Raw genomic sequence first — 108,466 nt, 5'->3', positions numbered from 1 at the left:
AAGTACTGAAAACCACCTCTGGCTATTGAGCTCATTGGTCCACATACATCGGTATGTACAAGTCCCAACAAGTCACTCGCCCTCTCACTATGACCAGTGAAAGGCGCTTTGGTCATCTTTCCAAGCAAACAAGACTCACATGTGTCAAATGATTCAAAATCAAATGAGCTTAACAATCCATCCTTATGGAGTTGTTCAATGCGCTTCTCATTTATATGACCTAAACGACAATGCCAAATAAAAGTGGGATTCAAATTATTTGGTCTAAGCCTCTTAGTATTAATGTTACAGACAGATTTATCCTCAAGATCAAGAACATATAATCCATTCACCAATGGACAATGAGCATAAAAAATACCATTGCAAAAAATAGAACAACGTTTGTTCTCTATTACAATCTTAAAATCACCAACTTCTTCCAAACATGAAGAAGAAATAATGTTCTTACTTAAGGCAGGAATGCAATAACAATTATTTAATTCCAAAACTAATCCGGAGGGTGGAGACAAGTGGTAGGTGCCGACCGCCAACACCGCAACCTTTGCGCCATTGCCGACACGAACGTCCAACTCGCCTCTTGCAAATCTTCTAGTCTCACTTAGACCCTGCAACGATTTGCAAGTGTGAATCATCGATCCAGTATAAAATACCCATGATTCACTGGAAGATAATGCAATATTTATTTCTATAACATTTATACCTGAAGTGGAAGTCTTACTTCCCTTCTTCTTCTTCTTTTCTTCCAAGTACTTCTTGCAGTTCCTAGACCAATGTCCCTTTTCATGACAGTGGAAGCATTCATTCTCAGAAGTAGGGCCAGATTTGGCCTTAGGTGCTGGCTTTAGCTTAGAGCCCGAGGACTCACCACCGGAACTCTTTTCCTTGCCTTTACCTTTGGGATTAGGAGGCGTCCAACGCTTCCTCTTTTTGTTCCCCTTCTGAATCATCATCACATGATTGGGATTCTTCTTAATGCTCTCCTCTACTGTCTTTAGCATCCCATGCAACTCACTCAATGTTTTATCCAAGCCATTCATCTGAAAGTTCATGATAAAAGGCTCATAGCTCGCCGGGAGCGACTGGAGAATAACATCAGTAGCCAAGTCTTGGTGAAGTTCAGAACCAAGTCTGTCCAAAGTCTCAATGTAACCAATCATTTTGATCACATGAGGACTGACTGGGCTACCTTCTGACAGCTTGCACGCAAACAAGGACTTTGAGATATTGAACCTCTCAGTCCTGGCTTGGTTCTGAAACATCCCACGCAGCCCCTCGATCATAGTGTGAGCATCCGCATGCTCATACTGCTTCTGCAGATCAGGGGACATGGTGGCGAGCATTAGACAGCTGACATCAAGTGAGTCATTGCAGTGCTTCTCATAAGCTCTGCGATCAGCAGCAATTGCATTGTCAGGGAGATCATCAGGATATGGCTGCTCAAGAACATACTCCTTTTTCTCTTGTCTGAGAACAATTCTCAGGTTGTGGTACCAATCAATAAAGTTTGTTCCATTCAACTTTTCTTTCTCAAGAACAGAACGCAAATTGAAAGCGGAATTGTTACTGGCAGACATGATCTACAACATTAAAGTAAAGCAAGATTTCAGCACTAAGTTTATGTAAAGACTTTCATTAACTGATTTAACAAAAGACAACCTACTATATCAAAGTCATCTTCCCTCTAATGATATACAGTGGTTCAAGATCCATAATCACTAAAATTCTAGTAAGCTTTAGCATCACGGCTAGAAAAGTAGTGATACAGGTAAGTAACAAATTACTAATCACATCTCTATGCGACTCTTGTTTGTTGGGTGGCATCCAATGCCCGGGCCCCAACCCTATGCCTTAAAGCCCAAAACTGTTTTGTTAGCTTTGCTGAGTAAACCAATACTATACTTGTGAATGTCCGACATCCACCCTATACAAAAGTGATAGCTGAGGGTACTCTACTTTGGTAAACCTACCACACAACGATCAAAATTTATAGGTGCAGCTATTAGTAAAAGGCATCAAAAACTCAACCTTTTCTGAGGGAAGCTATTCTATCATGATTAAAGCATCCACCATATGTAAAAGCATGAAAGAATAGTATGACAGGAAAATAAACATCACAGGCATATAATCATATTATATTGTGAATAGTATGGCCTCTTGCATCACAATGGGCTCCATCGCCATGGCTCTAAGGTGACCTCCATTGCCATCCGTCCTGTCTTGTGGTGATCATCATCGCCATCATGATTGAAGCCTCCATGAAAAGATACTAAGCTACTACATCTAATAGCTAGTGAAATAATTACATGAGGATTCAAACATCACAAGTCGACACGCAGGTCGTTATACAATAATGGTGCAACCTCAACCCGGTTGTGTTAACTTGCGACACGCAGGCCGCATAAATCATCACATACATCATCACATGACATTGAGGCCATACCATTCACATCACACCCTGCAAAAACAAGTTAGGCGTACGACGTGTTCTACCAAAGTAGCGCTTAGGAAGTCGCTACAGCGAGAAAGCCATTACACAGATCGCATCTATGGAATCCCTATGAAAATCTCATCAGAGTGATCGCATCACCTCAAATCCGAGCCATTCATAATGCCTCAATTTTCACTAGGTCAATCACATTGACCGTGCAAACTTTGCACTCGAGAAGACTGCATCTACACATGACCTCGATCTGTTGGTCCAATCTGCTGACTTATGCACACAGTTAGTCCCGATGGTGATTCCAGCCGGTAGAGACATGTCGTATGCATAACAGAGAAAGAACACAAACTAATCTTTTGTCACATACCGCGCAATCAACTCGCTCCAGTTTTAACCCCTTATGACCAATTGATCTAATCAAACCGTGCAAAAGTAATAGATCCAATCTACTACAACAACATATCACCTATATGCAAATGATCCAGACCAAAAACTACGCAAGATGGCTCTGGTACCACTGTTGGGAATCGGGTAGGCTACGATAGCATCACTACCGCATATACCCAAGATACTTGCGAGTAGAAGATCATAGATTGTTACCACTAGACGCGCAGCGCAGCGGAAGAAGTCGCGCGTCGATGTAGAGGAAGTAGTCGATCACGTCCCACGAACCGAGCTCCTCGTACTTGATTCCGGCAGCCGATCAGCGCAGCAGTCGCAGCAGCGACTCCACGGAGTCCACACGTACGGGGATGAAACGCCGGGCGTCGGTGTGCTAGCACCGCACGCACGGCATGGGCGGCGGCCGAGAGAGAGAGGGAGGGGCGGCGGCTAGGAGGTGGCGCGGCTCACCGGGTTCTCGCCCCCCTAGCCCCTCCCTCGTATATATAGGGCGTACTAATGGGCTTCTATCTCATAAGCCCATTAGTAACCCTAATCCCTCTTGGATCAATATCCTCTTGGGCATTTAAACTGTATTGTGATGATGGGCTCTTGGGCATATCACCAACAGGCCTCACGACCCTTGCTGCGGCAGCCGCAAGCTAAGAGCGATCTCGGACTCGATTTCTTCTGTGTAGTGTTGCGTCCTCTCGATCAGTTCCTGCCTTAGCCAATAGTCGCACTTGATACCAACTACCTTAGCCACCGCTATAGCTTAGGAAAGGAGAAAACTAGGATATCTATCTCTTAGCTTTAAAAGTCTAAATCCGCTAGCAGACGGATATATGCCGCTATAGCCGTTAAATTAAAGATTATTTAGCCAGCTAAACTATATAATCAATATGTATTTATTGTTAGTTTAGTATTGAACTTCGTCATTTATAAAATTTAGTGTTTTTTCAATAATGTAACGAAGGAATGAAGCCCAATACGTATTTCAGTATATGAATTTTTTTTAATTTCATGTTTATATGCAAAATTGCTCATAAATTATGCATGATGTTGAATTGAAGTAGAAATACATAATTGTGAGAAACTTCTTGAAGATTAGAGAGTATGCATGAACCATAGTTACCATACTTCATGGTGAAATATGGATTACTTTAAAAATTAGATATTTATATGGTAAAATAAGTATGAGAAAAATTCTAGAGTTGGATATTTTGTAAAGAAGGGTGTAAAAGATGAACACATGGCATATGAGCCATGGAATTGTATAAGAGGTGCTCCCCTCCCCTCTTGCCATACCATGGCTTAAGAGGTCTCAAGTAGAAGTATATCATTTAGTGTAGTAGTGTCATGGTTCAGTAGCTACAAATGGAATGCAAAAGTCTTGTGTTGTACTAAGTTATGGTGAATAAAAGATTGAATTCCGGATCTTTTTGATGTAGTGTGTGTATAGTGTCCACAGAAGAAGTTTGTGTTAAGATTAGGGGGCCGATTTCTCAACACTTGGTATTTATAGAACCGCTAAATGGGTTAGCTAGGTTGTAGCCCGCTATAGTCTTTCTTAGCCTCTACAAACACCAAACGCTAAATGTCTTAGCCTGCTATTTTAAACACTGGTTGATTGTACTACCATGAGCTCGGGGAAGGGGCGAGTGATCTCTGGACCAACAATAGCGGTGTCGAGCTCAAGAGCTCCGGACACCTTATGCATGGTCATCAAGATGTTGTCCGCATCATGCGGTCTTCTGTTGTTGGGCTTGTTTTTTCATGCCTCGGACAATGTCCTCCCTCTCCCCACCTCGGCATACCTAGTCCACTTTTCATCAACCGAGTTTGATGCCGTCACTATCTGGATAAAAATTGGCCTGCTTATTATGAAGAAAAAGCAATCACGATATATGCGCTGGTCATCGATTTGACTAAAGGCCAAATGATGCCACATGAATCGGATTGGGTTCAGGATCATAGCAGATGATTCCTCCGCCAGCAGCCACCTCTTGCTCTCGTAGGCCTCCGTTAACACATCCACCAGCTGACCCATGGTGTGAAAACCATGGTGATAAGAGCCAATCAACTGCAATAGACGAAAAACTGTTTAAGCATACATAACCTACTAGATCTAGAAATTGACTATTGGTAGTTCTCCATTTTTAAGCAAGTAGAATGGGAAAGTATTGGGTGAACGCGGAGGCAAGTGCACACCAGTTCATAGTGTGACGTGCAACGGCGGAACCAGGGGGGCGAGCAGGGGCCACGGCCCCCCCTAAAATCAGTGAAAGTTTTTAACCCCCACCTATATTCTAAAGCCCAACACAAAGGTCAATCAATGCAACAATGCTTTGTACTTAAGTTCTTCGGCTATCGTCCTTAACATACCCAACAACACATATTGAACGGTGCACGTATACACATCTACCTAGGCAGCTAGCTAAATACTAGTCAAATCCAACCCGAAGACTCCAATATTACTCCCTCCGTCACCAAATATAAGGCATTCTGGAGTTTTTAGAATAAATTATGGCTATATAAAAGACTCTCCTACCCCTAATTACCCTAATTATTAAGTATTTGGACTCTATTTGGTTAACTAAATATGTGCTAATAATTAAAGTAGCATGACATTTCTCATGCACCTCCCCCACGTGCACCTCCCCTGCATGGCTGCATGCATGTCTTTTTATTAGAAAAGATCCGAAAATGATGCACAATTAAGATGGTTGGGTCCACTCTCAACTCATAATGCCTTACATTTGAGTAAAAATTTCAAACTCTAGAATGCCCTACAAATTTCAAACTCTAGAATACCCTACATTTCTAGAAAACCAAATAAATAATGCAGTTTTCAATCATAATTGGTAGAAATAATTAGGGGTAACAAAGTCATTTGTTTAGATAAGTAATGTGTCTGAAATTTCCTAAAACTACACTCTTTGTGGGACGGAGGGAATATGTTATAATTTTTTTTCAGAAAACATGGTCAAACTAAAAAAACGAAGACATTTGATATTATTTTATGAAAGAAAGAGAATACAAATTCGCAATACGTTTGCGAAGTTGTAAAGTGCAAACAGAACATATGTAAAGCATTTTCTCTATCTAAAATATTAGTAACACGTATATATATCTTGATATGTTTCTCACGTATAGTATAAAGTATCTGCTCGCCCCCCCCTTATTCAAAATTTCTGGTTCCGCCGCTGGTGACGTGTGTAAAGTAAGATTGTATGGCTCAATAGTAAACAAGCTATTAAGAGCGTGGTTACCATTACACGGTTGGTTTTGACTCTGACATGACCTACACGGTAGTGCGCTAGTAGAGAGGGTGCAATCAGGAACTTTATAGTTGTTGTATGCGTTACATTACTGTACCAGCACTCAACGCTGGAAGTGACCACTCGCATACTGTCCTCAGCTCCCATAACACCAGCAAGCACCCCGGCCTGCAACATCTTCTTCTACCCTGTTGCTCCATTTGCATCCAGGCACACCTATAGCTGCTAGCTATCAAGAGGAAGGACTTGTGATTGAGTTGGCATCTCCAATCAACCATGGCACGTCAATAATCATGTGCGTTTTGTTGCTGTGCTCGTCATCCCAGCAGCCGCCATGGCTACTGGGCTGGAGATGGATTTCTACAGCAGCACCTGCCAGCACGTGGAGGAGATGGTGGAGAGGCGGCATCAACGGTCGCTGGCCCGCTGCTCCGCCTCCACTTCCACAACTGCTTCGTTAGGGGCCGCGACGGCTTCGTGCTACTGGACTCGACGCACCAGCTGCACGGCGAAGGATGCCACGCCCAACCTCACCCTCCGCGGCTTCGGCTCCGTGCAGAGGATCAAGGACAAGCTCGAGAAGGCCTGCCTGGGCACCATCTCCTGCGCCGACATTCTGTGGCGTGCAACGCCGCCGTGGTGGGCAGGGGCCCCTCCTATCCTGTCGTGCTCGGCCGCCGATTTATGTTTTCATCGGTCTGGAATATGGTAAAAATAAGGAATAGAATGGTTGTAGCTTCCCAGGCCAGTCTTGCTCACCAGCCAAGTGAAGTCATTGTCACTCTCTGAGGTGCCTCAATGTCAGACTACACATGACACAAGCTATGGTCTCTACAAATGATTTATCCATATTTTATCTGCATTCTTACGCAAGTTCTGTAATCTATTACCACAAGAAGCTAATGTTGTTTTTTTATTGTTGTTGCTATTTTATTTGCATTCTCACGCAAGTTCTGCAATTGGGTGAACTTGTACTTGTTATGGGGACTTGGATCTTTTTGAATTCTAACATACCTTTTGCAAATCAGGACGAAATCATTTCTAATGGATGACCATACTACGAGTGATTTTGATCCAACAAGTTCAAGCTATGAAGGCAGCTGTCAATTGTCATATGCCTCGGTAGAAAGAACTTCAGGAATTATTTTTCTTCTGGTGGTAAGAAAAAAAACGGCCTAATGTGCATTTATTTGTACTTTACCGGATGCAAAGCATGTACAATTTCTTCACTCTTTTTCCTGTATTGTTAACACCAAAACGAATGAGCCTAGCACGGAAAAAAAATATACCTATAGCTACCTTCGAGCAACTTGTCTACGATATGGGAAACTCCAGGAAGATGCTCCACAGCAGCACTCCTCCACAGCAGCCTGCTCGTGGTCATCTTCTACCTTGGCTCGCTGCCAGCCCAAACAAACGGGGTCACCGGTGAGCAAGTTCGTTCTGCTGCCGTGGGTCTGTTCTAACGAGTCTAGACTCTAGAGGAATTTTAGGCGTGCGTGGGAGGTCTAGCTGCCGCTTGCCGGCCTGTTCCAGGCCCGAGGCGGCCAGAAAGCATGCGCCGCCGCGAGTCCAAGCCGCGGCCATGGGCGCCGCCGCGGAACTCCTTGTTGCTCTGGCCGCCTAGGAGCCTGGCTTGGAGGTGATGCGTGCTCAGGAGGGCATGGTGGTTCTGTAGACGTTGCAGATTGGCGTGAAGAGGGGCTAGCAAGGAGGGTCGCCATGTACAGAACTTCAGTTGGCCGCCGGTGATGGTGACATGGTGTGCACGGGGTTAGAAGGTCTTAGCGAGGGGAGGAGTTGCCTAGGAGATTCAGCGCAGCACGGTGAAGCTCCCTGGCATGCTTGTTGGGGTCGAGACGCCATGGCGGCATGGCCCCCGTGCCGTGTCGTGCCATCGGGCAGCGTGGAGGAGATCCGCGAGATCCTCGACTGCGGCGCCGACCCCAAATTCCGTGACTGGAGACTCTGATGGCCGCACGGCGGTGCACATCGCCGCGTGTGAGGGATACGTCAAGGTTGTCGAGCTCCTCAAGCGCGGCACGGAGGACGCCATCGGCACCTGCGACGGCGGCTGGGCAAGGTGGGCACGCACCTGGCGTTGGGGTCATGGACACTAAGCCAACAGGAAGGGAGAAGACAGAAGTAATTTAGTCACGAAATGTTTATAAACAAGTCGAAGGAGTACATAATGGTATATTTCGAACAAATATAAAATTGTAATGTCACACTACTTATATCGCGAATAGTAATGTTATATCTCACAAACGTGATAATTGTATTGGTATAGATGCAATTAATCTTTTTTGGAAATTTGAGATTTGGAGGTCCATCATGCACCCCCATGTCGGGCAGTAAAGAAAGTTCCGAGGTTGCTTAAAAAAAATCCGAGGTGAACTGTCGTCTGTCGAGGCGGAAGAGACGGTGGCTGGGGCATGGCTCGTAAGGCGTCTCATCACAACTACAGTACCACGACGGAGCCGGCGATATTGATCAATGATCGGAGCAAGGGAACAAGTAATCCCCATCCCCACCAGGACAGTCACGTGTCGCCACATGCATTAAGCCCGACCCGTAGTGCATACCGTATCAATCGTTGTAGACATACTGAAACTCATGCAGAGAGTGAACCAGAAGTGCCTCAACACAGCTTCCAATGTAACCCGTGGACATAAGCATGGCAACCAAACAGCGATGGCACTGTGCATAATAAGGCCGCGATGGACGCCTCTCAACTTTCTTGCAAGTATCCGGAGCAAAACCACGCACACGCTACTTGGTTCAAGAAAGAATTGTCTTTCCTTGAATAGTACTAGTACAGAAAACATCGTAGCACTGAACGAAAATGCAAGGATGCCGCTTCGTCTACTTTATTTGCGCATGCAGATCGAGGCCGGCTGGAAAATGCAAGGATGAGTAGTTTTACTTATCCCCCAACTCGACCAACCACGACCTTTCCTTTCGTTCGGCGTCAGCTCATCTGTCTCGCGATAACTTGCAGCCGCCAACTTGGGATTTTTCTCGGTTGTTCGCGTCCCCCGCCCCCGTATTCCGGGTACCCCGCGCGTTCCCCGCACGCCCTCGCGGCCGGTCATCCCACCGCGCGCGCGAACAGCGCCAACGAAGCGAGCGCGCTGGCGAGGGGGGAACGCGTGGCTGATGCCCGCTCACGCGGCACAGCGTTCCGGACCTCGTGCCAGCCGGCGATCGCGATCTACTACCCCCGTCGAGATCCTCGCCGGCCGCTGTCGGAACAGTCGCCGGATCCATCCGGTCATGCCCATGCATCTGCGATCCACGCACGGAACGCGGAACACGTACCTGCGCAAAGCGCACGTGGTGCTAGCTATCTGCTAGTTGCCGTGCCTTCCCTCCCGCGCGCCGGGGGCTAGGCTATTTGTACCCCGCTCCTCGCGCTACCCAAGACACAAACCACATCCTCTCCATTCTCCCTAGCTTCCTCCACCAAACCTTGCCAAGAGAGTACGTGACAAGCACCGATCTATATATCGATTAATTACAAGTGAGCATCCAAGCAGCCCCGGTCATGGCGAGCTCCGATCAGGGTTCGTCCGGCGCCCCGAAGCCCGTGCCGGGCAGCTACGGGCTGCCGGTGATCGGCGCCGTGCGGGACCGCCTGGACTTCTACTACTTCCAGGGCCAGGACAAGTACTTCGAGTCCCGCATCGAGCGCTACAGCTCCACCGTCGTTCGCTTGAACGTGCCGCCGGGCCCGTTCATGGCCAAGGACCCGCGCGTGGTCGCCGTCCTCGACGCCAAGAGCTTCCCCGTGCTCTTCGACATGGACAAGGTCGAGAAGAAGAACCTCTTCACGGGCACCTACATGCCCTCCACCGACCTCACCGGCGGCTACCGCGTGTGCTCGTACCTCGACCCGTCCGAGCCCACCCACACCAAGGTGAAGCAGATGCTCTTCAACCTCCTGCTCTCCCGCAAGGACGAGGTCATCCCGACCTTCCGCTCCAATTTCTCCTCGCTCCTCGCCACCGTCGAGTCGGAGCTCGCCAAGTCCGGCAAGGCCGAGTTTAACAAGCTCAACGACGTCACGTCCTTCGACTTCATCGGCGAGGCCTACTTCGGCGTGCGCCCCTCGTCCACCGACCTCGGCAGCGGCGGCCCGGCCAAGGCCGCCAAGTGGCTCATCTGGCAGCTCCACCCCCTCGTCACGCTCGGCCTCCCCATGATCCTCGAGGAGCCGCTCCTCCACACCTTCCACCTCCCGCCTTTCCTCGTCAAGGGCGACTACAAGGCGCTGTACAAGTACTACTCGGCCGCCGGGAAGCAGGTGCTCGACATGGCCGAGGGCCTGGGCCTGTCGCGGGAGGAGGCCTGCCACAACCTGCTCTTCGCCACGACGTTCAACAGCTACGGCGGCCTCAAGGTGCTCTTCCCGGGCCTCGTGGCGAACGTCGCCGGCGCCGGCGAGAAGCTCCACGAGCGGCTGGCGGCGGAGATCCGCGGCGCCGTGGCCGAGGCCGGCGGCAAGGTGACCCTGGCGGCGGTGGAGAGGATGGAGCTGACCAAGTCGGTGGTGTGGGAGTCGCTGCGCCTGGACCCGCCCGTCAAGTTCCAGTACGGGCACGCCAAGAAGGACCTGGAGGTCGCGAGCCACGACGGCGTGTTCCAGGTGAGGAAGGGCGAGATGCTGTTCGGGTACCAGCCGTGCGCCACCAGGGACGCCCGCGTGTTCGGCGCCACGGCGGGGCAGTTCGTGCCCGACCGGTTCGTCGGCGACGAGGGCCGCAAGCTGCTGCAGTACGTGTACTGGTCCAACGGCCGCGAGACCGAGAGCCCCAGCGTCGGCGACAAGCAGTGCCCCGGCAAGAACTTCGTGGTGCTCGTCGGCAGGCTCCTCGTCGTCGAGCTGTTCCTCCGCTACGACACCTTCACCGCCACCGTCAGCACGGAGCTGCTCGGCTCCAGCGTCGTCTTCACCGGCGTGACCAAGGCTACCTCCGGCCCTGGCAGCAGCGAGCAGTAGATCGACCTCTCGATCGGCCCGCGCGCGGGCGGTAAATGTAAATCAATCTTGCTTTGCTTGAACCCGCAGTACTTGCATTGATTGGCGTGGTTTGGAGGCGGCATGCAGGTCCCTTTCTTACCGTTCGTTTGCCTCCTTTGTATTTGTAATAATAAGATTATTATTATTTCTCCCTCTTCACGTGTGATTTGAGTATTTGACGCTTTGTTAATGCATGCAGCATGGCATGTTGCATGAATAATGATGCCTCGATGTTACCTTTTCACAGATCTACGCCACACGCAGGCGTGCATTCGCACGGTAGGAGATGTCACCACCATGTTAGCTGCCGTGCATACTATTCAAGCCCGTCGACGAGACCTTTAGCTTAAATCCGAGCTACGACTTCACGACGATCTAGAGAATAGAGGCCCTTTACAGTTTTGTGCATAAACAATGTTGAACTCGATCTGCCGCTACCGGCGGCTTTCCGTTCTGTCCAACCTGCGTGGGCTCCAGGGCAATGACCACGCTGTAGCAACCCTTACCAGCCGAGCCGTGCATGGGCGACTTTTTGTTTTTCGCGAGGAAATTGGATGCGCCCACACACTACAACACACATCGATCATATCACATGCACGTCGACCCATAACGTGTGGGTGCACTCTAGAGCAACTAGCTGTAAAATGAGACCAGAGAGGTCTGTCCTCGCTCATCCTTTATCATGTACGGGATATATCTCTAAGTGTAGTTTTTGAGCTTTTTTCCACTTGGGATTTAATTAGATCCCATTTGGTTTGGCGCTCTCTCTAGTTTCAAGTCCTCGTAATATATACAGCCCGGCAGTAGGTATACTATATGAGCCATTTCTAGCTCTTTCCTTCAAAATTTAACTAGGACTTAGCGAAGCCACTTTTTAGGCGATCAGCTCCACTAGCTCGTGATAGCCGTTAGTTGCCACAGGGCCCAAAAGGTGGAGAAGCCGGATCTAGTGGAAATATAATTGTGCCAGACGTGAATTAATTACCCGGCCGGGTGCACCTAATATTTGCGCCTTTTCATTTTCTATACTAAACACAAGCTAACCCACGTGCCTTTTTACCTTTTGAACGACCCAAAGCCTGCGGTGTCAAACTTTCGGATAGCGATTTGACGGCAATTGTCATGTCAGTAAGCAAATCTGACGTCTCAGTACAACGACTCATATTTCAAAGGTTACTGATATATAGTGCAGAAGCAGAAAGCTAAGGGTTCAGTTCACGCAAGAAGTAACATATATAGCAGAGCATCATCATCGTCATATATACCTAGACACCTAGTGTGCGCGCCCAACTTTTTTCCCCGGTTAACTTCAAGCGTGCACCACGCGAACAATCTTTTTTATTTCCCCGCACGTCACGTTCATCACCACCACAAAAGCCGGCCGATGGATTCTATCACGGTCGTCACGGCAGTACCATCTAGAGTATACAATAGTGTGGCGCCCTAGGCTGCCTAGAGCTCTAAAAAACCTGAAAATAATCGGAAATGGCTGCTGGCCTGCATGTCCACGACACAAGGTATATTACTTAATTTCCGGGCAAAGGATATATAGATTTTTTTCGAGTGTGGCAGATGGACGCATACATTGCATCACATGGATGCATGGGTGATGGTGTGGGTGTACGTGGTGGCTCCCCCGGGCTGGGCTGTGCGAGGGGCCCGGCAGGCAGCCTGCCGCAGGCTAGGCAGCCCATGCCCCGGCCGGGTGCCCGCCGCCGCTCGATCCCGCGCGGTGGCCGCTGACCCGTTGGTGTGGGGCGTGTGGCGAAGGGCGGCCGCGGATTGATCGATTGGTGCTGTGCTGTGGGCTAGAAGCCTGGAACGTGGAGCGGCTGCTCAGCGATTGCGTGTTGCGACGCGGCCACGAGACCCAGCCGGCGGCACGCGCCGCATCATTGTTAACCCCCCGAATAAGGCAAAATAAATGATGGGTTTCGCTTTCTCTAGCCTGCCGCGCGCCGACCCAAATCTTTCGCCGCCGCCGCCGAGCTACTCCTACCGAACAAATCTCGCCTGCAAATTTTGCTCCTTGACAGTACACACACGCTACACATGCAGCGCACACGGGCGGCTGCTCGGTCACGCTCACGCACATGCGCATAAGGACACGGACAAAAACAGGTCTAGCTTGATCGCTTTTTCAGTGTTGCATTGAGAGCATAGTTAATAATACAGCCAACTGCTGGCTATATAATTTTTTTAGTTTTCTCTCGGCCCATTCATATAGTGGTTGAGCCCTTAACCATTAATATATGGTCCACTTGTTTCTCTCATAATTTTTCTTGATTCTTATGCATAAGCGGGCTGTACGCTTATAGCCCACTTTTCTTCTTTTTCCTCTCCTCTCTCATCCATCTCAGTATTTAGCTAACTTACCGCCCACTACTGTTTGGAATCCAGACTGCAGACAGCGGTGCGTCACTGACTGACCCGCCCGGGTAGCAGCCCAGCCAAGATCTTCCCCATCGGACCCGTACCGCACTGATTGGGGTGGAGTTTTGGCCGGCTCGCCCGGAGTTTGATCCGCGGCTACACCACGTCACGTGCCGTTGGGATGCACAATTCGCCGTCACCGGCCGCTTATATCATCGTTTTTCTCTCTCTCGAATATATGCAACTTACGTATCTTTATATTACGTATATACATTAAGAACAAGAAGAAACGCAACATCAGTGCGTTACAGGCCATCACGGCAAGTGCCACACGCTGGAATTGAAGTTTTTTTTATTACACAGTACAACTTAGACACTCACAACGCACGTACAATAATACTCCTATGAACACACGTACGCAAATTCTACCTCTATAAGCATCTTTGAAGACTGAGCTGTCAAATTCTTAAAATTGATGAAGTCACCAAAGACTCCTCGTTGTGCCTATCACCGAATGCACAACGCCATTAATATAAATCCCAAAACTTTTGTTCCCATGAGAGTCAAATTCAGGACATCAGGTGCTATCGAGACTCTTGTAACCACTAGACTACATGTCTTTTCACTTGGAACCCAAGTTCGAAAAAAAAACAGACCTGACTACTCGCCATGTAAACAACTTAGTCTTACCACACCGGTCTAGATCCAAATGTGGATCTCCTGCATGATGAGCTCGAAAACCTCAAAAAGTGAGTGTGAGTTCTGGTCAAATAGCCTACCATTGCGCTGCTTTCAAATTAGCCAGGCGATCAGCAGAAAAAACGTATCAAAACCTCTTCTTATCTCCTTGTGCGGCAACTTCCTCGTCAGCTCCCACCAATCCTGCAGCGTTTGGTTAACCTGGCTGAAGGTGCAAGTGCAGCCCATCCAACTGAGAGCGTGCCACCAAACTTCCTTAGCGAAGATGCGCAGCTGATCAGAAAGGTGATCATCAGCCGTCTCAATTTCCTGGTCACAGAGCCAGCAAGTGTCTCTAGCATCCAGGCCATGCCTCCTTCGCCTATCAGCCATTGAGATTCCGCTTCAGCTCGCGAGCCACATGAAGAACCTGACTTTCGGTGGCGCCCAGTTCTTCCAAATTTGTTTCGCGCAGTTGAAGTAGACACAGCGCGCCTTGGTGGAACATTTTGTAAGCAGATTAATTTCACCGTGTACTGAGCATCGTCCAACGCCATTTGAAGGATTCCTGAACATCAACCCACAGCTGAAGCGTTCCAAGAGCTCCTAAAGTCTGTATACACTATACAGGCGTGGCAGCGCCAACGTGTTAGCGTGTCTCGGTACTAGCATTGCTATTTTTAAACTTTTTCTGGGGTGAGACTATGTATCCGAGTGATTTTTTATTTCAGTTTTAGTCTATTTTTTAAACCAACCCAATCATGCCACATTAGCCGTGTTGAGAGGGAAAATCGAGTGACCAGAAAAAAAAACAGTCGAGTAAAAACCCCAATCCATGTCCTCGCAAAAAAAAATCTAATCCATGATTAAACAAAAAGACCACGTTATCACGCGACTAATCGCGCACATGCAGAAGGCGCGACCCCTTTCTCCCAGCGCGACACGACCTGTAACCAAACTGTACGAGCAAAAAATACAGTGGTGTGCGGGTCGCTTTTCGAAGTCCGAACTGACATCATCGCTTACATGTACAGTGAAAATTAGTTGCATTTTTTCAGATAAACATTATTCTCTCATCGAGCATCCGTTTTTAAATCCGTTTTCACTGTTGTGTTCTTTGAAAAGAGATCTATAAAACAAGACCCATATTGACTATGTTTTGAAAATGTATTATACAACTGTCAACTTATATTAATGTATAGTAGTAACTTATGTTCAGACTGTGTTGCATATTACTTATATTTTTGAACTAGTAATTTACATGACGGCCTGCTATTTTCTGTAGCAACTTATGTGTATATCAATTTACTGAAATGACAACTTTTGTGTATAGCAACTTTATTTTGTGTCAATTTATGCGTATGAGTGTATGGTTGATTTTGTTTGTGATAACTTATATCTTATGTGTTAGGCAACTCATGTGTATAATAGATTATATTTTGTGGCAACTTTTATTTATGTGTGAAAACTTTTATTTTTATGATAATTTGTATATTAACTTATACACTAGTAGCAACTTATGTGTAAATTTAGATTTAACATTATTGAAGTAGTTGCTACAATATACACAAATAAATTGTCAGTACATAAGTATCAACTAACATGCATATCCTGTAAAACAAAAGTTGCCAAAAATATAATTTATTATATGAGTAGCAACTTATATATGTATATTGTAGCAACTTCTTCAATAATACCGAAGCTCAATTTACACATAAGTTGCTATCCGTGTAAAATATTTTCAAAATATATGCAAGTGAGATCTAATTTTGTTCGTCTCATCACGTAGAACACAACGGTGCAATCGGTATTCAAAACGGAGCTCGTATGAGAAAGATACAATATTTTTATGAAAAAGCTTGATTCAAAAAGAAAGCCATACAAAATTAGAGAGCGAGACACATGAGGGAGATAGAGGGCAAGGAGATATTAAACACATGTATAGCAGACCGGACAAGGAGATAATTAAGATGCGAACAAAAGAAAAAAATATGTAGGTCGCAGCGGCCCATCATCCCCTCGCTGCTGGCCGTAGCAGGCCACTGTGGTCGCGCAGTCGCACGCGGGCGCAACTGTTCGCGTCTTAGATTTTTCCTAAACAAAAAGTGGCAGGTACATCCTAGACAATACATGATGGGCTGATGGCCCGGTTGAAACCCGATTGTGTTCAGAGTCGACTGATGGGCCGATTTGTATGCAACAAGATAAGAAAGAAAAAGCAATTACAAATACATCCACAAATAAGATACGAGACAAACTCAACAATCACGAAACAATACGACGAGCCATCCGTTCAAACAATAGAGTGATTATAGAAAAAAAACAATCGAGTTCTGAACTTCTGATCCCTCTCGTCGTGCCCCTATTTTAGGATAGGCGGCCCGAACGCCTAGCCTACTTCCAGATGGCCGGCCCAAAAGCGCGCAAAGAGCCCATGCATGCATTTGTCGCTTTGCGTCGTCTCCCTCTCTCACTCAGCCCAACCGGAGGGAGCGCGGCCCATGAGCCCACGTGGCAGCATTCTTTCTCTTTTGCTCCTTCCCCCACGTCGTTGGTATCAATTGAATGATTTTTAGTTTCAAAAAAAAATAGTGATTTTTCTGAACAACTACCCGTGTTTTTTCCAAAGTAACTACTACCAGGGGCAGGGGCGAATCGAGCGTGGGGGCTGGGGGGCTCCAGCCCCCCCCCCCACTCCCACTCTCTGACCCCGCCCCCATGTTGTCCATTGCAGCCTCCACGAGTCTCCTAAGAAAGCATAGTGAGGAGGAGGAAGAAGAGGAGAGCAAGAAGGACAGAAGAAAAAAAGAAGAGAGAAGAAAAAAAGAAGAGAGAAGAAATAAGAAGAAAATGAGCAATATAAGAAGCTTTTTGTAATATATTTATGTATTTATTGTCTGCAAAACGTCCAATAGCTTTTTGTAATATAAGAAGCTGCAAACACACGTTGCACGCATAAGTGGCTACAAGCAAGTTACATCACATCTTTATTCAATGCTCATCACAACATATATACATGCTCTCAAAAATTAGTCATCACACTTGTCTCCATCGAGAGATTTGGAAAATGCACAATACAAGTCAAAACAGCAAAAAAAAAAAAACAGCGATGAAGAATTTGGAGATGGTGGTGCATCGTAGGGGGAACTCAGCGCGGAGGCCGAGTAGCAGCAGCAGCATCATGCGGGCAGGCTTCATCTCAGTAGCAGCAGCAGCATCATGCGGCAGGCTTCATCTCCTGCTTGATGGCCGCCACCAGCTGGTTGTAAGCCTCGCTCCAGGCGTTCTTCATCTCCAGGCTCCACATGTCGGCGGGAAGCGCCTCCTTTATCGTCTCCAGCAGCGCGAACCTCGTCACCTGTCAACACGCGCACGGTCAAGACAAGGCTGCTTGGTTGAATCCTATAACACCACAATCCAGAAGGTGGGTCTGGCAACTTGCCTCGAAGTGGCCGTCGGCGACGCCGTACTTGAAGTGCGTGGCGCCCAGCCGCTTGAGCGTCGTCTCCCTGACGGTGACCTTCCCGGCCTTCCGTAGCTGCGCCGCCGCCTCGCAGGTCTGCAGCATTGACAGCGACACGCGCACGCGTTCCTTATCGTCGGTCGTAGCTTTTTTTTTTTTAAAAAAAATTCTCTTTCCACAGCCACCCACACATCGATCGGGCTCGCTCATTACTAGAGCTCGAGAGAGAAGAACACGAACGCACCATGACGAAGACGGACATGGCGTGGTTCTTGAGCTTGGGGTTCTTCTCGAGCGGCACGTCGGAGTCGCGCAGGAACGAGAACATCTGCTTCGCCGACGGCGCGATCTCGAAGATCCTGCGCACGGGAGCAACGGGCGGTTCGGTGCCATATGGAATTATTATCAGGAAAATGCAATGCGGAATCATATCGCGGATGCGACGCGATGAGATATTGAGATGAGATGGCGTACTTGAGGAAGAAGCGGAGGCCGAGGTCGGCCGAGTCCTTCTTCATGAGGGCCCACGACTTGAGCACCAGCGCCTCCTGCTCCTCGCCGAAGATGACGTTCCCCTCCGCGAGCGCCATGCCTCCTCTTCCTGCTGCTTGTTTGTCGATTCGGCTTGCTAGTATCTTGGTGAGTTGGTGTAGTAAAAGATAATCCTATCTGTGTGCGTGCGTGCGTAACCGCCAAGCACTGGACAGTGGTGGATCGACGAATGTATCTGTGTGATTCGGGCCGAGCTGGGACGCATGTTTATATAGGTCGACCGGCCCAGGCCTGGGGCGGCCCTTGGGGCACCTGAGGAGCCAAGACGCGAGGGCAGGGCACCACCACGTCTCCTAATCTGGAAGTGGCACGCGATTACGCCTGCAGCCACGGCGGGGATGGGGTTGGGGTTCCAGTCCAAGCCCGAAAACCGTGTGCCGACAAAGGGAGGGCGGGTTGAGGGGTGCAAGCGCAGCGTCAAGCCAGCAGCAGCAGCTCGGGCGTCAATAACGTGGGCGGCTGGGCGCGACCAAAACAGCGGCGGGGTTTGGGAATCCAAGTCAAATCCCCGTTCCCTTCCTTCTTTCTTGCCCACCAAGAAGCGAGGGAGTTGCGTTCGTTTCGTGCTCGGCTCGCCAGAGGGGCGGCCGGCCAGGCCACTGACGGGACGCTCCACAGACACCGGGCGAACAATTTCTTGGGCCGCTTTCCGGTCGGTCAGGTCAGGGCGGGCCAACCTCTGCACTAGCTAGCGCACTGCCAACAGTTCCTGTTCCCAGTTTGGAAATGTTCACGGCTGCTACAGTGTAGAATCGATTTCTTTGAAACCTCTGTAAAAAAGGTTCCTCAGAAAATTTCTGCGCGAGGTGGGGAATTCAGGCGCCACTATTCACTATTGACAGCAGATCGAGCGCATACCCAATTCAGATGTGTTTTCTGTCTGTCCATCTCTCTCTGTACATCCATCCACACCCCGCGCCCCGGTCCCGCACGGATCTCACATCTCGTCACACGTTGGGCCCGCCTCGGCCGTCGGCGTGACGGCCCGGCCCGGCCCGGCCACGGGGCCCACGGTGACTGACGGGCCACGATCACGGATCCGCACGCAGCGCGCCTTTCTCGAGCTGCCGCCCGCACGCGGGGGACCCGCCGCCGCCGCCGACCAGCTCCTTGGCCAGCAGGTACCTGAACGCCAGGTTGTGGGGCTTCCACTCCACGCCGGGGAGGCCGCCTCCCCGGCCGCGCTGGCTCCGGCGCGCGGCGCCCCGGAGGCCCTCGGGCAGGTGGCGCTCGGCCGCGGCCACCACCTCCTGCGCGCCCAGCCCGGCGGCCCGCGCGTACAGCTCCAGGGCCTTGGGGAGGATGATCTTGTGCTGCCCGCGCCCGCGGACGCCCACGTTGGCGCGGATGTACTCCTCCTTCGCCGCCTCCAGCTGCTGGAGCAACCTCTTGGGGCTGTACAGCCGCACCTGGATCCATGGAAGGGGGCAGTAGTTGATTGGAAGGAGATGAATCAAATTCAATGCTCCGGAACGTAAATGTCCGTGCGCCGTTGGGAGTTGAGTGGTGTGTTTGATGCTGCAGTACGTACCACCGGGTCCGAGTAGCTGCCGGAGGACAGTGCGAAGTGCACCAGCGGCTCCGGCCGGTCCACGGCGAAGCCTTGCAGCTCCTCCTTGTCCCTGGACTTCCATTTCGGGTAGAGCAGCAGCCTAAGCCACTGCAGGAATCATTCAATCGAGCAATGTGAGGCTGAAAAGGCCTCTGCTGGGGAGATGAAATCAAAATCATGCAGGAGGCAGCAGAACAAACCTGACCAGAAGAGTGTGATCGGCAGCACAAGATCTGATACTCTATCAGCTCCGCGTTCACTCTTTGGCCACTAATGTTGTAGGATACCTGTGCCGCAAAACAGGGTCATCAGAATGAGATACAGGCATGCCATTGTATATCTGAATATGGCAATTTGAGGGCTCCCTTTCCACCTTGGTTAGCAGAATCCTCTTGCTGTTACTTTGTGGAATCCCGTATTCAATATGGGCCTGAAAGTAACAAATATTTAGATTGAACTCCATCTGTTGAAAAAGTAGAGTAAGATGTCGAGGTACTGGGCATGAAACTAGTTACATGTATCATCATAGCATTATGCACATTGATCCAGAAAGCAAGCTTCTCTTCATGTTTCATCCCACTGAGATCAGCAGTTTCTAGCAGCTGTACAAGTGACCTACAAAGTGGCATCATTGACTATTCAGCAAATAGTTGAATGGATCAATCTATTCACTATCAACTATAAAAGGTACTGGGAAAAAAAATCAATGGAAAGATACTTACATATATTTGCGTAGCATATCTTTAACATCAGCAGACCTCTGATCACCCTTGCAAAGAGCAGAAACCTCAACCACAGAATCATATTGTAGACCCAACTCCCTTGATTCACCGTTGCCTAATGCGTTCTCCTGCCATGCCTCAATGAAGCTCTCTTTTCTGCACCTGGGGCTCCATATATCTGCAGTATATTTCGAAGATAATCCACTGGCCGATGAAAAGGATGAGCACGGTGAGGGGAAGAAGGCATGTTGCACTGTGGGTACGTCTCTCAGCCGTATGTATATGGCAGCAATGCATTTAATCATATCCTCGGATATCTTGTTCGGTGTCTGAGGAACATGATCTGCAACTCTGGTCCCCAATATATCTGCCAAACTCACTATACCAGAATCCATGCACTTCCCTTCCTGATCATTGAAGATAATCATGTCAGAATTTCATAGATCAAAATTTCTACTATACAACATTTTCCAAGATAGATCCTGCATCAAACTAATTAAAATAATTTGAGCAAAACAGAGGTTTCAGACATCATTATGTACCTCAACAAAAGATAGAGGCGAGGTATGGCATGGTTTCAGAGCTCTAGCAAGATTGTTCGCTGAAGGAGATACCCTAACAGAACGGTGCAGAAGTGAGGAATGGCTTCGTCCAATATTGGTCTTTTCATGGCTAGTTTCACTTGTAGAAGTTGTAGGTGTCGACTTGCGTGCCAGGACCATTCGGCTTGACTGCACCAATTGGTGCTTCCTTGGGGTTGAGAAGTCAAACTCTGAAGCTTCTGATAGTATACCTGAAAAAGACCTTGCCGGTTGCCTGTCATTTTCCATGTCACAAGAAGAATTCACAGGGCAAAGTTGTTGTTCAAAGGCCTTTCGGTAGAGGGTCAGGAGATGTTGCTCCAAGCATATGACCTCTAGCTCTAGTACTGCTATCTCCTTTATTAGCTCCTCCGTAGGCTGTGATATCATGGAAGAAAGAAAATTTCTATGAGACTTACTGAAAACTCTATCTTCAGATAAACTTGCACAGTGCACCATTCAAAAATCAATCATTTCATGTGATGTAAATATTTTCTCTTATTTTCTTTTTCTCTCATTCCAGAATCACTACATTGGAAAAGGAGTTTCACCTTTGGAATGCAGCTCTCATTTGATGAAAGAATAGAACAAGGCTTGTAACCTAGTGCTTTCTCAAGAGCCCGGCGCATGACAAATTGATCATTTAGTCGCTTCTCAAGGACTTGAACCTGCGGAAGCCATATGTATCAAAACTGAAACGAAATATCATAATAAACATATTGCGAGAATAAATTTTGCTATCCAGGGAGTTCCGAAATATCTATAGCAATTTTAGTCTTGACATTCTTATCCTTACAACTTCAAACAGATAACGAGAAGCAACTCTGGAACTGGTTGAAAGAGATCTCAAATGAACAACAATCTATGGCTAAGATCCTAAGGAAGGAACATTTTAAGACAAACTGAAGGGGTGAAAGAGCAGATATCTGATTTTACCTCTCGTTTCAATGAGCATGGAAGCTCAGCAGGACAGGACGGCCTCTTACTGGTGCTGTTCTGATCCTTCAGTTCCCCGGCATCCTACAGCAGAAATGGTAAGGGAGGCAAACATACAAGGAATCGGATAATTTCTATCAGAACAGTTGCAATCCACGACACATAACACGAGAAAGTGAAGAACCAAGAGCTAATCTGACAACTTTTTTTTTCTCAACAACCGCAAGCTTACCTGCTGTTCCTGAGCAAGGCACCTCGGGGAAGAAGAACCCACACTATCCATTCTGATAGAATCACTGCCAATGCAAATTGCCCAAGAGCATTAGCCAGGAACCGCTTCTAAAAAAAAGAATATTTAGTATTTTTTCTTGGCCGGGACTAATTTCGGCACTTGATGACACCAACAACTGCTCCAAACAGGGTTTTGTGGGAGCAAAGCTTACGCAGTTCGTCAAACTGCATAATGCAAACAGGGTGCGCACCTCTTGGAGCGGCCGTGAGACATCGCTAGTCAGGAAGAAGGCTACGAGGCTACAGCTCCTCCGCCGGCCGCTGCCACAGAGCTCAAGGAAGCAGCCTCTCCCATTGTGACCTTGCTCGAGCAAGCCGCTGGAATCTGTCCCGGTTTTGCAGGTTAGTGAACCGAAAAGAGGAAGTGGTACTGGTAGAGACTATAAAGGGGAGACCCAGCATCTACCTGCCTCACAGGTGAATCGTTCACGGCAAGCGGAAGCTGGAGTTGTTGCCGAGGAGTTGATCACCTACTAAAGCCTTGACCTGCTGATGCTTTTGCCTTTTGTTTCTCCGCTGAAAGTTGCTTCTTCTTCTTCCCAGGCCCCCTCCCCCTGCTTCCTGTGAGGTGAGAGGACAGCTGAGGGGAGTGCGAGGACTGGAAGGTGATGAACCGGAGGCACTCCCCTCCCCTCCACCACGCCCCCACTGCGCTGCAGGTACAGTGGTGGTGGGACTGTTCCTGAGATTATATCAGAACAGCACTCCAGATCGGTCCTGTGTCCGGCTATTCCGATGCTTTTATTTATTGTTGCAAGTCCCTTGGATATGTTTATGTCTGTCTCATTTACTTACCAACTTCTTTTCTATTTTATGCTTAGGTAGAGAGGCCAGAGCTCGGAGAAGGGCCTCGCTCTATTCTATTCTATCCAGATCTGTCTCATTTACTTTTGTTTATGCATGCAGGGTAATTTTACTCCGTCCAAGGCTGCTGACCTTTTCACCTCTGTCACTTCATAATCGTCCCCATCAGAAAACCGATTAGTAAATAATAACAGAATCTTCTGTCACATTGAGCATCTGCTGTTTAGCGAGGAAGATTTCTTTCCTTCTTTTCATTGAAAGATGAGTTCCACCAAGAGGTTTAACATGAGGATTTTTTAAGCCATTTCCTGAATGAGATGCTCCTCTTTCTGACGGTAGAAAGGGTTATGTACGCGAGTTTTTGCTCGACAATGATGGGATGAGCAGGTCACATGCGGATAAAAAGGACTGCGAGCAACGGAGCAGGACAGTGGCATGCATGGCTTTTGTTTGACCTGTGACCGACCCTGCTCCGGTAATTGATGGAGCTCGTCCTATATGGCTAGCTAGGATGTCTTACACGACCACACGCCGCAGTGCCACAGGCGTGGCCGAGTTCGTGCCGGGGGGCACCTAGTGGCATGGAAAGCCAAGGATGCTGGACGCGGCCAAGAAAACGGGCAGGCCGCAGGCCACAGCCACTGCGGCGGCATGCGGGCGACGGGCGCCACTCCGGCCGGCCGGCCAGGGCCGAGGCGGCGAGCTTGTCATCTCGCCGCCTAGAAAGCGGCGCTCCTTTGCCTCGACGCACACTGCTCGACTGTGCTGACCCTGCGGCCCCTGCGCCTCCAAAAGAAATTTTTTGGCGGGTCACCGTGTACCAGTGCACACTGGTACTAGATCACAAGGTCGTCGTCACAGGCGCTGCCAGCCAGCAGATGATCCTCATGTCTGGAGTCTAGAGATCAGGACCAACCAACCCTAGCTAGCTTACATTTCCTGCTCCTCGCTCGCTCAAATGGCTCGACAAATCCTTGGCTGTCCAGTGAGCAGTTACTAGTAGTACAAGCAGCTGCAGGATCGATCTCCATCACCAGACGCCGCACAAAAGAAATCATTCCCGACGCGCGGCGACCGCACACATGGCTCGATCGCGTTGTTTTTGGGCAAGTAGTACGGTGAGGATACATGCCAAGCGCTACGCCGAAGGGTATAGCGGTCGGATTGGTAGGTGCTCAATGCCATCTGCAGTGTGTGTGCCCCCGGGCGTCACGTAGCCGCTTGTCACGGAATCTCGGGCTTTTGCTTTGGGGTGCCCTAAATCCCAGCACGGTTTAGCTGTTAGCTGTGGGCAATGGCGGAGCTTGATCGAAGAATGAGGGGGGCCACCCTTCTACTACAGTAATAAACAATGTCAAAATTATTATTTATCTAGTGTAAAAATTTGCAAATTTAGGGAGGCAATGGCCCCCTTTGGCCCTAATGAAGCTCCGTCTAAGCCTGTGGGGCTTGGCGCCAGGCACACAGGCACTAGCCAAGGCGAGCATGCGCCCCTCCAACTGTTGCAAGAGCAGGGAGCGAGGGGTGCAGGGGCACCCGGCAGCGTCCCGGTCTCACATGCGCGCTGCGGGTACAGCGCACGCGCAGTACAGCACCATCTGATCGGCCACTTTTGGTCTGCACAACCACCCATCACGCCTTCGCGATTATCAGAGCAAATAATTGCCCCCCAAAAGATAAAAATCTTTTTTCAAGAAACTAAGAGATAAATAATCTCGAACAAGTTTTGGGCCATGTTTCTTCGCCTGGACGTGTATTGTAACGTGGGTAGGGTAATCAAATGAGCTGGTTTCTGTAAACTACAGTAGCCACTTGCTGCTGCATCTCCGGCTGTCCGAGAGGAGAAGGCAGCCGACGGAAGGGCCTCCGCCTCACGAAGCACGCTGCCGCTTCGTGTGTTGGTCTCCCCGTCCCCGCCTGGGCTGTGGGCTGCAATGATTTTCGCCGCGACCGGAGGCAAGGCCTAGGCAAGGCAAACCACCAGCGCTAACGTCCAAATGATGCTGCCAATGACGGGCCAGGGAAGCCGTGCCAGCCGTGACGACAAGGGGAAGAGGAACCTTGGGGTAACCCTACTTATCCGCGTAATAAAATCTCAGTGGGGAGGGGATTAAAGAAACGCCCCCGGCGACAGACATGCTCGAGGTTTCATGTGCTCTTGGACCCCCTCCCCCTCCTCTACCGCTGACGCGTCCGGCCGGCTACTGGCTCTAAACAATCGCTGCATCTCTGGAAGGAGTAGGTGATCCAAGTGAGATACCAGCGGTAAGAAGCCACTAAAGCCAGAGGTGCGGTGGTGATGCGCTCATGACACATTGGAAACCGGCATCCCGGAGGCATTTGATTATGGAAGCCTCTCTGGCCGAGATCCAGAAAGATTCTTCTCATCGTTTCTCCAAGCTGTCGGAGGCTAAACAAAGCTTACCAGCAGCTGGAGTGAACACCCCGGCCGTGCCAAATTGGGGCGTCGTATTAGCGAGGTCAGAGGGCTGCAGAGCTCGAGCGAATTTCTCTTCTGCTAGTACAGTGGTACATGGCAAGCTTGTAGTAGCTAGGGACTCTACAAATTGAGGGACAAATGTTTTCCTGTGAAGAGGACAATATAGAGTGTTCTTCCATGCACTAGATTCTCAAGTGTGTGCATGGTACAGGAGGCCACCCGATTCAGATGAATACCCATATGCGTGTCTTTTGCATGGGTTTCTAGAAAGCTACCATGGCTATAGATGCTACGATTCAACGCACGGTCCAAGGTTTGACTTGACAGTATGTTAGATGTTACCTAGCCGTGCAACGACGACGGCCCTGGAGTGCATGAAGAAACAAAAGTCTCATCTTGCAGAGCCTCCCGTCGTCACAGTTCATTATACAAATCTGGCATGTGCAATCCCAGAAAACCGAGATTTTCGGAGTTAGAATTCAAAATTGCCCTAGAAACTAGCAGGTGTTGAACCAAGATGTTTGGCTACCGCCACAAAGAGGGCACATTTAATTTAACATGACGAATCTGTAGCAATTTTAAGACAGTCTGCATTTCCTCCATGTCCACCCATTAACAGGAAATAAGCACCACAGTCGGGTCAAAAACCACTTCATTCACCATGCCGCATACATTGTATTTGGAATTAGCAACACAAGCACGGTAAAGTTCTGTTCCAAATACCCTCATCTTGGCTGAGGGGAACTAGCTTTATCAGAACTATCAACATTGGCTTCAAATCCTGTCATGATATGCATTATATCATGTAAAAGCTACTCTATTTCTTGGGAACCTAGCACCGGCGTAAAATTTGAAATCAAGGTACCCTACGGTGGTAAGGCAGAAAAAAGCAGTATTTTTCCTTCATGTAGCTGAAGAAGCTCAGGTCAGCTGTACAGTTCCAAGGAATGTCCTTCATCCATCAGGTATTTTAGATTCAAATCTTGTCCGCCACTTCAGCTGGCACATTGAGATCAAAAAGTGTGCCACCACCATTAGCATCTGGCCTATCTCGCTTGTGAGGGCGCAACCTATTATCAGAACTCGAGCCATGCAACTCAGGACCCCGCTTTCCTAGGATAGTCGATGCTGCACAGCAAATTGAAATACACATCAGCAACTAAAAATAAATAAATGGGATAGCTCCATGCTCTAGTTACGGTGATACTTCTCATATGCTCGAGATAAGGAAATGCGATATGAAATACGATATTTGTTATTCTGCATACCATGTTGGCTCCTGTGTTCATCCTGACTACGTTTTGTTGATTGCGAACTTTGTTCAGTTGAATCCCAGCTAATGTCGAGCTCTGATGCCCTATCAAGACCCTTGGATTTGTATGGAGCAATGTTGTGAGGTGTGCGTAGAGGATACAACAAATCATTCTCAATGCACTGATACCTGCAAAAACAGTAAAATCAGTACAATAATAATTTATATATGGACTGCCAAAATTTTGGTGACAAGAGTTCTTACATTTGCTTGCAGAGCCTATCTACCACATTGGAGAGATTGATGACATGCTTCATTGTATCAATAACCTCATCATCAGTAAAATTTTGAAAATCCTTCTCAAGAAAACCAGACAGTCTTTCAACATTAAATTCTAGTTGCTGCTGCTGATCCTCGAATAAGTTTTGCTTCAGTTCTCTTTCCCCAGGAGTCATCTCATCCTTGAAAATCTCACCACCAAACATGTAGAATGCAAATGGATAAGAATACGAAAGAACACGCCTTGATCGGAATAGCCTATTTAACCCATTTATCACCCAGGAGTAATCTTTTATCTTGGACTCCTTATTTTCAGAAATGGATATCTTCCCCTGGATGTCATTCTTTAGCTTTGCTTCCTGCTTAAGAGAGTCGGTGTGAGCCTTGTATCTGTTGTGGTAGTGCATATATCTATAGAGGTCTCTCCTTGCTTGCTCTGTCTTCTTAGTCTGATCATCAGTGAACCGGCCACAACTATGGCCACTAATAGTTGACCATGTATGATCTCTACCAGTAGCACCACCACATAACCAACTACATTCAAAAGTAGTATCACATAAAAAAAATAAGTAGCACAACACCTAAAACCTTAATCAATAAAGGAGAAGCGAATAAGATCTCGAAAGAGAAACAAAAGCAGAAAGCAGCATCAATATGGGCATACAACTTTTAGGACAACATAAAGGGAAACCAAGATTAACAGTTAACATAACTTTTGTACCAATCTGCCACATGCTCATGAAGAGCCCATCTAGACTCTTGGCAAATGATTAAGTTTTAATGCTCCGTGCAAGCGTATGCCATATGATCTACTTCTTATAAGGGCAGTGCTTACTAGCCAAAAACTGAATCAAAGCCTCTAGTGGATCTGATTATATAGAAAACCTTATTGCATTCACTAAAGAATTTGCAACCACGTCATGTGCTCACATCCTATAGAGTATTTAGCATACACAGCTAAGAGCAGTAACATATATGCTTTTTCTCAAAGCTGTGGCATAACTACGGATCTTTCTTCTTACAGAAGAAAAAAAGCATGTAAAAGAGCAGTCAATGGTAAGGTACCACAATATTTATGTACCAACATTAAAACAGGAATCATCTCATAGGAATCTTCCAATCAGCCCTAATGAATCAGTAACTAACTAATCAAAGGACAAATGCTATCTGCCTTCTAAGCATTTAATTATATGTTTGTGGTTAAGATCTTGAGGCAAACACCATAGTATGTTCTCTTGGCAAAAGTTAAACTATGTAAATATTCCATAAATGGCAACCCAATATTTCGTGCATGATAACCTACAGGATTTTGATACAAGAAGGTAAATTCACCAGATTCTTTCACATAACAACTTGCAACTAGATGTGAAATGGACACTGACAGAAGTATAAATCAGTTGTACTAAATTATAATGAAACATAAAGACACCCAAATGGAGCTACTTACTCATTGATTGGAAATCAAAAAGAAAACGAAACAAAATGACAAAAATGCAGTTACAGTGTTATATTGCCAAAACAACGATCAAGTGGACGACTTCATTACAAAGAATGCTCTCATCCACTCGAACCAAGTCTAACAATTGGGAATTGGAAGATGCAATGCTGAAGAATAATAAGGAATCTCACCAGAATGCTTGTCCACAAATACATGCAACCAGGTTGCAGCCACCATTCTTTTCCACAGGTTTGTGACACTTGGGACAAGGTTTAGTATTTACTGTTATCCAATTCACTGATTCTGATTCATCACGGCATTTCTTGAGCCAGAGCTCCCACATCATGCAGGAACACGGTGAGTGCGCTTGTAAGGAACAATTAAAACAAAACTGGCAACCACATGTGCATTCCACCTCACAATAAATATCACCTTTGACACGTATAGCGTTACCACAATGTGGTATGCTTGGGCACCACTTTACTGTATCATTATCCTCAATATATGATTCCAGCAAAAATCTTTCAAAGCGTTCTGCAAGGTCTGGTCTCCTTGCAATGACTAGTTTCCGGATTACTGCCTCATCACAAATAGCATTGCACTTTGGAGCCATGCACCTGACACGCCGGCTCTGGCCCTCATTTATTTTCACAATGAAATATTCAGTCCAACCTAGGTGAAGGACACAAAATGTGTGTTGAATAGCTAAACAGGAAGAAACTATGTGCAGCAAAGCTAATTCATAGAATGTTATTCCCCTTTTGCTCCTTATGCATGTGGTGGTGGTCAGGGAGCGGTAGCACAAAAGAAATTTTCATTGATATAAAACTAAAACTGCTTTAATAGAATTCAAAGCCCACTCTAAATAGCGAATTCAGATAAAGTCCATGATGAGTTTAGTATGAATTGACACATCATTCTTGAAAAAGTGCACAAAAGTATGCAATGATTTTAAGGCAACAAAAACATGATGAAAATACATACAAATGAAAGTAATACCTCCTAGTCTCCTAGGTCAGTTTTGTGCATGATGTTCAAATACAGATGCCCCGAAATGATAGAAGTGAGCTAAAGGACGAAACAATGTTGAACCATTTTGTTGCTACTATGAGGCTCGAAAGCTGTTAGCAAACAAAGCAGCTTCTCATACCATGATACTATACATATCTTGCAACTCCTAACGGATGAGAACCAGACCTTTAATTAGCATAGTTAGCATGAACGAGGTGTCATTCGTCCAATTTCTATGCTCGAAAAATGCATTACACAATTTCTCTATCAGAATCTAATGTGGAACACGTGCAAAAGTTAAAAATGCTGGAATCATCTGGGTCACCCTAAACGGACATTACTCACAATCGTTGCAGTAGTTGTGGCCGCAGTCCATCTCGGAGGCAGCCGAGGGGGGCACATCCTCATAACAAACATCGCAGGTCACCTCCGTCGAGGAGGATGGGCCGGCATTATTGGTGTACTGGAGAGGAATACCAGCCGCTGAGAAGAGCCTGTCGCTGCCCTTTTGATCTAGAAGCTCGAAAATCCTCTCGACGTCCCACCGGTAGTGGATGAGGAGCGTCCGGGCGTGATGCTCCCTCAACCCTAGCAGCTCTATCACCTTCCTAAGATCCTCTCTCTAGAAACCCACAAACCACGAAACGAAATTGAAGGGAAAAAAGTCAGCACCGGAAATAGCTTATAGTGTGGAAACCGAACGGGGAGAGCTCCCGCAGTCACCTGTGCCAACAAGAGGGATTCCTTAGTGATCACCTGCAACGAGCATGAAGCGAGGAAGGAATCCGTAAGGAAAAGGAAGCACTCGGGGTAGTCCAGCCACGGAGAAAGACGGGAGGGCGAAATCAGAGCAGGAAGCTTACGGATGAGGAGGACCAATGGCAGTCCTCGAGGTGCTCGTCCTCTAGGACCTGGAGGACGGACTCTTCTAGGGCGTCGTCTTCCTGATCGCTGAGGTAGCAGTCGTCGTCGTCTTCCTCCTGCTCCAATTCAGAGGAGGACACCGGCGGCGAGGCCTCCTCGGCACCGCGACCCATCTGGCGACACCGATCGGATCAGCCCCCGAATCGAAACGGCCGGCGATAGGACCCCCTCGCGAGGAATAGCGGGGAGCGGATTGGCGGATAGGGTCGGGTGCGAGAGGCGGCGCGGGCGGGGGAGGCGGGGGGTGCGCGCATGGAGGGGAGAGAGATGGGGGCGGCGAAGCTTAGACAAGAAGCCAAGGGTGGGCTGCGTCCGCTGGTGTATTGCGGCGTGGTGGTACAAGTGAGGAAATGAAAGGGGGTAAATGTAAAAGTGGCTACACTGTGTTCGGCTGGTGCAAACCAGCGAGCTACAGTATTTCTCTTACACCACTCCAGCTCCAATCTGCCGAACGCAGTAGTCGATTGCATTTCTTATTCGAGTGGGTGAAGGTTTGGACTCTCTTATTTGTAAGCAATTGATAGGATTTCGATTTGAACTCACAAGCATCGATAAATTTTCTGTTTCAAATCAAAAGGCATGATGTTAATAGCTTTACATTCAATTTAGTAATCCATTAAAACGACCCAATAGTAACGTATGAGTCTTACATGCGCGTATTTAGCATCTTTTTATCATTCGATCAAACGTGGAACCAACTTTTATCCTTCAGCTATATCAATTTCTCGTTAAATTTTTCACTCGAAAACAAGAACAAAATGTTAACAATTTCATTCGAGCTCGCCACAAGAGGGATTACAAATTATAACCATCATATCTAGAGGGAAAGTACAGTGTTCGCTGATCCAACATGATGGTGTCGTTTGAAAATAACACTAGCGCCATGCAGTGAATTTGGATGAAAATAATGAAATTCTTCGTGCAAACTATTTTATTTGGTTGGATGAAGTCTAGTTTTTTTAAGGTAAGTCTTGGGAGGAAAAAAACTGACCCTCATGGGCTGCATATGCCCCCCTTTATTCGCTGGGCCTCCATTAGTTGCCCGTTTTGGGGAACACTCTATCCGCAACTGGCGCAAGCAGGAAAGATGTGGTGTCGTGGGCTGCATGCCCCTCGGCCCTTGCTTACTGGGGCTCCATGGGCTGTCCGTTTTGGGTTCACTGCGCAATTGGCAAATATAAAAGATGGGATTTGTCCATTAGTTTTTCCGGAATTGCCTAGCGGAGCTTGAATAAAAATTTAGATGGACACATCGGATTTGTTCAGTCACCTGTGTGACCCCCACAGACTTGTCACACTAAGCCCTCCCACTCCAAATTTTATATTTTAGATTTAAACTGGCCCAACAAGTCAGTCCATATGTGTAAATCCAATCAAATTTGTTCTAGACAAAAAAATTTGTTTTGAAACAATTTTTTAATTGTTCCAGCAATACAAAAAAATTGTTAAAAAATAAAAAATTGTTCCGGAACAAAAGATAGTTATTTGGACCTTATGTGATGGTTTGACTGTCAGTCACACGAGCGACTCTTAATATTTGCGTGTTTACCACCACGGGACCTAAATCTATCTATGTCAACGAAACTAGTACTGCATCACGTGGTTATTAGTCCCAGTAACTTGAATGTTGGTGGCAGCTTGCACAAGCCAGGAATACAGTGCAGATTTGCAGCACCAACTGCCCAATGTGCAGTTGCACCTAGCAGTTGGCTCAAGGCCAGATTTATCATGCAGCTTGTAGACTTCGTAGCACCAACCACCTGACGATACTACAGAGGCAGAGCGGTTGAATTATTGAACCCCTGAAACGGCAACCTGTGCACGAAATTCAACTACGTTCGCAGTGCTATTTGGAGCAGGCAGTTTCATTCTTTTGTTTGCTAGCACAGCTGGTTGCTCAGTGGCGCGCGTGGTAATTTGGCGAAGGAGATCCACGGGTGCTTACGCGAGACGACTAGTATATATAGAGCGCAACGAGTCGTGCAAGAACCTGCACCCTGAAACTGAAAGGAGAAGTGGCAAGCCAATCGATCGTCAGGTTAGCGTTGAGCTCTGGTCGAGAGAGATCGAGGGGAGACGGAGAGAGACCATGGGGCGCTTCCAGTTCCAGAGCGCTGCTGCAGTGGTGCTCTTCCGCCTGCTCCTCCTGTTCCTAGCCACTGATGGTATGTATACAGCAAGCCCTGCTCCATTTCATGCGTTCGTCGTCATGTCTCGGCCTCGCATGCCTCGACGATGGCTTTCCTTATTTGCGACTGAAACAATGCCTGCCTCCATGCCTCCCAGCTGCAGGTTTGGGCGCCCAGGCGAAGCAGCTGCAGCAGCGTCAGCCACAGGATCTGCCCCACTTCTGCGAAGGCGACGTGGAGTTTATTACGGACGATGAGGGTCCTGTGCCTGGAGATCAGTCCGGCCTCCGGACCTTCAGCGTGGAGATCGTCAACAAATCGGACCCCGCCCGCGTGCTGTCAAACGTCCACGTCTCCTGCGCCGGGTTCGAAGGCCTCGGCCTGGTCGTCTTCCCCCCCAGCAACTTCAAGCTCATCAGCGAGAGAGAATGCCTTGTGAACGACGGGGGGCAGCTGAACCCGGCCCAGTCCGTCGTGTTCCAGTACGAACGCCACTCCCGGTAGCCATTCGAGGTCACCTCGGCCGCCTGCTAAGCCCCCTCCGTCCCCATGAGCGTACTACTACGTGCGGTGCTGGGCTCTCTGATCGTCCACAGGATGTAGCATCGATCTCTCAGTGAGTGTTAAATAATGTTTCAGTGCTTGAATAAAAAAAAAGATGAATGGATGTGTGCTGTGCATGGATTATCAACAGCTACGAATTGAAGTGTTCTCTGCGCCCTACTCGAGTGCTGCAAATCTCTTTATTGCTAGTGCGTCCAACTAGCGGATGCATGTATCCATCTCAGATCACCTTTTTTTTGCATCAAAAAGTTATACTTCTGATTAACCTAAGCTGAAGACATGCTATTTGACGTTGCCTCTAGTACTATGAAAGACGTAACCCATTGAACTTGCTTTGGAATCTGAATCCAAAACTGTCTGAATCACATCCATTTGTTGCTTTTGCATTTTTCCTGCAAAACCAAACGCTTAACCTGCAAAAAGAAAGGAGTTGGCTTGCACAAAACGCAAGAGCATGATGCCTATATACCGAATTTGTTGCCTCAAATAAAATCATGGACGAAAACCGCAGTGAACTGTGCAGAGCCGCCCGCGCGCGCGCACACACACACAAAATATGACCTTATTCAAATATGTTATGCTGCGAATAAGACATTTATTCTTGCCATGGCGCGGCTACAAAATACATGATGGAATGACCCTTAAAAAAATGATGGAGGGGGCGGGGGGGGGGGGGGGGTGGGGGCGAGAGAGAAGGTTGAACAAAGAAGAGAAAACACGAGAGAATTGGATTAGAGTTGATGAAACGCTGTTGTGCGTAGACCCATAATGATGTGGAAGAAATGGGCTGGGATCACCGAATTGTATTCCCGGGCCTCAACTCGGCCAGGTGCGTAACGGCCCATGATAAGCGATTTCATCTCATACATGTGGCCCCTGACACTGCTGCTGCTAGTCGATCTTCAAGAAAGATTAACTGAATAAGCACCTTCTTATCGACCAGATGGAATATTAATTTCAGAATCACGTATCAAAATCAAGAGTGACTGGAATCACCAGATCCATCTGTGTTTTGTGCTTTGGAAAAGGGCCCATGTTATACCATGCATGTTTTATCAACTTGATTCGCCTGCGCGCCTGATATCAGCATGATGAATTATATCTGTTGGCTACGGACTTGTTTACCACCACACACGGCACCTAAATATATATCCCAAATCTATTATATTAATAAGGAAGTGTTATAAAAAGCTACCACGTTCGCCGTGATGGTTTACGAATTCTCACATTAATTTAAAAAAGAAAAGAAATTACACTGTTGGATTTTATAAAGATATAATAGTCCAAACTAACTCAAGAGTCCATATCAATACACAAACCTAAAGAGTCCCTTTCATATATGAGTAATAAATAAAAATAATTGAAATATCAAGATTTATGGAAATAGAATACAACTTTGATTATTTAAGAAAGTTTGCGTGCGTGCAAGTCCGATCACATTATTAAAAAAGAATTGGATGGTCAAGATTATGATTTAAGATAAAGAAAGTTTACATGTGTGTATATTGAGTAAAAAATAATAAATATATATAATAAAATAATTGAAATATCAAGATTACAGAAATAGAATACAACTTTGATTATTTAAGAAAGTTTGCGTGCATGCAAGTCCGATCACATTATTAAAAAAGACTTCGATGGTCAAGATTATGATTTAAGATAAAGAAAGTTTACATGTGTGTATATTTGAAACAAGTTCGCATTATCTAAAAAGAACAAAATCAAGTCCAACACTCACATGAGAGGACGTGAGAACGTGATAAAAGTCCGATCTGACAAGAAGCCACAATCGCTACTTTGATGAGTTCAAGTGTTCAACATCATCGTCTTGGGATCATCTCTTACCCGACTGTGGCTCTGTTAGGCCATGACGCCATGCTGACTGCTTGGACCATTAGTGTAGGTTAAAAGAAACCACCACGTTTGGCAAGAGAGTCTAGAAATTCTCATGTAAATCGAAAAAAGAGAAAGATTTACACCGTCGAATTTTATGAAAATCTAACTATCTAAACTAACTTAAGGGCCCATATCAAATATATAGGAATTAAAATATTTTAAAATTAGGACATGACCAAAGAGTCCATGCCAAATACAATTAGTAAATAGCTAAATTTGGAATTAGAAAAATAAGAAAATTAGTAGTTAACCAAAGAGTTCGGATAGAATACGATTACTAAATAGGTAAAATTTTATAATTTAAAATAGATATGGAAACCCACGAAGATACATATGCTATATATTCAACTCAAGACAGCTTGCGTTATATTTTCGGACAAAAGCTGAACAAGAAAAGGGAAAAATAAAGGTACCCTCCATGCAAACACTAACTTGATTCAATCATGTTCACTTCTCAAACAATGCATGCAGCACATGATCGTTCAGCTGATAATGTCAGCCTAATGATAGAAAAAGACAAATAATCAAATCGATATGAAATTTAACCAAACAGTAATATAATATCCTTTGTCCATTTGGAATTATAATGGGAGAAAGGAAAAACAATAACTCCACCAAAAACCAAAAGTGTGGTATATCATCTAGCTGCCATGCATCATCACATCTTATATGTTTGTTTCTATTCCATCTCTCACCTCACGAGCCACCTCAAACTGATACATCAATTTTTAGCAGCATTATTGTTGGCACCATCAATATGGATAAGAGCGCTTCTCTAACTGCCTACAAAGGAGAATGGCTTTGGAACAGGCTGCCCAAAAATAATAATTCTTGAGGTTTGAAAAGCCACCACATCATCTCCATATCGGGAGTTAGAAATTCGCGTAAGTATAAACAAAATTTAGATTAAAAGAAGTAAAGAAAACCAATCAATATTGTTATATTATATAGAGTTGTTAGTAGGTCTAATTTAAGCTATTCCAAAAGCAACATCTGGTGTAGCCTTGGAATGAAAAAAAATATAATTTAGGGGTGACTCAATTTTCTAAAATAGGAGCACTAAATTTTATCTCTAGGTGCCCTAATGGGCTAAATATGGAATGTAGCCCTAATCAGGACTAACGGGCTCTAACAACCAAGTATAAGCTGTGCAATTAGATTACCAATTAGCCCATATTTAGCCCTCTTATTTGGCATCCAAATAATAGAGCTAATGTTTAACTCTGAGATCCAAACACCCCCTTAATACTTAAGTCTTAAATGAATCCAATGGACTCACATAATGGTTTTATAAATTACCACAATAATAGGTCAAAAATCATAAATATCTCCACCATTGATCTTAGCGTGGATCCATGTCATAACTGATTGACTTTTTATGACACAAGAGTAAACTAAAAGCATCTCAGGATGACACACCTATAACAATTACCTTAAGTGCATAGTATATAAGTGCTAGAGTGAATTAGTGTTTGTAAAATCATTCAGGTGTAATGTGATCTTAGTGGATCCATGTCATAACAGATTGATTTTTTATGATACAAGAATAAACTAAAAACATCTCATGATGACACACCTATAATAATTACCTTAAGCGCATAGTATAAGTGCCAGAGTCAATTAGTGTTCATAAAATCATCAAAGTGCAATGTGGGGAGTCGAGGAGATCCGTTGTGTCCTAAATTTCTAGCACTGAGGAAAGATCAGTCGAACAAATGAGAGAAACAGAATAGAATAGGTGAATTAGCTATCATAAGGTAGTAAGGCTTCCTAGCTACGGGAGGATGCACGTGGCTTTGGTACATGTCAGTGAAATAGTTTTAGAAGTAAAGGCTAAACCATAGAAACAATAAATGAAATAAAAAAAGTATGAAACAACTAAAATTAAAGATCCATAGTGAGTCAAAGAAGACAATAGAATTAAGTGAAATTATTTCATACGAGTTTATAATTAAAATAATCAAATAAGACTATATTGCAAATACACAAAAATAACTCCCACAGTTTTTAAAAAAGTTGAGAAAATTGATATATTGATAGGTATCAGGAGGAAAAAGACATAAATAAATGACTCGTGTAAAATGAAATTCATATTTATAATAATTAAATGTTTAGAAAAAATAGAAAAATGATCAAATACAGTTTTAGAAGAAGGGACACTAATTATGACATATTCCCTAATTTCTATGTTTTGCTCTTGATTTAATAATTTGTCCAAATTGAGGTACACCAATAAAGGCTGATCAGCCAGGAGTATGAAGAAGCACCATCAAAATAAGGCATATGCAACTAAATTATGTTTATACATGATATTACCTATTATCATGTACATATTTTGTGCAATGAAACAACATGATTAAAAAGGTGATATGGGCTATTTTGACAAAACAATGACAATAAAATAATAAAACAAAATCATTTGAATATATTTAATTTTAAATAAATTAAAATTAAAATTAAAATGATCCTAATATTATCATGAAAAAGTTAGCTACCCGTGCTATTAGCGCGGGCCACCTTGCTAGTTCCCAATAACTTGAATGTTGGTGGCAGCTTGCACAAGCCAGGAATACAGTGCAGATTTGCAGCACCAACTGCCCAATGTGCAGCTGTACCTTGCAGTTGGCGCAAGGCCAGATTTATCATGCAGCTGGTAGCTAGACTTTGTAGCACAAACCACCTGACGATAGATACTACAGAGCAGTTGAATTGAACCCCCTGAAACGGCAACCTGGGCAGGAAATTCTACTACGTTGGCAGTGCTATTCGGAGGAGGCAGTTTCATTCTTTTGTTTGCTAGCACAGTTGGTTGCTCAGTGGCGCGCGTGGTAATTTGGCGAAGGAGATCCACGGGTGCTTACGCGAGACGACTAGTATATATAGAGCGCAACGAGTCGTGCAAGAACCTGCACCCTGAAACTGAAAGGAGAAGTGGCAAGCCAATCGATCGTCAGGTTAGCGTTGAGCTCTGGTCGAGAGAGATCGAGGGGAGACGGAGAGAGACCATGGGGCGCTTCCAGTTCCAGAGCGCTGCTGCAGTGGTGCTCTTCAGACTGCTCCTCCTGTTCCTAGCCACTGATGGTATGTATACAGCAAGCCCTGCTCCATTTCATGCGTTCGTCGTCATGTCTCGGCCTCGCATGCCTCGACGATGGCTTTCCTTATTTGCGACTGAAACAATGCCTGCCTCCATGCCTCCCAGCTGCAGGTTTGGGCGCCCAGGCGAAGCAGCTGCAGCAGCGTCAGCCACAGGATCTGCCCCACTTCAGCGAAGGCGACGTGGAGTTTATTCAGGACGACGAGGGTCCTGTGCCTGGAGATCAGTCCGGCCTCCGGACCTTCCGCGTGGAGATCGTCAACAAATCGTACCCCGCCCGCGTGCTGTCCAACGTCCACGTCTCCTGCGCCGGGTTCGACGGCGTCGGCCTGGTCGTCTTCCCCACCGGCGACTTCGGGCGCATCAGCGAGAGAGAATGCCTCGTGAACGACGGGGGCCAGCTGACCCCGGCCCAGTCCGTCGTGTTCCAGTACGAACGCGGCTCCGGGTTCTTCAGAAGCTGAAACTATTTTCCTCATAAATCTATATGCTTGAGGTTGAAGCCTTTTCATAGGAAGTAGTGAACACACATGTAGGTTTAATGGTTGACGCTGAAAACTGATCAAGGAACTCCTTGAACCTATTAAAAAGATGTCAATATCCTCGTCGGTCATGTTCCACCTCATGAGATCGCTCGGCTCAACCAGGCCCATCGGCCCCACCATTTGCCGGTTTGCTGCTGTCGGCGACGGTGGAGGCGGCTGCAGGGGCGGTGGCGGTGGCCCACGCCCAGCCGATCCCCTGGATGCGGCAGAACTCCCAGTCGGCGTGGACGGCGATGGAGGTGGCCACCAGCTGGGCGGCGAAGAAGGCGAAGAGCAGCAGGTAGCCCGGGCGCTCCAACCAGGTTCTATGCATGACACAAGCGTTCTGTACAATGCAATTAAAGTGGACGAAACATTCTTCCCACATCCTCCACAAGGTATCATGTGGTAATCATGATTATAGTTATATTTGTTTGGATCTGTCTATATCATGCTTGAGTGATTTGTGGACTTCCTACACTCGAGTGATTACGAGCAACAAATCACACGAATATGATAGAACTGGAAATTCGAGTGAAACATAGACAAGTCTCACTTGGATGATACTAGGCATCAAATCACACAAATAAACAAATCCAACACAACCCGAGTCATTCACACTACTAATCTCACACAAAATAGGCTTAAACAGACTTAAAAAAGAAAATTCAGATTTTCAAAAAGCATTCTATAGATTCAGAATTTTCAAAAAGCATTCTATCAGATTAGTAGGTGTAGATGACAACAAATAGAATTGTAATTAAGAAAATTGAACATGAGTGATTCAAATGCAGAAAAAAAAGTGAAAACACAAATTTTAATATAAACAAATGTTTTCAAAATATTTCTATGGAATACAGACAACAAAAGTTTGAGGGTGCCTTTAAACCCCACAAATGGCAAATGGCAAATACAAAAAAAAAAGCTAAAAAAAGAAAAAGAAATTACAACAAGAACTCAAATAAATGACAGTTCAAGTTACACTGGCGATTTAACATGTTTGAACTGTAACTCGAACTATTTGTTGACCTAAACCCTGCAGATGCAAATAGCAAATATTAGAAAATGTAAATATGAAAATATCTACTATATAGTATTTACACCTTGATTACACAAAAATGATAGTACAATTAGTACTAAAACTTTATAATGAACAGACTGTATTGTATATAGAATGCAACATAATTTTCAATCAGAAAACAAAGGCACCAATTCAATATGAAGCCATTGTAGAAAGGATACTCAATATGAAGCTGCATCTAGAATACAACCCTTCCTTAAAGTCAATATAAGAACTAGCACTGTTGCCCACAGGCACCAGTTCAATGCTCAGAACTGTGCCAGAGATGACACGGTCTTCTCCACCTACATGGACCTACAAAGCAATTTGGCCGGAAGCATAAGGGCATAGTACAAAGACACCACTTCTGCTATGATCAATAGCAATTCCGTAGAACTCCCAAAGTTCTAGTAAAATATAAATTAGTATAAATCACACGTACATATGAGAACTCATGATATTACATATGCATGATACATAATTTACAGTGACATTTCCACTGTAATTATGGTTATGCTACACTGTAAGTGTAGTAAACATATCATGTAAGTGTAGTAAATAACAGTGTTTTACAATAAAAAATGAGGCTAATCTAGTGATCTATCGTTAAAGTAAACTTAAAGCACGAGAAAGATGAAGAATTGAAAGGACTGTAAATAGTAAAAGGAAGAAAGACAAAAGGAGAGAACGCCCACCAGGACAAACCTCCTCTTCTCTACCACTTAGAAATGGCACAAATTACATATAGGATGCAAATTTCATAGGCAGTGGCAGTGGATAAAATAAAAGTGGAAGGTAGAAGGAGGACAAAGAATTGAAAAGTGTAATAAGCAAGTCATATTTCAAATTTATATAACACATTGCACATCACATTAGAGCTATTGATCCTATTAGAAGTAGTATAGGACCTTGTCACCTAACGTAGGCTGAATGTAACAAAGAGCAAAATAGCAACAAATTTACTACAATGTAACACTAAGCAACATGTAAATTGTATATATATTAATATTTCTAATGTATCCAACCGGGGGGAAATGGGGAAAACAGATCAAGGAAGCAACATTTTAAAAAGCTGACACTAGTAGAAGTATAGTAATCATAAAACCATATGCAGGAATAGTCTGTAGTACTACTACAACTAAAAAACAGAACTAAACAACCTCAATACCTTCATCTTATCTATTCTATTCTAGTTATAATATCCAATCAGTCAGAAATGTCTTCCAAGAAACAAAGTCTAAAATAAGCAGGAAACAATATAGAATAAGTTTATATGGACACAATTCATATGGTTCTGTTTTAGTCAATATTCACAACTGATTACTATCTCTGATGAACGGAGATTTTATCTTAGGGAGGGGTGGGTTCAATAAAAACTCTTGTGTCCATCTTTCAAAAAAGAAGATTAAACTCCAGCCGGCAACCACTAGCAAATGCATGTTAGGGGGACTGTTGTTCACTGATGAGGAGAACACAACTTATTAGCCAAAAAGAACAGACTTTGTTGTGAAACTAAAGAAAAATCGATCTTAACCAGACAGATCAAGCAGATCTATAATAAAAAAAATCAGTTAGCTAGCTACTCTTTCGAAAACCTGAGAACAACATTCCCAACAAACTCCCAGAATCCTCTAGCATAGAGTTTTACACCCTACTATGCAGATAGCCAGTTACAAATCCAGCCACCTATAAGTTAAAATGCTTCTGTTGAGATTATTGCTATCTAATTCACTACCTCTATTACAAATTATTTTTGGCATTAATTCGAGAGAAATCTAGACTACTAAACCCAATCGCAAAGCAGAGACACAAAAAATGAGCAGGTACAAGCTACAATACTGAATCCAACCAAACAACATATCAAACTAGACTAATCTCGTGAATTAATCGGTTAAAAGCTATGCAACCAAAGCGAATGCCACAACAGAGACAGCTAGACCAATCTAATCAACAAAAAGCCTAGGTTAATACCACAGGAATTGAATAAAATACAGAACAGATCACAAGGTAATCGATCGAAATCAACCAAACGGAAATGCAAAAACATGAAATCCACAGGGGAATAAGAACAACAACGGAGGAAATCTTCAAATCGCCATACCTGCGCTCCTGGCTGAGAGCCGCGATGCCCCTGGTGGAGAACGTCCTCCTGAGTCCTGACGGAGAACGAGAGAAGAGAAAAGGGAATGGTCAAAGGGTCAAAGCAACGGGACATTAAAAGGTTCGGCTCCCAAAATGAAACAGCAGACACAAATATGTGGGGCCCACCAAGTGCACAGCTCCAAACCAGACAAACCCACCGAACGGATCAAACGAACAAAAACAAGCCAACGCAAGTATCGGAGAAATCGAGTGCTGGACGCCGGAGAATCACTCAAGTTTAGCTTTCCCCTATTTGTTTTACAGTTTTTTTTATGACCGTGGTACGCCTGCAACCCGCCTTGCTGACATTAACATCTCGGTTCCAATAATTGAGCTTTATGTAATGTGATATTGATACACATTTCACATTTGTGCCTGATTTTTGCAGTCAGTGCAACTGCTTGGTGGCGGTGCAGATGGGAATGTGACGACGAGCCGGTTGCGTTATAGCCCGGCCCGGGGAGTATACTCGACCGTTAGATGCTGATCGGACGGATGGGAGGCTTCTGTTGTGGTGCGGCGGTGCCCAAAGTCGATGGGGGTGTTCGATTTCGACCAGAGGCCCGAGCGAGGCTTGGCTTGCCGCGACGCGACATCGCGGGCGTGTGCGCGCCCACCAGTCGCGCGGCGCGGCGGCGACGGCTGCGGCGCTAGGTGAGGCGAGGTGGCAAGGCCTCCGCCGTCGTCCAACTCCAGGGCGCCATCAAGTTCAACGGCGGCGGTGAGTGAACGAGGGCCCCCGCTGCTCTCCCCTCATCGACCCCCTGCTTCTCTTGTTCTCTATCTCTCTTAGGGTGCGGGGCTTGTTTTATTTTGTGCTCCATATTGAAGGAACAGCCCAATATGAAAATTAACTCAATTATTGAAATAACAGAGAAACTATTCCATTACAAGATAAAATATGGAAAAACCTGGCGGGCAAAGCAACGGGCCTAGAAGATAAATCAACCACAGTCACGTTGAATGGACGCTTCCCCTCGTTCCTGGCTAAAGTTAGCTTGACCGTTGGCATCATTTGCAGTGGCTCCGCCGCCGCCGTGGCGTTCGCTGCTCACCGGACGGCACGATGATCCGTAGATCTCGATGCCCTTGTCTCGGTTATTACTGTTGCTTTAGATATATCTAATGACATGTCCTCTTAACCCCAAGGTCCCTTAAAGCGTGTGTGCCCACCGCCACTTGCCTTTTTTACCCATTCGAGGTCACCTCGGCCGCCTGCTAATAAGCCCGGCCCTCCCCCATGAGCGTACTACTAGTGGGGTGCTGGGCTCTCTGATCGTCTCCAGGATGTAGAATCGATCTCTCAGTTGAGTGTTGAATAAGGTTCCAGTGCTTGAATAAAAAAAGATGAATAATGGATGTGTGCCGTGCATGGATTATCAACAGCTACGAATTGAAGTGTTCTAGCTCCGCGCCCTACTCGGGTGCTGCAAATCTCTTTACTGTTAGTGCGTCGAACTAGTGGATGCATACATCCATCTCAGATCCTCTTTTTTTTTTTGCATCAAGAAGAAGTTGTACTTCTTATATTATTCTAAGTTGAAGCTCTCCTTATCAATACAATAGGCAGCTCTCCTGCCGATTCCATTTCAAAAAGTTGAATAAATGCTACTTGACGTTGCCTCTAGTACTATGAAAGACGTAACCCATTAAACTTGCTTTGGAACCTGAATCCAAATCTCTGTCTGAATCACATTCATTTGTTGCTTTGCATTTTTCCTGCAAAACCAAACTTAATAACCTGCAAAAAGAATGGAGTTGGCTTGCACAAAACTCTAGAGCATGATGCATGTATGCCACATTTGTTGCCTCAAATAGAATCATGGATGAAAACCGCAGTGAACTGTGCAGAGCCACGCAAACACAAAAAAAAATGACCTGATTCAAATATCTTATGCTACGAAAAGACATTAATTATTGACATGGCAAACATGAGGGGGGGGGGGAGGCTGAAAAAGAAGAGAAAATACTAGAGATAGAATTGGAACCCTGTTGTTGCGTAGACCCATGATGATGTGGAGGAAATGGGCAACTGCGAGCTGGGAGCACCGAATTTGATCTCCGGGCCTCAAGCCCTCAACTCGGCATGTGCATAACGGCCCATGATGAGGTTTCATCTCATACATGTCACATGTGGCCCCTGACACTGCTGCTGTTAATCCATCTTCAAGAAGGAAATATCTATCAACTGAATAGGCACCGTACCTTCTTATCGACCAGATGGAATATTAATTTCAGAATCACGTAACAAAATCAAGAGTGATCGACTGGAATCACTAGATCCATCTGTGCTCTGTGCTTTGGAAAAGGGCCCATGCTATACCATGCATCTTTCCAAACTGATTTCGAACTTGTTTTTTTTTAATCAACTTTACACCTGATATGCAGACATCTCCATCTTGCATGGAGTTTAAGAATTAAAGATGTAGAAGAATAGAATAACTAGCTAGCCGGGCTATTTGCGCAGAACACTTTTCTAGTAGTACTACATTACGCGGTTTATTAGCTGCAGTAACTCCTGCACAAGCCAAGAATACAGGGGCAGATTTGCAGCACCAACTGCTTATACTGTGCAGCTGTACCTTGCAGTTGGCGCGACGCCAGAGTTATCATGCAACTGGTAGACTTTGTAGCACAAACCACCTGGTGATAGTACAGAGCAGTTGAACTGAACCCCTCCTCAAACGGCAACCTGTGCAGGAAATTCTACTACGTTCGCGGTGCTGCTTGGAGCAGGCAGTTTCATTCTTTTGTTTGCTAGCGCAGTTTGTTTGTTCAGTGGCGCACGTGGTAATTTGGCGAAGGATCCACGGGTGTTTCTCCGAGACGACGTACCAGTATATAGTAGAGTGCACCGAGTCACTTAGGAACCTGCACCCAAGCCATTCGATCGTCAGGTTAGCGTTGAGCTCTGGTCGAGAGAGATCGAGGGGGGAGAGAGGGAGACCATGGGGCGCTTCCAGAGCGCTGCTGCTGCGGTGGTCGTCAGCCTGCTTCTCCTGTTCCTAGCCACTGATGGTATGTATACAACAAGTCCCTGCTCCAGTTCATGCGTTCGTCGTCATGCCTCGTATGGCTTTCCTTATTCGCGACTGAAACAATGCCTGCCTGCCTGCCAGCTGCGCGTTTGGGCGCCCCGGCGAAGCAGCTGCAGTAGCGTCCGCCACCGGATCTGCCCTACAACTGCAAATACGACGTGGACATCTCACAGGAAGACGAGGGTCCTGTGCCTGATGATCCCTTCGGCCGCCGGACCTTCAGCGTGGAGATCATGAACACGTCGGTCTCCGGCAAAGTGCTGTCCAACGTCACCGTCTCCCGCGCCGTCGACCCACGCCCGAACGACTTCAGGCACATCAGCGAGAGCGAGTGCCTCGTCAACGACGGTGACCCAATGACCTCGGCCCAAACCATGGTCATGTTCAAGTACCAAAGCGAGGCCGGCCAGTACCCGCTCGCGGTCACCTCGGCCTCCTGCTAAGCTAGCCCTCTCCCTCATGAGCGTACTGCATGCCTCGTGGGCTGCGGTTCGCTGGGCTCTCTGATCCTCCAGTATGTAGTGATCATATCGTCGAAGAATAAAGTTAATGTGAACGCTCCCCCGGCGACTGCCCAGGGCTGGAATAAAAAGATAATGGTTAACATGGATTATGATCAGCTATGAGAAATTAAATTGCATGATCTCCCTACTTGAGTTTCCTATACATACATACATTGCTGAAAATATGTTTACTGTTAATTCGTCGAACGAGTGGCTGCCTATATCCATCTCAGATCTGTTTTTTTTTCATCGAGAAATTCTATTTCTTATAATCTATAAATGAAGTTGATGAAATGCTACTTGATGTTGCCTCTAGTACTCCGACAGGCGTAACGCATAGAACTTACTGGAATCTTCAATCCAAATCTCTGTTTGAAACACATTCATTTAATTTGTTGCTTTGCATTTTCCTGCAAAACCGGACTGAAACGTGCAAGAAAGGGAGCTGGCATGCACGAAACGCAAGAGCATGAATGCATCATGCATGATGCATATATGCCACATTTGTTGCCTCAAGTAAAACCGTCAAGGACGGACGAACACCGCCGTGAAATGTGCAGAGCCACCCACAAAAAAAGCCCTAATTCAAACATGTTACACTGCGAATAAGACATTTATTATTGACATGGCGCAGTTCCTGCTACAGAAAAAAAACAAGATGGAAAGGAGAAAAGAAAATTCTGGAAAAGAAGAGAAAAAAAAACGAGAGAGAATGGAAATGAAAAGGAAGTGTTAGAATGAAAGTAGAAAGAGAGAAAGAGATTGAGGGAATGATTGATTGTTGTCTTGATTGATAAAGATTACAGTTTATATACAAGACTTATAAACAAGACCAAGGGAGCCCGAAGGGACATGCCCCTTCGGTATGGCCCCTTGGGTGGTCCTTTCGGAGTGGCTCCTTCATGAATTACTAATTAACTAATTACAATAATTGATCACTAATCTAATTTTCTTCACAATACTCCCCCTTGATCAATTTGTTCTTCTTGTGGTCTTGTAATCAATTTGATCTTCTTGTGGTCTTGTAATCAATAGGAAAAGCTCTTTGAAAACCCTATGGAAAAAATCAGGAGATGTATGTATGTATATGTCATGGGAAAAACTCCTTAAACTCTTTTGAGAAAATAGGAGAAAATTTGATATGACATATATGTGTTGGTATTCCATTAAAAACTCCTTTAAAACCCAGTGGGAAAAATATAAGGAGAAAATAATATGGAATATCATTGATTGCAAACTTATATGAGAAAAACCTCGACAGGAAAACTCATAGTAAGTTTGAATGATTATGATCTGTTGATCATGTTTGAACTTATTCTCCCCCAAAACCTGATGGGAAAATATGAGGAGAAATTATATCCTAAATATCTTCTCAAAAACTCTAGTGATAAAACAGAAGATATGATATATGTAATATGTCTTGAATATCCCTTTAAAAACCCCAGTGGGAAAAATTAGAGATATGGCATAATATTGCCTCATTAAAAACCTATGTATGAGAAAAATCTTGATAGAAAAAATTCATTAGAAAAAGAGTACAATTATATAATTTGATGATTATGGTTGGTTGTATTAGTTACGATTTAGAGAGAGTCTCCCCCTGAGCCTTGCAAATCTCATAATTTGGTTTGCAAGGTTTCTATTTCCCCATAAAATAATTTATGAGCAATGTATTTAGTAAAATTGACCTTTATATAGCTTGCCTTCTATTACATAAATGCAAGCAAATTATCTTCATAGATAATTGTTGGTTTCAGTATTGAACCAATGCCACATGATAGTTGTATGTGGTTAATCATTCTGTGAAGCCATATGATTTCACGTGAAGCTTCATATAATATAATTATTTCAGAATGATTAGTGAATATTGCTACAAGAGTCAGCTTTGATGACTTCCAAGATGTAGTTGTTCCACCGTGTAAAATTACAAACCTGTTTAAAGTCTGGTATTGTGGGGATCAGACCTCTGGTCAGTGTCTGTGTAACCAACAATTGTTTTGTCTTGTCTAGGGCCAAGATAAATTATGCCTTGCAAATATCTAAAGATATTCTTAATTTACGTCCAATGGCATTTTGTTGGATCTGTGCTATGTCTTAGCAAGTGTTTAATGATTCGATGGAACCATAATTTAATTATTCAGAGAAGCCATATATTGATGTGATGCTTCAGAATGATAGACTAAATGTTTCATTAGAATCTATTTTGATGATTCATATATATGAAACTTTAGTACTTTGATATCAATTTATAATCTGGCAAAATAGGAATTAGTTAGCCAGTATTGATATCCCACTTTTGTCGTGTTCTGATTTGATAGTAACAAATCAAGATCTGTTGTGCCTTCTACATATATGTGGATATCTGATTGTACTCCTACCTGTATGGCATTGTTGGAGTTGCGCAAATTTGAGCTAGCAAGGTATCTACAAAAAGTAATATCAGGCCTGTTGCAATTTGTATGATACAAAAGCACTTTGGCACTCAGTTTCTATCCCAGGGTCGAAATGGGTATTGATCCATTTTTAGGGATTGTATGAACACAAGTGTTTGATGGATACGTTTGTCCAATATTAATTGAATATTGACAAACTGATATATGTGTTTAAGTTGAAAACTTAAACATATGTTGGTCTTGCCAACTTTCATCTCAAATTCTATCAATAAATGTGTGTTGTTTGTGTGTTGAGATGATGCAAATTTCATTTGGAATTTATTTATGAACACACATATGTATTCATAGTGATTAGAGCAATCCTTTTATAGGAGATACTCATGTAGTCAGTTGTACCACAATCAACATGACTATCTCAAGTCATAGAGTGACATGTATGTAATTATATGTTGTGATTTTTCTTTTTGGATTAGAATGCAAAATACTCTAGGGATATATAAATCCAAATGTATCAAATTCAATTGATCTGCCAATAATTGAATATGGGAATATAATTCTCACGTATACCATGATGGTATGTTTCTCGGTCTCTGCGTGAAACCATGTGCTACAAGCTCTCGTTGTCACACCACCTTGCTTTCTTGAAGAAAAGCATTATGAGAAGTAAATAATACTTTCTTATGTGAAAATGAGAGCACTTCTCCTTAATTGCCACCTTTTGATTTGACACAATTTGAGTGTTTGTTAACACTCTGCCTAGGACTTTTTGGTCTGGATCCAGTCAAAGGTGTATAACAATTTTTAATAGGAGTATATGTCGACAAATTTGTAGTCTTAATATGATTGATTGATCATAATCAAAATATATGTTGTGAGAAATTAACCCTTTTAAATTCTATGTCATTTTCCACGACCATAAAATTAGGGCGTTCCACGAGCCAGTGCCTAAATTACGTGCACATATACTGGGCTTTTGAATGCAAAACATTCATAGGCTTTGGATTCAAATAAATCCATAAATAAAGTGTCTAACAACATTCATAATGTTGATTTGCATTTACTATCTTGGAGGATATCTCCCCCTATTTCCGCGGATGCTTGTAATAAGCTATATTCCTAGCTTATGACCATACTTCTCCCCCTCTTATGGGAGTTGAGTGACATTTCACTCTTTCTGGCACAATACTTGTAGGAATATTATTTGATGACACTTTTGATGAGTAAATGCATTTGGCAGGCTATTTGCAATGTTTTGCAAATATAATATATTCTGAACTATTGGTTCGGATATTCTTTGTGAATACGTGGTTTGAGGATCGAATGTGATAACACTCTTTTATAATTTATAATTCTGGGCATTTTCAATGTGTGGTATTAATCTCCCGCTAATGTCTAGAATTTTCTTCAAAATATAGTCAGCATACGGGCTTGTAAATGAATTAATCCCTTAGAGTCATCCCAAATATTTTATGAATGACGGATAAATATCTTGTACGGATCCTCAATGCCCACAGATATATGCTTTGGTGGTGATATCGTTATGTATGAAAACATAACCGACACGCAGATGGGAAATATTTGGCGGAGGCCAGATTCCACGTAATTACTGCATCGGGGGTGCCGTTATGATTGCAGTTAAGATGAATTTGAATTAAATTTATGGTTTGTAAGACCGCATGATGCCAACATGATGTTGGTAATTTGCAATTCTTTGATAATGGTTTGTCAATTAATCTCTTGATAAGAGATTTGGCTAATCCATTTTGTGTATGTATATATGATATAAAAATATTAAGCATTAATGCCTAGAGCCATACAATAATAATTGAAGGCTTTTGAGGAGAATTTAGCGGCATTATCAATCCTGATGGAATTTATTAGGTGTTCCGAATAATGTGCTCTTATTTTGATAATTTGAGCAATGAATCATGCAGATGCATAATTTTATGTGGATAGCAAACACATATAGGACCGTCTAGTTGATGCATCAATAAGTACCATGAAGTACCAATGTGGTCCGACGAATGGATGAATTGACCACAAATTTCTCCTTGAATGCGTTCAAGAAATTATAGTGCTTCAGCTTTGATCTTAAGATAAGAGGTTCTTAAGATTAATTTTCTCGTAGCACATGCGGTGCACATAAAATCTGAAAATTTGGGAAATTTTGAATTATTTATGTGGTGACCAGTTGAATTGCTTGATAATTTTGATGTCATCCAAATTTTAGAATGACTAAGGTGATGATGCCTTATCTTGATGATATCAAGATTCTGAAAATTATCTTGTACGCAACATTTTTATGAGTTTGATGTACTGAAGGAATTCTTTCAAACATTTGCTTGATATATCTGTCAATTTTATGATGAATTTATATTCGTCATTGTTGTCATTATGAGTTTCCACATGGAAAGCATTGTGACAGATATTTTATAACTCAATAAAGTATGAGTCGAATCTGGATACAAGAATGCATCCTCGATCAGTAGTTGAATAACTATCGGGAGAATTAATATGGCTCGACCAAAACCAATGATCACAATATCGATTCATGCGATTTGTGTGAAATTTTCTATACTCTTTATGAGAGTTTGGAAGTATTTAATTTCCCTAAGCATAGTATTAGTAGGACCATGTCCACTAAATAAATTCCTTCTTCATTTGGATTGTTCCTGTGGGATAATCCTTGATAACAAATATTTACGACACAATAAAATATGGCTACGTATCAAGTTGCTGGGAATTATTAAGTTTTCTCCAAATATGTCGTTGAATTGAACTTCCACGACCATATTGTCAGTGCTTAATAGGTTGTTCCACGTAGTGGTGTCTCCTCGTTATTTTGTTCTGTAGAACATCTTCATTGTGTTCCATAGGAACATCTCGGAGCAACTAATTTTAGTAGGTCGAGTGTTGAAGTGTGCTTCAAATTTGTTCCCTTGAACTTATTTACCAATAGATTTCAAGTATAAATCAATCAAATATTTGGCAATGTTGCACTTTTAGTTATGTGATTGTGATAATCACACTTTTGACAAACTTGAAAGTTGTCATGTTTCAATATTGTTTTTCTAAAAAAAATGGTTTTGCCTTCGTTAGGACCCTTATATTTGTGATATTTCTTGGTGTTTCCTTGAAATTCATTTTGAATTTCATGCCACCAAATTTCATTTTGATATTCTGATCATTGTATTTATTTTCTGATAGTAGTGTTGAGCCCTGCGGGCGTAGTTGATGGTTCTTTGTTAAGAGCGCATCATATCTTTCTACCTATAGTAGGTCATGTATGATATCAGAATATTTGTGCTGATGTAACCTATTCGAAAGGGAAAATATGGATAATATCTTTTTGATTATTTCTGCATTATCTATAATTTGATCACAAAACTGAAGCTTGCAACAATTTTGGCCACTGCAGAATTCTATTTTGCGATAGATTTGAAATTCATGAGGCGAAGTAGTGACTACTCACGCCATGCTTCTGGCAAAATGATTGCCCTATGTTAATCATAATATTCTTTGAGTGCAACCCAAAGTTTGAATGGATCATTTTCCAATATCTTGAGATCTAGGTGAAAAATGGTGTCTCAAGAATTGTGATGTTGGTTGTGTCTGAAACATGGGTTGGTGTATGGGTTTATTGATGCCGTCAATAAAACCTTTGCTGTTAGCAATATTTTGACAAGTGTAGCCCAGGACAGATATTTATGACTATCTGTTGTAGTTTTAGTGAAATCCATATTAACTAGACGAGCCATTTTTCTACATGAAAGATCATGTATATGATTAATCTACTGAGGTAAACTAAAATTTATGTGTGTAAATTTATGCAAAATAATGAAATCAAGTTGATTTATGAATCATATTTTAAGGTATAGTGATTTAAATAGTGTAATTATTTTTATAATATTCGTGCGGGAATAAATGACTTGATAGTTTTAATATATACAAATTTAATTGTATAGAATATTTTGGATATACACATTATAGGTAATCATCATAAAATATAGACGTTTAGTAAAGGGCAAGTAACTTGCTGCCTAAAAGCATGGTCTCAGGGCAAATAAATTCTTAAAGAACTTATTGCAGCCGATGCCTAGGTCTCCATTACCTTGTGTTTTTCCAAAAAATCATATTTATATACCTTAATTTGAATTTGGCATATTGCTACTTAATGTAGAATGTAAATCAAGTGCCATATTTGCAATGATACAAATATAATAAACAGCACATGAAAAATTGTTCGAAAATAATATTTGCATAACTAATGTGAGATCTGCGGATCACATATATACAACTACTGTGATAATTATATAATATTCATATTATTTTGATGCTAATTTCTAAACTTGATAGTCTAGATAACTAGTGACAACAATTATGCAAATTTAGAATAATCTGAAGACTAAAATAGAATAATTTAGAGCCTTAATTATATACATACAGAATTGAATATACTTAAATATGTAAATAGATCGAGATTTGAGGCCTAAATGCAAGATTGCACGGAAGATAGGGGGCTTTCATTTGCAGGTGGCTCGATTGGGCTGGCTGGCCTGTTGGCCTGCTCCTGCCTGTGGGTCGTGGCCGCCACCGCCTCGTGCCGAGCTCGCCGGAGAAGAAGCCTGCTCGCCAGAGAAGAAGCGCCTTCAACATTTCAATTTATTACTTTTAACATTTTGTACTTCCAATTTTAACATTCGTCTGTACAGTTTTCAACATTTTGATCGTAAAATGTTGAATCTATTTAAAAAAATATTGAGTTAACACTATCAAAATGTTGAACATATTTACAGTGGATAATTAGGTCAAATGGACTTTAAAGATGAATAACTTATCTATCTTTCACAAGAGAGCCCCCGCCTGCCTGTGCCGCGCCTCCTCCTTGCCTTTGCGCGGCCGTTCGCGATGCACCGCCGCTCCCCGACACCATGGGCGCCCCCCCGTCTGCGCCTTCCCCTTCTCTTCTTGCCTCGATCCGGCCCCCCATGCGCTGGTTGTGGACCGGCCGCCGGCCATTGTCCGCGATGCAGGCTGCCGGCGAGGAAGGATTGGCTGCCGTGGGTGGAGAAACTGGCGTCGTGGGCGCCGTCCTTGGTGGAGGAGAAGCGACCGCCGCCGATGGCGGAGATGCGGGTGCCGCCGAGGCCGCTGCTGCGGTGTTGACGGCCATGAAGGAGATGAAGTAAGGGCCGCCGACGTTCGGGCCCAGACCGATGGCCTGTGGCCAGGAATGGGGAGGCGTCCCCTCGTCGAAGGTGAGGGCTCTGATTGCGAGGATGCGGGTGCCTGCGAGGCCGGCGCAGGGTGCACGCTGCCGAGGGCAGCGTCACCGCTGGCGATGGAGTTGTGGGTGCCGCCGTCGATGGCGGCCATGTAGAGGCCGTTCGTGTGTGCTGCGCTGCCGATGACGGCCTAGCGAACTTCGGCGAGGATTCGTCGTCGTTGAAGAACGGTGGTGCGTTCTTCTTTTGTGATTCTAAGAAATATAAATGAAAGGAGTCTAGTCTTACTCGTTGAAATTCATGGCCTAATTCCTGTTTGCTTTTGCTGTGGTTGTTTAGAGGATGGACTCTACATCTTCTCTGCCAGATTCTTGTCGAGTTTCCTGGAGGCCAAAGACCGAGAGTTCTTCCCGGCGAGTTTGCCTGGGGAAGGGGTGGAACTCGGCGAGTTGTGTGTTTCTCTGGTGAGTGTGGTCTTCTCGTCGAGTTCGACAGGCCTCCGGCATGTTCTCTTGCGCTCAGTAGTAGAACTAATGTGTCTGATAACGTGTTAGAATGAAAGTAGAAAGAGAGAAAGAGATTGAGGGAATGATTGATAGAGATTACAATTTATATACAAGACCAAGGGAATCCGAAGGGACATGCCCCTTCGGTATGGCTCCTTCGGGGTGGCCCTTTTAAGATGGCCCTTTCATGAATTACTAATTAACTAATTACAATAATTGATCACTAATCTAATTTTTTTGACAACAGGAAGGAGGATGGGTGGAGACTGCACGGGATGAGTGTGGTCCACGGATGCTGTTGTTGGTAGGCCCATGTGGGAGCACCGAATTGGGATTTCCGGGCCTCAACTCGGCAGGTGCATAACGGCCCATGATGAGATTTCATCTCATACATGTGGGCATGTGGCCCGAGGCCCTGACACTGCTGCTGTTAATCGATCTTCGAGAAAGTTACCGACCAGATGGAATGTTAATTTCAGAATCACGCATCAAAATCAAGAGTGACTGGAATCACTAGATCCATCTGTGTTGTGTGCTTTGGAAAACGGCCCATGCTACACCATGCATCTTTCCAAACTGATTTCAAACTTGTTTTTTTTATCAACTCTACACCTGATATGCAGACATCTCCATCTGCCAGTGACCGGTATTTCCTGCAGTTAGAAACCTTCCACAGCCATTGGGCGCATCGACACCTCGTTTCTTAGCAGTATCTTATGATGTTGGTAATGGCGCCATTCTAGTATAATCCCTTCATCTTTCTCTTGACAACGATGCCGTAGCATCATCTGACGGCAACCTCTGCTGCAATCAGACAGCGGCCGACCCGTTCCGTTGTCCCGGCCACAAAGCAATCGCCACGAAAGCGACCTTCAACCGATGGTCTGTCCCATTCTTCATCCCGGCTCTACAAATTGAACAGGCGGCCACACCTGCACCAGTTCCGATCAAATCATGCGTGCTATTGACTTCAAGAACCGAATCAAAGCGCCAGAGCCGCGACAAAACACCACTGATATTGACTTGAACTGCAATCGCCTCACTGCTTCGCAATCGCATCTGCATTTAGCAGCCGAGCTCACACAGACGCGCGCACCCGTGAGGCCGTGACACCGAAAGCCAAATGGAGACCCGCCATTTCCGCCGCCCCTCGCTGCCTCTCCTCCTCGCCGTCCTCCTCGGCCTCCGGCGCGCCGGCGCACTGGACGACGACGGCAACTACACCGTCCCCGAGCGCTTCGCCTGCAGAGTCCCGGCGCCGTGCGACACCTACGTCGTGTACCGGACGCAGGCCCCGGGCTACCTGGACCTCGGCAGCATCTCGGACCTCTTCGACACGAGCCGGGCGCGGATCGCCAGCACCAACAACCTGACATCCGAGGACGCCGTGCTCCTGCCGGGCCAGCCTCTGCTCGTGCCCGTCCGCTGCGGCTGCACGGGCGCCTGGTCCATCGCCAACGTCACGTACCCCATCCGTCTCGGCGACATCTTCTACAACCTCGCCGGCTTCTCCTACGCGAACCTCACCGAGTACCACCTCATCCAGCAGCTGAACCCCGAGCTGGAGCCCACCAAACTGCAGGTCGGGCAGGAGATCACGGTGCCGCTCTTGTGCCGGTGCCCGACTCGGGATGAGCGCAGCCGTGGGGTGCAGAGCCTCATCACCTACGTGTGGCAACAATTGGACAGCATGTCCCAGGTGAGCAAGCTGATGAACGCCGCCGCGGACGACATCGCCGAGGCGAACAACGTCACCAGCAGCTTCGCCTCCGTCATGGGCCCGCCGATGCTGATCCCAGTTCGGCAGCCACCGCAGCTTCCGCCGCTACGCTACGCTGCTGGCGGAGGCGATGACAAGTCCAGGTCGCGCCGTCGGGGTATCATCATAGGCCTCGGCATCTCAGGGTCTCTCGTGGCGCTCGCCGCCGTGTGCGTGGCGACCCTGGCGCACCGGAGGTACGGCAAGAAGGCGTCGGTGCGCCTGGGCTCACGGTTCGTGAGCCCCAAGCTTTCGTGGGACAAGAACCAGTACGGTCTCGAGAGCGGCAATTCATTCGCCCACATGATCGGAGGAGGGGACAACAAGCTGATCAACGGCGTGTCGCAGTTCATCGACAAGCCGATCATCTTCGTGGAGGAGGAGATCATGGAGGCGACGACCAACTTGGACGAGCGTTGCAGGATCGGGAGCTCGTACTACCGGGCGAAGCTCGACGGGGAGGTGTTCGCGGTGAAGCCGGCGAAAGGCGACGTGTCGGCGGAGCTGCGGATGATGCAGATGGTCAACCACGCCAACCTGATCAAGCTGGCCGGCGTGTCCATCGGCGCCGACGGGGACTACGCCTTCCTGGTGTACGAGTTCGCCGAGAAGGGCTCGCTCGACAAGTGGCTGTACCAGAAGCCGCCGTCCGCGGTGCCGTCGTCGTCGTGCGTCGTGGCCGCGGCGACTCTGTCTTGGGTTCAGAGGCTGGGCATTGCGCTGGACGTCGCCAACGGCCTGCTCTACATGCACGAGCACACGCAGCCGAGCATGGTGCACGGCGACATCCGGGCGCGGAACATCCTCCTGACGGCGGATCTCAGGGCTAAGATATCGGGCTTCTCCCTGGCCAAGCCAGCCACGGTCGACGCCGCCGCGACGAGCTCCGACGTGTTCGCCTTCGGGCTTCTGCTCCTGGAGCTCCTCTCCGGGCGGAGGGCGATGGAGGCGCGCATCGGCTCGGAGATCGGCATGCTGTCGCGGGAGATCCGCGCCGTGCTGGAGGCCGGCGACAAGCGGGAGGCGAAGCTGATCAAGTGGATGGACCCCGCCCTGGGAAGCGAGTACCAGGTCGACGCGGCTCTCAGCGTGGCCGGCATGGCGAGGGCCTGCACCGAGGAGGACGCGGCGCGGCGGCCCAAGATGGCCGAGGTCGTGTTCAGCCTCTCCGTTCTGGTGCAGCCGTTGTCGGTGGGCGACGCGTTCGAGAAGCTGTGGCAGCCCAGCTCGGAGGACAACATCCGGATCGCCGGCTCGGTGGCAGCCCGATAGGATCAATTGAAAGCAGAGCTTCGTTTAACAGAATAGTTTTTTTTTTTAGTTTCCTCGACTTCAACCTCCACTGTAACTAGTTTACTGCTACTTCTCCTTTTAAAATGTGTATCAATTGTACGATAGTTTACTTCAGTTGTACACTTGTACTGTACACTAGTAATGTTTTGCATCGCACACTAGTTCAGCCACCTGTGTTCAAACTCTCTGTTCTTGGAGCACAATTTTGTTCAGGATCCCGGGTGTTACAGTTCTCAGGTATACTGTACTTGCAAATTGCAATTTTGAATGTAGGTGTGAACTACCTTTTTGTCATCTTCAGTTTGGATAGTTCATAAAGAACAACGGAAGCAACTACCATTTGTCCAGATTCTTCAGAGAACTAACAACGCATTAGCACCGAAGGATTTAAGAGGATTGCAGGCCGAGAGAGAAGCCACATAACATAACATGAAGATACGGCAGGAGTCTGGGAATCAGGGCATACCTTAGAACCAGATTTTGACGGTAATCTATGGCGGTCGACTCCGTCCGCCAGCCAAACCCCCCGACGACTTGGTCGGAGCGGAGGGGCCTGAATGTGCGCCAGCCAAACCCCCGACGACTTGGTCGGAGCGGGGAACGAGATCCTCTGCAGTCGGGTAAAGTGATTGCTCCTGGCAGTCACCCCATCGACACCGTTGGTGGGGATCCGACGATGGCAAACTCCCACGCACTTGACCTCCGCACGCTGGGCCGTGGCCCAACAAGAGCACAGACAGCTGCTCGCATCAGCCTTCCTTCCCCTGGCGAGCATCTCGCCATCGCCGTCTCGTCTTGGGCGGCGGCATCCTGGACAGCAGCTCTCTTCCCCTTGGTTGCAGATCGACACATCTCCGAGGAGCAACACGCGTCGGGGCGAGCTCGAGCGGAGGAGCGGCCCGCGGCCGGTGGCCTGCGGCCAGCTCGAGCGGAGGAGCGGCTCGTGGTCGGTGGCCTGCGGCCAGCTCGAGCGGAGGAGCGGCCCGCGGCACGTCCGGCTCAGGGCGGCGAGGCGAACTCCGGCAGAGGAGCGAAGGTCGCGGTGGGGAGCAAGGCACGGCCAGCTCCGGCTGAGTTGCGGCGCGGCGAGTGGAGCTCAGCCCGCGGCGGCCGGCTCGGGGAGAGGAGCTGAGGAGGGATGAGCGGCGGAGGTAGCTAGGCCCGCGGCGAACGGCAAGCGTGGAGGAGCGGATGAGCGGCGCGGAGGGGCTACCTCGGCCCGCGGCGGCTGGTTCGGTCAAATCAGCAGCTCGGCGATGGAGGAGCGGAGCGCACGGCAGTGTTGCTTGACGTGAGCCGTCAGCCGTGAGGAAGAAGACGAGGTGTACAAGAAAAAAAAGAGGATGAAGTGTTCCTGGTCTTGTTGGGCCACGGCCCACGGCCCAGCGTGAGGAGAGTACGTGGGAGTTTGCTGCCATCGTTCGATCCTCACCAACGGTGTCGATTGGATGATTGCCGGGAGCAGTCAGTTTGCCCGACTGCAGAGGATCTTGTTCCCGGAGCGGAGGGTCCTGAATGTCGCCGTCGCCTCGCCGTCGCGTGCGGGAAACGCCGCGTGTTGTGGGCCTTCCTATCGGGGGGCTCCTATACATCTGGTGGAAGGTAGATAAATCTTTCATTTTTAAAGTCTATTTGGCCCAATTAGTTGATACAAACAAGTTCAACATTTCAACAGAACGACCTCAACATTTTTCACCGCGTGTTGTGGGCCTTCCTATCGGGGGCTCCTATACATCCGGTGGAAGGTAGATAAGTCTTTCATCTTTAAAGTATATTTGGCCCAATTAGTTGATACAAACAAGTTCAACATTTCAACATAATGACCTCAACATTTTTCATAAACATATTCAACATTAAACTTCGAATTGTTAAAATTATAGATACGGAATGTTGAAATTGGAGTAATGAAATGTTGAAAATACTAAAATTGAAAGTTGAACAGGCGCCTCTTCTAAGACGACTTGGGCGCCTTCTTCTCCGGCGCCGGCGCGCGGCACCGTGCGGCAGCGGCGCAGCCCGCAAGCAACAACGCGCGCCAGCAGCGCAGCACGCAAGCAGCAGCGCGCGGCAGGGCGGTGTGCGACAGCTGCGCAGCAGCGCGCGGCAGCGGCGCACGGCAGCAAGGCAGCGCAGAGTAGGGCGGCGCACGGCAGCAAGGCAGCGCGGCAGCGCACGGCAACGAGGCACCGCGTGGGGGCGCGTGAGGGCACAGGGCGCGGGCGGCGGCGGCAGCGCACGTGAGTAGATGGCGGCAGGGTGGGAGAGAGAAGGTTAGGAGAGAGGAAGCTAGGGTTTAAGATTGATCTAAGGACTGTGGTTGTTTGCACGAATCTTAAACAGTAGGAAGTGAGGAAAAAAAATCTTCCGGAAGGATCCACACTTCCTATCTATCTTCTACTAGATAGTTAACTCCTTCATCTATAATCCAATAGTAGCCCATCTACTAAGTCCACGGCCCACGATTCCTTCCACGCTCAGCCCATCTCAGCTCAATAAAGAAGAGGCAGCATCGCACGGCTGCTAGGCCCACCCACTGCCCGCACGGTCCTGCTACCTTCTTGTGTGCGGAAACCAGCAGCTTCATCTTTCTTTGGTATTTATTGTTTTGCTAAATAGTTTTTTACTTTAGGATATTATGGTCAACATTTTAAGATACTATATTTAACATTTATTCAAATCCAGTCCACCAATTACAGTAAACTGGTTCAACATTTCATGTGAAAATGTTGAAGCACTACATCAATGATGTTGAGACATGTATTTTAAGATGTTGAATTAGTACATACAAAATGTTGTCTTTTGAGAAAGAATAAAATATATTCATATTTGATCTTGTTTTGTTGTATAAATTGTAAGTAATATCATGGTTCAAACGGAATACAAAATATATTTATAGTTTGAGAGAAAAATGAAATCAAAGTATTAGATCCAAAAGAGATCCATCCCGTCACTCCTCCATAGCAGCCAACTGGATGCTGGCATGTGTCCTGCTACACCAATCTATAAGACAGCCGCATGCTCACTATGGTTTGATCTATTCCATTTATTATATTTGCACGGATCTCAAATATTAAAAGATTAATAATAAATTTTTTCCGAAAGATGTATATGTTTTTTTCTGAGAAACACAATATAAATGTAGGCGTTTCCAAACACGCGTGCACACTCATCCCTATAAATACACGCACGCAACCCTATCCCTATGAGCACCTCCGAGAGACTGAGCCGGCAAATTCTCGAGATTAACGAAGTCACCACATGCGCTCCGCTGTCGACGGGAACGTCGTCTACCACTGAAAGCACAAACGCCGTTAAATTCTAAAAATTTCGCTTCCAATGGGAGTCAAATTCAGTACCGGTGCTACTGAGACTCTTATAACCACTAGGCTACGGCCCTTTCGCAAATGTACAGTTCCTGACGTGTTGTGCCGTGGCGAGTTTCTGTTGGGCCGACTTTCTTCCGTAACTGATTTGTTGAGCCCGGTAGGAAGCCCACGGGCCGTTTGGGCTTCTCTTTCCTGGGCTTTTCTTGAACGAGATTTTTCTCCGGCAAAGGCTGCTTCCACTCTGTGCTGCGGATACTTGTGCTGAACAAAAGCGCCACGACCCAGACACAGCTGAAACTGCGCACCGATCTTATCTCCGCCACTGCCTCCTACATTTACGCGTACATGAGGTGCCCACGACCACGGCGCTTGCGCGCTGGCCGTGCCTTCCCCCCGATTCCCAACGAACTCCGATGTTTCGTCCGGGGTTCCCACCTAATCGCCATCCATCTCCCCCCCCCCCCCTGCGTCGCCTCGCGTTACCCAGATCAAACACAACAAATATAAATCAGACACGCGCAGTACCTGCAGATTTGCTGCCTGCACTGCACATCCCTCTTCCAGCTCCAGCATCCAGCTAGTTACCACAGGCATTGGAATTGCTGGTTCTTCTCCTCAACTCCTATTAACTCTCCGATCAAATCGTCTCCATGGGAGCCATCCGAATCGCAAACCTTCTCCTCCTTGCTGGTACCTCATGTCTGCTGTGTGCCTGTATTCACATTGCAGAAATGCTGTATCATTCAACATTCATTTACATCTTATTACAGGGGTCATCTGGTCACACGCGGCGCGCGGCGCCGAGGCCGCCGGCACGACGGTGTTCACGCTGCGCAACAACTGCTCCCACACGATCTGGCCGGCCACGCTGTCCGGGAACGGCGCGGCGGCCGTCGGGGGCGGGGGCTTCGAGCTCGCGCCCAACGCCAGCGCCTCGTTCCCGGCCCCCGCGGGCTGGTCGGGCCGCCTCTGGGCGCGCACGGGCTGCGTCGCGGCGGCGGCGCCGTCCTCGGGGCTCTCGTGCGCCACGGGCGACTGCAGCGGCGCCGCGAGCTGCGCCCTGGGCGGGTCGCCGCTATAGCTGGCCAACTGGGCCGAGCCCGTTGGGCCGGCACGGGCCCGGCCCAAGAAAGCACGGCACTGTCCCGGTCCGGCCCGGGAGCAGGCGGGCTAGTGCCGGGCCCGTGCCAGGCGCCGGGCCGTGCCTGGGCCGCGATCAAGGCCCACGGCACTAGCACGGGCCCGGCCCGACAGAAGCGGCGGCACGGGGAGGCACGGCCTCGGCCCGTGAGGCACGGAGGCGGCCCGATGGGCACGCCGCAGCCTCCCCCCCGCGCCTCCGGTGACCGTTGGATCGTCCCGTTGGGGAGTCGATCCGCCCGTTGGTGGCTGGGCTATATAAGCCCCGGCGCCGGCCGCCCTCCCTCCCAACCCTAACCCTGATTCATTTCCTCCCCCCGGCAGCCGGCCAGCCGCTCGCCTCGCCCCTCTTCTCGTCTCTGATCTCTCACCCTCTCGCCTCTCGGCCTCTCCCCTCGTCTTCCTGAACTCCGGTGAGAGGCCGGGGCCTGGTGCCGGCACTAGCAGACGGCACGGCCTTGGAGACCCATCATCTCGATCTCGCACAGACCATGTAGCGTCCTCATCTCCTTGTCGTCCTCCTCGTCATCTCCGTCGCCATCGCCGCCGCCGGACTCTGGTGCTCCGGATCCGGATCTAGCGTAAGTGAAACGAATCCTCTCCCTTTCGTACCTATTCTCTCAGTCTCAGACTCTCACTCACTTCTTCAGTTCTTCTGTAGATGTAGAAGGGATCCGTTGAGGAACCAGGGCCGGAAGCGGAGGGCTGGATCCGTGCTTCATCCACGTCGCCGGTGCACCTGGTGCTCCAGCTACAAAGGTAAGTCCCAAACCCTAACCCTAATCCTAGATCCAGTCATCCAGTACCGTTTCTTCTCCAAGATTTAACCCTAACCCCTGTTCTTTTCTGTGTTGCATTGTAGCTGTTGAGGAACCAGGTCACTGGCGCTTGAGCATGGCCGGATCTGACGAAGAGACGGTGGAGGTGGGCATGAACGAGGAGCGGCGGTTGTGCGGCTTGGCCGGAGATGACGACGAGGACAACATGGACGAGGACCGCGCTGCCCTATTCGGCGCAACCGCTGATGATGCTATTCCCGTCGACGGCGACGGCGAACACGTTGAGGAACCACCTGCACCTGACGGTAACACCGCCAAGCGCCCACGCCCCTCTACCTCTCCTGTCTGGGCTGACTATGAGAAACTATTCAAGGAAATCAATGGTAAGACGGTCAGGTATGGAGCTCGATGCCTTCACTGCTCTAAGGTCTACTCTGGTTTCTCTAGTGGTGGCACTGGTCACTTATCCCGGCACATTTTAGTTTGCGTTAAGAAGCGTGAAAAGGATCGCATGTCTCAGTCTCAAATCTCTTTTACTTCTGATGGTAGTATGCGTACTTGGGACTACTGTCCTATGCGCGCTCGTACTGAACTTGTTCGATTGATTGCTAGACTAGATGTTCCTATCTCTCTTGGTGAATCTGAGGCTTTTGTCGAGTACATTAAAAATGCTCACAATCCTAAATATACTAAAGTGTCTAGGCAAACCACCTCTAGAGACATACTAAAGTACTTCACTGATTGCAAGGCTAAACTTGTTGAGACTTTTACTACTTCTATTAACTGTGTGTGTCTAACCTCCGACATTTGGTCTGGTAATGCCAAAGAGGATTACATTAGTGTTGTTGCTCACTACATAAACTCTGACTGGCAACTAGAGAAGAGGGTGCTTGGTCTGGTTCTTATTGATGTGTCCCACAATGGACAAAATATTGCTGACCGTGTAGCATCTGTTCTTGCTGATTATGGTTTGTCTGAAAAGGTGTTTGCTGTTACTTTGGACAATGCATCGTCTAATGCATCAGCCATGCATAAACTGAAACCTATTCTGTCTAAATACCTTGGTCTTGAAGTAATTGATGAATCAGAGTATGCATCATCTAGTTTAAACAATGCAGTCAATTCTATATTCTTGCATCAGCGTTGTGCATGTCATATTCTGAATCTGATTGTCAAGGAGGCACTAACTACTCTTAAGCCTTTGATAGAAACATTTAGAACTGCAATATCATTTTTAAATTCATCTAATCAGAGGATTGCTGCATATAAAAGCTACTGCATTGCAACTGGTGTTAGGCCTAGAAAGTTTCAACTGGACATGGAGGTTAGGTGGAATTCTACCTACCTAATGCTTAAACATCTGTTTCCTCATAAGTCCCCTTTCACTACTTTCATCCAAGCTCAGTATCCTAGGGATAAAGGTGAGCCTTTGCTGTTAACTGAGGATCATTGGATGATGGCACAAAAAGTGCTATCCTTTCTTGAGTTGTTTTATGATGCTACTGTCACATTGTCTGGTGTGTACTATCCTACATCTCCACTTATGATTCATTATCTTGTTAAGATTTCTCTGCACCTAAAAAACTATGCTAATGATGTGCACATCAGATCTGTGGTGCAACCTATGATAGACAAATATAATAAGTATTGGAGGGACATACCTTTGCTTTACTCTTTTGCATTCATCTTGGACCCCAGAGCTAAAATGAAAGGTTTTACTAGGGTGCTAAGAAGGCTAGGTAATCTCACCAGTACTGATTATTCTGCTTATTTGGTTGGCACTAGAGCTAGACTTGCTGATGTTTACAATAAATATGATGAGAAATATGGTGCTGTTAGGTTGAGGAGGACTGACCCTCCTGTCCTGTCTGGTAAGTCAAGATCTGCTTGGGATGAAATATATGATGATGATGGTCCTGTTTTGGGTGGTGTTATCTTGCCTGGTAATCCTAACATGTCTAGAGATACATCTGCAACTTCTCTACTGAATGCAGTAAGGTCATCAGCTTCTAATGCTTCTGAACTTGTGTCCTACTTGGACTGTGACACTGTAAACCACCTAACTGATGACTTTAACATCTTGGACTGGTGGCATCAACACAAACTTACATATCCAGTATTGTCAATCATGGCTAAAGATATCTTAACTGTTCCTGTGTCTACCATATCTTCAGAATCCACTTTTAGTATGACAGGCAGGATTATCGAGGAGCGGCGAAGGAGTTTGAAGCCTGAAATGGTGGAGATGCTGACCTGCATCAAAGACTGGGAGGCTGCAGAAGCAAGACTGCAACAGAATGTGGAGGACAAGGAGCTTGAGGAAGCTTTTGAAGAACTTTATCTTGATTCATGATCATTTATGTAATGGCCTGTAATATTTAGGACTTGGACTATAGAACTTTAAGTTTGAACTGTGATGTAATGAACTACTTAATTGGAGCTTGGCTGTACTCTTTTTCCCTCTCTAGGGTTTCTCACAAGGGTGAGTTTTACCTAGAGAGGTTTTTAATGAGGCAGCCATTGCACAAGCTCCTAATAAAATTGATTTTTTGTTAACTATTTGAGTTTGGTTTGTGTCTGAGTTTGATTCAGTTCAATTTCTTATCTGTTATTTGCTTCTATATGTTTGAGACTTGAAAGTGCTTGAAATTTAGAGTTGAATGATGTGTTTTGGCTATAGTGCTAGTGCCGGCACTGGCACTACTGTGCCCCTTGGCACGGCACGGCACGGCAAAGTGTTAGCCGTGTCGTGCTAGTGCCTTGACACCGGCACGGTGGCACTACTGGGCACGGCACGGCTAGTTTGCCGTGCCACTTAGTGCCGTGCCAGGTCGTGCCGTGCCTGGCACGGGCCGTGCCGTGTAGTGCCGTGCCGGCACGTTTGGACAGCTATAGTCGCCGCCCGTCACGCTGGCCGAGTTCACCCTGGGCGGCGCCGACGGCAAGGACTTCTACGACGTGAGCCTGGTGGACGGGTACAACGTGGGCATCGGCGTCGCCGCCGCGGGCGCGAGGGTCAACTACGCGACCTGCGGGTACGCCGGGTGCGTCGGGGACGTGAACGCGCTGTGCCCGCCCGAGCTGCAGGTGGCGTCCGGGGCGGCGGCGGCGGAGGCCGCGGGAGGGGACGGCGCGGCGCCGACGGTGGCGTGCCGGAGCGCGTGCGAGGCGTTCGGGACGGCCGAGTACTGCTGCACGGGCGCGCACGGGGGGCCCAGCACCTGCGGGCCCACCAAGTACTCGAGGCTCTTCAAGGCGGCGTGCCCCGCGGCCTACAGCTACGCGTACGACGACCCCACCAGCACCTTCACCTGCGGCACCGGCGCGCAGTACCTCGTCACCTTCTGCCCGGGCGGCCACCAGTAGTGCTGTAGTGGTTGTGGCCGTGCATCAGTGTATGCGCGACGGTATACTAGTACACTGCTGTTGCAGCAAAATGCCCGTAGATCATTTTGTTTGTTTATGCTAAAAACTGTGCTTTAGTTTGTTAGCACTTTGTTGCACATCATAGATCGAAATTAGAAAGTGGGGTTTTGACGAACTGCACTCCTCGATTTTTCTTATCTTCAAAACAGCGCAAACACTCGCTCACTCCTATAAAATACAAATACATATACGCACTCGTATCTCTATAAATATCTTCTATATATAGATTCTCGAGATTAACGAAGTGTTCATGGTGTCAACACGTTTCACACCTTCCATTGCGCGTGCGCGAGAGATTTTCGGCGGACCTTTGTTGAGACGAAAGGGAAAGGCAGAACTGGCGTGCCGTGCGTTCTGACTCGTGACAACCCATCACGGATTGGATTGGCCGATTAGGAGTACCCACTTTCCCAAATAAGTAAACCTGAGTTGTCTCACGTTAGTTACGAGTGTTCTTTATGAGTTTTCCGTTCCTCTCCGCGCGTCGGAGATTGTCAGACAATAAACGTTTCAATGGGTGTAGGTACAGGGGGAGGGGGAACAACAAGATCAAATCAGCGAGATCGCCGGAAAGGGAAAACAGATGCTCAATCCATGTCTCAACTGACGATGGATATTATCTCCTACCAAAACAACCCACCCTACAAACACCTTTTTCCCATCCTGAATCGATACAGAAATTTTGATTCACGATCAGAGACGGTGACCCGACCATGGCGCGCACACACACGTACCGTGTGCGTGGCAGACCGGCACGAACGACCAAGCGAACCCGTCCGGGGCAGCCAGGGCAGACGTGCTATTGCACGTGGCTGAGCGCGTCGCGGGGGGCGAGGCCGAGCTCCTGCCTGAGCGCGTTGTAGCGGGCGACGTCGAAGCCCCGCGCCCGCATGAGGCGGCGCTGCCTGGACGCGAGGCGGCACCGGAAGAAGCCCTCGAAGGAGGGCTCCGTGGCCGTGCGCATGAAGAAGGCGTAGCCGGACATGAAGTAGAGCGAGGTGACGTAGAAGCACACCGGCTCCATCACGTCCCACGACAGCTCCCAGAAGGTGAGCCGCATGAACCCCAGCGTCTGCGCCGCCACCAGGCCCAGCCCGCACCACAGCTCGCGGCGGACCTGCGCCGCCGCCGCCGCGTCGATCGCCGCCTTCTCGGACTCCATCGCGTCCAGCTCCTCCCGCCGCCGGCGCGCCTCGCTCCGCGCGGCGCTGGCGCGCGGCGCCAGCTGCTGCTGCTGCTGCTGCTGCTTCGCCGCAGGGAGGATGACGCTCCCGATCGCCTTCGCCACCTGAAGAACAACGACACGAGCAGAGAGATGCGTTAGCGTCTAATCGTAAAGGCGAGCGCTCTGCTCTGTGCTCTCTGACTCTGCCTCCAAGTGTTACGTTTGATCTCCATGGCGCGCTAGGACTTACCATGTCGGGGCGGAGGAAGACGGCGTCGCCGAGGACGATGACGACGCCGGAGTCGTCGAGCGCGCGGGCGAGCCTGCGGCCGCCCTCGACGCCGCCGGCAATGTCGACGCAGAGCGCGGCGAATTCCGACCCGGACACCACGCTCTGGGCGTGGGACCTCAGCCTCGCCCTCGCCGCCTCCATCTCCGCCGCCCTCGCCACCTTCCTCGCCTGCTCCACCGTCACGCCCGCCTCCTCAGGCGCCCGCATCACCGGGCTCGCGACAGGCGGCGCAAGCCCGTCGAGCCGGAGCCGGCGGAAGAGCTCGTCGCCGACGGGGAGGGCGGGGAAGCAGTGCGCCGGGAGCGGTACGGTCGCGGCGGAGGAGTAACCGACCTTCGTCGGCCTGGGCCGCAGGAATGCGAGCGTCGGGCAGTCGTCCACGGCCGGCAGCGGCCGCCGCGCAGGGGGCGCGGGGCCGGCCGCCGGAGGCTTGGGAATGGCTGCGCCGGTGGCGGCCGCGTTCTTGCCGGCCCAGAGGCGCCGTGCCATAGTTCTGTGGAACGCCATCTGTGTGTTGGCTTTCTGACACGACACGAGCGCTAATGCTAGCTCTATCGAGTTCTGAATGGTCTCGCTGTTACGTGACAGGACGTGTCTGGTCGATGGAGCGAGGTGGGATGAGAGCGGGGTGGTGGTATTTATACTGGGGAATGATTAGCTGCGAAGCACGAACGCCGGCAAAAAAAAAAGGTTGGGTGAACATTGGCCACAAGTCTCGTGCAGCTAATTAAACTAAGGTAGAACAGTTTCACAAAAAGAGAGATGATTAAACGTGGCTAGTACAAATACTCCTGTAGACCTGTACTGGAGGGGACATACCGCATTTAAATAGTATATACTCTATTTAATGCTAGTGCTTTTGCACTTCTGCTCCTACTTTGATCTCTAATTGCATGTTTGCCCTCCTTTTTTTTTCCAACTTTACGCCATTGCCCCTGCTTTTCCCAAGCCAACACATAGTTGTTTCTAGTTTCATCACCTTTTGCCATCGAACTAGGCAAAATCACGAGCTTGGATTCGTAGAAGCATAGGCAAGCACACAAGGTCGAAAATAGAGGACAACTGTAGAATTGAAGATCAAAGCGAGGGTGTGTGCACAATTATCCCTAAAAAAATAGTATGCTGGTCACACTGCAAAAACAGAGGGCATGAATAGATATAGAGGATAAGAAAAAAAATATAATTGACTAAAACTAAGACAGTGAGACCATCCAACCTAACTATAAAACTACAAGTGCTCGTGTTTTTCTTTGTCAAACCGATCCTAAAGTTGTAGTTTTAAGCAGGAAATAGTTATAGTTTTATAAATTTAAGAAAAAAATATAATAGATTAATAATTAGATTTAATAGATTCGTCTCGCGAATTATATTCATAACCGTCTAACGGTTATACAATTAGTTTGTTATTAGACTATGTTTAATATTCATAATTAGCATAAAACATTCGATGTGACAGACTAAACTTTAGTTTTAGATAATCCAAACGGATTCAAGTTTTTTTTACCGACCGGTCGGGTGAAACCGCCGCCGTCCGGTTCCGGTAAACCGAACCGGTTTGACCGGCTACCGGAAAAAACCGGTCCAATTCAAATTTCAAACAAAAAATGACAGTTCAACCGGTTTCCACCGGTTAGCCGCTCAGTTAGCTCATTGAGCCGCTCCGGTTTGAGTGGTAACCGAGGCGTTGAACAAAAAAAACTGACGGTTTTAAAGTGCACTACCACAAAACTAGTCATAGCAAACGGACTATCACCGCCAGTTCGTTTCGAACCGTTGGTGATGCCTCATCACCGCCGGGTTCAAAGTTGGTGGCCGTAGTGGCCGTTGGGACCGGCGGTGATGTCCATCATCACCGCCGGTTGGTAACACGAACCGGCGGTGATGAGGTCGCCGACCATCACTGCCGGTTGGTAACACGAGCTGGCGGTGTAGAGGCCCATCACCGCCGGCTGAGGGCTGGGACCGACGGTGTAGCTCTGTTTTCCTTTTATTTTCCCCAGCCCGCGCCCCAAATCTCGTCGGTCCTGTCCAGCTCGTCCAGTCCAAACGCGGCGCCCCAATCCCCGCCGCCGTCGCCGAGGCCCGGCCGCCGCCCCTGCGCCGTCCCCCGCCCCGGGATCCAGACGTGGCGCCGTCCCCGAACCCCGGCGCCACCGTCCCCGACCCCCGGCGCCGCCTCCCCCGACTCCTGTCGCCGCCGCGTCCCCGAGCCCCGGCGCCGCCTCCCCCGACTCCCGTTGCCACCGTCCCCGAGTCCCGGCGCCGCACCTGCGAGGAGCCGCCGGGCCGCCGTCACGTTCTGCCTCTACGAGCAGAAGGTAGTTAACTATAGCTTAGATGTATGGATTTACACTGCCAGTTCGGTTCCTCATCCTTGACGCAAGCTTATCAGCCATCTCTTCAATATGAAACTTTAGAGCATGGTAGTTGACTCTGCATCTTAGCCAGTTAATCTCCATTGGAACATTATCATACCTGAAATTGAAGCTTTACATTAGGTTCGGGTTCTTCCAATATAAGTATCTTTTTTTTGGCTAGGAAGCTTTACATTAGGTTCGGGTTCTTCCAATATAAGCTTTACCTGAAATTGAAGCTTTACAAATCTTTTTTGGCCGGTTAATATTCTACCTCCGATTCACAATAATTTCCTGCATGCCTAGGAAGCTCAAAGGCTAAATATACTAGTATCTTTGTTTTTGGCGAAATTGGAACACTCTTGGTCTATTGATCGCTAGATGAACTATTGATCTATCCAATGAGAATAGATTTGACATGGTTCTGATAACAAATATTATGCCGCCTAGCTGCTAAAAATATTAGACCACACTTTGACAAATATTGTGAAATGGAGGGAGTATAATGGTTCAGTCGTTCAGATCAAAAGAAGATGCAGATTTGTAAATTTTGGTTGCTTTACATCTTGTGACCACGCCAAGGTGAGCTGGCAGCAGAAATCATCAAGCGCTAGCAGATCACCTGAGCCTCTCAACATGCTGGCTGGATGCATGCATATGTTTGTACCTAAACAAAATGCTATCACACACCGGACACCGTGTGTACCTAAACAAAATGCTATCACATTGTCATCATGCCTGCCTGTGTCAGCAATGACCATGAGGGCTCCATTTTTGTGAAAGTAATGAAAAACACCCCTGAAATTTTTTATTTTCATGAAGGTTTTTTATTTTCATGAAGGTGATCCCAAAACGCAGTGCTTCCACAGGCAACTCGGTCGTCGCCACATCGAGGGCCACGTGCTGACGAAGAGAGGTATTATTTTTGCTGATCACCTTCTATTTCGCTAGCAATTAATAGTCCGAGTACTTGAATACTATTTCTTATTGTGTACTAGAGGCCGAACAGTGAGTAACGAGTATTAGTAGTACTTGCCTGTTATTTATTTTACCAATGCATCTCAGATCTAGTATAAGTAGCACTTGTTCTTTTATGACTGCATCTCGGATCTCGAATGGTGCTTCTGTCAACATCTAGTTACTTATATCAAATAATAAGTTTTCTAGACTGAATCCAAAGGCACACTGTGTCATGCTGGTTTTCAGTTCACACTGCATAATGTAACTCTTATAAGCTGCATTTAGTAACTATGATGATTTATGTCAATTTGTTACTATTTCCTAGCAGAAAAAGTGGTTACTATTTCGTACCTGGGAGTTTATGGGACATTTTCTTCTCCTTAAGAAGCAGATAAGGTAAATTTGCACTTAGCAACATTTGAGACTCTATCGATTAAGAGTTTGTTTCACAGCAATAGTTAGTTTTGTCATAGTTACTTTTGTCTAACTTTTGTTGATTTGTGCAATGCAGGTGATTGTTGAGAAGGCTGAGAGAAGTGATATTCCTAACATCGACAAGAAAAAGTCACTTCTCAACTTCTCTACTAGATATCTGAAAATTATTTCTACTTAGGCTGAGAGAAGGCTGAGAGGTGATTGTATGGACTCTTTTGTTTAATCTCGATGTATGAGCTCATATGGTTGAATTCTGCTGCTATAATTATATATTATATATATTGTACAAATGATGCAATATTATTATATGAAAATATTTTTTATGGGAAAAAGGTCTTCACCGCCGGTTCCAGATACGAACCGGCGGTGATGGGTGCACATCACCAACGGTTGGCGCACGCGTGATGAACCCCCTCCATCACCGCCGGTTCTGGAACCGGCGGTGATGGCCCCGCTATCACCATCGACTTAAATCCAACAGTACCCAAAACCGTTGGTGATGCACTTTTAGAACCGGCGGTGATAGGGGTGGCTGGAGTAGTGTGGTTCCCCGTTGTGAAATAAATAAAATTTTTGGCATGAGCTATGCACATATTAATGTAAAAGACTACACCCAAGCAATAATTTATAATCATGCATACAAATACAATAGTAATAAGCGTGCATACAAATACCATAGTCATAATCGTGCATACAAATACAATAGTCACTAAATGCCCGCAAAATATACTAAATGAACGAATATTTGAAAAAATTTAACACCATTAGATTCGTCGCAACTTGAAGTATTTTTAGAATTTTTTTGGGAATTTTTTATTTTTTAATTCAAATTTGAAGTTTTGAATTTGAGCAGTTTGAAACCGGCCGGTACCGGAACTGGTCACACCAGTTACCGCGGTTTCCGGACCGGTCGGGAAAAAAAAACTGAACGGATTAGGTAATAATCCCATAATGCCGCGAAGTCAGAACTGCTGGGAAACAGCTCAAGTCAGAGCCTCCTGCAGGAATTTGGCCGTTGGCTGAGGACGAGTACTCGTGCGACGTGCAGAGGTCAGAGGCGTATGTGTGTGCCGAAGACCAGGCCCCTCGCTCGCTCACCTACCGGGGATAAGCACGGACGGCGCGTCGCCGTGTCGCATGGTTATCCTCCTGATTTTGAATCACGCGCGCGTCCAGGGGGCCACGTACGGCGCTCGGGATCGATCGCCTCGTCCAGTCATCGCACAGCAAGAAAAACTTCATCATCGCTCGCAAGTCAAACGAGCCATTTCGTCCGATTGAAACGGGAGTAGTGGGCGCAGGAACGGGCCGGGACAGGTCACAGGCGTGCCGATATGCTTTAATTAATTAATTACGCCCGAGATTTTTCTAAATGATCCTCCCCATCTTATCATTGCAGCGAGTACGTAAGCGAATGAGCAAAAAGAAATTGCCCAACCAGCCCGGGCGAAACGTTGCGGACCAGATGGAGGCGAGCACGTGTCGGGATGGCCGGAGGAGCAAGAGCAACCCGTGCCGAGACGATGACGACGAGCCGCCTCTCGGCGGCAAATTTGGCAAGCGCGACTGGTTTCTGGTCGCGCCTGGTGCTTGATTTGGATGAGGAGCAGGCAGTAGTAGTATCTTCCCAGCACGCTTCAGCAAAGTTCAATCGATTAGAGTTTTGTGTATGCAGGCACCTGAATTGGAACTGAAAAGGTCTCATGATCGACAACGGATGACGCGCGTGCGAGCATCACTGACTGAGCAAGAATCCACTCTGAACAAGCCAGCCCAACGCGAGTAACTAACAATGATGAACTCAGCTCATGCTAAAAACATGCTTAGCTAACTTATTTGCTACGTTATCTAATGTTATTTTTTTAAGAATTCGAATAAAATTACCAGGCCACGATGATCCTTGTTCCTTTTATTTTTTTGCGAACTCATGATCCTTGTTGCCTGACATTAGATGCTAAATAAACCACAGCAAGAGCATCACAAAACGTGGAAACCGGGTATGTATAGGAAATTGTGGCCGTTAGCAAGGCAGCACGAGTGTCACATGGGCGCCCCAATGGGCGGCGACAATTTTTCGGAGCCGGACAGTTTTTGTCGCAAAACGAAACAGTTCATGCTAAAAACATGCTTATTAGCAAACTTAGGAGAATTTGCTACAGTATGTTCTGTTATTCTGTTATTTTTTCCCCAAGAATTCGAATAAAATTATCGAGCCATGAATCATGATCCTTGTTCCTTTTATTTTCTGCGAAATAGCTCGTGATTCTTGTTCCTTGACACTAGATGCTAAATAAACCACAGCAAGAGCATAACAGAACGTGGAATCCGGGTCTAGGAAATCGTGGCCGCTGGCAAGGCAACACGACTGTCACATGGTCACATGGACGCCCGGGCTCGGCGACATTTTCTCAAGGGTCCCGGAAGGGCGGAAGGGTTTGCGTCCGCATTTATAATGATTCCGTGAATGCGAACCATAAGCAAAATTGAGAAGTGCAGCACCTGCAGGGTCATTCACCAGCTTTACGAGCTACTCAAACATGAAGTTTCAGCTGTTACGCTACGCCGTTCGCGACCTCCTTTGCACTCAGATCGTACAGTTTGGTCAGAAGTCTCACGCATTTGCTGTATCATCTCCAGGATTGAAAAAACCGACCAGAACCGGTCCGGAAACCGCGGTTACCGGTCAAACCGGTCCGGACCGGTTCCAGTTTGCCAAATTTAAAATTCAAATTTAAATTCAAAAAAATGAAAAATTTCCAAAAAAATTGCTAAAAATACTTCAAGTTGCGACGAATCTAATGATGTCAATTTTTTCAAATATTCGTTCATTTAGTATACTTTGCAAGCATTTGAAGTTAAACAAAAAAAGCGTGAATACAAAAGTATATAAATACAATGTAAAACATATTATACATTGTATTAATGTAAAAGTAGTATAAAAGAGGGTTGGAGGGTTTATTTAGGCTAAAACATGTTATACAAATATTCATTTAGTATACTTTGCGGGCATTTGAATTTAAACAAAAAAAATTGAATTTGGCCGGTTACCACTCAAACCGACTGGTAACCGGTTAAACCGGACCGGTAAACCGGTCTAACCGGTCGGCTAACCGGTGGAAACCGGTTGAACTGCCGTTTTTTGTTTGAAATTTGAATTTGATCGGTTTTTTGGTAACCGATCAAACGGTCCGGTTTACCGGAACCGGAGGGCGGCGGTTTCATCGGACCGGTCGGTAAAAAAAACAATGATCATCTCTCCATCAAGCAGAAACTTGACAAATGTAAAGCTGAGAAAACTGTGGTGGTAAGCGTCAGAGAATGCAGCTTGCAGTACTAGGAAACCATTTCTTCCGGTGGAAGCATTGGCAGCCTGCACTAGCAAAGTTCGGCAGCCCAATGAAGTTGTGCAATGCTGATGATGATGATCTACGGGATTCTTTCTCTATACGGAGGTGGATTCGCTTCCACAGCCCTTGGAAGTTGGAACATGTCCCCCACCTCTGACGATACATACTGATCTCATCCCACTCAGTACCGACAGCCTTGATTATTCCGGCGGCGACATCATTAATCGTTTGTTCCGCCGTCACAACTTGTGCGAGTTGGCAGTAGATTACAGCTCCGGTGATGCGTGCATATCCTCGCAAAGCAGCCTCTCACTGTCCTCAAGATTAGCATTCGGATCGTCGCCGGCACAGGCAAGGGAAGCAGAGCTCGACGATCCCTGAATCCATATCCACCGTCCCCCAACTTCCCGGCGATCTCGCCGGCAAAAGCACCGAAAATTCCCGGGGAATGGCTCGCCGGGGACAGCCGTGGTCACGCCGCAACTCCGCCGGGAGATTCTTCCAGCGGCATTTCCTAGGAAATGGTGGACGCCACGAAGAAAAGAAGCATGAAGGGGGCCCAGGGCGGGGACGGCTACCTGGCTAGTGGCTAGTGGGATCTCCGATTCCGGGCACTGGGGCACGGCGATGCTGCGGACATATGCGACGGGGCACTTGCTCCCGTGCTAGCTTTTGGATCCCTTTTCCTCTACCGGCGCGGCCCTTGAGGATCGACGAGGACGCCACCACCGCGGATACGGTGCTGATGCGGGTTCTGACAGTTGAAGTCACACCGGGGCGCGTCTTGCTTTCGGATCTAGTCGAGTCACCATGTGGAACCTTAATCTCAGCCAAGTTCGGACCTGGCAACGTGGAGGGAAATCGTCCCTGTTTTCATCTACCCTGAACGTGGATGAAAATGGCACATTGATAGTTCCATAACTTGACATGAAAAGAGGGGGTCAGCTTTGTGTTATAGTATACACTACTTATGTTTGCTATCTGAGATAGTGAGCTATTAATTTGGTTGCTGGAAAGTAATAAAACCAGGGCAAACCAGCGTACTTAAAAATAGGGGGGAAAATTCTGGTTTACACTCTCGAAATATCGCAAAAAATTGATTTTTAACTTTCAACTACAAAACCGGATAACATAGTCTATTGAATCGTCAAAACCGGGCAAATTGACCCTTGAGGTGATTTTCAAAGTGGTTATATATATTAAAAAGAATTAAAAATCCAATTAGACCTAAAAAAATCAAAACTAATTCATTTTAAATAAAAAATTGAAATTAATACCAAATTTTTTTTCTAAAAATGTAACCTATCTATTATTGCTCTATTTAATCTTGGTTATTCAGAAATAATAGATATAACTACAAACAATCAAATATTATGAAAATAAAAAATTAGATCCGAATAACTAAAGAAATATGATGCCAATAGATAGGTTACATTTCTAGAAACCTTTTGATACCTATTTCATTTTTTTAATTTAAAATGAATTAATTTTGATTTTTTTAGTTTAAATTGAATAATTTTAATACTCACAAAATAGAAAATCACCTTCAAAACCACATAAGGGGCTAAATTTGCTCAGTTTGAACAGTTGGCGGTTTTATAGTTGAATGTTGAAAATCGGACTTTTGTGATAGTTCAAGAGTGTAAACTAGATTTTTCCCTACTTTTAATGTCACGCGTCTCTATTTCATCGTTGTAAGGTCGCACTCATTTTTCTCACCATGATACACGTGCCCTGACTGTTCTTGCAGAAAATGTTGTGCGGCTCATTGGAAGTCGTTAAGCCAAGCTAAGCTAGGATCTCAAAAAAAAAAGCCAAGCTAAGCTAGCAGATCATACTGATGAGTTGAACATAGGACAACCATGGCATCATGCTGCGTAGGCAAGCTGAATCAATAACCCATAACTCGTCCAACTCTTTCAGAGAGTCAAGCCGTTTGCTTTGCCACTTTTCTGGAATGCTTGGACAGATTTAGTCGGTTGGTTAGTGACAAGCTGACTGAAAGAATTGAAGCTTAGTTTACTGTGATAATGGAATTATGCCTTTTCGTCCCGTGATTCCTTTCCATTATATTGTGCTAGATCAGTCAGACTGAAAGATACATGACTCTCCAATATAAGTTTTTTTTTTGTAAGCATTATGGCGGTTTGTCAACTTAAAACGACTCTTCATTGGTTCTAGGGCTAAGTAATCTTACATTACGACGAGGGTCAGATAAAACGGAGTATCGATGCGAGTAAACAACACGACAGGAGTTAACTAGCCCAGCTCTATGCAGAAACCATGATTACGCAGAAAGCCTACCCGGTAATGAAATGGATTTCAACTAGGATAATGAATGCACGCATCTTCAAAAGAGAACAATTAGTTTATTTCGTAAAGTAATTGTTTGTTGTAAGGCTACTAGACTTGCACATAGGTCACAATTCTACAAGCATTGTTGTCCCATCGTCGCACACTACTCTGCGTGGATAATCACCGAAGAAAGCTCAATGAATCCAAGATGAGACATGTTCTTGTTCTTGGGAGAATGGGAATCTCAAGTGAATGCGTGATGCATCAACAGCAACTTGAATTCATCAGATACCGCTTGTCAAGAGACTTGGATAATTGGCTTCATAGAGTCTCAAGGCATCATCGCATATGCCGGATACGTATCACCGATATGTCCGAGCAGTATGGAAATAGAACATAGGTGACAGACACACCACCGTATCTGAATTTTCAGAGTTTGTGGATCTGGAGATCTGCAACTTGCAGTATTGTGTGGATAATCACAGAAGAAAGCTGAATGAACCCAAGAGGAGCGATGTTCTTGGGAGAATTGGGAACCTCCAGCGATGTCACCGGAATCGGAATCCACTAGATTCCACCTCCCGAGAAGACTTGTAGCAGCTTCTCCGAGGATTCATCGCCTGTAGCAAGCAGCCGGCTGCGGCGAATATGTCAGATACGTAGCACTGATCTGATTTATCCTAACAGTATGGAAATGGAACGTAGAGATGGGCACACCATATCTTGAATTCTCAGAGTATGTGGATTTGGAGGAATACAAGTGTGGCATGCACGGCATCCAGTTCGTTCTGGAATCTGGATGCTTCATTCGCCCGCCTGAATCCGGATACTTGTGGGAAAGAAGGGCACCAACATGCAGAGCAAGCCGAAAGCAGGGGCAAACACTGGTCGTGGCTACTCTACATCCACATCCACATGAACAATGCTAGTATTTGTTATTGTTCGTGCTCCTTCCCTGTCAAGCAGCACTTGAAGGAGATGCTTTCGCTCGCCAGATTCTGGACCTGCTGATGTCAATCTTTTGTGCTCACAGCTCATGGTCCTGCAACTGGCTGCCGAACATCCTTTTGCCGAACATCCAGACATAGACAGGATATGGAGAATTCGAGCCGGACACTGTTGAGTGTTCAAACTGGGAGTTGGGCCGGGCTTATAGATGGGCGACAAAAATCCATCAAGACGTCATTTGTCCCTCAAGCCAGCCCATTTTCAGCTTTTGCTTGGGCCAAGAGACTTTTAGCACGACAATGGCCCAGATCTACTTCTGGCTGCATCGTCCTCGTCTCCTACGCTCCTCCTCGCCTTGTACCCTCGGCGAAGTCAAGTCGCGACACGACACCAACGTCTTTTGCGGTGCGGCCACTTGGGGATTCCCGCACGCTTCCGTCGTTGTTGAGGTTTTTTTTACGATGCACAATATTACCAATTGTGTAGATGCATAATATTACCACTTGGTAGTATGTAGTATAGGGATGATCCCACCGTCCATTAGTAGAGGTATGATAGTAATTATGATCTCGCTATTAATTAAGAGTTGTATTTCGGCTGTGTTTAGTTCCCCAAAATTCCTAAAAAATTTTGCATTGAAGATCGTGCCCTCTTTTCACGAAACACGCTTCCCAATACAAAAATTTACACCCTTTTTCTCCAACTAAACACACCCTGATCTCTTTCTAGTTTTCAGCCCTATCCGCCGTCGACGACTGCCTCCTCCCCCATGCGCCGTGCACCAGAACTCCAGCCAACTCCCAAGGCCGTCGTCGGTTCCATCAGCGTCACGTGATGTGCTCCCCGTGGTCCCCGCGCCGGCTGCTGCGATGTGCTCCCTGTGTTCGTGCCGGCGGCCGCCGCCGCGTGATGCATCTCGTCCCTGTGCAGGGAGCCCTCCGCCGCGTGCTCCCGGTTCTGGCTGCCGCGACCTGCACCCGGCCGTGCCCGTGCCGGCCGCCGCCGCGTGATGTCGAGCAGATCGACATTCCATTGCTAATAATTATTTTCCCTATATTATTCTTATATTATTTATACTATTTAGAATACTATCCCATACTACTAATTAATATTTCAGTGGTATAGATAGATCTTAACTGTCCGATATTTACATACAAATCCTTCTCAGATAGTAGTATATGGTAGTATTGTGTACTATAAAACACTTTTCTCCGAACAAGCGGCACGCCAGATCCGTCAGGCGTGCCAGCTCTGCCCACCCGCCATTCGTCTCATCTCGGATTAGCAGCAGGCGAGGCGAGCACGCGCGTGGGACCACACGCCGACGGGCGGAGACACCGAGCCGAACCAGACGAAGAGACGGCAGGTCAGGGCACGAGAGCCACCACCACCGGTCGCGCGGCCACCGCACCCAGCCACCCACCGACCGCCCCGAAATCGCCCAGGCCCGCCCCGCACGCCCGCCGCGCCGCCAAAAGCGATCCCTCCCCGCCCCCGCGAAGGCCTATCTCCTAAATCCGGCCGGGGCGGGAACGAGTCGTGAACCCCCCGACTCGAGGCGCGGCCCCCTCGCCGAGACCCGCGGGCCGGCGCAGCCCAAGGAAGAAAGGAACCAAGCGAAGCGAGCACCATCGGCCACCCCACCCGCGGCGAATATTCGGACGAGGAAGCCGCGTGACCCGTTCCGGCTTCCCGTGGTCTCCCTTTACCCCCCGGCGATCGATCGATGGCGGGGGAGGAGGCGGAGAGGTTAGCGGCGTCGGCGGCGGCGGCGTGGGGGGAGGCGGAGGAGGGGGAGGGGAAGCCGGGCGCGGGGGCCAAGAAGAGGAAGCGATACGGGCTCGTCGAGTACCGGGCGCTGCCGGGCTACCTGCGGGACAACGAGTACATCCACCGGCACTACCGCTGCGAGTGGCCGCTCCCGCAGGTGCTGCTCTCCGCCTTCTCCATCCACAACGAGACCCTCAACGTCTGGACGTACGTGACCCCTCCCTCCCTCATTCTCTGCCCTCCCCACCTTCTCGGTTCTCTTGTTGTCTGCTCCAATACTCCAATTGATGTTAATAGCAGCCTAGGGAGGGGATGAACGGGGCTCGATTTTGGCCGTGACTCTTGTTACGGATGGCAATGCGTGGAATCGCTCGGTAGATTCGATCTCTGGGCGGTTCTTGTCTGCTTGTGATTAATGCTTGCTTATGTTCCTGATCATTCAATATGGATTGGCGAAATACCTCGCCGTGTTTCGTATTCCTAGTTTTGATTATCTGTTTCTAGATTCATATTTAGCAATTTTGATGATGGCTCGTATAAGGGCGTAGAATTCGTCGAGCTCTGCCAGTATGGAAAGTATGGGTGGCGTCCTTGCCCTCTTCATCTCCAGGAAAAGGACATTTTCTTAAAACAAATCGCATGGAGAAGGACTGGACCGCCAACTAATTAAAGAAGCCATCTTTCGTTGGGGCATGCCTTATTTGAAACTAGTAGTTGGTGCCTTGCTGGTCGCCCCTTTTATTGATAGTGTTCCTAAAAGGAGCTAGGAAGTAGGAATTTGGATGGAAATTGACCAAATTTATCGCTGCACTGCACTAGCAGTATCTATTTGACTTTGATGGGAAAGTGCGGCACTGAGTTGGAGTTGTATGTTTCTGAAAACTATGAATGACAACTAAGATGAGATGTTATTTTGTGTAAATACATGGTGTACTGAGTTTTTCCCCTATGCTTTTGCCTCTTTTTGCACAAATCCTGTGGGACTTGCGTATTCATAATCTGCTACTCCTATGTGTCTTTTACTTACTAAATGCTCCAATTGAATATGTACATTTCAGGCATTTGATTGGATTTTTCATCTTCCTAGCTCTGACCATATACACGGCAACTCAAGTTCCAAATGTAGTAGACATCCAGAGCCTACAGCATTTGCCAGATGTGCTGAGAAATGCTGATATTCATAAGATTCAGGCAGAGCTTCTGTCATGCCTTCCATCATTACCTCACCTTCCTGATTTACAAAATCTGAAGGATGAGCTGAAGAGCTCGTGGAATTCAATGGAGGTTCTTCCATCTCTGTCTCGTTGGCATCTGTTGGAGTTACTCTCAAATTGCCTGCCCCAAAGATTTAGCCATACCAATGAAACAAGTTTGTCTGTTCTTGTAAGTAATCTTTTAATTTTGTTTCCTTTTTCACTTTGCTACTAGAGTACTACTTGTACTTTACTGCATGATTTAGCGTAGTTAATCTAAATTGGGGCTGACCAACATTTCAATTATAGACAATTATCATCAGTGAAAAAATAGGCAAATTAGTTATTATTAGCAGGTAACAGGAAAATAAGTATCATCCAGGAAATTGCCTATCTTACCTGTTGCTTTTCAAAAAAAAAGGAAGGAAGTTGTCTATCTATGAGATTTGAGAACATTAATTAGTCCAGTCACTACTTACCCCCAAATTTACTGAAGTTTATGTACTAGTGTTGCATGTTCATATTAAGGAAACAAATTATGATTTGATTCTAACCAAGTTGGTGTTATTTTTTTCAATTTGATTGGAATCCTCTAGCAATGGATATTAACTCAATTCAGTTCCCTCATCTGACCTGTGGGTTGAGAACTTGAAACATAACAAACGTTCTTGTTTTCCTTTTGTGCAGCAAAGCATGAAGGAGGAAATAGCAAACATGATTGCACCACAGCTGATTAGACCAATTGCACGATGGCCATTCTACGCCTTCTTGGGAGGAGCCATGTTTTGCCTTTTTGCCAGCAGCACTTGCCACCTTCTCTCCTGCCACTCTCGCCGCCTCGCATACATCATGCTTCGACTTGATTATGCAGGCATTGCTGCTCTTATTGCAACATCCTTCTACCCTCCAGTATACTATTCATTCATGTGTTACCCCTTCTTTTGCAACCTGTACCTGAGCTTCATAACCATCCTAGGGGTGGCAACTATTGCGTTCTCTCTACTCCCAGTCTTCCAGAACCCAGAGTTCAGAACCATCAGAGCGTGGCTCTTTTTCGGCATGGGAGCATCAGGTGTGATCCCTGTTCTTCACAAGCTGGTCCTTTTCTGGCATCAACCAGAGGCATTGCACACGACCGGATATGAAGTTCTGATGGGGCTCTTCTATGGGCTGGGAGCACTGGTGTACGCAACCCGGGTCCCTGAGCGATGGATGCCTGGGAAGTTTGACATTGCTGGGCACAGCCACCAGCTATTCCACGTCTTGGTTGTCGCTGGAGCATATACACACTACCACGCAGGGCTCTTGTATCTCAAGTGGAGAGACCTGCAAGGCTGCTGAAAGTTGGTGCGGCGTCAAGGCTGTGGATAGATAGTAGGTACTGAAGATCGTGGTACATTGTAAATTGTAACAGTAAACATGAATAAGTGCTGCAATGTATCGGATCGCAGTCAGTAATCCATATTTATGCTACTACCTAGCTGTTCCTGGTCGCGTGACCAATGTGACATCACTCCTTGTCATTCTGGGAAGATCACTCCTTGTGTCTGTAATTCATCTTTACATCGGTGCTGTTGGTCGCCTGTTAGGCAGGTTCTGGCAAAATTACATAGTAGTATATACAGTTGCAAATCTCCTCAAACTATTTGATCTGGTTAAACAAAATTTTGATAGAGGAGAGAGATTAGGTACCCCTAGCCTTCCAGAAATGGAGGTTAAGGAACGAGAAGGCTTCCGCAGGCGGACGCCGCCGCCGCCTCAGCACTGCCGCCGGAGGTGAATTGCAAAATAATCGGATTGCGGTTATCCAAACTGGAGGCCAAGTGAAAAAGGATGAATGGCGGCAGCGGAGCTCCGGCGATCCCTCGGCCGCGGCGGACGCGGGGCTGGAGATGCTACAGAAATTGAGAGCGGCGAAGATGAGCTCCACTACCTCAGGTTTGAAGCCTGGATGAGAGAGCCAGGCGCGGGCGAAGCAGCGGCACGTGGTTCGGTCTCCGGCGACGGCGAGCGATGGATTGGGCCATGGTTTTGCTCTCACGGTCGACACCAATTTGCGCATGGTGACGGATTCCTAACTGAGACACCAATTTGCGCGCAGGTTCTGTTTCAGTTTTGGGCGTGTATTCAAGCTCATCAGATCCGATCCGAGCAAATTGGAAATTGGCAGCTTTAGCTTGACACCGGCTTCCACCTGATCCGAGCACCGGAGGTAGGAGCTTAAGAAGTTGAGTTTCAGGAATTGCTGCTTGAAGGTGGACGGACCAGATGGAGGCAGTGCCAATGTCAGCCAAGCCATTTTTAAAAGGCAGCAACCAGCCCCATCGTTCCCCTCCTTGCTCGAAAGATTAGGTGTGCCGCTGCGTCAGCGCGCACATATAGAAACGCCCATCGCCGCGAATCATTCCAAATATCGCAGACGCGACATCCCAAATTCCAACCATTCTCGGGTGCCGTCGCGCGTGTGATCTGCGAACACAGCAACTACAAATAGCGAGTGATTACTTCATCCAGCACAGAGACACCAGAGGACGCCAGCGTCCGAGGGTGTACACTCCCACTGACGTCCTCGCTGCTGTCACCGTGCTGGAGAGCAGACAAGATCTCGATCGGGGGCAGACCGGCAGATGCCGCATTTGCCATCATGATCTGGAACACGCGACGCGCATTTGTACCACTACCACCACGTATGAACTGCGCCAGGACACGGTTGTTGTTCGACGCCGATCCCACGGTGGAAACAGCGCAAGCCACTACAACTGTCGCCGGCGGCCCAGCCCAGCCGTAGAAATACAGCACGCTCCCGTCGGAGGGTTTCAGCATCGGACCCATGGCTCTCGTTCCTCCGCTCCTCGTCGTGGCGGCGCTGCTGCCGCTGGCTCTGCCGCTCGGGGGCGCCGCCGGGGACCTGCACCCGGTCGTGCTCGTGCCGGGCTACGCCTCCAACCGGCTCGAGGCGACGCTGACGGCGGCGTACGAGCCCCCGGCGCCCGCGTGCGCGGGCCGGCAGGGGTTGTGGTTCCCGCTGTGGCCCAACCACACGGCGACGCGCGACGCCAGCCAGGTCCCCTGCTTCGCGGACCAGATGAGCCTCGTCTACGACGCCGGCGCCGACGACTACCGCAACGCCGACGGCGTGGTCACCCGCGTCCCGTCCTTCGGCTCCGCGCGCGCCCTCATCGGGTGAGCCCCTACCCTACCCTCCAACTCTCCAGTCTCCAGTCTCCACCCACCGCACGCACACTTGTTTTTTTTTTTTGAGACAACCGCACGCACACTTGTCTCGCCGTCACTTCCAGCCGTGCTCGTCATCGTTACCTCGGATTTCTACTGTTCCACTTGAATGCTTGATGCGCATAGACAAATGATTGACCTGGACTGACAGTCTGGCACACATGCGCGGTCGGCTGGCAGGTGGGACCAGCTGGTGCGGCAGCTGGAGGGCATGGGCTACCGCGACGGCGAGACCCTCCTCGCCGCGCCCTACGACTTCCGCTACGCCGTCGCGCCGCGGGGCCACCCGTCGGCGGTGGGCGGCCGCTACTTCCGCGACCTCGGGCGCCTCATCCGGGCGAGCGGCCTCCGCCGGGGCCGCCCGGCCGTCCTCGTCGCGCACAGCTTCGGCTGCGCGCTCACGTACCAGTTCCTCCTCTCCCGCCCGCTCCCCTGGCGCCGCCGCCACGTCAAGCACGTCGTCTTCCTGGGCTCCGCGCTCGGCGGGTTCGCGCCGGGGATGTACGTGCTCGCCGCCGGCACCGACTACGGCCTGCCGGGCGTCACGCGGCCGTCGATGCTCCGGCTGGCGCGGAGCCAGCAGAGCGCCCTGTGGCGCCTGCCCACGCCGCTGGTGTTCGGGGACCGCCCGCTGGCGGTCACCAGGAGCGGCACCTACACGGCGCGCAACATGTCGGCGTTCCTCGACGCGATCGGCTTCCCCGACGGGGTGCGGCAGTACCAGACCCGGGTGCTGCCGATGTGGGAGGCGCTGCCGCCGCCGATGGTGCCGGTGACCAGCGTCATCGGGGTCGGGATCAGGACACCGGAGACGTACGTGTTCGGGGCGGACGGTTTCGAGGGGGAACCCGAGGTGGTGTACGGCGACGGGGACGGGGACATCAACCTGGTGAGCCTCGCGGCCGTCGAGGACTGGGCCGGGGTAGAGGGGCAGGCCATGGAGGTCGTCAGGCTCCCGGGCGTGCACCACGGTGGCTTCTTCAGCGTCGATGCCGCTGTCGAGAGGGTAGTCGATGAGATACGCAGGGCAGCAGGAGGAAGCATAGAGCTCGATCGGAAATTCAGTATCTGAGCGACTATACTAGCATACTGCAATCCAACTTGTGGCAGCTGAACAGTGGTGTCGGTGGTGAGATCATCGTCGGGGTTTTTTTTCTTCTTTTCGAACAGACTATTCATTGCAACTTGTAAGTCCGGTTACCAGCAGAACCCTCGGCATACCTCGGTTACAAGCAGAACCCTCCATTTCAATTCATGCCCGCGACGATGCCTGCAGCTCTGCAGACGTACAGGTTCTTGTACCGAGCTCCAAGCGTCGATGTCGTTGATGACACGGCGCAGAACGTCTGATGGTGAGGAGTTTTGTTGCTCAATAATCACGGTATTGCGCGCTTTCCAGATATGCCAAAGGACGAGGAGCATCACATCCACGCTGAGTCGTTTCAGGGAGTGAAAATTGCTAGCCCAGGGCGCCATTGTAAACTCTACCATGGTGTAAGAGCCAGGCATAGAACTTGACTTTGGACGGTAGCCGGACCTCCCAAATCCTAGCAACGTGACAACGTCCGAGATCACGGCCGGAGCATGGAGCGTGAGGTAGGCGCCGCGCGCGCTGAACGGCTCCGGCTTGGTCGTTGCCAGCGTGCGAGCGGCCGGTTCGTCGTGGAGGGGGTGATACGGGAGAGGCAGTCTGAACTAGAGGATCATCCATCGTGATCGGCACTGCAGTGGCTCGTGTTTGTCACGTGCTGATCTACTAGTTTGGCTTAGGACCTTTCGAAAAAAAAAACTAGTTTGGTTTACTACTCACCTAGTCATGTGCGTTTATTTTCAACACGGGACCCAATGGAAAAGATTAGTTTTATTTTCAACACCAGACTGCAAATTGCGATTTTTGCTCCAAAAGAAAATAAAAAAAACCTGCAAGTTGCGCAACGTTTCGACCATTCAGAGCATTTCAGCGTGGGCCTGGTACAAGTGGCCCAGGGCCCCCTACCTTTTTTTTTTGGTACCTGGGCCCCGACCTAGAAGTGGAGTAGTTAGCAGGGGCCGACCGGGGCGCTTTTTTCTTTTTTATATTTAAGAAAATAAAAATTTAAAAATATATGTCTGTTTTGAATTATTTCAAAAATACCCCCGGTCGCCCTCCCATAGGGCGACAGGTCCTTAGTGTATTTTTTTCTTTAAATTTGCAACGAGGTCTCTGAAAAAAAAGGCCTGTCGTCCCTGCAACGGGCGACAGGGTGCTGTCGCTCCCCCCTCGGGCGACCAGTGGGCGGGCCCGCCCACGGGCGCGGCAGGGGCCTGTCGCCCCCTCCGCGGGCGACAGGGGGGCCTGTCACCCCCCCCCTCGGGCGACCGGGGTATCCCCCCTTATATAAGGTCCAACCCCCCTTCCCTCCTCATTTCAGCCCGAAAATTCCAGCAAAAATCTAGGAAAAAAGAGAGAGGTGAGAAAAAGGGAAGCGGCGAAGCCCTGTCGGATTCAACACTTGTGATCTGCAGGTTAGTACATTTAGTTTATATATTTTTCTATTTAAGTACTACACATTTAAGTAGGAGTAATTTAAGTACGGGTGAGTAATTTAATTTAATTAGTGCTATAGTAGAACCATTTAAGTAGGAGTTTAATGATACTTTAGTTTGTAGTTACGTAGTAGTAAATTAGTTTAGAAAATTAATACTACGCATTTATTATTATAATTGCAGTACTATTAGAGACGCGTTTATAAATTAATTATGATTTAGAATAGAATTTGGCATATGCAGTATATAATTTGAGTGTCATCACGTAGTTATGAATACTTATACGTTGTAGTTGAATTTCATACTTAGTTTTTACGGATTATTGAATAAGGTAGTGAAGTAAAGAGTATAACTCGATAAGTATTATGTGATATACAGATGTCGAGCAAGATGCAGTTTAAAGTATTTTATGGTGAATACAATGTTATGTATGGGCCAAATAGAGTAGATCTTTCTGCCTTTAAGTGCACATCTAGCGCCATAGATAAACCTCTGGAAAGGAGTTTTGGTTCCATATGTAAGTGGCTGCAGCGTGGGTTCCGTGTTGATCCGTTGACACATGTGATCACTGTCCAGTCTCTTGTTAATTGGGAGTTAGAAAGTGAATTATGGGAATTAATGATGATACACAGCACTGATGACTGGCAGAACTACATGCAAGCAGCTCTAGAGCGTGGGTGGCCTCTGGCCATTCTTGTTCAAATCCGGGAGAAGACACAAAATGAAATCCAACATTGTGCAAATCAAAGAACTCCAAGTATTCGAAGAGAGACCAATTATGTTGCGCAAAATGAGTCAGAAGAGACAAAGAACCAAAACATGGGACCACAGGGCCTTGCTGATGAGGGAGAGATGATACATAGTATTGTGGACGAGATGGAGGCAGAAGACCAAACCACAATAGAGATGGAAGAATATGAGGGCTCATCTGATGACGAGCAGTACTCATTACCAAAAGAGTGGAAAGAGCATGGTTTTGGCAGTCATGTCGCAGAAGAGGTACGAAATCAGGAGTGGGAGTACAGACGGAATGAGGTAGTGCAAGGTGCAACATATCCAAACATTGAAGCCGTAAAAGATGCTGTGAGACTATGAGAAATATCATTGAAACGAGAATTCAGAGTCGTAAAGTCTGGCAGTAAAGAATATGAGGTGAAGTGTGTGAATGCTGGATGTCCATGGCGAGTACATGCATTCAAGGGAAAATGGAAGCCAAACTGGAAATGTTCCATTGTGACAGAACACACTTGTTTGCTGTCAGAAGTTCTTCCCTCGCATCGCAATATATCATGCGACTTTATTGCAAAGCAAATGTATGAGTTTATTATGGACAATCTAAATTATGAGCCAAAAATGATTGTTCGACACATTGAGCAGACTTACCAGTACACCATCAGTTATTTGAAGGCATGGCGGGCTAAACAAAGGGTGTTCGAGATGCGGTTCGGCACATACAAGGCATCATATAATAACCTACCTCGTATGTTATCCCAGGTTATTGCTAGAAATCCTGGAAGCTTTTATGACACATACCTCGTACCAGCCGTGACATGGGGACAAAGAATTATGCAACGAGCCTTCTTTTGCATTGGTGCTTGTGTTAGAGCATTTCAGTTTTGTCTTCCGGTGATCTGCATTGATGGCACATTTCTTACTAGAAGGTATAAAGGTCAGATACTCACCGCAATCGGTGTAGATTGCAACAACCAAATAGTTCCGCTCGCATTTGCATTTGTTGAGAATGAGAACATAGACATTTGGTATTGGTTCTTTGAACGAGTGAAGGTTCATGTTGTTGCTGCACGTCCAGATGTGTGCCTTATTAGTGATTGGCATGCAGGTCTGCTACAATCAATACTGAAATTGCAACGTGGAACTGCGACAACGCCTCCATTGTGGCCCGATGTCCAAATCAGGTGGTGCATTAGGCATATGGGTGCAAACTTCTATGACCACTTGGGGACATGAGGTATACGGAATTGGAATTGTGGGGCCTTTCACTCAGGATAATGAGAATAAGATGTTTATTCCTGATCCAGCCACTAAGAAAGGCAAAGGCCGCCGTCAGACACGTCGTATTCGGACTGGTATGGACGAGTCGGAAGCAAGTAAGGCACAAAAGCGTTGCAGCCAATGTGGAACATTGGGTCACAACTACAAGAAGTGTCCTCAGAATGCACTTCACGATGCTGCTGACGTCGGTCCTTCCGGAAATCCCAGAGATGGAGCACCTCCTACGTTCAGACGAGCATCGGCGAGAATTGCTCGTGGAAGACATTCGGTGTCATGATCCACAATTGTATTCCATTATTTGTAATATGTAGTAATGAAATATTACAGGTATGTAATGAACTATTATTGTACATATGTGTCCAGTTTGTATGAAATATATATTTACCTATGTGTTCTCATATATTTTTAAATGCAGGTTTGGAGATGGACTCCTTGCTAGACACAGTTATCGACTCGAGCCACAAGTCTTACTTTGCAGCTGTTGAGCACCGAGCCCTAGAGGTGCTACGTCCTCGTCCACCCGGGGAGGCGATCTCTATACACCACGATTGGTGTGACCGGTATGTAATGAAATATTATTGTTTATCAATTATGTATTCGTCGGTATTCCTTTGTTTCGACAATTTTGTTTTTTTTTTGCAGGTTACGAGAGGCCGGTCTACTGACTCTGAGCCGTCTTGTCGAGGTTGGGCCTATTCAGCTCGACTGATCTCTCCTGACGGCGCTCGTTGACAGATGGAGGCCGGAAACACACACGTTCCACCTCCCGTGCGGGGAGATGACTCCTACGCTGCAGGACGTGGCCTACCTCCTCGGCCTCCCTATCGACGGGGAGGCTGTAGGTCCGCGTGTGGTGGCGGCCTCGTGGAAGGATGAGCTGGAGGCCCGTTTTGCCCTGGTTGACCGCGTGGAAGAAGCAGGTCCGATCAACCCGCACCCGCGAGCAGCAGGTCCTTCGAAGACCTGGTTCCTACAGTTTATAGTATGTATTCATCCCATATTTAAATTTAATTATTACAATTCACATGTTTCATTGTCAGTTGAAACCATTAATCTTAATTGTTTATGCAGCATGCCCTGTTGGCTGCGGATGCCGACGAGTACAGTGTGACCAGATCGCTGGAGTCATACCTACTTTGGTTGTTTGGTTACATCATGTTCAACAACACTCATGGCAACTCGGTCGATAGGATTCTCCTTCCGTATGCACGGGAGATTGCGGATGGGGACGAGGACGTACCACCCTACAGCTGGGGTGAGGCGGTACTTGCAGCAACTTACCGTGGACTCTGCGACGGCTGCATGAAGACACATGGGAACGCTATCCTGGCAGGGTGCCCACTACTGCTACAGCTTTGGTCGTACGAGAGGCTAGCCGTTGGTCGGCCCATGGTCAGCCACGAGCCTTACCACAGGGGCATGTACGGCGACGAGGAGGACGAGAGGCCCACTATGGGAACTATCTGGATCTGGCGTCAGGTACGTTCGCAATAAATCTAATTTTGTTATTCATTGTTACATGATGCATTAGCGCACTTTTAATTTTACTTATTCGGAATGCAGAGGTCCTGGGCGCATGCGCAGGATAGACGTGCATATCCTGAGTTTGTTTCGGAGCTCGACATGCTGACGCCCGATGACGTTGTCTGGGAGCCTTACAGCCCAGAGGCTGTGGCTACCCGTGCACCAGCAGGCCTATCTTCGCACTGCTCCGCGAATGCGAGCCTGTGGCTTACTACCGCCGTCCTGATTTATGACATCGCGGTTGAGGCATATTGCCCCTGGAGAGTCAGGAGACAGTTTGGGCAGCGCCAGGAGTTTCCGGTGCCCACCGCGTTGGAGCTTGTCAGTCGCCAGGACCACAGGTAATTATGAATGAACTTGACTCATACATTCGTGTCGAATCTAACGATTCTTCATGGTCCACTTTTGAAGCGTCCCCTCATAAGAGAAGACTTAAATGTGATACAAAACACAAGTCCCTGGAGGCTGATGCCACATTTATTACATCAGATAGTTCAAAACCGTACAAACCTTGGAGGACACTCGATACAGATAATGATGATAAGTAACCAGGCTACAACATAACACCAGACCGCAAACCACATGGGGTCTAGCACGGGCTCAGAGTATTGCGACAGCGAAGGCATCTCGACAGGGCCGGTTCCACAGGCAAGGTTGGGTGTAGAACGATAACCCTACTCAGCGTCGTCAGGTATGAAGTCTGGGTCTTCTTCCGTAAAAAGTAAGAATGGGGTGAGTACAAACGTACTCAGCAAGTCCAACCACACCCACGGAGGAGGTTATATCAGAATAATATGCATAGGTAAATCAAGGATAAGGTTACAGTTTAGTTCGCAGAAAAATGATATTTTATGCAGGGGTTTATTTAACAGAAAACCTTTTAGAAATCAGTTTTTGTAGTAACACGGAGTTCAAGTTTTAAAACTGCTACCGGACTCCCCGTCCGTCGTAGCACACGGCACCACTGCCGGACACAATTCCAAAACAACTCACGCTAGCCCATCCCAAAGAAACACTAGTTATGTGACCACACCGTAACTTGCCCAAAACTGTGGGCACGGCTATTCGAATAGTTTTTAACTCTGCAGAGGTGTGCAACTTTACCCACAAGTAGGATACCACAACTCGAACACCGTCATGTCGGTGTAGATCCCAACATAGCCATTACCCACCTTAGCTAAGCCTGACTAGCCATCACGGGATTCACCAAGGGGTCATCGACCTAACTCTGAGGTATAACCGGGGTATAAGTCACACTGAGCATATCCCTTCTCCTTGGTCGCCCGTTGCTCTCAGCCCTCCTGATGGCTATCACACCAACTAGTGGGATTTATGCTACGTCGTTGCCCATTCAACGGTCGAGTGGTTTGCACGATAGTGGAGTTAGGTGAGATGACACATCAACTCGGTCCTTAGACACGACAAGATGGATATCTCCCTTCTTCACCCTGCCATATTGGCACGAGCACACCAAATGGCAAATCCGTAGAAATGCCATCCATCCTGTCTACACTTTCTTTTCAAAAACACCACATTTATCCCATCCCACATGCACACATTTTCTTTATAAAATGAATTGTATTATGAGTAAAGTTCTAAGCATTCTAAAATCGATTAACGTCCAAGCAAAATCAGACATTAATCTAGGTGGTCAAGGAATGGTCATCACAAATCAAGGGGTGGCTATCCAACCGTGTTTTCATGCAAGCAAAACATATGTAATTTTATAAAACAGGCCATTGGGTAGTGTTTATAAAAACTGGGATAGAGACATGCATCAAAGGATGGGATTGAACTTGCCGTCTTCAAAGCCTTCTGGGATGTCCTGTCCTTCGGGCTCGGGGTCGCGGAACGGGTCCTCGTTCTCCTGCTCACGGTACTGCTCGCTGACGGGCTCTCCTTCGTTCACTCCGTGGTCTACAGCACACACAAACAAGCATCCAATCAATACAAAGATCTATCATTGAGCTCGAATCGGAATCACATAAAATATAGAGATAGAAGTGGCATTTTTGAGTGGTTTCTTAATGGTAAGGCCAAAACTAGGTTAAGTGAGGTGTGGTAAAGTTCCGGGTTGTTTCGGGGTCGTTTCGTACATGAAATGATAGGTTTAGTAAAGGTTCGGGGGTCGGATAAGGGGTCAGGGGCCCAGTTGTAACTATTCCTCGAGAAGGCAGGGGCCTAAATGTAATTTCTAGAAATATTTGGACTAAACTGGAAGGGTCAAGTGTATACTTAGAATTATGTTTTTATGTGGAAGGGTTTACTTGAAATTAGAACAAAAGGCAGGGTTCTTTTTGGATAATAGCCATAAGTGGAGGGGGTTCTTTAAGAAATAAAGGAAGGGGAGGGGCTTTTGGGCTAAATGCCCTTTCCTTCCCCTTCCCCTTCCTCCATCCCGCAGAACAGGGGAGGCGGCCTAGGGCGCCAGCGGCGCCGATTCCGGCGGCCCTGGGCCTCGGGGAGGGGCGGAGAGGAGGGGAAAAGGGGCTCGGGTGTGCGGGAGATTGATTCCCCAGCTCCCCTCGGCTCGGGGCGCGGGGAGGGAGCGGGGCGACGTGAGCCGGCGGCAGCGGGCAGGAATGGCTGCGGCGGCGGCGCTGCAGGTCAAGAGGGGACGCTAGGGTCGGCGGTGAGGTTGTGTGGATGGCCGTGGAGCTCGGGGGCCCTTTTATAGCCGAGCTAAGGGGGTCCGGGAGGTCGAGCGCGGTAATGGTGGGTAGGTGCGGCCAGGGGGGCATCCGGCGAGCGGTGCGGGGCGAAATTATGGCGCTCCGGCCGCTTGCTGGCGTCGGGACACGGCGGCGCGGCCGGCGAGGTGGCACAGCGGCGATGTGGCCGCTCGGGGAGGCGGCGAGCGGGGCCGGTGGCGCTGTGCGGCACAGGTAGGCGGCAGCAATGGTGGCGGGGCGGCGCACGAGGCTCGGCGGAGCTCGCGTCGCTGCGGCTCGGCGCGCAGCGTGGCCACGCGGGGTTGGCAGCGGCGGGGGTGCGGGCACACGGGCGCAGGCGAGCGGGACCGGGGCAAGGCGCTAGCGGCGGGCATCGCGGTGTGGAGCGGGCGGCGCAGCGACGGGCGGCGCGCGGCGTGGCCAGGCACGCCCGCGAGCACGGCGAGCGGCGCGGGTACGGACCGGCGCGCGGTGCGGGCACGCGGTGCGCGGGCGCACGGTTGGCCGAGGCGGGGCGCTGCGGTGCGCGCGAACGTGGCCGGTGGGAGCAGGCCGAGGCGGGCCGGCGTGGCTCGCGCGCGGGGCCGGCGAGGTGGTCAGGCCGCTCGGCTCGGGGAGAAGGGAAGGCGTGCGCACCGGGAGGAGGAGCCGGGCACGGCAGCGCTCGGGGCGTGCGGGAGCGAGGGAGAGGAGGGAGAGGGAGAAAGGAAGGAGAGAGGGAGAGAAAAGAAAAAGGAAAAAGAGAAAAAGAGGAAAAAAAGAAATGGAAAAAGGGAAAAAGAAATAGAGGGAAAGAGAAAAAAAATGGGAGGGAGGGAAAAAGGAAGGAGGGGAAAGAACGAGCACGCGCCGGTGTCGATTGCGGGATGCGCGGCCCAGCGGGCGGCGTGCGCGGTCGGGAGCACGCCAGGGTGTAAGGATCGATGGACCAAGAGGGGGGGTGAATTTTGCCTTTTTCAATTTCTAAAGCAAAGTAAAGCAACCTTAACCTATGCAAAGCTAGTAGGGCACCAATTCACCAACCGGATAACTAAGCTACCTACACAAGCTAAGAGAGATAAAAGCAAAGTAAAGCCTAGCAAGGTAGAGCTAAGTTATGATCTCTAAGTCAAGCACATGAGTAAATTGCAAGAAGGAAAATGCTTGAATAAAGAGAGTGAACAAGAGACGACCGGATTTTTTCCCGTGGTATCGATGTGTTGGCACACACCCCTAATCCACGTTGTGACACTCTCAAAGAGTCTTGTCACCTCCCAAGTCACCGAGACGAGGGCGCTCACTAAGAGTCTCCGTTCACCATCCCGGCGTGGTGGAGATCAAGCCACGTACAATCTTCTTCTCCGGGCTCCCACAATCCTTGGCAAGCTCCGCGAGAAAACACCTCGATCACCAAGATCGCCTAGGTGATGCCAATCACCAAGAGTAACAAGCTAAGGCCTTCACTTGAGTAAGAACCGATCACCAAGAACGGATGCACACTAGCTTCTCTCTACTCAAGTCCTTAATCTTGCTTCTTGATTGATTGAATGCACAAGTATGTGAATGATGAAGCTCAAGGTGGCTCTTGACTATAGTATGAGTGTATGGATGTTGCCTGGTGTCAAGAGTGGGCGAAATGACCCATTGGAGGGGTATATATAGGCAGCTCACACAAATAGAACCGTTGGAGAAAAGCTGCCAGAAAACTGCGTAGCGCCGGTTAATCCGACGTCCCTCCAATAGCCAGCATCGGTTTAACCGGTGAATGTAAACTGCCACTTCTGAAAACTAGCCGTTACCACTTGGGCAGATTAACCGACGTATCATCGGTTTAACCGGTGAGTGTAGTTGTCCACTGATCAACTGAAAAACCAAGTCTCTGGACAACTGCACCGACGTTAACTCAAACCTATCGTCGGTTTAACCGGTGAGTACAACTTTTGAATTCCTCTGAAAAACCATCTCACTGGTCAATTGCACCGACGTCTTGATTTAAACAGCGTCGGTTTAACCGGTGTATAGAACTTGAAATACCCTAGAAAAAACCAACTCTGGACTAATGCACCGACGTTAATTTCAAACACGTCGGTTTAACCGGTGTATTGAATTTGTCCAGACTCTGCTGACTTCGTTTAACCGACGTATAGAAAATTGAGAGCGTCGGTTAAACTGGTGTATAGACTTTTTCTGATTTTGTCTTTTCTGATTTGAGTCTTGAATGAAATCCAAATATTCTTGAGATATAGTTTGAGAACCACTTATTTGAACTTCTAGAAACCTGAGTGACCATAGTGTGCATCCATTTTCAAATGATCATGTCCATGCTCAAGTTACTTAGCCTTAACCCCTCTTAATAGTGCGATCACTACAAAACTATAAAACCTATACTAACCTAAGTGTCCTTCTCAACCTTATGACACTTAGGACTAGAAAGATCCTTAGTCTTGATATAAAATTGAGTTGAATACCGAGATCGCCTTTTTGAATAATGAAATTGAGGGGCCTCTTTTGACATATGGCCAAATGAGCGATAATGATCTATTAAGCTGCACAAACTCATTAGTCACAATAATGGTTGTCATTAATCACCGAAACATACCTTGAGGGCCTAGATGCTTACACAGGGAGGAGAGGGAGGAAAAAGGAGAGAGAGAGAGAGAGAGAGAGAGAGAGAGAGAGAAAGAGAGGGAGAGATTCGCGGTGGTCGGACTTGACGCGTCGCTCTGGGTGGGAAATGGATGGGACGTGCATTGAAAACAAGTGTCGGGTTGCTCAGGAGAAATTCTGGGACTAGTGATCAGGGTTTGAGTCGAGCTCAACGACGAAAAACAATTTTAGCGCATGATTTATTTTAGTGAATTTTCGGGAGGTTACAACTTTGTAGGTTGTCAAGGAGTGGCTTGCCGTGCTCTGATGATTGGCTCACCAAGGTGCAGCCGTGGGTGGACCAATGGGAACAGGCAGACGAGCACTTGGTCCATCCAACAGGACCACACACAGACAGCTCCTTTAGGGCTTACCTCACCTGGTACTTACCCCGGACTCGGGCTCGTCTGGTTTTTGTTGACACTCACCCGCAGCCACACCAGGTGAGGCCTCAGGATGGCTATGCCCGGCACCACGTGGAGGCACTAGCTAGCGCGTTGAGTCTCTTGATCATATTTGCATATATATATATTCATATTCATAAGATAATTTATGTGTTTGTAACTGTACCTTTACTGAATGGATGCAGTTTCGCCTTTGCAACATGATGGAGACGGACTGCTCGACTTACCTGACGAGGGTACGTGCCGTATCCCCAATGACCCAGTTTGAGCAGACAGAGGCATGGTCGAGGTAGCGTGATCAGTTGCGTCAGGTAGTGCACAACTTGGGAAGCCGTGTGCAGTACGATGACAGCCACGGGTCGTCCCAGGCCTCGTCGTCGTTCCCGTGTCCGTCGACCGTGCACGGGCCGACATCTCAGTTCTTCCCAAGTGCAGGTAACGTACATATCTTTTTAAAATTAGGTCAAGTGTTCCTACATATTTACTAATATCACATACAGGATACGATCCAGCTACTGCGTTCGGCCATACTGGAATGTTTAGAGGGACATCACCAGCTGGCGGACCGTATCCAGGGATGGTACCGGGGCCACAGATACCGGTCTACACAGGTTAGTTTATGTTTCGTATTTCGGTTTCTATATGTCATGACGACATATACGAGCGTACGCTAACATCCACATTTTTTGCGTAGGATTCTACCCCGATGCGGGCGCCGGACCTTCTTCTTCCTCCTTTCGACCAGATAACAAGACCTTCACCTTAGACGACTTCGACCGCTTGACTCCAGAAGAGCCTGCCGCGCAAGGTGACCCCGATGTCTTGGGGTATTCACAGCTAGGAGGAGCACCACTTGGGATCTCTCAGCAGCAGACACCGCAGCCCCTTGCGTGTCCTGAGCGACAGGTGAGGTCTCTGGATGTTCTCACCTACTCCGAGGGCCATGTCCGTGCCCAGCAGAGGGCCAAGAGGGTTCGACGCCCTAGGGGTGGTTAGATATATCTGATGTTTGTATCTCTGATGTTTATTTGTAATGAGATAGTTGTGGACCGCTTATTTGTATCCGTTGTTTATGATTTTGCTAGTTTACTTGTCATTTGTTTCTATAGATACTATTGATGTGAACTTATTATGTTTGTGGGTTCCATAATGCTCGTGAAATAAGGGAAGTTTTTGCAATTTTTTTCTGTGATTTAATGAAGGACAAGTTAGGTGCGGTAGGAGTTAGCGGCCGAGATCCTGCCGACGATGATGATGACTACACGCTCGAATAGCTCAAAATAGGAACCATAGTGTATCTAGCTGCGAGTACGAGATCACAGGTTGCCACTGCTCAGCACGACGATCACGGGTTTCCCAAATATCGCATTCTTTGCCCAGACATACGTGACCCAATAGCAGTGCCCTTCCACCATTTCAAAAAGATGTGACAACACGGCAACCACTACAGTTTTTTCATGAATTTTTAGGCTCAAATGACAAAGAGAATGGCGGCAAGGGCTGGCTTTTTTCCTGAATTTTTAGGCTCAAATGACAAAGGGTATGACGGCATGGCGACTTAGGGGGAGGGGACCCTGTCGCCCCCCCCCCCCCCAACGGGCGACAGGCCCCTGTCGCCTGTGGGGGGGCGACAGGCCCCCCTTTTTTTCCAGAGATCTCGTTGCAAATTTGAAGAAAAAAATTCCATTAAGAGCCTGTCGCCTTATGGGAGGGCGACCGGGGGATATTTTTGAAATAATTCAAAACGGATATATATTTTTGAAATTTTTATTTTTTTTAAATATAAAAAGAAAAAAGCGCCCGACCGGCGGTATAAGCTCATAAGCACTAACTGCGACATGGCCCCATGAACGTGCTACGCACCGGCCCAACTGGTTCCACCACCTACCCGGCCTCCTCACATGGTACACGTGTTGTGATGAACGTATATATACACACACGCATACAGGGTTGAAGGGGCATCATCAAATTAAATCTGCGGGGGCGCACAACCTACCTACGACCATGGGCGCCACGCTACCCGGCTTGCTCTCTGCGCTTCTGCTGCTGCTCCTCCCGGCTTCCCTCCGAGTCCGAGACCACCTCCCCGCGTCCAACCGGCGAGAGGCGGAGGACGGCGTCGTCGGCCGCGGCCTGCACCCGATCGTGCTGATCCCCGGCTTGTCCTGCCCCGACCTGGAAGCGCGGCTCGCCGACGCCTACCGGCCCTCGACGCCGCGGTGCAGCCGGGTGCAAGGGGAGGAGGGGTGGTTCGGGCTGTGGACGAACCGCACCTGGGAGCTGGACGCCGAGCGCGCCGAGTGCTTCGTCGACCAGATGCGCCTCGTCTACGACGCCGTCCTCGGGGACTTCCGGAACCTGCCCGGCGTCGAGTCGCGCGTCCCCGGCTTCGGATCCGCCCGCGGCTCCGGCTCCAAGGTTCCAACACACCCGTAAGCCCAACCATACTTCTTCTACTCCAGGAGGGTGTAACTCGCCGAGCATGCATGGATCAACAAGTCAGCTTCATTCCACGAGTGCATGCTGCTTACATGATTTGGCCTACTCCGATCCATATTCCACGCAGGGAGTTTTGTTTGGGAACACTGAGGGCTACACTGGAAAGGCTAGGCTACCGTGAGGGAGAAACCCTCTTCGGAGCTCCCTACGACCCGCGGTACGCTCCCCCGATGCCCGGCCAGGCGTCCCGATTCTACTCCCGCTACTTCCGCCGGCTGGCGAGGCTCATCGAGGACGCGAGCGAGAGGAACAGCGGCAGGCCTGCCATCGTCCTGGGCCACAGCTTCGGCGGCGTGGTGGCGCTCGAGTTCGTCAGGAACGCCCCGCTCCCGTGGCGGGACAGCTTCGTCAAGCACCTCATCACGGTGGCGCCGACGTGGTCCGGCGGGGGCTACGTCCGCGCCCTGACGGCCTTCGCCACGGGCCCGGTAGGGTTGCTCTTCGTCCCGGCGGCTCCGCAGCTGGCCATGCGATCGATGTGGAGGACCTTCGAGACGGCCGTGGCGACCCTACCGTCCCCGGCGGTGTTTGGGCGCCGGCCGCTGGTGGTAACCAGGAACCGGAGTTACTCGGCCTACGACATGGCCGACCTGCTCGTTGCCGTCGGTTCCGCCGACGCCGTCCGGCCGTTCAGAGAGCGCGAGCTCCCGAAGATGGACTGCTTCGAGGCGCCCATGGTACCGTGGACCTATATGATTGGGACGGGTGTCCCGACGGCGGAGCAGCTGATTTACTGGGACGGCGACTTCGGTAGGCTGCCTGAGGTGGTGTACGGAGACGGCGACGACACGATCAATCTCGCTAGCATGCTGGCGTTGGAGGAGAAGGTGGGTAAGCAGCCGGGACAGAAGGAGCGCTTCAAATCCATCAAGCTTGCTGGCGTTCGACACTCTGCACTAGCCACGGATGAACGGGCGCTCAGCATACTCATGGATGAAATTCTAGAGGCAAATCGCTAGCTAGTCTCAAAAGGATTATTAATTATCTCGTATTTTTTTGTGAAATTATTATCTCGTATTAAGATTGTTACGGTACTATAGTACGCGTGCAACCTTTGTACGGAACGATGCATCTGTTCAATAAAGAAGCTAGTATATAAAAAATATTTAGCAAGCACCACCAACTACAACGATCTGCAGGACTTGAACCTAGGCCTTGTTATCTCACGTGTAGTTTTCTTACTATCTCACCTACACAACAAACAATGACTTTGGTCGAAAAATATTCCGGATCCTCTCGACGCTGATGGTTACGACTCACGAGATGGTGAGTCGTGAGTGATCTTTGCATCCATAATAATTAGAGGACATGGTTGCCTCGAGTAGCCATGTGGACGAGATCGATCACAATTCACAAGTACCCCCTCTGTCCCGATTTAACTGTCGCTCAGGAACAGCGATTCCCCTCACAGGCGCGCTCTCCTAGGGACAGTTAAAAGGGGACGGAGGGAGCAGACCGCGCCCGTACGAACCCACCAGAGACACTGATGAGACACCGCACCTCACGAGAGATGTTTATTTGAATTGTCTCTCACCCGGTTAAGTAGCGGACCATCCATTTGATTCTCTTGATAAGCACGCCAGGACAACCTGCGCGGCTAGATTTCTTGCAAGCATTCTCTTGAATCGCGTGTTGGAATTATCCACGATTCCACGTGCTCTGTGTTAGATAAGCATAGTTAGAATATGTTTGTGTTACGTCTTTGATATCCTATGAGAAATGGTCCAACCAGCTAGTTGTTTGTAGAGGAAACGGACTATCCTGTGTTGTGACCGACTCATACGTACATGTAATATCTAGATCCATATCGCTGAATCAAAAGGAGGTATATGGGAGCCTCTGTTGTTCACGAACAAATGAATGACATCTGCCAGTTTCGTGCTGATTTTGCATGTGAGGAAGAAAGGAGGTGCTGATTCGTGCTGAGTATATGGGAGCCTCCGTTACTGTTCACGAGCCGATGGCTGATATCTGCCAGTTTCGTGCTGATTTTGTGTTTGTTTGACACCATGTGATGAAGACCACCGAGTTACATTAAAAAATAAAGACCGCTGACGTGGGTAGCGATCTGCATATGCTTCACACGGTGGAAAACAGACTCCAGCTAGGGTGTCATCATTCACTCCTGCTGCTGCAAAATTCGGGGCGATAACTGACATCTATCGGTTTCGTGCTGATTTTGCATACGCGGTGTGAGGAAGAAGATCCATATCGCTGAACCAAAAGGAGGTATATGGGAGCCTCTGTTTACTGTTCACGAACCGATGGCTAACACCTGTCAGTTTTGTGCTGATTTTGTGTTTGTTTGACGTCATGTGAGGAAGATCGTCGAGTTACGTTAAAAATAAAGACCGCCGACGTGGGTAGAGATCTGCATATGCTTCATACGCTAGTGCTGCAAAATTCGGTGCGATGAATCTTGCGGATCAAGACACGCTAAGGCCTGGGAGCTCTACTTATCTCCAGTGCAGATCCTGCTCTTTATAGGTTGGGGCATGCTAGTCAATTTAAGCTACAATGGACAAGAAAAAAATGATCAATAATTAATAGAGAATCTATCGGCCGGTGTTCCGAATAGTTTCATAAAAACGATATTGACCACGTAGTCCAATATACCCGCAAGATCATCGGCTCTAGAGCCGATTCCCATGTAGTAGCTAGAATTGAATATAAGTGCAATTATGATTTTCAGCAACGCTCCAATTTTTTATCAGAGGCCGGTTAAAATATAACCCGTTGCTACAAAGTTGGTGATAATTGAAAAAACCTAAAGTTGATCAAGTTACGGGGTCGAGTACAACTTGATACGGATCTAGAACTGCATGCCCGCAGCCACTGCATTAACAAAAAAAAAAGGTCATAAGGCCATTGATCTTCAGTGGTATATTATATATCTTAGATGTTATTTATTTATTTATTGAAGATAAACTAGTTTTGCATGTAACACTGAGGGATAAAATAATGTTATCCCTCAAGTAGTTGCGACGGCCAAAATGGCGTGCAACGCTGAGGAGCAATTCTTAGTTTTTTTTTAGATAGAGCAATTCTTAGATGGGCTGCTTTGTTTAGAGTTGTTGGGCTAGTATTTACCTCGGGCTATTATCCTTTGGATGGGCTTAATACCTCTATCCATATGGCCCACCTCTATTTTTTTGTCTCTTTTCTTCTTACCGTAATTGTTCGGAACACGTCAGGATCACTTTGTGAAAGAAAAAAAAAACATGCCACTGGGTTCAGTAAGCCGTGTGCAAAAAGATTGAGTTCGTGGATGCTCGGATGATATTGGGCGTTGCTTGTTTGAACGAAACATTCGGATCAAACCTGCACTTCTTCTATCTAGACCTATTTTTACCTCTTTGTAAAACGTGATTTTTGCATAGATTTGCAGGAGTAAAGTCTACGTGCCTCTCAAAGGCACCGCCGTGGAGTGCTTGCTTTTCTCAAGTCTTTAGGAGGACTCGGCTGCGTTTTCATCCCTGGAGGATTCGAAGATGGCGTAGGAGCTACTCCTGGGATTGGATTTTTTTAGAATAAGTCCATTTTACCCCCTGAATTTGTCAAAGAATCCGGATTACCTCCCTCAACTACAAAACCAGACATCTAGCCTCCCTAAACTCATAAAACCGGGCAAATCACCCCCTGACTGATTTTCACGGTGGTTTTGCTGACGTGGCACTGACGTGACGGTGGGACCCACATGTCAGTCCTCCCTCCCTCCTCTCCCCTCCTCTGTTTAGCCGCCCCCAAGCACCCCGCTCGCTGCACAGCGCCCCCGCGCCCCGCCTGCGCCACCGGCCCGCTACCGCGCCGACCGCCGTTGCTGCCTGCTCGGGCCATCGTCGCGCCGGGGCCGGCCTTGCCCAGCTGCCCCACGCCCGCGGTGGGAGAGGGAGGCTCCACTGCCGCCTCCACGAGCCAGCCCGCCCGCCCGCCCGCCAGCCCGCTCCTCCCCCGCCGGCGACGGGATCCGGCCGCCGCGAGCAGGGGATGGGGCGGAGGGAGCAGGGGAATCGGCGGAGGAGGAACGAGAGGGAGGGAGGGAGGGAGGCAGGGGATCCACTGCCGAGTCGGGTCGGGGGGAGGGGGCTGCGGCGTCGGGTCGGACGCGGCGGGGGAGTCGTCGGAGAGCGAGGGGAATTCGATGTCGGAGAAGCCGAAGTCGGCGTCCGGGTCCAGCAGGAGGTCCGCGTCGGGGAGGCGGATGAAGGTCTCGAAGTGGGCGCGCCGGTGGTGCCTGCGCGCGGGCCCCCTGCCCCCGAACGCGGAGGCCGGAGGAGGACGGCGCCGGAGGGGGGGGGGAAACGCGTCCAAGGCCGGTCGGTCAGCGCTGCCCGGGTCAGGCGTCGGCGGCGGCTGGGGGCGGGGAGGGATGCCTGCCGGGATGGGTAGGTCAGGCGGCTAAACAGAGGAGAAGAGAGGAGAGGGGGATGACTGACATGTGAGGCCCACCGCCACGTCAGTGCCACATCAGCAAAACCACCATGAAAACCAGCCAGGGGGTAATTTGTCCGGTTTTAGGAGTTGAGGGAGGCTAGATGTCTGGTTTTGTAGTTGAGGGGTAATCCGGATTCCTTGACAAGTTCAGGGGGGTAAAATGGACTTATTCCTTTTTTTTTTAATATCCAACATTCGATTGGACTTTGGCATTGAATCTCGTTGGATTTGAATCTAGTCGGACATAGATAATCCATTTGCTTTAGATCCAAATATATTGGATCTCCTTGGATAGAAAAATAGGATAATCCAATTCATGTTGGATTTCTCTCCTCCCGCACGCATGGTGCGGAGTTGCGCGCGGTGGCTGTGTCGGCGGCAGATGCGGCGTCTTGACGGTGCACGGTGGCGCTGGACGCGCTGCCCGTAGAGACCATTGGTGACAGCGCCGGCGGTGTGGACCATCAGTTCAGGGAGTCTCGGCTGCATGCCCTCGCGGCACGGTCGGGCGAGTAGTCTACGTGGTTGGAGATGGCGAGATGCTTCACATCATCAGCTCCTTGCCGGCGAGCTTGCCGTGGTTGCGGAAGACGTTCAGATGATGTGTTCTGTTTGTTTGTGGCTCCCGCTTCATGCTTGGATTTTGGATTGTATTGGATGGATTTGGATTAAATTGAATATGATTGGACTGGATTGGATTTCAGAGATTAAATGCTAGGATTGGACTGGATGGATGCTGATTTTAGATGGATTTCAATTGGATTCACACGATTGGACTTTGGATGTCAATCCAATCCCAGGTATAGTAGGAGCCGTGGAGGCTGGAGCCGGGGAGCAAAGCAAATCCTGTTCTATAGTCGTCCGGTCATCGTTTGGTGGCCCCTTGTCCCGGTCGTGAGTGAGGTTTGAAGGTGATGGGCGTGGCACTGCACCCGATTGTCCAAAGTCCAACCGATCGAGCCACGGAATGGGCCCTGCTACATGTGTGTGGTTCCAAGTCGTGTTAGTTTGGTTTGCCTCCACGTCCAAAACTCGCAGTCAACTGGATCCTTCCGCAGCTCCGCTATATCTGGAGCGCAACGTCCTAGAGCATTCTCAAATTCAGCCAGTTTTCAATATAACATCATGTTTTGTCCCGAATTGTTTCCAGGTTTCAGATCACGACCCAAATAGTTTTTCCAATTTTTCAAACTAGTCTATCAACTCGTGCTCTCGCACGAGATAGTTAGAGATATCTAATAATGATCTATCTTACGCTTTCTTTAACTAATTAAATATTTTAATCCAGTAGTATAAAGATACATATTTATAATTATATAATTGTAAAAAAATATGATAGGCTTAGTTACTAATTTTCTCTCTCACTTTGCATCACACATCCATATATGTTTGATATGTATTTAATTCAACATATTGTTTGAGTTACGTGAACAACATGAAAATTTGTATTCTTATCTCTTGTCTTATACATAAACATATGATGACACACACATTACGGTTAGTATTTTATATAAATAATAATACAAATAATATATTAATAATGATAGAAGTTAGAATTTTATATTGATGTGCTTTAAAATTTTATCATAATCATATAATTTTGATTCAAGTTTCGGATTGATTTTAATTTTTATTGTGTTAGCATTGGATTATATATATATATGTGTGTGTGTGTTTATGTTTAGGGGGTTACTTTAGTCTATTTTCATAAAGGCAAAGGTGGGTAATTTATAAGAAAAATATAACAGATCCAATGGCTATTTTGATTAGAGTTGCCAAATTAATGGCCGGATATTTCTGATTTTTGTGAGAATTTATTAAATTTTTCTATTTTTTTTAGACTGTCCACCTAGGATTCTAGGTGGCTTCATCTGGAGGCTTCAAAAGGAACTTCCAATTAGTAATACTAAAATTATACGTATGCCTCTCAGTAGATAAATGCTCATTATAGACTTTCTAATTCGAAACCATGATCACGCCGCCGACTCGTAACCATGCCGGCTAAGAGCAAGGCAAATAATATAGCCGGTTTGCTGGCTGCGAGGTTCTTTGCAGTCTTTTATTAGCCAACTCATATAGTAGTTAGCCTTTCTGGCCCACTTGTCTCTCTTGTAGAACTTCTTGGTTTTTGTGCCCGAGCCGGCTGTAAGTTTACAGCCTGCTTCTCTTTTCTCTCCTCTTCTCTCTTCCACCTCAACATTTAGTTACAACTTTTCTATTATGATCCTGTTTATTTTCGCTTAGCTTATAATCTAAGTGTGGCTGAGAGAAGCAAAAAATTTCTCGCTTCTTGCTTCTTGCTTCTTGTGGTTCAAATATTTAAAGTGAATTACCACCGAAGCGAAAATAAACGAGGTGTTTGATGGAATTATCACCTATTCCCACCAATAAATCAATTATAATCGGAAATAAATAGAGCCTATACTCGCTCTAAATACGTCAATCAGGTTTGAGACTTTGAGTACGCTGGTGCTCTTTTTTTTTTTTTTTTTGAGGGGGGAGTCGCTGCTTGGTGCTGATGCGCCAATGCGCGCGATCGTGTGGTATACGTAGACGTCTTGGTGTCTGTCCGTGGACCACCGCCCACACGCTGGGCCGGTGGGATCCATCCCTCCCAGCCCAGCGAGTCTCCTACCGGCACGGCAAGGGAACCAATCAGGGCGCCGGCCCCCTTCACCCACGTCTCTCTCTCTCGTGGCGTCACTGTTCGTCTATCTCGCTTGGCGCCTCCCTCCCATCTCATGATTCACCTCGCGCCATTGAAGGAAAAGGAAAAGAGAAGAGAAGGAGGGAGCAGAGATGGGCCGTGGGCGCGCGGCAGATACAGTTGCAGCAGCGGCGCAGACAGGCAGAAACGAGAACCGGACAGGGCGTCCCGGAAAGCGAAGCGAGCGGGGGGCGTGAGGTCACGGTCAAAGCGAGAGCGCCGGGCGGCGGGCAGCTGCAAAGTTGGTTGGCAGCATCAAGAAATGCCCCCCTCCCCTCCTCGGCGATGGGGACGGGCTTTGCATCGGCACGACGGCACATTGGCATGGCGCTGGCGCCGGGGACGCCCCCCAACCTGGACCACATTGACCGGTCAGACCCCGGGCCTCGCGGGCAGGCACGCTGCCCCCCGTGCATGCGGTGCGGTGCGGCGCGCGCTCCCCGTCCCGCGCGCCCCCACCGGCGCCGCTCCTGCCGCCGATCCGGATTAGGACGCTTTCTTTAATCACGCCACCCCGCCAGCTGACTGACCACTAATTAATCAAATACTACTAGTAGTACTACTCCTAGGCCCTGTTTGGTTTGTAGTAGTATTACACAAAAATTTTGACTAATAATTAGAGATACTAAATAAAGACAATTTATAAAACTAACTCCACAGCCCTGTTCTACTTCGCGAGACGAACCTAATGAGACCTTTGACCGCACGGTTAGAGGATGGTACTGTAGTATTACTGTAGCCAATCATCGATTAATTACTATCATTAGATTCGTCGTGAAAAGTTACACCCATCCGTGAAAAAATTTTACAAATAAACTTTGTTTAGTACTCCATGCATTGAAGATTTTTTTTTCGGGAATCGTGTGCTAAGTAGTACTACACCGAAACAAACGGGGCCTAGTAAGCTGCTGGCTGACTGATCAATAAAGCGCCGCCTGGAGCCGGGGCATCGTGATGATCATTCGTGCGGCTAACTTATTGCTGTTTCGCGCGGGCGCCGGTGCGGGGTTGTGTGTGTCCTTGAGGTCGGGGGAGAGTCTGGGAGAGCGACCGCGACCCTGGCTGCCTGCCTGCCACCGGCTTTGTTTATGCCTGATGCTCCCTGTCATTTGAGCCCTAGTTTTTGCGGAGGGGCTTGCTTTCTGCCTCTGGGGACCAGACCGGCTTAGCAGCGCGGTCGCAGGCTTTGGCGTGTTTTTTTTTAATAATCGCGGCAGGCGCCTCAAGGACCGTGTAGCTCCGGCCGCAGACACATGCGGATTAGGGATGGCGGGTACCCGATCCGACGGTTGAGTATGAGTATGAAATTTTACCCGCGGGTATGAATATGAGTATAAAATTTTACTTGCGGGTAGAACGTGGGTAAAATTTTTTACCCGTGAGTATCCAACGGGTACCCGAAATAAAAAAATAATCTAGTGAACTCATATCATTCACAAATTTTATGTCTCATTTTCTTATGATTGTATGAACTAAATAGATGGATAGTGAGATTGTGTGAACTAATAGATGTGAAAATGACATATACATTTTGCTTATTATTTGTAGTGAATCGTATAATCATTGTTACATTTTTTTAGATGAAATATATAACTAGAATTGAATGCATATACTTACATACAACTACAAAATAGATGTTAAAAATAAGAAAAAAGGTGCAAGATGATCCGTTTAATTCTACTAATGCTTTGCGTTCGTCTATATGGATGATAAATTTAAAATATGCTAGTCAATTCGACCAAATGATAGGTTATTTATGCTATTATTAAAATACCCGATGGGTACCCGAAACCCGACCCGTACCCGGTGTGTATGGATATGGGTATAAAATTTTACCCGCTAGACTTCGCGGGTACGGATATGCTTTAGAGTTTCGGGTATTGTCGCGGGCGGGTATTTGCTCTACTCGCAACATACACGACTCGTTGCCATCCCTAATGCGGATGCGGGGTTACCTGAAAAGAATCTCCAAACAAATGCAGGTTGGACAGCCGGCTTTCCCCGCCCCAGTTCAAAATTGCCCACCAACATCGTTGGCTTCGGTTGGGGTCATGGTCATGTGCGGGCCGCGTGCGTGCCTCCGCGAACAGGAGTGGCCGGCAGCCAGCGAACCAGACGGCGGGTGCCGCCAGGCGCGATGCACCGCAACAGTCTCCAGTTCCCAGCAAGCGTCCATCCCGCCTCACCTGAAACGCTCGGGCTGCTGCGCCGGCAGCGGTTGCCACTCCCGGTCCCGGCTGCCCCACGGCGGCACCGAGCAGGGGCCTTTCTGCTGCCCCCGCACTGAATGCCTGACCCTGACCCGTGTTCTCGGCCGGCACGGGCGTGACGCATGGCGACCAGCCGGAGCGAGAGCCCCGCCGCGCGACGGCGCGATGCGCCCGTTTTTGCTCGCGCCCGGGACCGGGAGGCACGAACCCACGGCGCGCTCCTGTGCTCGCACGTTCAGTGGCGAATCTATGTTGAACAAGTAGAGGTAGAGGGGGCTCATATTAACTCTCTTCTTCCTCCCCTTCTCTTCCTCTTCCTCTTCCTCCTCTCTTTTTCTTTTTGTTTCATCCCAAAAATAGTGGGGGGCTTAGGGGGGTATGCATGTATCTTGGGGAGGTAGGAGGGCTTGATCCCCCTTACCCCCCTTTAGATCCGCCCCTGCGCACGTTGCCGGGGCCAGAGTTTACAAAACCGGTGGGAACCGGTTACCGGTCAAACCGGTCCGGCCCGGTTTCGGTTTGAGCCGGTAGGAAACCGACCCAAATTCAAAAATGAAAAATTCCTAAAAATATTTAAAGGTGCGACGAATCTAATGGTGTCAAATTTTCTCAAAAATTTGTTCATTTAATATAGTTTGCGGAATTTTGAAGTTAAATCAAAAAAAAAAAAAAACCGACGGCCCAATAAGGCCCAAGGCACTCTGGCAAGCTAGATAGGGTTCTGGACAGAGGTGGGAGGGGTCGCGCAACCCCCAGAACCCTTCCGCCCCCCACCCGCTCCCTGTCCGCCGCTCGCAGGAGGCGACCGGCGCCCGCAGTCGGGAAGCCGCCCGCCGAGCCCGGCTAGCCGGCCGGTTAGTCCGGTAAGCCGGCCCGGCCTCGGATCTGCTCTCCGACCGCCGCGCAGGGGCGGTTAGCCGGCCGGTATCGCCGGAAAGCCGGTGCAACCGGGAGACAAGGTAAGAAGTGAAATTTTTTTAATAGAATGATTGGTTAGGTGTATGATTTAGAATATTAGATAGTCGCAAAAAAAAGATTTAGAATATTAGATGATTTGTTTTAAGATTTAGGTTAGAGTTAGGTGTATGGCAGATATGTTTTAAGTTTTAGGTAAGATTTAGGTGTAGTAATTAGAATTTAGGTAAGATTTAGGTGTAGGGTTTATGATTTTATTTATGTGATTGATATGTTTTTGGTGTTCATGTATGCAGATAGACAATGCCAGGCAGAGATGTTGTATGGGAACACGATGAAAATCTTTATCCCGGATGGCGATGCAACTATTGTCGTACGCAGAAAGGAGGAGGTGGTGCGACTAGATTGAAACAACATTTGACTGGGTGCGGGGCAGAGGTGGTCCATTGCAGAAATGTGCCACCTGATGTGCGGGACTTCTTTCAGCGTGAGATTGATAGGGCAAAGAAGGCAACTGCTGGCCAGACCCGAGAGAGATTGAGATGTGAGAAGTTTGCAGCGGAGGGAAACTATCCCGGTGATGAAGAAGATGAGGAGGCTCAGGTGCAGCGTGCCATGGATCTATCGAGAGCGGAAGCAGAGTTCTGACGGAAGGTGGAACGGAGAGGAGGTGCATATGAGCGTGGAGGGGTAGTGGTTCAACGAGGGGGATTGTTATGCAGA

At 47.8% G+C, this 108,466-nt stretch overlaps 13 protein-coding genes and 1 long non-coding RNA gene across 19 annotated transcripts; 10 read left to right on the top strand and 4 right to left on the bottom strand.

Moving 5' to 3' along the window:
* Positions 1-6,436: 6,436 nt before the first annotated feature.
* On the top strand, positions 6,437-6,814 carry LOC120648210 (peroxidase 1-like). The gene has a single exon (XM_039924947.1). It carries the CDS (start codon positions 6,437-6,439, stop codon positions 6,812-6,814), a length of 378 nt encoding a protein of 125 aa, XP_039780881.1.
* A 2,709-nt stretch (positions 6,815-9,523) lies between these two features.
* LOC120646795 (allene oxide synthase 2-like) lies at positions 9,524-11,294 on the top strand. The gene has a single exon (XM_039923263.1). The coding sequence runs from the start codon at positions 9,650-9,652 to the stop codon at positions 11,102-11,104; it is 1,455 nt and encodes a 484-aa protein (XP_039779197.1). The 5' UTR covers positions 9,524-9,649; the 3' UTR covers positions 11,105-11,294.
* A 5,842-nt stretch (positions 11,295-17,136) lies between these two features.
* LOC120646794 (non-symbiotic hemoglobin) lies at positions 17,137-18,391 on the bottom strand. Of its 3 annotated transcripts, none has more exons than XM_039923261.1 (5): positions 18,114-18,391; positions 17,884-17,998; positions 17,619-17,735; positions 17,378-17,534; positions 17,137-17,339 (listed from the first exon to the last, which is right to left on the bottom strand). In XM_039923261.1, exons 1-4 carry the CDS (start codon positions 18,227-18,229, stop codon positions 17,394-17,396), a joined length of 489 nt encoding a protein of 162 aa, XP_039779195.1. In that variant the 5' UTR covers positions 18,230-18,391; the 3' UTR covers positions 17,137-17,339; positions 17,378-17,393. The 3 variants fall into 3 exon arrangements, with proteins under 3 accessions (XP_039779195.1, XP_039779196.1, XP_039779193.1); XM_039923262.1 differs by having other exon boundaries at positions 17,137-17,363; positions 17,402-17,534; XM_039923259.1 differs by having other exon boundaries at positions 17,137-17,534.
* Positions 18,392-18,928: 537 nt separating this feature from the next.
* Positions 18,929-22,976, bottom strand: LOC120646792. 3 transcript variants are annotated; one of them, XM_039923255.1, is made up of 12 exons: positions 22,680-22,976; positions 22,465-22,598; positions 22,215-22,278; positions 21,983-22,066; positions 21,598-21,714; positions 21,008-21,424; positions 20,466-20,872; positions 20,259-20,358; positions 20,117-20,173; positions 19,944-20,030; positions 19,723-19,851; positions 18,929-19,600 (listed from the first exon to the last, which is right to left on the bottom strand). In XM_039923255.1, the coding sequence occupies exons 2-12, from the start codon at positions 22,485-22,487 to the stop codon at positions 19,223-19,225; spliced, it is 1,863 nt and encodes a 620-aa protein (XP_039779189.1). In that variant the 5' UTR covers positions 22,488-22,598; positions 22,680-22,976; the 3' UTR covers positions 18,929-19,222. The 3 variants fall into 3 exon arrangements, with proteins under 3 accessions (XP_039779189.1, XP_039779190.1, XP_039779191.1); XM_039923256.1 differs by having other exon boundaries at positions 22,684-22,976; XM_039923257.1 differs by lacking the exon at positions 22,680-22,976 and having other exon boundaries at positions 22,215-22,321.
* Positions 22,977-26,135: 3,159 nt separating this feature from the next.
* On the bottom strand, positions 26,136-30,701 carry LOC120646793 (probable E3 ubiquitin-protein ligase ARI2). Its single transcript, XM_039923258.1, has 7 exons — positions 30,361-30,701; positions 30,221-30,253; positions 29,843-30,119; positions 28,678-29,158; positions 27,034-27,582; positions 26,786-26,958; positions 26,136-26,645 (listed from the first exon to the last, which is right to left on the bottom strand). The coding sequence occupies exons 1-7, from the start codon at positions 30,532-30,534 to the stop codon at positions 26,494-26,496; spliced, it is 1,839 nt and encodes a 612-aa protein (XP_039779192.1). The 5' UTR covers positions 30,535-30,701; the 3' UTR covers positions 26,136-26,493.
* A 1,809-nt stretch (positions 30,702-32,510) lies between these two features.
* Positions 32,511-33,054, top strand: LOC120648209 (TPD1 protein homolog 1-like). The gene is made up of 2 exons (XM_039924946.1): positions 32,511-32,586; positions 32,714-33,054. The coding sequence occupies exons 1-2, from the start codon at positions 32,511-32,513 to the stop codon at positions 33,052-33,054; spliced, it is 417 nt and encodes a 138-aa protein (XP_039780880.1).
* Positions 33,055-54,516: 21,462 nt separating this feature from the next.
* Positions 54,517-56,716, top strand: LOC120648862 (serine/threonine receptor-like kinase NFP). Its single transcript, XM_039925505.1, has one exon. The coding sequence runs from the start codon at positions 54,622-54,624 to the stop codon at positions 56,527-56,529; it is 1,908 nt and encodes a 635-aa protein (XP_039781439.1). The 5' UTR covers positions 54,517-54,621; the 3' UTR covers positions 56,530-56,716.
* Positions 56,717-60,244: 3,528 nt separating this feature from the next.
* LOC120646791 (pathogenesis-related thaumatin-like protein 3.5) lies at positions 60,245-65,338 on the top strand. Its single transcript, XM_039923254.1, has 4 exons — positions 60,245-60,566; positions 60,647-60,944; position 61,514; positions 64,691-65,338. The coding sequence occupies exons 1-4, from the start codon at positions 60,527-60,529 to the stop codon at positions 65,159-65,161; spliced, it is 810 nt and encodes a 269-aa protein (XP_039779188.1). The 5' UTR covers positions 60,245-60,526; the 3' UTR covers positions 65,162-65,338.
* Positions 61,347-64,351, top strand: LOC120646790 (zinc finger BED domain-containing protein RICESLEEPER 2-like). Of its 2 annotated transcripts, none has more exons than XM_039923252.1 (3): positions 61,347-61,597; positions 61,678-61,775; positions 61,879-64,351. In XM_039923252.1, the coding sequence occupies exon 3, from the start codon at positions 61,911-61,913 to the stop codon at positions 64,146-64,148; it is 2,238 nt and encodes a 745-aa protein (XP_039779186.1). In that variant the 5' UTR covers positions 61,347-61,597; positions 61,678-61,775; positions 61,879-61,910; the 3' UTR covers positions 64,149-64,351. The 2 variants fall into 2 exon arrangements, with proteins under 2 accessions (XP_039779186.1, XP_039779187.1); XM_039923253.1 differs by having other exon boundaries at positions 61,667-61,775.
* Positions 65,339-65,660: 322 nt separating the features above from the next.
* Positions 65,661-67,281, bottom strand: LOC120646789 (calcium uniporter protein 4, mitochondrial-like). Its single transcript, XM_039923250.1, has 2 exons — positions 66,637-67,281; positions 65,661-66,509 (listed from the first exon to the last, which is right to left on the bottom strand). Exons 1-2 carry the CDS (start codon positions 67,183-67,185, stop codon positions 66,021-66,023), a joined length of 1,038 nt encoding a protein of 345 aa, XP_039779184.1. The 5' UTR covers positions 67,186-67,281; the 3' UTR covers positions 65,661-66,020.
* A 1,580-nt stretch (positions 67,282-68,861) lies between these two features.
* Positions 68,862-70,741, top strand: LOC120648861. The gene is made up of 3 exons (XR_005665106.1): positions 68,862-68,996; positions 69,874-69,948; positions 70,504-70,741. It is a non-coding gene; the product is annotated as an uncharacterized LOC120648861 (long non-coding RNA).
* A 7,765-nt stretch (positions 70,742-78,506) lies between these two features.
* LOC120646788 (heptahelical transmembrane protein ADIPOR3-like) lies at positions 78,507-81,547 on the top strand. The gene is made up of 3 exons (XM_039923249.1): positions 78,507-78,994; positions 79,846-80,170; positions 80,668-81,547. The coding sequence occupies exons 1-3, from the start codon at positions 78,744-78,746 to the stop codon at positions 81,319-81,321; spliced, it is 1,230 nt and encodes a 409-aa protein (XP_039779183.1). The 5' UTR covers positions 78,507-78,743; the 3' UTR covers positions 81,322-81,547.
* A 912-nt stretch (positions 81,548-82,459) lies between these two features.
* On the top strand, positions 82,460-84,452 carry LOC120646787 (lecithin-cholesterol acyltransferase-like 1). The gene is made up of 2 exons (XM_039923248.1): positions 82,460-83,163; positions 83,395-84,452. Exons 1-2 carry the CDS (start codon positions 82,811-82,813, stop codon positions 84,284-84,286), a joined length of 1,245 nt encoding a protein of 414 aa, XP_039779182.1. The 5' UTR covers positions 82,460-82,810; the 3' UTR covers positions 84,287-84,452.
* A 12,349-nt stretch (positions 84,453-96,801) lies between these two features.
* On the top strand, positions 96,802-98,590 carry LOC120646786 (lecithin-cholesterol acyltransferase-like 1). The gene is made up of 2 exons (XM_039923247.1): positions 96,802-97,410; positions 97,545-98,590. The coding sequence occupies exons 1-2, from the start codon at positions 96,983-96,985 to the stop codon at positions 98,434-98,436; spliced, it is 1,320 nt and encodes a 439-aa protein (XP_039779181.1). The 5' UTR covers positions 96,802-96,982; the 3' UTR covers positions 98,437-98,590.
* The last annotated feature ends 9,876 nt before the right edge of the window (positions 98,591-108,466 follow it).

Source organism: Panicum virgatum, chromosome 9K, assembly GCF_016808335.1.
Source record: "Panicum virgatum strain AP13 chromosome 9K, P.virgatum_v5, whole genome shotgun sequence".
In the NCBI taxonomy this organism is placed as follows: Eukaryota; Viridiplantae; Streptophyta; class Magnoliopsida; order Poales; family Poaceae; genus Panicum; species Panicum virgatum.
Note: the sequence above shows the minus strand (reverse complement) of the source record. Positions and strands in the feature narration are given on the sequence as shown.

Coding starts and splice junctions, on each gene's coding strand:
- LOC120648210 (XM_039924947.1), top strand. CDS start 6,437: ATGGCTACTGGGCTGGAGATGGATTTCTACAGCAGCACCTGCCAGCAC.
- LOC120646795 (XM_039923263.1), top strand. CDS start 9,650: ATGGCGAGCTCCGATCAGGGTTCGTCCGGCGCCCCGAAGCCCGTGCCG.
- LOC120646794 (XM_039923259.1), bottom strand. CDS start 18,229: ATGGCGCTCGCGGAGGGGAACGTCATCTTCGGCGAGGAGCAGGAGGCG. Junction 17,736..17,883: donor CCATGTCCGTCTTCGTCATG/GTGCGTTCGTGT, acceptor TCAATGCTGCAG/ACCTGCGAGGCGGCGGCGCA. Junction 17,535..17,618: donor TCGCCGACGGCCACTTCGAG/GCAAGTTGCCAG, acceptor GCGTGTTGACAG/GTGACGAGGTTCGCGCTGCT.
- LOC120646792 (XM_039923255.1), bottom strand. CDS start 22,487: ATGTCTCACGGCCGCTCCAAGAG. Junction 21,715..21,982: donor CATGCTCATTGAAACGAGAG/GTAAAATCAGAT, acceptor TGGCTTCCGCAG/GTTCAAGTCCTTGAGAAGCG. Junction 19,601..19,722: donor GCAGCTACTCGGACCCGGTG/GTACGTACTGCA, acceptor CCATGGATCCAG/GTGCGGCTGTACAGCCCCAA.
- LOC120646793 (XM_039923258.1), bottom strand. CDS start 30,534: ATGGGTCGCGGTGCCGAGGAGGCCTCGCCGCCGGTGTCCTCCTCTGAA. Junction 30,254..30,360: donor GCCATTGGTCCTCCTCATCC/GTAAGCTTCCTG, acceptor TGCTCGTTGCAG/GTGATCACTAAGGAATCCCT. Junction 29,159..29,842: donor CCACAACTACTGCAACGATT/GTGAGTAATGTC, acceptor TCCTTCACCTAG/GTTGGACTGAATATTTCATT.
- LOC120648209 (XM_039924946.1), top strand. CDS start 32,511: ATGGGGCGCTTCCAGTTCCAGAGCGCTGCTGCAGTGGTGCTCTTCCGC. Junction 32,587..32,713: donor CCTGTTCCTAGCCACTGATG/GTATGTATACAG, acceptor TCCCAGCTGCAG/GTTTGGGCGCCCAGGCGAAG.
- LOC120648862 (XM_039925505.1), top strand. CDS start 54,622: ATGGAGACCCGCCATTTCCGCCGCCCCTCGCTGCCTCTCCTCCTCGCC.
- LOC120646791 (XM_039923254.1), top strand. CDS start 60,527: ATGGGAGCCATCCGAATCGCAAACCTTCTCCTCCTTGCTG. Junction 60,567..60,646: donor AAACCTTCTCCTCCTTGCTG/GTACCTCATGTC, acceptor ATCTTATTACAG/GGGTCATCTGGTCACACGCG.
- LOC120646790 (XM_039923252.1), top strand. CDS start 61,911: ATGGCCGGATCTGACGAAGAGACGGTGGAGGTGGGCATGAACGAGGAG.
- LOC120646789 (XM_039923250.1), bottom strand. CDS start 67,185: ATGGCGTTCCACAGAACTATGGCACGGCGCCTCTGGGCCGGCAAGAAC. Junction 66,510..66,636: donor TCTTCCTCCGCCCCGACATG/GTAAGTCCTAGC, acceptor GTTGTTCTTCAG/GTGGCGAAGGCGATCGGGAG.
- LOC120646788 (XM_039923249.1), top strand. CDS start 78,744: ATGGCGGGGGAGGAGGCGGAGAGGTTAGCGGCGTCGGCGGCGGCGGCG. Junction 78,995..79,845: donor GAGACCCTCAACGTCTGGAC/GTACGTGACCCC, acceptor TGTACATTTCAG/GCATTTGATTGGATTTTTCA. Junction 80,171..80,667: donor AAACAAGTTTGTCTGTTCTT/GTAAGTAATCTT, acceptor CCTTTTGTGCAG/CAAAGCATGAAGGAGGAAAT.
- LOC120646787 (XM_039923248.1), top strand. CDS start 82,811: ATGGCTCTCGTTCCTCCGCTCCTCGTCGTGGCGGCGCTGCTGCCGCTG. Junction 83,164..83,394: donor TCCGCGCGCGCCCTCATCGG/GTGAGCCCCTAC, acceptor GTCGGCTGGCAG/GTGGGACCAGCTGGTGCGGC.
- LOC120646786 (XM_039923247.1), top strand. CDS start 96,983: ATGGGCGCCACGCTACCCGGCTTGCTCTCTGCGCTTCTGCTGCTGCTC. Junction 97,411..97,544: donor TCCAAGGTTCCAACACACCC/GTAAGCCCAACC, acceptor TATTCCACGCAG/GGAGTTTTGTTTGGGAACAC.